This window comes from Phalacrocorax aristotelis, chromosome 1 (genome assembly GCF_949628215.1).
Source record: "Phalacrocorax aristotelis chromosome 1, bGulAri2.1, whole genome shotgun sequence".
Lineage (NCBI taxonomy): Eukaryota > Metazoa > Chordata > Aves > Suliformes > Phalacrocoracidae > Phalacrocorax > Phalacrocorax aristotelis.
This window is the reverse complement of record NC_134276.1, coordinates 69,388,789-69,517,182: the sequence shown is the minus strand read 5'-3', so window position 1 is coordinate 69,517,182 and position 128,394 is coordinate 69,388,789. Positions and strand designations below refer to the sequence as shown.

Genomic DNA, 128,394 nt, shown 5'->3' with positions numbered 1-128,394 from the left:
CTGTTGTTGGAAGCACTTCCGGTAAATTCTGTAATGGATTTCAAAAAGTTATTGGGGAGGGGGTAGTTTTTCTCTGAGTGATGAAGAGCTGTGTCTTTAACGATGCGAACTTCTTAAGCAGATCTGTTATTCACTCAAGTCTGGCTATAGACCGCTGCTGCTCTTGGGCACCGAGCAGCTGGAGTAAGCAGAAGTAATGGAAAGGGAAGGAGTGCTAATGGGGGGGCCTTTCCACGAAAACCCCTGTGACGTGAGCGCAGGAGCGCTCTGTGCAACATCGCCAGCTTGTTGAAGGCTGTCATTGCTTCCACAGCTGTTCTGACGTGCCGTCTCCTGAAAGAAAAAACAGGAAATTAGAATGGGTTAGATATTACTGGGATACTAAGAAGAGGTATTAAGTTTCTATATTAGCTGATAGTATCTAGGCTATGCAAATGCAATCTTTATGGTCTGCAAATATCTCCTTTTGCCCTCCATGAGGAAGATCAGTTTTTTACAGCTTGCTCAAAACTTCAGAGAAGATCAAGGTGCAATCTTACATTGTCAGAAGTGATCCAACAGGGTGTGGGGCGGGACACGACAGATAACTTGAGTTGTGTACCCTGACCCCTAGCCTGGGAGGAGGCACATACTAGCATCTTGAGTTTCCTCCTTGAATATTCCAGAAATGTGGGCCTGCTACTGTTCGTACGTGACAGAGGTAAATAACGCAGATGGCAATTACAACTGCTGTTCAAATCTTAGTCAAGCATGACTTATTAGTCTGAACAGTGTCAAGGCCCCGGCCTTTTCCCAGTCAGGCAGTCCAGCACCTGCAGGTTTAGGAGCTGCCAGTGCATGTGAGGACATTTGCTGGTTTCTGTCACTGTTCTTGTGATGTGTAAGAAGTCAAGCATTACCCTGGTGTTAGGGTGATCACTTCCAGTGTGGCTTTTTCGGGGGAATAAATCAGCCTGGGCAAATCAGGAAGTGGTCCAAGGTATCGCTTATAACCCACGTTAAGTAGAACAAAGCTTTTATTTTATTCTAGTTTAGAAGAGGTTTAACTGTCTTTGGCATGAAGCCCTCTATACTTCCTCCTAGTCCATCATGCACACATCAAAGGAATTGTTACAGCTCAGCCAGAAATGCTTAAAGATGTTCTAGAAGAGAAATTATTCTCATGGAGCTGAGAGAATGAGCTCGTGCAGAGCTGAAACTCGCTTGCGTAGTATTTTCAGGTAGAAGCTTTGAATGCTCAACCTGGAGACTGGCTCAGTTTTGGTGGTTTCTATTGAGACTGGCGTTTAAGCCAGTGCTAATACACAGTTTTGCATGGCCTAGCAAACAGATGATGTAGCTCTATCACAGAAGATGAAATTGAAGTATTTTCTATTACAACAGCAGCTAGAGAAGGTTACACAGGAAAGCTGCTGACTCTGAACATGTTAGAGTCATTAAATCCAAGAAATTCATATCCTAGACTTTTTAAAGAGTTAGAAAGAGGAGCTCTGTTGACCTCTATATGTTGCTTTTTAGTCAGTGAGTGGAAAAAAGCGTATTGTTAACATGCTGTGAAAATCAAATGCTGGTGGTAAGTACAGGTCTGTCAGCTTGACATTGATCCAAGGCAAATGGAACAACTAAAATAGGACCCCTTTAATAATGAATTAAGGGAGGACCACTTTGTTAACGTCTATCTACCTGAGCTGAAGGAAAACGGATCTTGTCAAATCAGCTTGATATATTTTACTTTACCAAGATTACAAGCTTGCCTGATAAAAGATACAGTGGTCTTCTGAGTGGACCTCTTTCACATCTTGATCCACAGGCAAAATGAACAATGTCCAACAGAAAACGGGTTTGACCCTGACAGATCTCCAAATGGAGGTGGGAGGAGGGAATCATCTCTGAGCTGGCATGTCTATAGCTGGGTTCCTCAGGGACCGTTTGCTGGCCTTTCGCTGTTTAACACTTCTATCAAGTGTTAGATGATGTAGCTTGCTAGAAGACATAGTCATTACTGTTAATGTTTGTAGATGTGCCTGCAGACTGGAGTCAGCTCACTGGAAAAGCCACCTGCATTGTATGATAAACTAGGAGAACGTGTGAAATGCTTGTTTATTATTTGCCCAGTAGAGGGGCTGGTATTTAGAGCTCAGGACAGCAGGTCTTGCAGGGGCCCGAGGCTTCGGTCCTGCAGAGCAGCGACTGCAAGGCCCTGACGGATGGAAAAAGGAGTATAAATCCCAACGCTCTGCCAGGGTGTGGGGCTTGATAAGGCACTGTTGTGGATGTGGAAGGAAACGTTAGAAAACTAAACTCAGTATTGGTAAAAGGAAGTGGATTGTTTACAGAGTCACTGTATGTTGGATAAAATCCACTTTTGTGCAGAGGGCTAGCACAGATGATATCAAGGCTTGGAATGAGATTTTCATCTCAGGCTGCCTTTCAGTGCAGGGGCGGAGTTTATCCTTTGAGCTTCTATATGTAATTGTGCTACATCAAGGTTTAAATTCTGTATTTACTGTTTTCCTGGCAAACATTTAGGTAAATGTTGCATTAAGTAGACATTTGTTTTTAATAACATTGACATTTATCTTGCTTTTCTCCTGACATTTTTAGCATCTTCACAGATATCTGCATAGCTATTTCTGTTCTAAAATTTGCACTAATTAATTGCTTTTCTGTGTATCTATGGGAGCAGCTATGAGCAAAGAGAATGGGAGGCACTGGAGTTACACATCGTTTGATTAAAGATAAATTGAAATAATTAAAGATGTGGTATTTAACGTAGATGCTTTAGGGCTGAAAACCAACTTCCTGATACCTGCTGAGAAATACCTGACTCCGCAAATAATCTCTGTTCTAGTAACTTCTGCTGTGACTAGGGCTAGCATTGGAATGTGGCCCACAATAATTACTGTTTTGAGACAAAGGGGACGCTTTCTGTTCACTTGGAAATAAATCACTTTGATTGCTCTTCTCCTTTGGCAGAGCACCGTATGTATAATTTAAGATGTACAACACAGCAGTGAAGCTTTTTAGAACGGGATCACGCCAGCAGTCAGCAGTAAGAATAGCTAATGCGAGTGATGGGTGAGCAGATAAACACCAACAATTTCAGGAGCTGGCTATTGTCAGGGATGCTACAGGGTACTTGTGCAGCTGAGAGCACCGTACATCTTTCAGTCACTGGTATCGATCCTTCCAGAGGTGAGACCCAGCTTGCCCAGGTGCGGCTGGGCTGCAGGAACGTCTTGGGATTGCTCTTCGGGGGATTATGTGAGCACTGAGTGGAGCTGCAGTCGCGTCGAGAAAACCAGTCTGTCGTGTCAAGTGCTAATAACAGGAATTAAGTAATTCTGTGAGCATGTTTTGGAAGTATAAACAAGCACAATCGGTTTGCTGTCTCTTAACAGGCTGGTATGTGATGGCTCTGGAGAGCCATGGAAAACCTTTTGGACAGAGAGGCAAGGGAGAGCATCCCCTTTAAGAGTGTATTTTCTGAAAGTACAGGGCTTTCTTGTAGCCGTGTGTGGAGCTGCTCCAAGCACAGCCGGGGGGTGACCTCACGAATGCAGGGTTGTGTGTTGAGTTATTAATCAGTCACTTGGGAAGGGTTTCTAAAAACAGCTCTTTTTTTATTACTTGGCAAGGACTCGAAACATACAGTCTAAGGCAGAAATTGCTGATGTTCCTGTATCAATTTCCTTTTGATGGTTGTCTCTCCTTTCTTTAGCTGGGGTCTGAGATGCTTTGGGAAGTCTGGAATCTTCCTCCCTCTTTTCCCTGACTCCAGCTCCTCCTAAGGCTGCAAAGTCAGCTTCAGTGTCTCTGTCTTTCATCCTGCTCTGAAGTCTTTAAACCTTTAATCAACACCACAGCCAAACAGCCTGTTCTCATGGAGCTGTGAAAGCACACCTCGCTCTGCATGCCCTGAGTTCCTGTCCCGGAGGCATGGCAAGAACTGGAGGAACTGCCTCTCCTGGCAGCCACCCACTTCTTGCAGGGCTTTCCACCCGAGCAGGCAGTTGTTGGCGCTCGATATCATCCCTGCTCTGGCTGAGAGGAGAGTTTAACTGCAGGCACTGAGGTTCTGGTGTCATGGAGCATCTGGCAAGGTGGCATAAGCCAAAGTTTGTGAACCTGGGCTTGATACCATGTTTTCTCTTCTGGCTCAGCTGGAAGGCCGACTTGGAAAGTTCAGTAAAAAGTGTTAAGTAGGCACCCAGCATCTGCCACAGATGAGACTGCTTCATTGTCTCTCACGTGTTCATTTGAAAGAGCAAATACCTGTAGTTAGCGTGTCTAATGCAACTAGAAGAGTCAGAAAAAGACCAGAAAAGGGTGTCTTTCATTTCTGGAGCTGTTCTACTTTTGTCTAAAATCAGCATTGTGATTGAGGCATTCGTATTATAATTTTGCAGACGTGTTTGCAATGTGAGGCATCGCCATGTGGCATTCTTACACACACACACTTTCCTCCCCCACACTTTTTTGTAAAATTTTATGCTCTCAGTTCTGAAGTAAATTGATGGTTTTGGATTGACAGCTCCAGATGTAGATGCTGTCTGTTCATAAAGCAGGTGCTGTACAGTAGCAGAATTAAACTGCTGGTTTAATTTCACTTAAGCACCTTTGATCTGATCTGGCACCTTCGTGCCAGTAGAGAAAGTTAGCAATTGTGTTTTTAGTACTAGCATGAACATTTATGATGCAGAAGTTATGCAGCTGACTAAAATGAGCTTGGTGGTGTTGCTGTTCTTCCATCCCTGTCCTCACTTGCTGGTTATAAAAACCTGCCACTCTACCTCAGTTCATAGCAAGTTTCCTACTTTCTGGATCTGCTGGGCTTCAGTAACATGTTTGCTAAGAAAAATTCCTGTTCTTTGAGTCTTAAGTCTTGTGCATTTTATGCGTTTTCCTGTCATTTGCATTAAAAAAAAAAAAAAAAAAGATCCAAACTTCCCCTCTGCCCCCCACCTTTTTCCTAACAGAGAGGCTATTTAAGCGGTAAGCGCAACTTGGAGGCTAGACTAAACTTTTCCCTTTTGAGTTTCTCCATGGGTGGTGCTGCTTCTGTACAAGCACAAGGTGCCCTTAGTGTGTTTATAATGCAAAATTATTTCCAGAATATGAGTGCAGATGGAGCCAATAATCAGTGCTTATTTCTAGGCTCGTTCTCTCTTCTCATGGAGGAAAAAGTCTTTCTGATGCCTCTTTGAAGCTGAGCATGACGCAAAAATCAGGCAGACCTTTCATCTTCCCCCATCCTCATGCTCACCATCTTCTCTGCTGAAACATGGGGACAGTGGCGTACGTCTAGCCTATGGATCGAGGCTCCTATGCGCAGGGCCAGAGACAGACCACAGCCATATCTCCCGTGCAGGACCCTCATCCCAGCCTGTGGGACGAGCAGTTCCCGTGAGGGTCTGTGCCCAGCCCTACAGCAGGGCTGGATCTCCATCTCGCACCAGTCCCAGGCGGGAGCTTGTGCGGCCTGCCCCTCGCACGGGGACAAGATACAGCGCTGGCGCGAAGGGCCCTGCCTGCACCTGTTGCTATCAAAACCCGGGGGAGGTTTCTTTTCCAGAAGCCTAATGGGAGATGTTTCAATCTCCTGTAATTGAGTATTACTCCAAAACAAAAGGCCATTTAAAAATCAATGTTCCTCTGTACGCGGCTTTTCTCACAAGGATGGAGGCATGGAGCTGAATTACAAGCCCTGCAACAGCTGGGTAACAACTGGTAACAGGGCATATTTGCAAGGGGCCAAAACTTGGTCTAGTCTGGGGGCATAGAGAAAACCATCTCCTTTAAGGAAATCTGGCAGCTTGAACAGACCGGCACAGTTTCTCGGTCTCCCATCCTGATCGTGGTTAGCCACCAGGCCAGCACGCCGGTGGGATGCTCTCCACACCCATCCTCTCTCTACCAGGCACAATCTGTCCCTCTGTGCCGGCTGCTGGAAATGCATGTAGGGGTTATTGAACAAAGGTCTGCCTGTGCAGCTGGTGAAGTGAGAAGCGCTCACTCTCAGATGGAAACGACAACAGCTTTTTTTTTTTTTTTTTTAACCAAATCGTTTATTTGAGTAGATTAGATGGTAACTGTGCTGTCTTCAGAGTCATTTAAAACCAAATTAATGGACCGCACTCGTAAACTGAGGCACAGGGAGGCAAGTCAATCCTTCTTCCCAGGTCTCAGGGGAGTTGCTTTTTCCCTGCAGCATGTGAGAAGGACTCACGTGTGCTTTAAAATATCATATATCAGTTACAGAGCCCACGCTGCTGTTCAGATGGCACCACTGGTAAGCACGCAGTTTTCTTCCCTCTTGACCTAGTAATGTGTGTGCCCTGTCATCATCACCATCCCCCATTTTATTTTAATAGAGACTAAGCTATACCAGCAGTAGAACAATTTGTTTCACAGGGGTTTTTTCCTCATCTAAGGACGATATTTAGAAAAAGGCTGGGGTTGGATTGACACATGGGAAATCACTAGACAAAGGCTGGAGTGCACGCAGAGTCAGGCCTAGCCCATCTGCATTCAAAGCTAATGCTGTTCTTGCCTTTTAGGATTACTATCCAGCAGAAATTCAGTCTGGGTGCAGCAATGCTGCTGTTTGCAGCTGGAGGTGCAGGGAGAGCTTTGCTGCTCCGTTGTGCCCCATCAATGCCTGTTGGGTTGCTGGAGAAGCTGGCAGGTTGCTTCAGATAACTGCCTGGGTGGGGTATTTTTCAGTAACTGCTGCTGGGATTGCCCTCAACCCAAAAGCCTGTTAAAGTCAGTGGTAGTCTGCTGAACAGTGATTTCTGCTCACTGGGACAAAGTCTAAAATGACTGGACAGAAAAAGCTATCAGTTTCCAATTCTCCTTGAGCAGATGTTTCTGCCCAGGATAACTCCCCTCTGGGGGTGGGGTTGAATGGAAATTAGTTTTAGGGAGTTCCAAGGGAAGGCAAAAATAAAAGCGATTTAATTATAAACTGTTTACGTTGTGGAAATAACTAATTGGTTTTGAGCAATAGTCATCTTAGGATATAAAATAGAGGAATTAATTATTTTATGCATGGAAAAGATTTTTGGTAGATTCTGAATACTAGATTTTACACTGAACTAAATATGTACTATTAGTTCTGTCCAGAAAAATGAGATTTTTGTAATGGAAATAGCAGCAGGACATTGTCTTGTAGAGGGATATGACGGAAAAGGGGCTTTCTCTCATCCTGCATTTACACTCAGCAGATTTTGGTTTTTCCTGTTTAGTAGGTTGACCAAAACCCCAAACATTTTTAATGCATACTCTGAATGCTCCTTTGCACTGTACCGCACAAAGTAGCAGCAGCTGACTGAAATAGACTGATGGGGAAAACATAAAAATTATTGTACAAAAAGATTGTTTAGGTATCTTTATTTAGCAAGTGAAGTACATTGCCAATAGGAAGGAGAAAAACGAAGACTCAGCTGTGTTTACAAAGGCAACAAATTTTCCTGAAGTGAGGCCAACTTTGATATAAGCTATTAAGTTCACTTGATTTTTGCAGGGCTAATTCTGAACAGGATTTGAATGTCATGTTTTCGAGCGAGGGCATGAACAACTTGCTTCCAGTTCACGTTAGCTTTGCATTTGTGCTTTTAAAAACTGACACTTGGTCTGGCGCTTACAGACCTGTAAGGTGGCTGAGATTGCAGCATGACCTGAAGCAATTTCTGCACTGAGCCCTGTACGCTTTTGGGAAGAGCTGGGATTCTTGTGGCACCAAAAGAGGTTCTTGATACTAGTGCCAAGTGCATTGTTTTGATCTTGTAGTTTTTGGCCTTCCCTTCTTCCATCCAGCCAATGTTTTCCGTGTGGCCTTGATCCAACAAGCCGTTTAACTGCATGCAGGTGCAAGCACGTGATGGGACCTACTAGCTCATCTCACTGTATGCTAAACTGTATTTTCAATGAAAAACAAACTACAAGACGACCTCTGCGCCCACCTGCCCCTGCCAGCCGCAGCTTTTGTTAGTGTTGAGTACAAACATCTTGCCAAAGCATTAGTGCTCATGGTGGCAAACCAGGAAATACCAAAGCAAGGTACAGGTCCCTGTGCTGCTCTCTCTGACCTGCAAAGGTGGGTACAGCTGCTGGGAATTACCTGCGGCACTTTGGCCTTATCCATGAAGGCAGTTTTACTGGGAGCTTGATGTGGCAGCTGGGCAGCGTGGCAGGCTGTTCCCGGGTCTCATTGCTCCATGAACGCAGTTGTCTGAGCACAGGTTGGCTGGTCATGCAAGGCCACCCGCAGCACTTGCACCATCAGTGATCTGCATTGTGCAGGTTGTTGGTGGCAAGCACAGGTGGTGGTGGTCTGGGGACTGCGATCCATGAAACACTAGAGGAGAGCGAACGTGTTTCCACAGGGTTTCCTATGAATCACAATTCCCATTACCACAGCTATCACTTGGTGGCTTCAATACCTGCAAACCTATGTGAGATGTCAAGTCATTTCCATCTTCATCCTGCCTCAGGTAAGTTCCAGGCATGAATGCCAGTACGTCAGCGTCCTTTTTCATCCCACCAGGCCACTCATGCTCCTGAACCATTGACCATTAGCCTTGAGTCTTACTCCTTGGCCCCTTTACTGCTGCAGATGTAGGTGAGAAGTAGCTCTGAAGGGTCTCCTGTATCTCATGCCCCCTCTAATCGCTACCCTCTCCCCTTAATAGGAGCCCTTGGCCTTCTCTTTCCCCACTGATTCCTTTCCTCATAATTTCACCCTTCCTGTTATTCCCCCATTTCTGCTTAATCCAAATTTTTCTGTCAGGAAGAATTTATTTAGCTTCCAGTGCTTTTTTGATTTCTTGCTGTACTCGAATTGCAGCGCCTCAAAGTGGGCCCTGCCCCTCCCCACCACCTTCTTAGCAGAGCCAGGTTGTGAGAGCATGCCATTACTTTACTTCCTTCCAATCCGTGGTTGAAGAACGTATTTAGTAGGTATTGTTCAGGTTTGAGGGCTAGCGAACACTCCCACTGATTCTGTTGAGCAAAAGAGAAAAATCAGAAGCTAGAAATTTTCTTGACCTGCCCAGCATGCGTACTGTGATCCATTTAGCTGAACCTCTTGCACGTATGACTGCCCACTGAAGAGCTCAGTAGTTGTGGCAATACAGTGTTGAATTGGCCATGTCCCGGGAGGGACTTACTTGGCGCTACTTAAGTAGAAATGTCAACAGGCCTGCAAGTATCAAGTTATGACCAGAATATGCTCCTGAGCAAGTTCGGGTAGACTTCTATCCACCTTAAGAAAATGATGGATTTGTTTGAAGATCATGTCCTCTGCTTTGCACAGACAAGCATCAGTCCCATGGAGTTATTTGTAGTGTCCACCTTACATCAATGATGTTTTCCTCCTTTGGAGTCCTGTGAGCTTTCAGTGGGTACAGCCAAGGCTGTGAGATTTGCGTGGGAGTTTTATTTCAAAGGGCTTCTATGTAACATCTAAATAAGGTTTGATTGGAACCCTGAGGAGGAAAATACAACAAATAGGCATAACCCAACTCCCACTGAGTTAGAGAGAAAAATATCTACTGACATCCCTTGACAAATGGACTTGACGGAGGCTTAACCAAGGATGCTAAGCTATGGGCCCAGATGAACAAGTTCCCAGAGAAGTCTTTTTGCTTCCTGTCCTTCCCTTCGGTATCCCTGAGCTGATGGAAGCTCAAAGCTTCGTTCCTCTCCGAACCCGAACCCAAACCCTAACCCTAGACGTGGGCTAAGCCCTTTTCCAAAGAACACAAGCCGTAGGAGAAATCAAGAATTTATCAGGGGAAAAATATTTTTGCAGTCTCCCTTTTCAGCCATAACTCAACTGGAGTTTGAGGATTTTCCCTCTCCTAACCTTAATCTTAAAAACTGGCCTTGGCTGGACTATCACCAAGTAGCATAAGCCACACCAACAGTGAAGTTGTCAGAGGCGAAATCCTAATGAAGCCAGTCCCTTCCTCTGAGGGAGCTCCTTGGCAGCCCCACACCACATGGAGCTCTAGGCTTTGACGTTCACCCAAACCTAACCCGAAACCCTGTGTGTGAGCTGAGCATTTGCCAAAAAGACCAAGCCATGGCCAAGATAAAGAAGTGGTGAGGGGTGAAAGGTCTCTGCAGCCTCTCCCTTCCTTTGGCAGAGTGCTGACTACCCCACGCCAGCTGGAGCTGTAGACCTGCAAGTGTCCCCACTGTAACCCTAAGCCAAGGTGTGGGCTGCTCTCTAGATAAGAATACTCAGCTATGGCTGAGGTGAAAAATTTAGTAGGGGTGTAAGTGTTTTGCTGTTTAGTCCAGCCTTTCCCAAACCCTTTGCAGACCTGTACCAGCTGGAGCTCTAGGCTTTGTCTCTCTTCCATCCCTGTCCCAAAAGCCTGAGCACAGCTGATCCTTAGACAGGCACCCAGAGCAATTGTCCAGATGAAAAGGAGGAGAATTCTTTCTGTGGCCTGCACTTCCCTTCAGAAGCCCCTCACCAGTGCCATGTTAACTGGATGTTTAAGCTTTGTCCCTTTCCCAGCACTAAACCGACCTCTTAACACTGTGCATGGGATGAACCCTTTGCTGAGGACCCAAAGCCCAAATCAAGCAGTTGCCAAAGGAATGATCTTTTAGGAGACTGCTACTTCTTTTGGCAGCCTGTGAGAGATGCAACATCACCTGAAACTTTCAGGCTTCTCTCACTCCTAAAGCAAACGACTGACCTCGAGTTAACTACAGCTAGGGACAACCAGCCATGGTCTCAAAGAAGAAGTTGGAGGAGCAATTTTTCAGGTAACCCATACCTTAACCTAACACTAAGTGTGGTATGAGCTCTGGGCCAAGACCCCCAGCCATCATTTAAATGAAAAAGTTGTCAGGAGAGAAATATTTTTGCTGCCTGCTCCTTACTTTGGAAGACCCTTGGCAGCCCCATGCCAACCAGAGTTCTTCTCCCAGCCCTCTACCTGTTCCTATCCTCTACCCCCGACTCTTACTTCAGCTTACCTACAGCCAAAGGCCTGTATCTGTGGCCCAGATGAAAAAGTTGTCACGGCATGCGGGTTTTTTTCAACCTACACATTGCTTTGGCAGTCCAATGCCAACTGGAGCTTCAGGTTTTGTCCCGTTCCCAACCACTAATGTTACTGTAACATCAGTTTTAACTTTAATCTGATACTAAACTGGACTGTTCAAGGGATAACCACGTTAGTCCAGTGCTGAGATGTTGGCAATTTCTAGTTTTTCTTCCAGCTATCAAATAACTCACTTTTACTTTTTAGGGTCTGTGTTCCTTTTGATTATTTTTCAGTATTACAACTATGCACAACACAAAGATTATTAACAGAGCCAAGTGTTGCTAGTGTGTTTGTGAGCAGTATGTATGGTGGTTCTTCTCTAATTTAAAAAAAAAACCAAAACACACACAAAAAAAAAACAACCTCTGCCAGGTAGCACTGTTGTGTCTGTGGTTAATTATGGGGAGGATGGAAAAGCAGACAACATCCTTGTGAAATGAGTGCATTTGTCCACTAAGGTAGGTATGGCTACGTGAGGAAGTGCTGACAACACGGACTCCAGGCACCACGTATCTTCCTGTCTGTCCTGGTGCAGGCCAAGCACTGTTTCCCCCCTCTCGAAGACTCCCCCTGGCATCCAGCTGGGCAGAACAGAAGGATCAAACCAGCTCCCTGTTCTTTTGCATCCGGCTCTTGCTGTTCCTGCCAACAGAGCTGGGAGGAAGACCACGTGTTTATTTTCATGTAGTGTCTCCCACCCATCAGCTGGAGCAAGCCATGGATCCCCTACCATCTGAATCCTGAAAGCAATTTCCTTTTCCCCCTCTTCAACTCTGTATGCCCATGCTGGAAAGCAACTTAATAATAATAATAATAATAAAATAAAAGGCTTCCCATGTTAGGAGAGATTATTTTCTGTAGCTCCTGGTACAACATGTTCCAATATGTAGAAGGCCCAAGAGTCCAACTGGGGGCCCCAAGATTGAGTTTGCCATTTCCTCCATTGTGCTGTAATGCTGGGAAGGCTGGGGCATCCATCCCCAGGGTGTGTACAGAAACCTCAGCACCCACCATATCCATGTGGGAGGGCTGAGAGCACATGACACCAGTGGGTCATTCTTGAACATACACCAAAACCATCCCCCTGCCCATAGGTCACTTGGCCACGGAGGAGTTTGGGCCTTTTTGAGGTGGAGCATACTGGGAGACAAGAGCTGTCAGCCCCAGCAGGTCTACTTATGAGTAGTGATCCCTGCCAGCTAGCTTCTTTCCTCCACTCTGTCGCCCGCGATCAGAGCGCTCCTCTCCTGTGCAAGCAAATCGCAAAATCTTATGCACCTCTGCAAGCAACGCCATATATTCCCAGGCTCAGACTCTGGGGGCGTGAGGGAATACCTATTACCTATACCTGTGTAAATAGAACCAAGGAGATGGTGTTGGGTAGCCAGAAGGAGAAATCAAGTATCCAGAGAAATGTTTTCCATCAGGAAAAGGAATGAGCCATGTGTCTGGAAAATGGACCAGCAAATATTAACAGATCCTTGCCCTGTGGTGTGCCCTCTGGTGATCAGTATTTCATGTGGTCCTGAATGAGGGTTACCTCCTCTACCTTCTCAGATCCTTAGCAAAACAAGGAAACCTCTTCATGAGATCAGCCCAGCTTCATCTTAGGCTTTGAGTCCCTATTCTGAGCCATAACCCAAAGCCTTAGCATCAAATAGACTAGTACAATGGAAATCAAGGTAAACCTACAGCATGTGCAATTGCTTTTTCAGAAAGCTTCAGGGTGTGAGGCCAGGAAGGTAGGATGACTCTAAAAGTAGGAGAGAAAATGGAAGGAGTCACTGACATGAAAGAAAATTGCTGTATTAAGGATTTCCGTAGGTGACTACCAGGTCAAGCACTGATGAATGGTAATGCCCAAGCCTCACTCATAGGTTATTGCAGCATGGAAAGTAATAGAATACTGCTGAGCATCCTCATTCAGCAGGGAGAGCCCCACTGTACCTACACTTGATGCACAAGGGCTTACCTATATGGTTTTGGTAGCACTTTAACTCCACATGTCAGAATTAAATGAGGACAGCCCTCTGGCATGGATGCAGTTACACTGACGGGACCTGATTCCCACACGTTTAGCAACAAAGGCTACATGGGTGTGAACAATTCCATACTGATACAGCCATGACCCGCACAAAGGCTTGTTCTGTTGGGATGACACCAGCAATAAATCACAACTCTGTGCCCAAAGGTAGAGTAAATCGTTAAAAAAAACAAAACCAATTCATGTGTCATAACTTAAAAAAGAAAAGACAAACTTTGTTTCTCTGCATGTTCATCTTTTCAGCTCCTCAAAGCCAAGAGCCAGAGAGATACATGGATCCGCAGGTAGCAGAAGAAGGGAAAGCCAGGCTGAGCTAAGGGGGGAAGAGCTGCCCTTGTCACAGCACGCTGAAGCCACGCTGTGCCCACCGTGGGGCTGTTGTCATGCAGTTCAACAGGTGGTGCAAAAGGAGCAGGGTTAAGGGAGGGTTTGAAGAGGCTGGGGTTGCCAAAGGGCTCTCTGGCTGTAGGAGGCAGTGACGGGGAAGGTGCTGAGGGGAGAAATGAATGGTGGAGCGGATGCACAGGTAAAGCTGTTGGCAGGGTATTGGAAAGCCATAAATCTTCAGCCCTGGCATGTATCTGACCATTTCATTTGCTTGATAGGTCGATGACAGAGGGCTTATTCATCAAAGCGTTGTATACTGAAATGCACTGCATTTTAGTAAAAATAACACTTTGGAGCAAGATATAATATTTATTCCCTGTCCTTTCACCACAGCCAGAACACATTTTCATGTGATTTAAGTGAACTAACAAGTAGGCTGTGACCTGATGAAGCAGTGAATTCTGCAGGAGTGCTACAGGACAGAATTCCCCTGTCCCTGGGGATGGGGCTGTGCCACCAAATCAGAGCTTGAAAGAAGCAGCTAGGGGAAAAAAATAAAAAAGGAAAAAAGCCAAAAAGATAATTTTTAAATGGGTGTTGAGGTGGTGTGCATGGGCAGGCTGGGGTGCGGGCTTCAGCTGGTCTTGCCATGATATCGTCAAACCTGAGTCAGCGGTCATGCAGCATAGAGAGAAATAGATGAGGAGGCAGCAGAAATAACGGTTTGCCAACAGTTGTGACGTATTTCGGTTAACAGCATTCGCAAAATCTTACAAAAGATCACAACCTACTCACAGGACCAAATTAGCTGAGGAACATTTTTTCTAGAATAGAAAAGTGGCTGAGTTTATTGGATTGTATAGCTACAAAGAAGAACATGCCCATTCTCAGTACAGAAATCAGGTGTATGTCCAGAAGTCCTGTTGTCGTGCTGCATTACATTTAATTTATAGGATGTTCCTGTAGTGCACTTTCTGCACGAGGCATGAAGGCCTTGCATGACCACCGCCACTCATGCAACAAGCTGAAAACGTGCTTTTAACTGATGCTCCTCCCGGCTCACAGCGTTGGATTGACATTCAGAAAGCCCAACGAAATCTCGTGAGCCTGGGAAATGGCTGGCTGCGTGGAGGTAGATTTTATTCTTCCAGGAGTAAGTGACCATTGCTTCCCATGGTTTCTGAGCGGGGTTTGTAGTCGGTGTTGGGGCAGCACCTTGTCGCATGCCCAGTTCCCCTGCTCGGGGTCCCTTTGTGATGCCTGAGGGGGATGCACTGGATGAAATGTCTTTTACCAAGCCTTTCTCAAAAAGTACAGCAGGAGGAAGAAGAGGGCCCCCTCCTCTCAGAAAGCACCAGCATTAACGGCGGATGTGGTAGATACGGGTTAGCTTCCTCCACAGGTGAGGCAGAAGGACACTGGGGAGGCAAATCTGGATCACCAGAATCACAGCCCACTGTCCTTGCAAGAACCTTCTTTTTCCACTCCATCAGAACCAGGAATTAAGGGTTGCAGCTTGTTCAGCTCTGCCTGGGAGAGAACACAGCTGAGGCTCAGAAATCAGGGGGAATAATTCCTTTTGCACAAAATAAATTCAAAAATGTAAAAAATGACCAGAAGGAAAGAATATGCAAAGGTGCTGAAAATTATTAGTATTTGCAGGTACAGAATTTGCCTAGTAAGGATGGTAGATGGCTTGGGCAAGGCAGAGGCTGAGCTAGGGAAGTGGATGTTTTTCCAGTTTTGTACATCACCACTCTGGACTTAAGGAGGGAGTGGATGGAGAAGAGCTGGCAGGAGTGGCTGACATGTCCAAAAGCAAACCCAAAATAAACCTCTTGCACAAGCTAAATCTGGATCCCCATCTCCCTGTAGCCCCGGCTCTCAGATCACTAGCCATCAGTTGCAGCTACTCCAGGCTCAAATGGGAAAATGCTGAACTAGGGCAACGCTTCCTCCTCCAGAAGATTTATTAAACTAATGCCTTTATTTTTCAAAATATTTGAACAAGTGGCAGCACGGTTACCTCCCTCTTTCAGAGGTCTGCTGACGCCAGCCGTAACACAGAAGAACAAAACGGAGACCTTTGTTCAGCACGCCATTTCTCCTCCCTCCTGTTTTCCCCCACACGAAGTGACCTCTGATGAAGGGCAGGTGGAGGCCTGAGCTTCAGAAGAGATTATTTTGTTCACCCTTGGAACTGAAAGCAAACACTCCTGAGTCTCCTTTGATGCCAGCTGACCTGAATCAAAGCTCGCAGACCCCTAGCTAATAATGTTTACCAGATGCGGCAGTGAAGAAGGGTTTCCAATCTAGCTTCTCCCTTGCAAGGCATCCATACTGAAAATTAAGTGCATGGGTAAGGGTTTGGCATCTGACTGCTGTGACAGAAAGCTTACAGAAGAGAAAAAGCAAATAAAAAATGCAGCAATGATATTTCTGCATAGCCCAATCCATTCAGGTACTTGACTAATAGCTTTAAATAATCCGGGTAAGTGCAAAAGGCCCCGTTACAGGTTCTGCAGTGCTGGGGTTTGCTTGCAGCTGGATCTGTACTAACGTATAGTTTGCCACTTCAGGGTGTGAGGGAATTCCTGTGCAGCAAATACACGTTGGCAGAAAGGCAAAGGTGAGTGAAGGGAAGGACAAGCAAAAGCAACGTTAATGTTTTTGCTGACAGAAGCAGAAGAAAATGGGAAGTGTCATCTGAGGGAGCCTCAGGGGCTGACACAGGCACTGGCAGGGCCTGACGGTGCTGGAGACACAGAAACCTTTGTCAGATGCCGCAGGGAGAGCGAGAGAGAGGGTGACAGCTACCTGACCACCACATGTCAAATAAAACAATGATGCAATGCAGATATTACTTCATAACCTGCAATCATTGTCCCAGAGAGTCCAGTTCTGCCTACAGCTCTGTAACAACAAAGCAGAGGTGTCTCAGTACAGAGGGAGGAATGAAGTTGTTTTAGGAGAAAAGCAAAGAAAGGTGCACAAACGCCTGACTTCCAGAGGCGCAATCTGCTACACAAGCCCTTCAGCTGAGCCTATTGAGAAGGGGACAAGGAAGTGGGGGAAATATATGCATTCATATTTCAGAGGCCCAGCTGCCCAAAGCACACCCAGACAAAAGGTGCTGTTGTCTTGTCGCTGGAAAGAGAGGCAAGGTTGGCCATTTGGGGCAGCAGGAGAGAGCTAAGTGTCGCACGACGTGACATGTCCACCCTAGCGAGGACCATAGTGCTATATGTACAGCTTTGTATAAGATAGGGAAAAATACTAAACAAAAGGAAAAAATCCAGGCCCCACAACTTGCCTCGTGTCCTTGCACTGTGGGGTTGTGCCGGTACCCCCAGGACACAGCAACTCACCAGCCAAGTGGTCACATCAATTCTCCCGGGCTCCTGGGAATGTGCTGGCCATCCAGGGGGGCGGACCCTCCTATCAGAAACTGCCTTAAAAAGCAGCAGCAGGCTGGGGGCAGGGAAAGCAGCCAAAAGATGCAATGCTGCGCAGAAATCCTCCAGGCTTCCGCAGTGAGCAGGGGAGCAGGGGGAGCTGTTCATGTGAAACAAAGGCTGGCGAGCATGGCTGGTGCAGGGGAGAGCAGCCCCCAGCTTGTCCGGGGTTCAGGGCAGTGGCGGGAGAACTGGCACGGCTGCAAGTCCTGCATCCGTGGAGGGGGAACATAAAACAGGGCTAGATCTGAGTCCACAGGGATGCTCTCCCATCCCCCTCCTCCTCTGGCTTTTTGTGTGTGTGTGTGTGTGTGTGTGTGTGTGTGTGCGCGCGCGCACCAATTACTGATCATTTGCCATCCACGAGAGACCCTGTTTCCTAACAGGGAAACAGTTTGACCTGGGTTAAGACCTTTCATCTATCTTTGCTTTTTAAAGACTTGGGACATAACCACATCGCGTGGCCAGAGGGGTTCATGCTGCCCTTCTTCACCCCAGGCTTCGCTGTCTTTGAAAAATCATTAGCTTGCTCTCAGCTCCATGAGCCTCTCTAGGCATGACAGCCAGAAGGCCAAAGAGCACTGCACATGGTGTTTGCAGCCCCTCCAGAGGTCGGAGCAGCTACTGCATGAATAGCTGGTCTCTCCATCAACTGCCAGACGTGCATCAGCTGCGTTACAGCTGCTGGAGTGCTCCCACACCCCCACCTCCCCATGTCACTGACGTACATGGGCTGTAGCCTCTTCCCCGGCACTGGTCCCAGTTCAGTCACACAGCCTTCTCCTAAAGATGTTTCTCTCTCTGTTATTCTGCAGTCGCTTTCCCTAAGCAGGACCCTGACACTTCAGGATTCAAGCAATGAATGGCGTGTTAATTAAAAAGCATGTGTGACCATGTCCATTGCACACAGATAACCCATTTTTTGCAAGGTGCGAATGGCAGAACCCGTCACTCCTCTGCAGGTCTTATCCTTTGTCTCCCAAGAGCCTGCCTTATCACAGAGCTGCAAAAAACACCAGTGTGATGTCCAAGCCAAAACCCTATGTGGGTCTGAGTTTTTGTTTCTCCTAGCTCCCTCAGTGTATCCTGCTGCACCCCTCCATGTCCAAGATGCAAGCCAAAGGATGGAGTAAAAGGGACGCCCTGCAGTCAATGTACTATGTGATCCTGTCATGGTTTTAGCTGGGATAGAGTTAATTTTCTTCAGTGCAGCTGGCACAGTGCTGTGCTTCAGACTTAGTATGAAAACAATGTTGATAACACACCGATGTTTTGGTTGTTGCTGGGCAGTGCTTGTACTCGGCAAGGACTTTTCCAGCTTCCCACGCTCTGCCAGGTGCACAAGAAGCCGGGAGGGGAGGGGGCACAGCTAAGAGAGCAGATTTATACTGGCCAAAGGGACATTCCATATCATGCAACGTCATGCCCAGTATGTTACCTGGGAGGGTCTGGCCGGGGGAGGGAGGCAGCAATTGCAGCTTGGGGACCAGCAGGGTCGGTTGGCGGGTGGTGAGCGGCTGTATCGTTTGTGTTTCTGTTTTTTTCCCTTTTTCCCTTTTCCTTTTTATTATATTATCATTAATGTTGTTACTATAATAATCATCATTATTATAATTATTATTTTATTTTAATTATTAAACTGTTCTTATCTCAACCCACAAGTTTCTTTTTTGCTTTTGCTCTTCTAATTCTCTCCCCCATCCCATGGGTGGGGGGAGTGAGCGAGCGGCTGCGTGGTGTTTAGTTGGCCGACTGGAGCTGAACCACGACAGATCCTTAGTGTGCAGGTGAGAGAGACGGCTGCGGCTCTTCCTATCTGATCCTGAATCCTGGATATTTTTTGCCCCATACCAGCACAGGAAGGATAAAATCAATCACCCACCTACACATCTCAAAGCTCATATGTTGCAAACGGTCTGGAAAATACTGTGTAAAAGAAAGACTCACTTTAGTAAGTTCTGGCAGCCAGCCTTCCTGCCAGGGTCCTGGGATGCCCCGAGGTAATGGGAAATGCATTTCTCCCACCGCCCTGCTGACCCCAGCACTCACATTTACGTGGAGATGGACCCAAAAGCATCAGCTCTGGGACAGAGCGAGGGCAGCCTGCATCCAGCATTGGACATCCCTGCCTCAGGGCTTATCTGCAAGCTAGACCATCCGTCCTGGCCGAAGGGGAACCAGCACGACCCACACACAGGGAATGAGCACGAGTTGGTGGTGAGGGTGTGTGGCTGGAATGCAGCCTGCCTGGCCTGCCTTTGTTTTACTGTAAGAATTTCAGCCTCAAGCTCACTATAAGCTCAGCCCAAATGCCCCCTGTCCCTTCCCAGTCTGCCCAGTGCCTTTGGTGCACAACAGGGGTGCTAAAGAGGACACATATTTAAATATTATTTAGCATGTGTTTTGCGTGCTGTCTAGTCTTTGCTTGAAAGAACAGCGTATAGGAAGAGAACCAACAAGTCACATTTTTTCAGTCGTTGAAGAACTATAAACCCGACCGCTCAAAAGTAAACCAAATCGCCGATGAAAGGAAGAGCCATGTGTCATCGCCACAGGTCAGCAGCCAGGCATCTGCTTTAAAAAGGACTGTATAAAGGCCCCCAGTGAGCACACCCTTGCTCAAGTTCCTATCCAAAGAAAATTCAGCCTCAGGAGGATTTTTTCTTTTTCCCTGCGCAGTTTTCCAGCCATATGGTGCAAGTCTCAAAAAATCATATCTGAATCATTTATTTTTCATGGGTAAATATCTTCGTTCTGTCTCTCCCTTATTCAGGATTCCTTAGTGGGACCAGAACAAAATTGTTTTTTTAATAGAGAACAGGCCTTCCTGCCTTGCTCCCTTGGACTTTGTGGAAGTTTTTCCTGGAGAAGTCTCCCCAGAAGGGGAAGGGCCGCTGTGTTTGTCCCATCCCATGGGGCAGTTTGAGGAAGTGCCCCTTTTTGCTGCCTCGTATACAGCACAGGGCTGCTGGCAAACTTCCCTGCTGAAGTGGAAGGAAGTCCTTCAGAAATTGCATTTATGCAATAATGCACTTATGTTACAATATGTGTCCAGCTCCTCTTACAAAGTTCAGTGTGCTTTTCTTTCTGCTGCTGTATTGCAGCACCTTTAGAAAATAGGCTTCATCACTTGTCCATCAACTTCTCCAAGTTGTTTGCAATCAACTCTTGTAAGCTGGAAAGGAAACCATACTTTCTATCGCTCCTTTTACCTAAGGAAGCCAATAATACAGATGTGTGGATGGGTGTGGTTGTTTTAAATCCGTCTCCTTCAAATGTGTCTGCTGTTTGGTTGCTATATACTCAGCAGCTGAGCAAGAAGACCAGCACTGCAGCTGTCCTCCCCTTGCTCCTCTAACTGGCCTCTGCCATTTTAGTGCTAAAATATCCTCCCAACAGGGGACCGAAAGCAGTGACGGGAAGGTGCTCCGCATTCAACCTGACATACTCAAATCTGGGCTGCAAAAGTGTCTGAATTACGTGCTGCGACTGGGTTGTGATCTGCAGCAATTAGATGTGCGCTAGCATATGTTAGCAAGTGGGTGCATCCAACTTTGGGAAAGATTTTAAATAGGCAGCTTAGGCAGTCCTCTCGCTTTCTCTCAACAAGAGGATTTTCTGCTTTACTGGTTTATTTTTGGACACACAGACAGCAGAGAAAGGAATTTTGTTAATAGAGGCATGCAGTCTCTTTTGTGAAAGTAACTTTTCTTTTCAGAAGTACGAGAGAACATTGTGCTGTTATACTTTAATCTATACATGTTTTGCTGACTTGGAAGTTGGTACTGCATTTCAAAGACTAACTCACTAAGCCTGATTGGTGTCCTTTATCTTTTGATGTTTAAGAAGCTTTTCTTTCCAAAGTCTCCTTTTCTTTCAAGGCACTTCAATGAAAGTCTTCTCTTGCCCACCTTCAGAACTGCACGTACCACCCTTCTATTTTCCCTGATTTATCTTATACATTCTCTTGACTAGAGGCAGATTGTGAATTTGCCCTAATTTATGATCTGGTGTTTTTCTTTTTCCTTTCCTTTCAATTCTGCCATTTTCTGAGACATTTATTTCACACTAATGAAATAATGTATCTACTGGGGTGTGCTCATCGCTCTGAAAGTAAACTATGGTGGTCTGCCACCGCAGTAAGGACATTAAATGCATGAACTAGAAGCAGAGTCAACTGATTCCTTGCTGACATTTCATCAAGCATCTGGACCTTTTTTTTTTTTCTTAAACTACTAGTACTACTTACATGTTCAAATGCAAAAAAAAGTGTGTTTAAAAATAAAGTGAAGGGTCAAACTCTGACCTTGTCTTCTGTGGGAACTGCACTGATGTAGTGCTTAAGACAACGTTCTGGTCAGAATTCCCTAGTAGAAAAAAGCGCATTTTTATTTTGTTTTGGCTTTTTTGGGGGGCAGCAATAGCTACAGGGCAAAAGGCCCACTTACGTCTCATTTGGAGGCTTTAAAACAAACCATAGTGTTCAGTGGCAGTTCTGGGACTTGTATATCACTTCATTTTTTGTATTTCTCTCCTTCTAGCTTTTTGTCAGCAAAGGTGTATGCAGGAAAAGAGAATTATTATTAATTTTAAAGAGGTTGTCTGCTCCTGCTTCATCTCTCTCTGTCCTGGAATCATTATTCTCTGTTTGTGACACGAAAATTGTTGCTGTGGAAGTCTTTATCATCTCAAAAAACAGAAGAACATGTCATCATGCAGGAAAATAACAGCAGGAGCTGAGGAACTTTTAAAGGTGCCCTGATTTTTAGTTTTTATTTTCTTAAACTCTGATTTGAACTGTGTTTTCCTGAATAAATTAATTTAGCAGGCAACAGGCCTCCTACCTACTATGTCCCTTGCTAGCATATATGACTTCCCAGAGCTTTCATGTTTCAATATGAGATGATCAGCAATGGCTCAAGGTTTAAACTTCCAAACTGGGGTTAATCACAAAAATGTAACTAGATCCTCAGCCACAGATTCTCTTGCAAAGTGCTCGGCTGATTGTGACTCCTGCCAAGTTGCAATAAAGATTGATTAATTCCACGCTTCTGATGGTCTTTTGCAGGACCCAGGGCACATCGTGTCTTCCCTTGATGCTCAGTTTAACTGTGGGGAGTAGGGAAGGTATGGGCAAGACGCCATGCTTGGTGCTTCTTCTGGAAGCTGGAGAGAACTGGCTACAGTAGGACAAGAGGTGGACAAGAGGCAAAGCTTCTCTCTGTAGGACCAAACAACCTGTGAGTGGTGGGGTCATCTCTCTGGTCCTCAGACTCAAAACTAAGATGATGACCAGGTTAGAAATAAGAATCAAATCAAGAACCAACGGGGATTTTGCCTCCCAAAACACAGGGTGCAGTCCACCCTGGAAGATCGTCTGAGCTTTTTCCCCTGACAGACTTCTTACTCTGGCATGGTCCTAGGACATTCGGACCCTTTTTATTACCTTTCTGTGGTCCTTTGAGGTGGCTGTTGTGTGCTTTATTTCTGCACCAAAGATCTTAATTTTGTCATGGATTAATGAAGAGTTTTGTGGCAAAGCAAAGAAGGGGTGTGGATCCTTCCATTATATGGTTGCCTGTGACTGCCAAAGACTGGATTTAATGACTCAACAGGCTTCTTCCAGTTGCATTACTGATACTAGTTGTTCAGGCTGAGCTCGTAGGAGAATCTGGACTATTGCCCTGACAATACTTCACTTGCATTCAGGCCTGTGTTGGGAGTAGGACTCTTGTAATGAGCTCTCAAAGTCACTAGTTACCAAGAGGAAGGAACTGAGTGGAGCAGTCTACTGCCTGAAGTCTGCAGCCTTCATTGATTTGAAGCCTTTGGACTTTGATTCCCATATTCTTCTTCTGATTTTGCTTTTTCTCCATGCAGCAATGGAGGCTCTTTGCATATCAGTCCTAAACTTGCCTGAGGCCTCTGGATGCTTTAATCATGAAACAATAGTTCAAGAACCAACAGGAAAGACTTTTGGCAGCCACTGCAATCCTGCAGACCGAGTCCGCTCCTTATTCAGTGTACTGGTTTGCTGTAAAATTTGGCTGAACTTGTTGTGGGATGATTCCTTCATGTCTGTTTTTCTTCTGGGGTTTTGCAGGCCTCTGCACAGCTCTTATTACCACTTTCTTGCTCCTGTTCATCTGTTTGTCACATCTCTTTCATCAGATGGGATCATGTAGTCTCTCAGACAGGGGATGTGTAGAGGTTATGAAAGTAGCATCCTCACCCCACAGATGATTAACACATCCACACGGCTGCATTAGCATCCTGGCCAGAGGGCATTACCCCTGGTGTGGGAACTGGAGAGCAAACGATCAGGGTACACGCAGGGGCTGAGGCAGAGAGGAACCCAGGCGGCTCTTCAAGGCTTTATCATGGATTCACATGGCCAAAGGGTCTGAATGCAGCATTAACTATGACAGACCAGTTGTACCTCCCGCACTACACACACACACACACACACACACACACACCCCACATACACCTCTGAGCATCTTGGTGGCTTTTTCTGAAATGAGGATCACAGGGGACAATGGTGCAGGCTTCTCAAGGTAGCTGCATGGAGGGACTAGGGGAGATTAAAATATCCACGCTGGTCCCACGTTAATGACCCCTGCTTGGCTTCTGGAATGAGTTATAAGCAAGGAAGCCACCCTGTCTACCAAAGAAGAGAACAGAATATGAGGCAAAATGTTGCCACAGCAATTTTAGAGACCCACCTTAGAGAAATCTTGAAAGAAAGAGCAGCGACTAACTGCACACAGGATAATGGCAAATAGAAGATTTAGAAAATAAGAATTGTTATGTGGAGATAAGGAGATGCCAATGTGATTTAACAATGGGAACCTTATCCTCATCTTTTTATTTAATAGAAAAGCTGATTACATTCTTTTTCATATGAAAAATAAAACAAACGACTGAAAAGAAAGGAATGGTAAATTGTTAGCTGCCTATTTAAAAACACAGCAGCTGCAAAGAGTTACTCCAAAGGCATTTTCTTCGTCTTGTTCAGTAACGTGTAACTCAAGTGGAATAGCTAATGAACTTGAGACATTCTGAAACGTGCAAGGACGTTTCCCAGCATCTCCTGCAATCGATCACTCTACAGGGAGACGATTAATTTATCAAAATTAAAAATTCTTGATAGGGCTGTTTCACAGTTCCTCTAGCTTTAGAGAGGAAAACAAAACAATGAATTAAACAAAAGGAAGAATTTCTCCAAAACAATGATTCCCCAGCCAAATAAGATTTAACCTATTGTGATAATGGATTTATTTTGGGCTTGGTGAGGAAGTTGGTGAGCTCAGAAGGGAAGCAGCATACATAGACACCGGTGCCCAGAAACTGCATGAGCTCTCAATCTGGACCATTGCTAAATTATTGGTGCCAGGTCTCAGCTCTTCCTCCTAAGCTGTTCAGCAACACTTTGAAGCACCAGCTTAATTTTAAACTTGGCTCACTGATTAATTGCTGAGGTGCAGTGTAACCAAACACATGGCCACAGGTATTGGACATCTGACCAGCTGCCCCCTCTGCAGGTTGGCGTCACCCTCAGGAGGTGTTGGTGGTCATGGTCCCCGCAGCAGCCCCTGCTGGGAGACATGACTTTTCTCCTCAGCCCCAGCAGAGTTGAAGTCACCAGGCCTGAGGCTACTGAGGATGGTGGCAGGGCTCTGCCATTCCACAAGCTGCAGCAGTCATTAGGGGTATGTTCACTTACAAAACCTGATGTCTTCATGGATGCTTATCTGGAGCTCAGCACGATGGGACCCCGAGTTTGGGGCTTTTGAGTGTTCCTACAATGCAAATATTAGATAATGCTTTATAGAAGTAAGAATAGGAAAATAAACTAAACAAGAGCTTGGTTCAAACTCTGTTGAAATAATTGAGGCCTTTCTTTTGTGCCCATTAGGACTTCAATTTGGCTCTTGAGAAAAATTATTCTTTCCTGTGAAAGAAGCACTAGAAGTATGTTTGTTGTTCCTGTGCTCAAGTATGAGGCTCTTCCATGCTTTCTCTGCGTAATGAAGAATTATAGACTTATTTCTAATCCGCTAACAGCAAGGAGTGAAGAACAGATTCTACATACTAGACGTTATCGGAGAGATAATGAAACCCAGATGACATTTCAGGAAGAACTTTGAAATCCGTTTTCCTTAGGTAAGCTATCATCTGCTCTGTAAGCAAGACTGTTGTTACTATGTGTTTTTTTCCCCTTGGTTTTCATTAACACAACCATTTGCATAAAAAACAAGATTCTTGTTTCTGAAAAGTTCATATTCTCCTGCTGCTTGTTCCCCCCCTCCCCCGAAGTTTTCATTCTCTGTTAGCAACCTGATAAAACACTTCCACTAAACTCAATTATGGTATCACCAGCACAGCTTTATCGCTTCGGGTGATAAGGAATAAGCAGCAAGCACAGCCACAAAACCTGCAGGAATACAGATTATGTTTCCATGTCATTTGCTCCATTAACAGCTTTTATGGCATGTTTGAAAAAAAGGGAACAAAAGGAAGACATGATAGAAAGAGATTATATTCTTCACATACCTCAGATGCTTACAGCCGAGGTAATGCATGGATTATGAGCCTCAGGTAGGGCCTTCTGAGACCAATAGAAGGACTTTAATCAGCTTTGGTGAGTTTCAGATAGAACTACCCATTTGGAGTGAAGTTGAGTACCACTATGTAATCAACACTGACAAAAATTGGAAAGAAAAAAAACCAGCAAGTGAGAAGAGAAAAAAGGCTGCAGGCATTTTTGCTGACTTGGATAGGAAGCAGCGGATTCCATTGAAGCTGAAACAGATCCATATCTAAATGGAAATAAGGAAACCACTACATCTGAATGAGATTTTGCTGATCCTGTCTAATTAACCTGGTAAATGTTCAGGTACTTTAGTAATTAAACTTTAACTTTAGAAGTTAAATTGCTTCTAAATAAGCTGCTGGGATTTACCTTTGGCATGGAGATCAACAGTCTTCTTGTCTTCTACACTAGAAGAGCCTGGAGCATCATTATGACAGCCAGCATTATAGTCCAAGCCACCACCAGAAACAGATTTGAAGAAGAAGAGACCCATATTTAACTGTAGTCAAGAAGACCTGTGGAAAAAAAAATATTTGAGAATTTTAACCAGCAAAATTTCATCTAATATTTAAATCATTACATGTTATGGTCAACCTGTGCTGCAAAGTAAAATAAAATGCACTGTGGGAAAGTTAGTGGACGAAACTACGGTAATAATGACAGGTTACTGAGGAAGGGTAATGTCTGGTTAATAAACACCATCCAAAACATGTTTAAATATTTCTAAATAGAGGCAAATTGCAGCTTTGAAAATATAAGGAGTACCTGTAAGACAGGAGAGTCCGTCTCGGGAAGGCTGTGAGCGTGGTTATGAATAACCTTCTTGACACAACTTCCCAGGGCATTGCTGCACAAGAAGAGTTGCATCAAAGAGAAGCAGACAAGTTGCCGTGCCTCTGTGCAGCATGTGTGAGGTCACTTCTGGAGTGAGATGCCCAGTTATGGGGTCCACGCTGCGTGGGGGATGAGGGATTACTGGGGAGAGTCCACAGGAGGACAGTCAGGGTGGCCCTCAGCCTGGAGACCAAGCCTTCCCAGGGGTGACCTCGGTAGACAGGCTGGCTTTCTTACCGAGGAAGAAGCTGAGTGGTGACTTATGTTCTTACACACAGAAAAATCTATCTGATAAAGGAATGGTGGGGTGGTATAAAGTTGCGGACAAGGGGATAACAAGATCCGGCGGGTAGAAATTGAAGTCAGATGAATTCAACCTTGACACAAGATGTAATTTCCTACTGCTGAAGCTAATGGGATGTCAGAGTGCCTGAATGGGGGAGGAGGTGGGCTTCATTCACGACTACACTAGGCACCTCTGTCAGTTTATGATAGCGCATGCCCTTTACAAAATGCTGCTCTCTTAAAATCAACTGCATGTAATCTGTACAAAGTCATGAGGGAGCAAGCTACAGGGGATCAGGTGCAGAGGAGAAATTGAGGCAGAGGAGATTCCAAGACATGCATATTACTTGCACTGCTGCGGATGGCTGTACAGATGAAAAATACGATGATTCCCCTGTTTATTGTCTCCTTGCTCCACAGAGAGGCTGGGGAGCGCTCTGTGGCTGGGCAGTGTTAGCGCGTGCTGCTAAGGCCATTAGCGCAACAAACCTCTTGCATGCAGGCTTCGTGCAGTTGCCTGAGGGGCTCGGGGGGGATATTTTTGTCCTGTCAATGTATGACTACCAGATATGTATTTCAGACGAAGGCAGAAAAAAGAAATTTACCTCCAACTGGGCACAATAAATCCGAACAGGACAGATCACGGCACACCGAGGCAATTGCTTGGTGCTGGGAGACAGTATTGAGATCTCTTTTATATTTTATTTAGCCCATTACCAGATATGGAATTAGACCAGAAGAAACCTTTGGGTAAATGTGCTGGAGTCCGCCACACCAAACACACACCACCTGCTAGCACGGTGTCCCGCGGGCCCTGGGGCGCACCACCTCCAGCTGCCCACCCCTGCCCGGCAGCAGCACAGCCTCCTCAGCCGCTGGCGCCCAGGCTTTGCTCCTGTCTCCAAAGAGGAGATGGCCAACGCAATGCGGTGCCGCGGAGGGGCTCAGCGTCGGCTTCCTGGCCTTCAGCTGCCTGAACGCTGAGCAGAAATGAAAAGCTGTTGGTTAAGGACTGAGCTCCTCCGGCTTCCTGCTGAGCCTGGTTGCAGCCCTTTAATTAGGGGAAGCTAATTACATTTGACAGAGGAAAAGAGGCTGTCAAGTAGCATGGGAGAAATTATTCTTGATTCAGCAGAATACATTTTAACCTGAGGTGTCCTGTAAGCAGTAGGCACAGATAGGGAGCCGGTGTGTCTGACAGCAGGATGCGTTGTCTTTTCAGCAACATTCCCCCTTCGCTGGGGACGTGTCCTGTTTGGACAGTGGCTGACAGACAGGAGATGAAAGGCTGCTGAGGCTGAGGTTTCATACCATCCAGCAGCACTCCACCTTCCTGCTGCTTCAGAGGGGCGGCAGCACCCAGTGGTGTGGGGGCTGCCGGGGCACGTTTAGGCTGGCGTTGGACCTGAAGAAAGCTTAGGATGTGTGAAACCTCTTGACTTATTTGCTTATCAAAGGATTTAGGCTGAGCTTTGTAGAAGAAGCTGGCACAGGTGGAGCACGATCCAGCCTCACTGACATCCAGGAGGAACTGGGCTCCTTAGTTCCTGGACCTCTTTGAAAATCCCAAACTTCCTCTCCCCTCCTGCCCCTGGGGGGCTGGGACTGGCTTGGGGTGCTTGCCTGTGATTTATTTCATAATGCAGTTAAATAATCATGATATCGCAGAACTCAACTTGCTAAACTCCAACGACTAGCGTAATGTGGAGTTGGCGATCGCAAATGGTTAACTAACAAGTGTTTACAGTGCCGCATGATAGTTGCTGGCACTAAGACAAGGGCAGTAAAAAGTGGATTAGATGAAGATAAATGTGAGACACAGGCAGAAACAAGTACTCCAGCAGATGTGTGTGGAAATTAATGGGGTGGTGATAATAACAAATTCTGATTCGCCACACAGCAAATGTGTCTCTTGATAATCGGTTTCCAGTAGGATACCAACAGGGCATGCAGGAGACAGAAACCTAGATGGGGCGACATGTCCGCATTGCCAATGCATTGGATAGACACCAAATAGCTAAAAAAAAAAAAAAAATAGCTAGAAAAGCTGAGTTTGTTTTGTCCCCTGCAGTCTCACCCCCTCAAAATTGTATTTTCTAGATCTGTGACCCAGTTCTCTTGACAAATAAATCCGCAGGGCTACCAGGGAAAGATATCTCCCAACATGAGCATAAGGCCGGTTGTCAGGAGATCTTGGTCACTTTCCAACTGCTGCCACAGACATCCTGTCTGATGTGGGGCTGGGGTTTGCTACTGACCCCACATGTCTGCTCCTCTACCAAACTGGGATGTGAAAGCTCCCGCACAGCACAATACTTCAACAGATTGTTGAACTTCATGTGTTTATGTTTGTGAAAAGAACACAGGATGAAAGGCATTACAGAAATGCAAGATATGATTTGTTATGATTTAAAAGCCATGCTGTTTTAGCAGTGCTACTGTCAAATATTTGTACCCGGCAGGCATTTCCAGATAAGGACTCAAGCCCAACTTTTCTTTTCCAGTCCCATTTTCTAAAGAAGCAGAGTGGTTTCCAAACCCTTTGGAAATGGGTCTTTGAGCTTTCCCACTGCAGCCTGTGTGACCAGGCTGTGGCTCCACAGACATGGAGGAAATGAAAAGCAGTCCCTGCACTAGCCTCTCTCCCCCGTATCCACGGAGGCCCTTCCTCCCCCAGCTTCATCCCTCACATCCATCCTTGCGGATGCGTACAGTGAAGGTGGCGCAAACCCAGCCAGGGCTTCAGCTGCGTCCATTTCCTCATGCCTGAGAGGAACCAGGAGAGAGGGAATTATTGGTGGGGAAAGTCAAGGGAAGGGAACTGTTTTTTAGTTCCTATGTATAAGCTGCGTGCCTGGCGGGGGTCAGGTCTGCAGTGCATTTTCTTGGCAGGGAAATGATTCAGAAAAGTCCCATTCCTCCATCCTCTGCATCATGGTTTGCTGCTGGTGCCTGAATTGTGTGGACAAAACTGGGCAGAAGCTCTGTGCACCCAGGCCTTGGGAAGCCCCATCTTAACAATAGCAAATGGAGGTTTTTGCTTGCTTTGAGGAAGGGTTGTTTTTTTCAGCTGGGGTCATTTTGGTGAAGCTGCTCACAGACCGGTGCTGTAAACACATTTCTCAGCGGAGGCTGGGGAGATGAAATTCAGCTTGCAAAGGACCTGACCGGCCAAGCTAGGGCTGCCCTGCTGCCAGTTTTCCCAATTTACGTGGAGCTCAGGCTGTAGCAGGAGAGGGAGAGGAGGAGGAGGAGGAAGAGGATGGAAAGCCCTGAGGCTGACACCACCACAGGATTAACTGTAAGAAGGACCCACCTCATCACTTGTACTTGGTATTTCTGCCCACGTGCCTGGAGTGAGGTTGGGTGAGGGTGAGAATAAATCCTGTGGCACCTCACTGTGCACCTGTAAAAATCCAGTACTTTGAAAAAGTGGAGGGTACTAAAGATTAAGAAAATGGAATTTAAAGATTTCTGTGTTACATCCTAAAATAAATATGACATGCTTCACTCCCGAAGGCAGCAAGCAGCTCACCGCTGGAAGGATGGTTTTCCCTGGTGAGTCCCCTGGCCGTGTGTGCTTAGATACACCACCCCTTGTCACCTCTTTCCTGGCCTCCCCATGTTCAGCCACGAGTCCTGGGCTCCCTTGCCTCAGGCTTGGGCAGCGAGGCATCGGCAGTTCAGCATGACAGCAAAAGTCCCCAAGACAGCAAGCAGGGACCTGCCAGCTCCAGACTACCGACGGTTTAGCCCAACCAAACGCGTCTAATTTCTCAGTCACCGCTTCTTGTGCACATGACCTGTTAAAAGGATTAAATTAAAAGAATTCCCAGAGCTAATCTAGTGATGATATGATGAGAGACAGGAGCTCAAGCGTATCCCAGAGGTGGCTGATCGGATTTCCTAGGATGTATTATTTATGGGGCCATCTGCTTGAGACAAGTATTGAAGTCTGAAGGGGAGGAGGATTTTGATGGAATTCACTCATTTAACTGGGATGAGGGGTGCTGCGGGTTCCCCCCTCCCCCCCCCCCCCCCCCGAAAATGCTGCTGTAGTTATTTATGGAATAAAGCTGGCAGCAGAGTACCTGTGTGCCGATGCCTTCAACAAAACCCTGCTCAGCTCTGAGAGCTCACCCACATCCTCACAGAAGGGGCCATTCATAGCATGGTCCGTTAGCATAAGGGAGAGAGGTATAAACGCATTCCAGTCTGAGTTACTGGTACGCAGGCAGTGAAATAAAGCTGTATAAAAAGAGCCATGGCTGGAATGTGAGGAGGCAGGGGCAGCAGCCAAAAGAGGCAGAGTCTGCAGGAGAACAGGAAGAATTTCCTCAGAATAGCTGGTTTGGTTACTGTATAGCTCAGTAACCATAGGATTTGTTTACCGCTATAATTGGCAACGCGAAGCAAAATCTCGAATGTAAAAAAAGAAACTGTGTCTCTTTCTGATCTGGGCTGACATGCTATTTAAATAATATAGGTCAAGAAATCTGAAATAAAATACCTTAATGAACAGGATTTGTGTTCTTTCCCTTCTTGACCATCTTCCCTGGTGGTAAAAGCAGCCACCTTCTGCTGACATTTCCCCATCACAGTTGCATCATCAGCTTTCTAAATACCGAAGCTTCCTCGGGCTAATGTCTAAGACTTTCTTAGTGATTGGGAATGAAATTCGTCTCAAAGCTTTAGTTGGGAAGGTTCTGTTAAACCTTTACGTAGAAATTTGCTGGAAGCTACATGTCAGTTTGCTGCCTATTTTCCAGTTATTCAGACTAATGATTCGTCAACCCCCATTTTTTTTTTTCCTTTTCTTCCCTTTGCATCTGTCTAGAAGTAGCTTTCTGCTCCAGTTACCAGTTTAATAACACAAGGCCATCTACCAAGGTGAAACTCTCACCCAGTCTTACTTGATTTGTCTCATGACTGTTTTCATAATCCTTATTTTGTCAGTTATAAAAAAAAAGAATAATCTGGGCAACTGGGTGTAGGTTTGAACCTCTTAATTAGGGTATTGCTTAAGAGCTGTTCTCCTGCACAATGGACCTTTGCAGAAAAGTCCCTATGCAGGAAATTAGGTTTCTGTCTGATATGTGACTTGTGATAATGATCCATGTGCCAAATGTCCAGGCAGGGAAATGCAGCCCGTGGAAGGAGCCTGGAGCAGGCCATACACTGGGATTGTTCTCACTCGCAAGCTTCCCTGCGGTGTCTTTCCAATGTAGCTGACCCCCACAATCTGTCCCACCACCCCCTTGGCCGTGGGACACGGAGGCACCGGTGGGCTCGTCTGGCTGTGGGACGGTGCTGTGGGACATGGTGGCTGGGAGGAGGGAGCAGCGCAGCTCCCCAGCGAGTGGCCTTCAGGCACATCAGCATAACCAGTTACCTGTGAGGGCCTACGGCAAAGGGCTGTGTGCCCTCAGCATCCCCTGCTCTGTGGCGCCTGGACAATAAGGGTCAGGGTGCTACGAGTTGGGTGCATATAGTAGAGGAGAGTCGCATGAAGCCCCAGCTGTGGGGCCACATGGGAGCTTTTCTGTGCATGCTGCCATAAGGCACTGCAAGAGCAACCCTTTGGCATGTACTTCAGTCTCTAAAGGCCCAGCAAGGTGTGTGCAGTGCAGACCAGACACAAACACACATGAAGATTGGCACCTGGGGACATGCACTAGCTTCATCTTGCAAAAGTCTGAGGTAGCAAGATGACAAAAAGCAACAAAGCTGCTGGAGTTCCTTTATGTTCCCATTGCTGTAAGAGTGATAGGAGCGGCCCATTTGTCTCTCCTCCTCCCAGCCCAAAAGCTTCCCGAGACCTGGATTTCTCTCCCAAAACAGCTCTGTTTGGAAGCCCTTCACCTACTGCAGGGAAATGACCCACAAGGGACAAGAGCATTGGGCAGGACAGAGGGCCAAGGATTTTAAAGCCCTTGCAAGACGAAATACTGGAGGGGCTGGCATCAGGTGGCTTTTGAGCAAGTGTATCTGCAGAGGCTTCTTCATTTTCCAGCAAACCAAGCAGAAGAGTCATGAGAGTTTCTTAAGGAATACCTGAGCAAGCAGCATCGTGCCTCCCTATGTGTTTATACAGCCATTATCACAAAGTATTTGGCTGCTGCTAACCACAATTAAATCAGGGATGAAATCCAGTCTGCCTGATTTCATCATTGTTAGCCGCCACTGTGGCTGCACCACCGCATTGGGTGGCAATGCTTCCAAGGTCACCTCTGTTCCTCGGGATAATGTTCTGCCAGGTGGCTGGGACAATCTCACCCCTTGCTGCTGTTCAAATGAGAGCCCCGGCGCTCAAGTTCAGCTGCCCATTTCCACGTTCTCCCTGGTCCCATGTCATACGCTTGTTGGGCACATCACTGCGCTCGGCTCATGAAGCTGGCTAGGTGAGCAGCCCGCCTCCACTGTTGCTGTGTTAGCCTTCTGTCGTGTTAGTGAGCTAAACTGGCTGGGTGAAGAGCCATGCTGTTGGAGCCAAGGTGGCGTAAGCAGTGAGAGCAGATCCTAGAAGGGATGAAAGGAGAAGAGAGGGTGTTCGTGGTGGTGAGCCATCAGGATGGCTCGGTCTCATCTGACTTGGTCCTCATCCTTGCCTGGTGCCCTCCTGCCCGCTGTGCTGTGGCTCATTTAGTCCATGAAAGGGTAGATCAGAAGATCAGGTGAAGTGATGGGGAGGCTGTTTCTCTTTTTTCCCTCAGCCAAAGCTACTAGCCTGATCTGGATCTCTGCATGGCTTATGAAGGGCTGTGTGGGAAAAGGCAGGGCAGGGATTGCTTAACCCACCTCTGTTGTTAAAAAAAGTCCACTGCCTGTCAGGGGCCAGACTTGAACCTACATTTTAGTTTTCTGTGAGGGCAGATCTCTTCAGGTAAGCACTGATGTTTCCTGTGGAGTCAACGAAGAACAAAGAAAGCTTTTGGAGGCTGCCACATCCTGTTCCTTTAGCTTTAGATGCCTACACTAGGTGGATCGGGTTTTGCATAGCAAACAGCAAGCTGCAGTTAGTGGTATTTCTGAGGTGTGCACGATCATGTTACTTCCAAGTGGTGGCAGTAAGTACAGCCCTGCTTCTCAGTACTCCTACATGAATGTGAGCGTGTGGCTGGTTGGCTTTAGGCGAGCCCCATGTGGAGTACCCAAGCCCTTATGGACTGCGTGCAGCTGCTTCACCACAGTGTGTCCAGATACATGCCATGGCCATGAATATTCACTCCCACATGGCCAGACATCCTGAGGTATGATCCACTGGGTACATCTATTTGCACTGAACACCTGGATGTGTCTGGCACTAAAAATATATAACGTGCCTCCAAAATACAGCTGTAACTGCATCAAAAGTTTCTTTAAACTGATCATGATTTCCTTAGGCCATGTGAAGTGTTACTGGGATGTCCCACTGAAAACCAGACCTTTTCAGTACGCGGATGCCACACACTGTCTCTCCCTGACTAGTTACAGCTTCAGATAAATTATTTTGATATTACTGATGTCCATTCTGTTTATTCCTCCTGGATTATCCATAACAAGAGGTAAAAAACACTGCGCCTGGAATAAAACATAGCTTTGTTGCCGCAGCCTTGTGAGGTTTTGAGCACGGCTGGCTTTTACCAGCAGTATGGGTCTTTACAAGACAGAGACTTATTTTCCGCAGTAAGGGGAGCTTGCAGGTCATGCCTTCTCCCTCTGGCCCTCCTGCTGTCCCTAGGTGTGCCATTCCTCCATGCCTCTCCTGCATGCTGGGTCTCAGTTTTGCTGTACCAGTAGATACTGGCACCCAGCACCTGCAAAAAATTAAAGATCACTGAAGTACTCCCGGGTGCTGGTCGCTCATCGTACAGCCAACACAAAAGCCCAAATTCCTTTCACATGAGAACATGGGTACATCTGCTTGCAATCATCTTTCTCCAGGCAGCTGGCCTGATTAAGCAGAAATGTGATTCTCCACACTTGGGCCGGGGAGCGCTCAGCAGACGCCTGCAGCCGAGGGGCTGGGATCTGGGAGAGGCAGAATAAACGCGCCTTTCACGCCCGGCATCCCCAGCAGTCCCGTGGCTCCCACGCTTGCAGCCTTGGTCACTTCTTGCCTTTCTTGCAGGAGGCAGGACATGCTGAAATAAAGAGAAACTTGTTCTGTGGCAGGAAAAGTCATTTCTTCTGTCCAGGCATTTGGGAAGGAGACAGGAAGCGTATTATTTTAAAGGTAAACTGATAAAATATTTGTTTGCTGGAGGAAGGGGAGGAATGTCAAAAACATGTCAGCGTTCTTCAGAAACAAATGTTGGGGCGTCTTAGTCCTGACCTGACAACAACTGCAGGGTCTCATAAAGAAATGTTTTAGCCTTAAGTGGTCTTTAGCCTCACGCAGGATATTTTCCTTGCTGGAAGGATGCTTTTTGTCTGTCTGTGGACGCATGTTTGTGTGCACACCGGGGTGTGAATGCACACTCCATAGTGGAGGAAATGGCTAAAAATTTTAAGAGTAAAGGACAGTGAGTGGACACAGAGGAACAGTAGTGGAACCTCTGGTAATGCTATTTTTTGTTTCTTAATAGTTTCTTTATTGCAGCTGACCAGTGAGGAAACAACTAAAAAGCACTACTTTAATGAAAGCTGCAGTTTGTGGCACAGACGCGTTATGGTGAATGTACTTTTGTAGATTTGTCAGCTTCCATTTCAAAACGTGCCTTTCATGCTGCTGCACAACAGGACCAAAAAAGTAATTTATAGGTGCAATTAAGAATGCCGTGTTTGGGGAACAAAGGGAAAGTATTTTTAACAAAAGCAAGCTTGACAATTGAGTAGCTCAGCTTCACTGTGATTTCTGAGAGAAAGCTGAAGGCAGCGGCCCCTGTATACGTTTAATCCTCAAATCTGTTTATCAGTTAATATGTTTCTAAAAGCTAAGTTGCCCCCCTCCCCATGCCCCCAGACTGTTTTTTACTGACTTATAGTCCAGATAGCCTGAGGACTTAAGCCAGGTCTGCAGAAGGTACTTTGCCAGCAGCATGGCGATGCAGTTGTAGCTGCAGTGCCCCCAGGGCATGCGTGTCCCAGCCCAGCCGCAGCATCCCTCTGGTTGGGCTGCTGAACATGGCCAGAGGTGGCAATTCACCACATCCCTGACTAATGCAGCGGTGCAGAAAAATGCTGTGCTGGAAGGCTGGGCAGGGGGACTTCGGTTAGTTCAGCCTGCTTTGTGTTTGCTCCTTGGAGGTACGCAGTTAGATCGGGCATGGACTTCTCCTAAACTCTTTGAACTGAACACTTACCAAGACCTCCCAAGGTCTTGTTTTAGGCAAAGCTCCGTTCTTGGCTTCCAGCAAGTGCCTAATAGAGAGGAGAGCTCTCCCAAATAAGTCTGACTCTGGGCAATTTTAGGAATCTAGCTGGTTTGGGGAAGTTCTTAATATAAGGGTAAGGTGGAAGAACATTATCCCTTAACAAGTGCAGGGAACGGTGATGGACAGACACTATTTTAAAAAAATTTGGCATACAGGGGGCTATTCACTTGCCCGCATGCTTCAACATTGCAGTCTATTCACCTGCATTCACGTACACAAGCAGAATTTTATGGTGACAGTAGAATGGCTTACGCTAGTGCATGAAGATTGAAAGGGAAGCATCTGTCATTAAAAAAACAATAGGAGAAACCATTTATTTAGCACAGACTGAAATATAGAAATGTTTGCATGCTGTGTTTGGCTTGACTTACTATAAGCAAGACTTAATGATGTACAGATGGGTTGTCTGAAAGAAACTGTAGGATCTGATATTTTCTGGGGTTCCTCTCCTAAATGTTCATTTGGATGTTGCAACATGCTGACACTCTGTAATAAATCCATGTGGGTAATATTTAGAGGTCTCATACTCAATGCCTTTTTTTAATAAGGCTTCATTCCCTGTGAATGCTAATGTGGATATAAGGAGATGAGAAACTCTCAGATGATAGACACAGACAGGATGCCTTTAAGGCTGCGTCAACAGCCTTTGAAAATATTGATCGCCAAGAGTGGTTACTGAGAAAAGATGCTGAAGCCTTTGGAACTGAACAGTTAACAGAGCATGGATCAAGCCCGGATTTTCAGTTATAGGATGGTAAACCCTTATGTCAGTCCGTCCCTGTGGCAGTCAGCCAGTCTGATGGTTGTGTCTCAGTGAAGTGATGGGAAAATGCACATCTTTGTTATCCTGCTTTGTGAAGGCTGTGCTCGTACAGAATATTCTTACGGCTTGCCGCACAGCTTTCATCCTCAGCAGGAGGCACATGCACGAGTCTTTGACTTCTGGGGGTAAATGTAATTTGTCAGGGCCTTACAGACCTGGGTCCCGTTCTTGCCCCTTGGTCTTTCCGATCTGTTACACTACAGCCCTTTGCCTGCTCTGCTGCTTACCTGCAGCCCCTCTGATCCTTGTAGCTCTGCCATCAGCCTCCGTCCTGTTTCAGGTATTGCCTTTGGCCACTGCCATGCAATTGATGGGAAAATGGTAACGGTTAGTTTGAAGGAAATTTGGCTTCAGCTGATATTTTTGTAAAAATCTGGAACAATCAACTTCATAGGGGATTTGTAAATGTACAAACTCTGCGATACCGCCTGTCTTTTCCTTCCTTTCACATCTGAGAGGGATGCATTGGTTTTAAGGCTAGAAGACATCACTCTGGGCTGAGCACCTGCATAATTCAGATCCTCTGACACCCCTATAAACCCATGTTTCAGGATCAAGAAAAGTACCTGTGACAGACACTGACTTTCAGCAAGAAAAAAATTAAGGAAGATCCACATAGCCCAAGACAGTCCTTCTGAAGTTGTTCTGGTGTTGTCCAAGAAAAACGTCTTACACCTTCCACATGCTTGTTAATACCCGCCTGATATTTTTCCTCAGGAGTTAGACTGTGAGCCTATTACACATCCAATTAGGTTATAAGCAGTCCAGAAGTGACGCTGCTTTGCTACCTGCACATGCATCGCCCATGCACAGAATTCAGATATTAGTAAACAAAATATACATGTTTCATAGCTGTAATTGTTCTTGTCACAAACCCAGCCTCAGATCATTTGGGATAATTTATTCCTGAAGACGCTTACATAGTCTGGGAAGGGAAAAGGCTGATACATTTTCCAGTATACTGCTATGCAGAGAATGGGCTTAGATCTTTGAATAATATTCCTGGTCCGTACTGTTTATTTACTTATAAGTTTAGTTCTCTATGTGTGAGAGCTTGTTTTAAATGAAAATATGGTGGAAACCAGAGACGAATATGGGATAGAAACCTCTGATGAAATAAAAGGAGGTGGAATTTATCCATGATGAAACCAAAATGAAGGTATTCTGTCAGCCTTTGTTTTACTTTGTTTCTCTTTCAGCCCAGCCTGGAGTTGTCTGTGTGCTTGCAGGGAAATCAATCTGTGCCTTGGGCAGCAAGATCTCTCCCTGGCTAGGGGAGACTGATTGATTGTTTCACATATTGAGACCGTAGGTTTGATGGGAACCATATAGGAATGGTGACAGTAGTGGAGATTTCAGGGGTTTGGTTTCTTTCCTAAAATATACACCTTGCAACATATGCTCCTTTGCTTCAGATAAAAAGAAAAAGACCCCTCTCTGCTGCATAGTTCTCTTCTTCCTCTCCAAACATTTCAGTATAGCTTGCTCTAAGCACAAAATAAATTAATAAGTCATGCAAGATTACTACTATGGAAAAGCTTTTCCATAGGCATATTTAGTGGCTCTGTAATGATTCAGAGATTTGGTTATATTGGTGTTGGGGTGGCTTTTTTTTTTTTTTTAATTTCGTGTAGCACTATTTCTCATGAAACGTCCAACTCAAGCCCCACAACAAAAAATTCATATTAAATCATCAAGGGTAAAGTATTGACTTTGTTAAGCCAAAGGGCAAGTGTTGCATTTGAATCCACAAGAGCAGGATTCTTCTTGTCCAGGTGCCTAAAATTTGTTCAGCAGTGGGCCAGGCTAGGCCTCTGAAAAATGTGCTCCCACGCTGGGTACCGAATGCTTCAAAGCATGAATGATCGGTGCTCCCCCATATCTCCTATCTTAACTGTCTCTGATTAAGAAGTGATTATCAACAACAGAGTTATATTGTATGTGGTGTGCTGCCCCTGCATCTGTATTAATCAGCATGAAAAAAAAAAGTTTAAATGACCATCTTTAAGAAGATGTTCCTAACCCAGTTATTACTTGAGTGAGAATAAATAATCTTATACCACTGCATGGCTTCTCCTGCACTATCATATAGTCTTCACCATGCTCGTGCTGTTTCTCTAGGGCACAAGAAGTTCTCAAAGGTTTGTCTGAGGGTTTACTCACTCCTGTATAGCTAAACACTAACCTGGACATACATGGGAGAAGAAGAGATCAGTGTCACCAGAGCATCACTGTGCAATTACCCTGCTCAGGGCCTCCCCAGCTCCAATTAATGTTCAGCTAATATGTATTAGACTTACAGCCGCTGCATCATTACTAACAATTACCAGGTGAAAGCATCTTTCCATTGTGGCCATTAGGTGGTAACATTACCAAATAGAAAGACAGTCACTGTTCTTTGCTTAGGAAGAGTACTACAGCTCCGCAGTGCGGGGTATGAAGAGGTGTTAAACCAGGAAGATAGTTTTTCAATCAAAAAATCAACTGCAGTTTCATGGAAGAGGCAATCTTTATTAAAAAAAAAAAGAGAGAGAACGAGAGAAAGGTTTAAATTGGCAGATCTTGTACAAGAAGGAGATGAAAAGGGTGTTAAGAGGATGGGACCGGACTCTTCTCAGTAGTGCCCAACAACAGGACAAGGGTTCCACCTCAATATGAGGGAAAACTTCTTTCCTGTGCGGGTGCCAGCGCAGTGGCACAGGCTGCCCAGGGAGGGTGTGGAGTCTCCTTCCCTGGAGACATTCAAACCCCGCCTGGACGCGTTCCTGTGCCCCCTGCTCTGGGTGTCCCTGCTCAAGCAGGGAGTTTGAAGAGATGATGCCCAGAGGTCCCTTCCAACCCCTGCCGTTCTGTGATTCTGTGAAAGACTCTTTTGTTGGTTTTGGTAACAGAGCAATTAAATTGCTCACCTCACCTTGCAGAACTGCAGCCTCAGAACTGACATTTTGGAAGCAAATTTGCTTTCTGCTTAAACTGTGTATCTGGTCTGGCCCAAAACAGGGCTAGCTTGCCCACCAGGGAATTTTTGACGGCGAGGAAACAACATGCTGGAGATGGATGGCAGTGTATTAGCTCCTCTGTGCTTCAGCCATCCCCCATGGCATAAGAGCAATTATGACAATGCCTAGAGGAGCTAGCAGGTACTTCAGAGGCCTGCCTACATGAATAAATACAGGCAGGTTCTTCTCCTTGGGTGAAGGAGAGACACCTTCAATTCAAAAGTTGTGCAGCCCTATTAGCAGAGACAGAACTAATGGCCCCTGCTGTCAGCTGGGTCAGGGCCCGTGCTAGGCTTTAGGATCAGAGCCCAGGAGCGTTTGCCTCTGCCACCCACTGAGCGCAACCCCAGGAGAGCAAAGAGCTGTGGATGAAACGCTGGCCTTTCCAGGGGAGCCACGTTTCTGTACAGCCACGTTTCTGTACAACGGTGTTTTGCAAGATCCAGGCATAGCAGCAGCAGACTGGGATTTAATCTTTCTGAGATAAATGGGATTCTGTAGGGCTGATTTTAAAAATACATGAGTGCATGAATACTTGCAGGATGGAAGCCTAAATGATCGCAACAGGCGAAAAAATTCTCCCCTTGAATTTCCATACCCTGCAGCCATTGTACTGCCAGGTTGGCACACGCGCCCTTTGAAGTCACTGGCATCCAAGCACAGCCGGGTGCAGTGGGGTTTCATGCAGGAAGATTAAAGATGTCGCGATCTCTTACTCAGCAGCAGCACGGAGAGGCTACAAAAAGTGTATTCTCCTGGAAACAAACTGAACTGTAAATCAGAAAAGTAATCTAACATCAAATGAACAGAGGCACGGGCTCGTCCACAGGCAGGGCTTAGGCAGGGCACTGGTGAAACTGGAAGGAACAGATATAAAGCAGAGCCAACGAAAGCGGCCACAAAGCACATCAAGAGAGGTGTAAGGTCACACGTGATAATGTCAGGAAGACAAGTGAGGTTTCTGCTCTGATAACCTGAGAATCGTGCTCCGAGCTGGGACACGCCGCCTGTTGTTAAGGCTCCCAAAGGCTCTCGTTTGACTGGAGGAGAGAGCAATCACCTGCCCTCCGCTGCAGATGACTTTGCCGTATTTTGACTGTTTGTGCAGACGTTTTCCGTGCCAGGGGCCTGCCTCAGGCAGGCTGGTGGTGTTGCTGAAAATTTCAGTCCATGCAGTTCCTACCTGCCTGAGAAGGCAGGCTGTTTTGTTTGAAAGCAGGTTTTTTTTCTTTATGCTAAAAGCACCTGGCAGGCTTGAGGCAATGTTCCAGCTCCTGGGCCTTGAAACAGGGGCTTTGCATTGAGCCAGGGGTGGCAGTAGCTGGCTGGGATGTGCCCCTTTTCCTTCTCCATGAAAATGCACCCACTTTGTCCCATTTCAAACAAATTAAAAAAGTAGGTTAAAAGCATGTGCTCGGTAGGCATGCACTGTGTCCCTGCAGGTCTCTGAGGCTTATGTCCATGCTGGGGAGGTTGCACTGGAGATGTGCAGGGCTCCCCCTGCCTCCCAGGCTGTTGTGCATCGCTGCAAGCTGCTGGGGCTGAGGGGACTGAGGCACAGGGAAGGAAACCTTGGGTAGAGCTAACCCATCACTGTCTCAAGCCCTTTGCTCCTCAGCAAGAAAACTTGTTCTGCTAGTAAACTTCCTTATGCTGGCAGATATCTGCTCTGGAGCATGCCCAAATTTAGCAGGCATCCAAGTCATAACTAAGGGGTCATGAAGACACTGATTTGGCCTGTGGGGACCAGTGTTAGGCATTGTTAAAGCCTCAAACACAACGCAGGAGGAAGCGATCCAACCAGGATGCTCTGGTGGGATGGGATCGGTGTGGACTCAGATTACCTCTCTCTCCCCAGTGACCTGCTCCTGGGCCAGTCCTTACTGAGCATCGTATGGGTCTGACACCAGGCTATTCTTTGGGGTGGACATAACACCCTCCTCCAGCAAAAAGGAGAAGTTCTGTTTCACCAGTTTCTCCCCATTCCTACGTCTGGCCATACTCTCCCACTGCCTTCTTACTTGGCACCAGCTCCTGCAAACCACCTACCTGAATCATCACAGCTCTCTAGTCCTGAAGATAACTAAGCCAGTAAAAGTAAAGCAGGTCTGCTGGTTTAGCACACTGAGTTGGCTCCAAAAAGTACTAGAGCCAGTGCTGGTAAGAGAGGGGAGGATGAGCTAGCAGGGGGCAGGGAGACTTCCCCACCTTGGTGGCAGCAAGCCACCACATCGACTTAAGCTCTTAAGGGTAAGGCAGCTGCCTTGGGAAGCACAACCTGCTTTCCAGCTTTCCTCCAGTTTGTGCCAGACTCTTCGTATCCTACTGAACTGTATGTTGGAAGGGCTTTTTACAAAGGAAGACACTCATGTTGCACTGTTCTGCGAAGGGGAGGCATCTCCAGCCATGATGAAGGTGCCCAAGTGTCTGAAGGTGGCTGGGCTTGCAAAAAACTCCTCTTGTCGCCACTTCCTCTGGTCTTGCAGTTGCTGACATGATGGTGCTGTGCCCCCAAACCAGCTTTCTGGTGAAGCACGAGGGAGGAAATAGTGATCTTGTGACAAGGATTTGGTTGGGGGCCTGTGAAGATGGCGAAACCGGCACATGGCAGCTGGCACAGGGCAGCTGGCAGTGGTGTGGGACGCTCTTCAGGAAAGGGCTTGATCTCCGTGAATAGCACATGGTCACTGGCAACACGATGTAGCACAAGGTCAGAGAGCTTTTCTTATTAAATGAGCACGACCTACCCCATGAGCAAGCCCAGCATTTTGGGGGAAGAGCAAAAATGTGTACAAACCATGAAGACAACACTAATGTGTAGGGAGAGGGATGCTAAAACCAGATTGCTAAAATTAAGATTTTTCAGACTTTGCATTTGCTAATCTTTGAGTAGTTGCAGCCCATTTGTTGGGTTTTTTGTGGGTTTTCTTTTGGTGGTGTGGGCTTTTTCTTAAAGTGTACGTGCATTCTAGATATGAATAATAAAATAAGGGAATGAAAACAAGTCAAAAATAGCTCAGAAGTAAGAGTTCAGAAAAAAATGTTTTGAAGCATAAAAAGAAGAGTCCCAAGAGTGTCAGCAAAGAAAGAAAGAATGATTCGAATGAAATCAGGCTGTGGTAAAAAGATACATTTTCATGTGCTACAGTCCCTCTCCATCTCCCTTCCTGTTAGACCTGACTTGCAGACTTGCCACAGACTTCCAGGCTTATCCAAAAATATACTGGAAGCAGTGGAAGAGAAAAAGAAGGCTTCCTTAGAGAGAGAATTTTGTGTATCCCTCTGCGGAAAGGAAGCAGCTGTGATCAGATAACATTGCTGAACTAACCTGCTTCTCACTGTGCTCATCGTGAGAGCAGTAAGGTTAATTCTGTAGTGAGGGCAGCAAAGTACTGTCAGTTAGCGAAGGCAGGAGGATGGACAGACTGACAGACACCATTAGTTATTTGGCAGGGTCAGGCAGAAGCTGCAAAAAAATTATCAGCAGTAGCCAAGCAGAGAAAAAAAAAGAAATATGGTATTTTAAGCTATTTTCTATGGAAAATATAAACGCTAATGTTTATTAGTAAGATGGAGCAAAGTAATGGCGCTACCAGGTGAGACACAATGGTGAAAAAAACTGTCCCAAACCATGTGTCAAGGCCAAGACTCACAGCCAGCTTCTAATAAACTTTCCCTAAAGCAGAGGTGTTTGACCTGGGATTTGAGGCTGGTCCTATCAACTATCAGGAGGATTCTGGAGCAGTGGAAGAAATAGTATGAAACTCAAAATGTCTTGGAAGGAACTTACTGATGACTTAAATGTTCTTCCTTCTGTTTGGAAGGAAAACACGACTCCTGCAGTTTTCTTGGAACAGGCTGCAGAAAACAATCTGGAGTGCCAAGTGCCTCTGTCCTAACGCTAGTGACCAGGCCAACACGGCTGGGACATTTTGTAAAAACCTCATTAACAGAAAATAATCAATTTCTGGGTGTTGGGAACACTGATCAATGCTTGATCAAATGGGTTGTTATAGCGAACCGTGAAAACCTTCATGGCGCTTCTTTGTGAAAGCTGACGTGTCATCTCCTGCAATCCCTGGCCAATTTCCAGCACATCTATTTGCCTGCTGAGTTAGCAAGCTGATGCCAGGTCTCAGTATTTTGTCATAAGTCTTGTTATATTTGGTGGGTTTTGCCTTGAAAATCCAGCTTTGGGAGTCCTGTCATTATATAAACGTTTAATCTACACTATATTTAAAAACTTTATTGTGTTGAAATGCTTGAAAACATGAAGCCCAATAAAGGAACAAGGAAAGAAACCGAGATCAATCTTTTTAGCATGATTTTTTTTGCACTTTACGTTTCTGAATATCCTTGAATGGCCATTCCCGATACTATCTCTTACATTTCAATGAATACAACACAGTTCTCTCAACAGCTACTGTGATGAGATGCAGAAGCAGAGATGTCTATCTGCTATTCAGGAATCTCTCTGTACATAATTTTAGGCAAAATGTACAATAATAATAAAGGAATTGAGACACTTAAAAATTCAGTCATGCTTTGGGGCCAAGATTTTTCCCCAGTTTAGTTCAGATCAGTTATACAGTCACACATGCCCACAGCACTTTAGGTATTTTTAGAAGCCTCTCGGCTTAAAACCACTACACACAAACTCGAAGATCACGCAGGGGAAATGTGGTTGCCCGAGCAGTCACCGAACATGCAGCAAGTTGCAGAACTGTTTAAAAAATCAGCTAGAATCTTGCCTGATTACCCCCCAAAAAAACCATACGCAAAGTCCTGCAGGCTCCGAAGACAACGCTGGCTGGCTCAGTGATCAGGATTTCTCCGGGCCCAGTGAGCTCCTTGCCTGGCTCCTGCCCGCTCTTGCTCAAGGTCAGGCTCAGAGTGGCTTTCTGTTGGAGTGCTCCTAAATATCTGCCTCAACACAGAGGTTTGTGAGACCATAGCCCAGCCCCAACGCTTGGGAAGCAGCGAAACCTGCTGGCTCCATCCTGCTACCCTGCCGTGGGCATCCCTCCGATTAGCAGCCTCCATCACACTAAGGGGCTTGACAGCGTTTTACACGGTGCATGAAAGGGGCCTTGCTCACTGCTCCTTCCCCCGGAGCTGTCTGGGGAACAGTCCTGCCGATGACATTAACATCTTTCAACAAAGTTTCGACACCAAGAGTCTGCCATTGTCTCCAGTGGTGACAAAAGACATTTATCCAAACGATGTAACTAGCGCAGACTTGCTCAGCTGGCGCCTCGGGACGCTGCGCAGCTGTGCCAGCAGAGAGGTCCCCGCTCTGGCGTGCCAGTGGAGGCAAACCGAGCCCTAAGACAAGTCTTCAAGTCCCTCATGATGAAGCAAGGGATGTTTTAAAGTGAGTGATGTCACTGCTGATGGAGAGAACCCAGGAAAACACCGCAGTATCAGTTGCGCGCACAGTGGCAGTGTTTTTACATGGCAACTAGCAGAAAGGGGTACTGCAGGCATGCCAATAAACATGGATACTCATTTGAAGGTAAATGCTTCTAATAATGATGCAGTAGTCGCAAGCTCAGCAGTAAAATGTGCCTTACTGCACCACCTTCGAACAACCTGGAACAGAAATAAAGATTACTACTGGAAAAACACCAGTCACCTTCCACCGCTGCCTTTGAAAAGAAATGGTGTTATATTTTTACACAACTTCTTTACTTTATGTCAAAAACTTCTGTCCCTGAACTGAGAAAGTGACCTCTTCTGGGAAGATACTGCACTCAGTTTAACCCTGAGCATTATATTCTTCTGTCAGTCATTTCTTCCACCACCAGAGCAATGATTTTCTACAATGACCTTGCACGTGAGTCAATCCATTCTCCGGGTTTCACCAGATAGCATTTTATCTTGGCAGTTTCTTGAGTCATCATGATATATTTGGTATCCAGAGGAGGTTTTGTGCTTTGTATTCCTTTGGCCCAGAGGCACCAAGTACCTGAAGTTCTGCAGAGCCCCAGCTCCCACGCAAGTCTTGTTACAAACCCATCAGCTGAACAAAACATCCTTTGCCATTACCAATATAGCAGTGAACCGTAAATATTCATGAGTTATTGCCCTGGTTTTATAAATTATCTACATCAGTGGCTGTTCCCTGTAGCCTTACATATGTGCGCTTCACTCCTGTCCCTGTTAGCTATATTCTGCAACTAGCTATCCAAAAACCTCAGGTGGTTTTAGTCAAGAGGCTGTCAACGTTAAGCTCATGAAAGAGCACATTGATTCTGAAGAACAGGCGTTTGCTCCAATACATGGTGTTAAGCCTGCTGACACTTGAAACATGGGGCTGTAGGGAAAAGCCACTCAGAAGCAGTGACAGAAAGGACAAACTAATTTTGGTTCCCACTTGCATGGGAGTTGAGCTGGGACACTGGCCTCCTATGGGGTTACTTCCACCGCAGGGGTCTGGAAGGCGCTGCCCCCTCCCTCTCTGCCCCCCCCAAAGCTGCAGAGAGCAAGGGATGCTTTGACTGAAGCGACCACATTGCTTTTTCATGCTGCTGCTGCTGCCATTTCGACTGGGATGAGCAGAGAGGCCTGAGCGGTAGCCTGAGGGCGGCTGGGGACAGAGGGAGGCAGGCGAAGGGCTTTGGGTGCAGCTCCAAGTACTTTTTTTTTTTCACAAGGAGAGAGATGCGTGGGGCAATCGGGGTGGTGACCTGAAGTGACAATGCGGGCTGGGGCTGGGGAACCGCTGAGGGACCAGCCTGTGCTGGTGCTGCTTCTGCGTTTTACGGCGAAGGGTAAAGCCAGCCGTCGGGCCTCGTCCCACCCTCCCAATTAGCTGTGCCTGAAACAGCACTGACGGGCTCCACGTCTCATCACAGGGACCTGCCCCACCACTGCACAGCTCCCTTGCCATACACATGCGTGTATGTGTATATACACATATGTATTCGATGTACATATTTATATACAATCACAATATATACAGTGTATACACTCTGTGTGTGTGTATATGTATTCACGTTTCAGCTGCAGCCAAGCTGGAAACAATCCTTGGGTGAGGGAGCCGAGGCCCCAGCGCTTGCCAGATTTCTCACAAGTAGGTTACAGAGAGAGCCCGGCTCTCCCTCGCTCACCCTCGCCTCCTCCTAAATCCCTCCGGGGCTCCTCGCTGGACCCTGGCACAGCTTCAGCAGGAGGTGAGCTGCCCTTAGCGGCCTCCTGAGTGCCGTGGGTCTCTGCTGTGAGGGAAGAGAGAGGTTTGGGTCCGAGGACAGGCGAGGATTTCACTGGGCTTCATCTGGGGTGTTTCCGGCATCTGCAGGGGAAGGAGCTGAGAGGAGCTGCGTTCACTGAGGGCAGCTGAAGCCCGAAGCAGAGAGCAGAGTAAGTTTAGGCACTATTGCAGTGACGGTCCTGCTGAGCAAGGGCTTTTAGTTTGTGAGTCTGGCTTTTGGTCCCTGAGTCCTTACTGTAAGCTAGACCTGTCTATATGTAGAAAAAGAAATCGGGATTATTTTTGAAAGCTGATCAGTTAAAACGCATTGTGGTTTACCGTGGACTTGGGGGGTGGGAGGAAGGAAGAGAAAAAAAAAAAAACCCCAATCCTGAACTAAGTCACCCTCGGTTGGTTCTGATTCGGTTTTGCACCAGGACAATCCCTCCATTTGCATCTGCGGTTACACGCAACCCACAAGCTGCCTTTATATGTAGGGAGATGTTAAACTGCCCACGCCGCCGGCCGCGGGGTGCCCTCGCCCCCCTTCCCCCGGGGCCGCCTCCCCGCCCCTCCCCGCGGCGTGGGGCGGGAGCGCGCGGCGTGGGGCGGGCGCGCGCGCCCCTGCCCTTCGCTTCGGCGTCTCCATCCTCATCCTCTCCGTCTCCTCCCGCCCAGGTGGGTCGCCGCGCCGCGCCGCCCCCCGCCGCGATGCCGCCGCCGTGCCCCCGAGGGACCCTGCCGAGGGCCGCCCTCCTCTTCCTCCTCCTCCTCCTCCTCCTGCCGCTGCTCTGCGCGGCCCCCGGTGAGTGAGCGCCCGCGCCCGGGCTGGGGAACCCCAACCCGGCACGTCCTGGGCAGCGGGAAGTGCCTTCCCCTGGCATCACGCGTGGCCGGGGCCAAAAGGCTTCCCCTGGCGTGGGTGAACGTTCTTGGCTACTCCAAAATTTGCACAAGTAGAGCATCTTTTTTTTTAAAGAGTTTGTTTGCGAGCGAATAAAGCGTTTCGGAGCAGCCGAGCGCTCGCGGGTCTCCTGCTGCGCTGCCCGGCCACGGGCGAAAGCCTTGGGTCCCTTCTGGGAAAGGGCTCCAGCAGGACGACAGCTTTGATGTGCTTCGGGACAGGCAGCAAGGGAAAACCTTGGCGCAGCCCGGTTGTTAACGTGCCCCTTCGCTCAGTGCCAAGGGTTTCCCGGGGTTATCATGCCGCCCCGGACGATGTGTTGCAGCACTGGCACCGGCCATGGTCTTCCGCTGCAAAATACTAAAGTTTAATTGGCGAAGAAAGCCAGTCTCAGGGTTTTCTTGCCAAGAAATGCTGGGGAGAGGATGCCAGAGTGTCAAAAGCTTCTCTGTAGCATATGTTGCGCTCGAGCATGGAAACGGGAGCAAAGGGAGGCACTGGTAGAAACTTGCTGCAGAGTTTTGCCTGATGGTCTGGACCTATGAGAAAAGTACTTCCAGCATTTTTCAAGATACCATCTTTTTTGTTCTTGTTTTTTCCTTCTTAGTAAATGCATGTTTTTTATTTTTACTTGCCTAGATGTTTCAAGGGGAAATAAGCTTAAACTGATGCTTCAGAAACGCAAAGGTAAGTAAAAAGAGGGCAAAGCGCTTGCCCTTATTTTTGCTTTGAGTCAGTTGCTATCGGTCAAAGCTGCCACTGTGTTATCACTCCATCTCCAGCTCAAAGAGGGCAGTCAGAGGAGCAGCGTACAAACACCCGGTTCAAAGCTGGTAGCGCACAGCCGCTCTCACGGCTCATACCAAAACCTCCTGCACATATGGCGTCAGCCCCGCGGAGCCTGCGCCTGCGCGGCCCTTTGGGACTTGGTACTGGCAAGGCTGGAGGCTCTGCTTATCGCAGCCCCCTCTGAAAACCAGGGGTCCCAGCCTCAGGCAGTACGCCTGCGTTTTGCTCAGTGCACTACCTTTTCTGGTGTATGCATGGCAGATGTGGCGTTTCTGTTTTATTCTGGCAAGTCACAAGCTTTTCCAAGGAATAATAGTGCATGGAAATACTGCTGGCGTAGGTGCAGAGAAGAAAACGTGCAAACCGAGCTTGCTTGCAATGCCTTGACTTGTTCCCTTTGTCCTCTTGGCCCCACGTGTTCTTCCTTCTTGGAAGATTGCGCTGTCTACGGGAGAGATGATGGCCAGGGCCCAGCAGGCAGATGCACCGAATGGCTCGCTCGTTGAGGGAAAAGGATGGAAACGGAGCTGGCTGGGGATAAGCAGCACTGCAGCAGACGGGGGACAGGCTGAAACACCCAAGAAGTTTTGGTTGCCTCCCCTCAGCCTGCTCTATGGCTGAGGCAAAGTATTTACACCCCCGCAGAGGGGACTCCCCCTTTCTGCAAGCCTGCCTAACTTCTCACGGGGTTTTTCCCGGCATCACCCATGACCTCTTGCCGGCCCTAAAATGTGTGCCCCATCCATGGCTGTTTTCCTCGCACGTTACCTCACCGGTCTGCAGTGCTTGCATGCAGGTAGGACCGACCACTTGCAACAGCCGCCCTCCCTGCGCCCCAGCAGCGTCGGCTTGTTTGCTCAGGTGCCCTGCTGAGAGGGGCCGCCCAGAGGGAGGCTTCTTGGGCATGACGACAATGCGGCCTAGACCATGAACAACTGCAAAGCCTTGAACTGATGACGGAGGGAACACGAAGCCCCTTAATTGCTGCCTCACTCCCCTTTCCCAGCTGCGCGCTGAAGCGAGCAGGTTAAGCGCGCAGTACTGGTTCCCTCGCGGCAGTGCCCCTTGTGCGAGGCTCACTTACGTGACACTCATTCAGCTGTCCCCCTTCCCAGCAATAGCACCCAGCTCGGGCGCACGGTGAGGTATCAGGTTCCAGCACATCACTGCAGGGAAGCCTGCTGTTTCCCTCTCCTCCTGTGACAACTCAGCTATCGTTTTTACCTCTTGAATCTCCGTCCTGCTGCAGTCCTTTGCCTCCCCCTGCGAGTCCACCCGGCTCCTGCTTCAATGGTTTTCACATCTCCACCCGCCTTCCCCTTCTGCCCTAGCCTCTTCCCTCGCATCCTCCAAAAATCCCCATCCGCACCCGTGTTCCTGGTGTCTCCCTCATTTGCAACGAACCCTCTGAAGCCAAGACGTTCCTCCTACCCCTACACACGCTTCTTGTTTCACAGCAAGACCAAAGACCATACCACGTTTTATCATTTCCATGCGTGGCTGGGGGCTAGCCAGTCCTCACATCCATACCTTTTGGAAGTACACAAATTCCTCCAGCAGCCGCAGCAAACCGCCAGCCCCTTAGGCGTGGGGCAAGCCAGATGGCACGTCTGGGTCTGGCAGGTTGAAGGCATTCCCATGCATCCACCAAGCAGTGTGCTATGAAAGCCTGACGGGCTTTTATTTTCAGGCATTCAGAGCATTTAGTTATACCCATTATTTAAAAGCTACATTTTCACACAACATGTTCAAAAGTCTATATTTTCACGTGTGCCTCCCTTCGCCCTCATAAGTTGGCAGCGTTTCTCCAGCTTCTTCGGGCTTGTTAACTTCACCTCTCATCTTTGCTCCTGTTCCCGTAACAGCAGCACGCGGAGGCCAGCCTCCTGTTCTCTCCTCAGAGCGCAACACAGCGTATGCTCTTCCAGTCTCGGTTTATTTTGTTAAATTCCTTACTTAGCTTATGTCTTTGAGTTCAGAACAGCTTTTATTAAAGCCAAGAGAATGAGGGTAGCTGAGAAATCCTATTACATTGACAATCCCTGGGTTTATTACTGTTACTGCTGCAACACGCATTGCGGCGCCGAGCACAAAGGTGATGGTGGTGTGATGCAAGAAGCATTTTCTTACTTGCTGCAAGCAGAATGCTTCGAGCTGACTAAAAATTTCCTGGCATGCCTTTCGGGGGGGAATTAATTTCAGCCCCCGTTGCCATGAAGCCCGAGGTGTCGGTGAAAGAAACGGCGGCCAAGGAGTTCCTAAGCAGCCTGAGACGCCAGAGGCGCCAGCTGTGGGACAGAAGCCAGCCCGACGTACAGCAGTGGTACCAGCAGTTCCTGTACCTGGGATTCGATGAGGCGGTGAGTGTAAGGCTTTTGAGAGCGGGTAGGGCTTTAGCGGGGGCACCCAGGGGGAAGCCACCCTGTTTCTGTTTGCAGGCACTGATTTTTGTTTTTAAAGTAGCAAATACTGCACAAAAACACGAGCTCCGTATTTGTTAGAGATTTCTGCAGTATTGTTAATAGAGAAAAATGACATTAAAATCTTGCGTGGAGCTCTTCCCTGCTACTGAACTTACGCGTGACAAACCGGTTGCTTTGAGAAATAGGCGCCCGGACCCCAAGCAATCAATCATATTTCAGGAAATTAATTTGGCGGCCTCAACCTAATCAATTTGCTTTTTAACACGCTGAGAAATCCACACCAAGCTGGCCGCGACTGGCATTCCTCAATGAAATTGCACTAACATTACGTACCTGATGTACACACGTGAGCAGGCAGCTCCTGACCATCGTGAGCACCGGCAGCTGCGCCTCGGCTCTAAATGTGAAGGGAAACCCATTTGATAATGCGCAGTCAACCTCCCTTCAAATGAGGAGGACACCTTTCTTTTTTTAAACAGTTAATTTCTAAAAACACTGGAGTGGAATCAAGAGTTCCCGGCTCTGCAGAAACCCCTACTAAATAGATGCTGAAATAGGGCCAAAAATGTGCATTTCATTGCAGTCCCACATGTAGAATAATTTCTGCGTTAATAAGAGGTAAAAATAGTTATAGATGTTGAATTCTTGGCTTCTGTCAGCTCCATGAATACGTTTAATGAGACTGCATTGGCACAGGCAAGCTGGAGTACATTCTGGACCTTCATGCTCTGTGGATTGCTTAGAAGATGAATGCACTCATTTTCAAAGCTGGAACAATTAGAAAAATAATCCTTTGCTTGGACTGAAATAATGAGGGATACATTTTTTTTTATCCTCCTGGACATTATGCAGATCAAAGTGACTCTTCAACAGCACGGCTCTACCTCCCTCCCCCAGTAGGAATAGGAAAAATAGGAAAGGTGATTTTATGCATTAGAAACTGAAGACTGGGGGCAAATACCAAGTAGTAAGTAATAAGAACAATCCACACAGGTAGGATGCCTTCTCCTGAGTTCCTGTGTGCATTTCAAAAGCCGAAATGAGGCCTGTTGCGGGATACAATGCATCCACTTAGTAGGTTTTCTTGAGCATTAAGACACAGTTTTAACAATGAAATAACTGTTTGTTCCCGCAAAGGACTTGGGCCATACTTACCCGTTGTGTATTTTGCAAAACTTTTTTCAAATCTCAGCCAAAAATATTTCCAAAGAGTCATTCAGATGGAAAGGCTTTGGCTTGGCAAGTATGGGATATGCTTTTGTGATACGCTTGTGTTTTCCCTCTGCTGCTGTGCGCAGAATTGAACTGCTTATTGCATTTCCATAGCTAGAAGGCTGCACTGCACGTTCGTTTTTACCCATGCAAAATGAGAGTGAAAGATCACAGGCAGAAAGCGAAAGTCCCCACTTCGCAGTCAGGGACATCGTGACTGAAGGCACGGGGCAATGGAGAACCCAACCTTTAGATTTTTAAGTACAAACCATTGAAATATTTTTCATAGTCCACCACTGAAAAGGTAATATAAATATTAAAGGTGCTCAGTGCATGTTTCAGGCAAAGGCGCTCTCAGTTTAAGCGCTTTACAGTGGGCAGAGGGTGTGGGGGTGGGTCCCAGGTGGGGCTGGGCAGGACAATTCCTGCACTCGGGGCCCTGATAATCCCACAGAGAAGGTAGGTGCAAGGCACGAAACCCCTTAGATCTAAAGATTTCGTTTTGACAAATAAGCAAAGGAGATCAACTTCTGAAATAGACAAAAGGAACCTCTTGCACCACTTCTGTTTCATTCTCTTCACCGTAAAGTTTCAGGCTTGGAAAGCAAGTCTCTTTCTTTCTGGTTTTTTTTTCTGGCAGAAATTTGAAGATGACATCTCCTACTGGACAAGCTTAGGGCGTGCTCGTAATGAATACTACGGTGGATACTACCAACACCACTACGATGAAGATTCACCAATTGGCCCACAAAATCCACACACCTTCAGGCACGGAGCAGGTGTCAACTATGATGATTACTAATGGCATTTATCCTGCTGTAGCTGGTGCCTGTAGGGCTGCACTGGGCGAGGCTGAGTCCTCCTCCCTCAGGCAGAATGACCCTGCTTTCCTCCTATTCCTGTAGAACAGCGAGAGTAAAGAAACTGCCAGACTCGAAGACAGCAACATGACTTTTTTTTTTTTAATTTTTGTTACTTAGTAGTACACTATATATGAAGTGTTATAGAAATAAAGCTTTTTTCATAAAATACACAGGTTGCCGTTATTTAGTAGCGTTTGTAACAGCAAGTTTCATTCCAATTGTATTACCACAGATTCCTTTTTAAATGGCTTTTCATTTGCTTTCCTACAATCACTTGCAAAATTACATCATATCATCTAGTTTGTCATATAGAATACATAATATAAGCCAATACATTTCAGATGTGCCTGCTCATTCAGGTTTGTGTCAACAAATAAATCCAATTTTTCTTGGGGGAAAAGAGAGAAACCATTCCTCTTAGCTGAAGCCTCCTTTGCTGTTTCCGTACCTACTGCGCACAGCCCTCCAAACTTGGGTGATACGGCACTTCAACGGTTCCCGTTGGGGCAAGGACACAGACCTTCACAAAAGTTCAGTGCAGGGGAGCTCGCCTTCCTCCCAAGCCTGTGAAAGGAAAGGATTCCCCAGGGAAAGGGCTCAGTGCAGGAACCTGACTTCAGAAGTAATCGCTGAGACGCAGAGCATCTAACCCGAGTGGTCCCTACCCTCCCCAGGCATGACAACCCAGAGGTTATCTTTGATGAATATTCCCCTGTGTGCCCTTTCCACTTAGCTGCAAGCTTTCAGTCTAGCTCAATACAGGGAATAAAATAACAAAATAAGCTATTTAAAATGAAGTTAGTATCAGATTGTGCCCAACACAGTCCCTAGATGTGACTTCCTACCATGACGTTGCCTCTATCCCCAATTCGAACTGGAATCTATACACATGAGGCAGAACATCAAACTGTATCAGAGACTGGGCATTTGTTAATGAAGTATAGTGGATTAAAGAGGGGTTGGTAGGTGGGGTTGTGTGTGTTAAGAACCCTGAAATACAACCAACTTTTCGACCACGGCAACAGCAGCCATGTTGCTGCTTCTCTCTCGTTACTGTAGAGAAAGTCCTGACGCAGACCTGAGCCTAGGAGGGAGATTTCAGCTGCCAGGGGCTTCAAGAGGAGCTCGGTGGGGGAAAGCGCTGCTGAAGCTTGACAAATGTAAAGGACTGGGAAGGTGCAGATGAGGAAGGCTGGCTGGCTCCATGCCTTCTGGAGGATATCCTTTATAAGGATAAAGAGAGACGAAACATGTACTGCAAACTGCAGCAGAGTCGGAGAAGACAGACAGTATGGATGCTTTAGCTGTCTGTCGTCTAAAGCTTACAAGTTTCCGAAGCATGGCTCATGGCAACACCATTCTTCACACTTCACTTCTTTCTTAATTCTGGGTGCATTTCCTAACCGTTCTCTTAAAGCCCACGTTGTGTGATGGACTGGTGTCCAGGAGAGGCAGCCCAGCACTATCCCGCTCCCCGCAGGAACATTTCCAGGGAGACAGCATTTTGCCAAGGGAGCCAAATCGAACAAACACGTTCGCCACTTCTCCTCTGCACGCAGACACGCGCTAGCCTAACATGCTCCAAAAACTCAGCCTTCCCCATGGTTTTGGAGCACTTGCTCTTAGTGGAATCCTTGCCAGTTTAATCGGTTTAAACTGGTGTTTCCTCAGTAGAAAACCCTTTATTCCAAATATGGAATAATCATATTCTGAGTCAAACACAAGACGCTTTTGCACGGTTGGAAAACACCTATTCCTAGAAGAATACTTCCATTTTGTGTCCTATCAAAAAAAAAAGCGCACAGAATTTGCCAATGTTTGAACCATCCTGATGATTTCCATAACTTCCCAGAACGTACAACAACTGGGAATTCAGACCTGCTGAATAAGGAAGAATAAAAAAAAAGTGCTGGAAATAAATAACATCCCTCCCTAGGCCTTTGTAAGCTGCGTCCACTCCTGCAGGCTGACTCAGTCCAGCAGCTTTCTGCGCCTTGCAGGCTCACAACAGAATCTATGATCTCTCTCCTGTGGATTCTCTAAAAGGAAAAAAGTAAATCCTTTCCATTACATTGGGCTGCATGCTGAAGTTTTCAGTGTACTGGGGTCTGCTTGGGATAGAGGTAACTTTCTCAAGAACAACAGGTGCAGGGCTGTGTTTTAGATTTGTGACTAAGACAGTGTTGATAACATACCCGTGTTTTCACTGCTGCTGAACAGCACTGGCATAACATCAAGGTCTTCTCTGTTGCCCAGGCTACCCCCTTGGCAAGTAGGCTAGGGGCAGGCAAGAAGATGGGAGGGGACACAGGTGGGACAGCTGACCCCATCTGACCAATATTCCATACCATATAATGTCTTGCTCTGCAATGAAACCTGGGAGGACGAAGAAGGGGGTCAGGGGTTTATCCTCCAGGGAGATGGTGAGCGGCATTTGCACCGCTTGGGTATTTTTCCTTCTTTCCTTCACTTATTAAACTGCTCTTATCTCACCCCTTGAGTGTGCTCACTTTTGCTCTTCCTATTTTCTCCCCTGTCCCACTGGGGTAGGGGAGAGTGAGAGGCTGTGAGGGTACTTAGCTGCTGGCTGGGGTCAACCCCCAACAGAGAAACAGCTCTGAGGGGAGAGCACCTTCCTTCTTGCAGAGGGGCTCCACCTGGCTTGAAACACAGCAGTTGCAGTGATGCAAAAATACATGCAATAAGCTACAAAGAAAGCAAGCAGGTATGAGGCATCGCAGGTTTGGGCAAAAGGAGGCAAGCTATTTAAAAAAATCTGGTTGTCAAATATGCACAGAGTGCTTTAAAGTTAACTACATTAAGAAAGTTACTTTCCTTTGACTATTCTGTCCCAAAACACAAGACAAAACTGGGCACCTCCTCCCAGCCTTTCCACAGCAGAATGCTGTGCAGGCAGCACAGAGCACTTCACATCATCATCATCATCATCATCATCATCCCAGCCACCCTGCGCTGACATCACGTAACCTCTCCAGCAGGACAGAAGAGCAGCCATTGTTCATTGTGGCTCCCTACAGAACGGGAACAGCTTGGCCACGGTCCAGCACTTCATGTCTCAGGACCTGACGCTGCCACATCCCCCAGTTTGTGGGTGTCAGCCAGGCAAGTCCGTCAGTCGGACTGACAGGGCAGTCCTGCCTCCTTTGCTAATAATACCTCTAAGGTAACCCTTCTGTCAGAGCACAGAAGTACTACTGCTGTGCCCCCACAGCCACTCTCATACACTCACCCCCAAGTCTAGACAGAGATATCTCTCTCCAGATCAGGTGTCTTCAACAGCAGTCATATATTTCTTTTATTATGTTTTGGGGGCCTGGAGTCCCTTTAAGTTCCTGCTTGTAACGTAAACACGTTGGAATGTGGGATTGAGCACTTTTACCCCAGGACTGTTTCCCAGATGGAAGATGTAGGTTTCCTTGCTCAAGAGCTTTCTCTGTACTGCAGCGGACAGAGCCCAGACTGTGGTACTTCAGGCCACCCCACAGTTCCCTGTGGCTTCATGTTTTGGACCCTCCAGCTGCTTTCAGCCATGGCGTGGACCAAGGCATTCAGAGGATCCCCTCCTTGCTGAAGAGCACATCAGAAACTAGGGAAAAACATAGGAAGGATGAACCAGCTGTTGCTTGTTCCAGGCCGAAAATGGGAACAAGGTGGACAAGAAATTGTTGCCACGGTTGCTATTATGGAATAGGCAAGTGAGAGGAGGAAAGGGACTGGGAAAGGAATAGAGACCCAGAGTCTGGTTTTTGCATGAAATATGACTTCTAATTTCAGAAAAACCTCCCTGTTGATACGGAATTGCATTGAGGAACCTTCTGCCATACAAAAGGAGTCCTGCTTTTGTCCGGAGCTATTGCTGCTGTTCCTGGTAGTTCTAGGGAGTCAGAGCCGCAAATAAGGCATTCCCTGCTCCTGCCACTGGTGATCCAAGCACAGGGAAACGTTCACACAGAGCAACTATGGATTTGCGGTGGCTACATTCCCACTGATTTCAGGGAGGGATGTACGGATGTTAGGACTAGCAATGTTGAGCACACACTTCCTTTGCTGTTAACAAAGCACCTTCTTCCTGCGGACAGGTCCTCTCTGATCAGCCTTTAACAACCTTCAAGGACTTTTTAGCCTCGAGTAGCATTAAACTCAATACTAATAAAAGCGTGCAGACTAGCTTAAACCATCACACTAATCAAAGCCCTGTTTCACCCTCTGTAGCTTGTTCTCTAAGCCTAACAAATTTATGCAATTGTGTTTGTGTCTTCCCCCCTTCCTTTGCCTCTTTGTCTCAGCTTTGAAACTCAATTCTGACCCTGCCTGACAGGAGTGAAAGTTTTTTCAAATATACCACACTTCTAAAAGTTTCTTGAAAAAATATATGATGAGAGAGACATCATAAATGCCCAGAGGGTGGCGAGTTCAATGGCTACTAAACTCACCAGTCTATATAAGTTAAAGAAACTGCAAACACCCCAGACACAGGAACACTGTCAGACCCTGATTTCCCCATACAGCAAAAAATCTACTCTAAAGATAGACACGAGGCTTCTCCAGACTATACATTAATGGAATTGCTTAAAATAAATCCGGTCTGCAAGCCCCGCTGTAGCTTGTCTGTAGATCAGCAATGTGGTTTACAAAGCTTCTGAGCAGCCTACAAATAGAAATAGAACAAAAGTACATAATGTTTAAAATAAATAAATAAATCAACTGTGGACCTCACACTGTGCTAATTTCCAGCAGGAAGAGTGGCCCTCCTTGCGAGGTTCAAGGAATCCACAGCAGGGGATGCCTTGCACACCTCTCCTTCTAGAAGACTTATCTCACTTGCCAGCGCCAGGCTGGCCGCTTCATCGCAGACCTCCACCACACTGCATATTCCCTACTGAGAAGAGACCTGCATCTAACACCGGCTGAGCTGACTGTTCGTGCAGATCACCGAGACTAAACAAGCACCTCAAGCCTGGTCATGTCAGTTTTACCATGTCTGTCTGACCAGGAGACAGCAGGAAATTCCAATTCTCAAATTTCCTGACACTACCGCCCCAGCACAAAACTCCAATATGCTGTGTTCAGGTATGGAAGTGAGAACACAGCTTGGCTTCATTTACTCCCGGGTCCTACATTTCCAAGCTTTCAGTATTGTATTCCACCACCCTCCATCAAAAGCAGCTCTTTCGGAGCGGCAGCAGGTGTTTCTCACCTGTGGTTCCCTGCATCCTTGATGCCTTCTTTCTCCTGAGATGTGTAACCCCAGACAGGAGCAGAGAGCACCAACGTGCAAACCCTCACCTGCCTTCTTGAAGACTCAGTTCACACTAGACCAAACTTGAAATTGCCTCAGACTTACGGTCTTAAGCACCAGCAGATTCTGTTTTAACACCTACAAAATTCATGCTTTTCGAATCAGCTAGCCGGCCAGTCACCGGCTTCAAACACAAAGGGCAACAGCTGCCTTGGCCGCTGTTTCTGGAAGACACTGTTTAGAAAGAATATGGGAACTGAACCAGGAATCTCTGAAACAAAAGCTAGAAACAGTACAAGGAGAGGAGCAAATCAGTACAGACTGTCACTCGGGCCCAGCGGGAGGCATGCCACATACTCACAGATGGGTTGTATTGGTACCAGCCATTCGCCTGCTCTCCGATTTGCTCCTTTTATGAAGGAGGTCAGGCTGTGAAGTAACCTTAAAAGCTTTTAAATTCATATCTGTAGTATCCAAACATTCAGACTTCCTGAGGGATTTTTATTTTTTTCCTTTTTGAAAATGCACATTTTGTGCTAGTCTCCAGAAGTATGCTTGTTCCAGCACAGTTTATGTATTTTGCACTGAAGTCATTGGATTAAATGAAAAACAGTCCTGGAAGTAACAGCTGGTACCCACAGCTCCCGTTTATTCTCAATGGCTGCTCTAAATGCTGGACTAGGGTCGCATTGAATGCCTAGGTGCTTTGGCATTCAATGGCACTATTTGCATGAGGAGTAAAATATAAGGAGAAATAGCACCTTCTCCTAGATATAATCTAGAGCTCAAGGGTAAAAACACCCTGCTGGGAGCTGATTAACCATTCTCATGGCAGAACTGTTAAAGAAGTGGGCACTACTTTCACATACTTCCAGCTGTGGTTTTGAGTATACGGAGAGGCTGTGCTTTGTGAGTGTATCAGTAATGACAGGTTACAGGCACATTTGGAGCACGCACACCACGGTGTGCTTTTCAGGCAATTTAATATGGAATAAATGCCCAGATCAAGTGCTTAGAAAAAGGCTTCATACAAAAAGCAGACCTCAAGCTGCTCAGCTGTGAAAAGATGGAGGCAATGTGCAACACCTAAATTCTACTTCTGGGTCCAGAAAAGAAAATGCTTCCTTGCTTCTCATCTTAGCTGCGTGGCAGATTTCCACTGGAAGAAAACCTGTGCCTGTGAGCAGGGAATAAACTGTTCTGACTCAAAAGGATCACTGCAGAGCCGGTCCAGGCAGGGCACACAAATGAACACAGCAGCCCCATCACTGCTGGGGAACTTCACCAGACAGACCAGATGAGACCCCAAGCCTCGCACACGCTGGGAGGCTCTGGCGGATGGCATGCTCAGGCAAGGGTGCCTAAACAGCACGCTGCTCCCAGAGTCCTCCCTGGGTCTGGGTGTCAAGTCATCGCTACGAGTAACTCCCACTTTGACCATCACCTGAAGATACTCGAAAACTAATGAAACCTCAGGCTTTAATGAGATAAAGTCAAGTCACTTTCCTTGATGAGATTTAGGATTTTCAATTTTGAGTGGCACAAAGCCAAAGTATCTTTTAAAAACTCTCTGCCAATCTCCCCTCCTAGGTATCCAGTCTTAGGCATTAAAAATAAAGGCGAACTATTAAAAATAAGGGGAATGGGATTTTTTTTGTTTGTTTGTTTTTTTGTTAAGATGACAGGCATAATTATCAAAGTAGAGGACATCTACTGGCAATTCAGTAAAGTAACTGCTTAAAATAGAAACAATTCCTCTGTTAGGGAGGCTGAAGTTAGGCTCTACGGTTTAAAGAGAATCTTACACTCCTGCATCCCTATCAACTACCTGAACTGGAATAAATCATGATGGTTTTGTGCGATTTATTTCAACAGACATCCTGCAGCCTTTCCTGTAAGAGACAAGCAACGAAAGATCAATGTTACTAACTTTGAGCCAATTATTTAGACTGTTACTTTCTAACTAATATACAATAAATGCACAGATGTGCCCACAGTGAAACCCTGAAACTAGTAAATAGAAGTTTCAGTATTTTATTAAAATAGCATATTCAACCACTGTAACCAATAATACATTAAATTTATTCCCAGAGGATGCACAACACAGCAGTGATTCAAAATATCCTTATCCATGGTAATCAATGAAAATATCTCAAATTCAAATGTACAACTGAAACTAAAACTTTGAAAAAATCTCTCTTTTAAAGAATACATAAAGCTCTCATACAGAATTCTTTTAAACTCCTCTATACTTAGACGTCAGTGTCTCTCACCTGACAATACCCCTAGCTTTTTTCTTATGCATAGTAGAACATCTCATATTTTATAGTACCCATTTTATAAATAAATTGGCATTTTCCATCCCGTTTGTGTTTATCTTCAGCTTCACAAAGAAACCAGTAAATAAAACTGTCAAGGACAGTCACAACAAAATGATCTCACAGCAAGATATAAAACCTGAAGATACTAAAAGATGTTTCTACTCTATTTTACATAAAAAGACAGATTTAAAAAGTGCAAGGCAAGATTTGCAGGGGAAGGGGAATATTTGTTTCTTATTTTTAGGCACATCCACTTCTTTAAAGCAAGCTTCAGAATGAAATTCCAGTTTTTCTTCATGATACCTGTTTGAAAGTCTCTCTCAAAAAAAAAAACAAACCCAAGAAGAAAAAAAAAATTACATCCGTCAAATGTCAAGCAGGGAATTTCCTGTCCAACTAATAGTCTTCAGTTATGTCTTGTTCTTCCTTTTTTCATCCTTGCGGGTTTTGGTTTGGGAATATACTGATTGTTCGCCTGATACTCAAGTTCTTTACGGAAGTAATGAATTGCTTTATTCAAACCTTCTTCCAATGGGACCTGTTCCCAAAAGTGAGGAGAGAATCATATCACTCTAAGTTCACGTCAGCTCTTTTCACAACGGTATCTTTTTAAATAGCTGTCAAAAGACTGCTAGGAAGTCTTATTCTTAGCCCATATAAGTATTAACAGCACCACATACTGGTTACGTCCCTGCACTGCTAATGCATGTTAGCTTTTAAACATCAGATATATTTTCTGATGTAGCAAGTCAAAACCCCAAGCAATTTAAATCACATCAGATGGTTATGGTTGGTCTGTTTAGTGACAAAACAGACTTACATAATTCTACTTTCAATTTGTAATACATTGGAAGACATAAGCACACAGAAATTTAAGCCCCTTCGTTTTTGATGATTGAAGATCCTCTTTTGCAGAGTCTCACAGAATGGCATATACCACAGAAAGGTATAAAGGTGGTGGGGTGTTTTTTTTTTTTAGTTTTTATTTCTTCAGTGCTCCATTGATATGCAGAAAAAGGGATACAAATTATCATCCAGTATCTCATTTGATATTCTTAAATCCTGTACAAATAGTTGTAATTTTTCATATTCTGTGCTGTATTTAAACACTACTATTTGTAGACAGGACCAATGGAAATACCACCTGCTTTTCTCAGGAGCCATATGCTCTGACATGCTTGCTGATACCATTATCAATACAAGATGATAAAATAGCAGCACAAAAACTACTTGCCTTGATGAACCGACACTGCAGTGCTACTTCAAGAGTAAGTTTTGGTACCGACTGTGCCAAACACAGAAGGTCAGAAGTATAGAAGTTAACCATTTTAAACCTTTTGTGACTGTAACACTTGCCATTGTCCTTGTGCTTTCCGGCACGGTCTATTAATATCCAGTGCCTCTGTGAATCCTTTCAGAAGGGTTTGGAGCTATCTTTTTTCTGTTAATAGGCTTACATTTACTAGATAGGTTCACATGTTTCCTGGAAAGATTTTTGTCTGCCAATCTAAGAAAGCCTACAAACCACTGTGCTTGTTAAAATGGGGAGCTGGCTAAGAAAGTCGCACCCTCCCTGGGGATTAAGTAGACCTCACCTCCCCAAACCAACCAGCTCTTATCATCAACTATGCCTGGTCATACGTTTGTACAATTAACTTCACCAAAAAGGTTGTGAAAGGAAAAAACAGCAACAACAGGCATTTTACATTTCTTGCATATTAGCTGTGCAGAACAATCACATCGCCCCAGAGGGCTGGTAGCTAAGCTTTAGAGGTGGACAGACATTACAGTATGTGGTGAGATGTTAGACTAACCCTGAGCACATTTCAAGCTTATCGACACACAGAATAAGCTCTCAACATCTCTACATGTGACACCTATAATCCAAAATAAGGCCTTCTTATTTTGGTTTACTTCAGTCCACCAGAATAAAAATACAAATGAAAATAAAAATAAAAATGTGTCATCTCTCTCTGGCTAGCGTTTTTTTGCCTGAGTTTCACATATTTCCCTTTAAACAAACTCTAAAAACTAGAACACTTTTCTGGTGCTCATATTTCTCCCTATTACTCCAAACAAACTTTTTTGTTACGGTGATGTTACAGATAATCTTGAAAATAGTCTTACTCCAAAGATTTTCTAAAAATATTTTAATAAAAGTACTTTTTTTCCTTCCATAACACGTTACCAGAGCAAAACAGGAATAAGGACTGCAGCAATAGTGAACTCATTAGCTCCCATAACTATGTACCACATATTTCAAAGGATTCACCAGGGTTGGAGGAAGGTAGATACTTCATAATATGCATGTGAAAAAGTTAAAATTTAAAATGCCTATCCTAAAAATGTTCTTTTTTTTTCTATTTTAGTCTATTGCAAATGCTAATATGCTCTTCTGCCTGGCACATGCCATACAGTCTCACCCAGCAGTTCTTGAATTGTGAGTTGGGCAACATAAAAGAGACGACCTTTTAAACAACTATCCCGGAGATTGTGTAAGAAGATACTCTGATAACTGAAACGTAGTATTATCATGTGGTCTTCCCCCATCCCCTCTGTGTCCCTGCATTTTTACACACAACAACAGTAATACAGCTGTACGTACCACAGGTTCCCAGCCAAGCAATAACTTGGCTTTTCGGATGTCAGGTTTTCTTTTCTGAGGATCATCCTGTGCTTCTGAGAGAAACTGGATTTCACTCCCACTGCCTATTAAACAAGAGACTGTGCATTACCATCTGCAATTCACTATGCTTTGCATTTATCTTTCCTACCTACTGGAGCATCAAGTCTTTCTGCAGTTTTCTGCTTCATAATTCTACCATTAAAATGCCTTCCACAGACACTGCATGCAACAGCTGGGTGAACCAGCTGTTCCACAGGAACATGGATTCACAGAGCATTTCACAAAGCTTTCAGCATGGATTTACAAAAAGGAAATTATGCTTGACCAGTCTAATAACTTTTTATGATGAAATGACTGCCTCAGTAGCCCAGGGCAGAGCAGTGGATATCGTCTACCTTGACTTCAGTAAGGCTTTTGGCACTGCCTCCTATAACATCCTTATTGAGGGCTGGATGAGCAGAAAGTGAGGTGGATTGAAAACTGGATGTGCAGCTGAGCCCAGAGGGTGGTGATCAGTGACACCAAGTCTAGCTGGAGCTGGTAACTAGTGGTGCACCCCAGGGGTCAATACTGAGTCAATACTGCATTGCTGGTACACCAGAGGGCTGTGCTGCCACCCAGAGGGACCTCGAGAAAGGAGACTGGAGAAAAGGGCTGACTGGAACCTCATGAAGTTCAACAAGGAGCAGTACAAAGTCCTGTACCTGGGGAGGAACAACCCCAAGGCACCAGTACATGCTGGGGGCCAACCAGCTGGAAAGCAGCTTGGCCAGAAAGGACCTGGGAGTCCTGGTAGACACCAAGTTGAATATGAGCCAGCAATGTGCCCTTGTCACAAAGCAGCCAAACGGTACCCTGGGCAGCAGTACATGTGCTGCCAGCAGGTCGAGGGAGATAATCTTCCCCCTCTACTCAGCACTGGTGAGATACATCTGCAGGGCTGGGTCCAGTTCTGGGCTCCCCAGAACCAGAGAGACATGGACATAGTGGAGAGAGTACAGTGAACAGCTACTAAGATGATTAAGGGACCGGAGCACCTCTCCTATGAGCACAGGCTGAGAGAGCTGGGACTGTTCTGCCTGGAGAAGAGAAAGTTCAGGGGAATTTTATCCATGTGTATAAATACCTGATGGGGGGTATAAAGAAGGCAGAGACAGGCTCTTTTCAGTGGCGCCTTTTGACAGAACCAGAGGCAGTGGGCACAAATACAGGAGGTTGACCCAGCACTGGCACAGGTTGCCCAGTGAGGCTGTGGAGTCTCCATCCTTGGATTTACTCAAAAGCTGTCTGGACATGGTCCAGGGCCACTGCCGGCTGTAGGTGGCCCTGCCTGAGCAGAAGGGTTGGACCCAAATGACCTCCAGAGGTGCCTGCCAACCTCAACCGTTCTGTGATTCAGTTAGCAGTTTTGCAGTGTAAAGGACCTCACTTCCTCTTTGCCCATACTCTCCAGTCTGATTCAAATAGCCAGCATAGTACCTGTCTTTCCTCAGGACAGTACACAGAAACAGGACAATTTCTCTGACCAAATCTAGGAAACAGTTTACATGCCATGTTACCGTGGAATTTTATGGATGTAGAACTAAACCGCCTCTCCAGGTGAACTGAAACAGACCAAGTTGTTTGTGAACAGACAAACAGAAGTAACAATTATTCTAAGTGCCTGATGGGTCTGGTTCTGTGATTTTCAATTTTCTTCCCTGATCTGGGGATTCATAGCTGTTTTCCAGAGGGGATAGTCCTCCACGAGAAACACCACACGCATCAGCTTCTGTACTGTACGTTTGAACTTGTCTTTTTCAGATCCCTCGGAAACACTGCTGGAATCTACAGACTAAAAGCCCTTGGCTAATGGCATCAGTATGTTTCATCTCATTTGGAAGCCGCACTAGAAGATTCAGCACATCCCTTCGCTTCCATCCCTGAGAGCTCTGATTTGCTACAGGTACCAGAGCAAGAATGAAGAGAAAGCCACAGAGTTTCCTTCCCAGCCGGGAGGTGCTGACAACCCTTGCAAGAGTCACTGGTAGATCAGTGAAAAGCAGAGAAAGACTGTCAACACAGCATGTGGTTTTTAATGCTAGCTGAAGGAGAACAGCCTGCGTAATTGTGAAGAACCACCTTGCTGAAGCATCCATATTTCAGCTAAGATGTTAATGCAAGACATTTTAATTAATGTGTTTTAAATTTCATTTGTGTATTGTCCTCGTGCCAAAACAAAGCTTAAAAAAGCACAAACATTATACAAAATAATTGGTATAGACAGCTCAGATACACAGAAAGGATGTATTCATCCTACTGTTCATGCAATATTTTGGATTATCTTACTAATATTTAATTATATGATCAGGATACAATTAAATGCCTTTGATAAAGTTATTAAGAAATCCAAAGACCAATTAAATTATCCCTATATTACACACCCTTATCAAGTAATAATCATCTAACAACAGTAAGTACTTCATAAGCTTTACTATGTATTACTAAAAATACTCACCAACAAGTTTTTTAATTAACTGAGCAAATTCTAGGATAGTGTGCTCTTCTGGGTTTCCCTAGAAATAGAAGGGATATTCATTACAATAGCAATCAAACACCTTAAGACACATTAGCTTTCTGACATGAGATGATTCTAACAGGGTCATGTTAAACTCCAAAGAAGCTAAACATTATGCCTTATTCCTACTTGGATGAAAAAAATGTAACTTTGGCAAGCTCCATACTCATTAGAAAAGTTGCCCTCTCTTACATTTGCCTTGGTAATTCAATGTGTGTAGGGGGGTGCCCAAAAAACTCAGTCTGTAAAGAATGGGCAAATGCACCTCAATCACAGCAAAGGCAGAGACCACTCAGGCAGCCCACACAAACGTGGATTCAGGCACTTGGCTGAGTGGAAAACAGATGATATAATGACAAAGTATGCTAAATTCTCAGTTCATCCAGAATTGCAAAACCCAACCAATTTAGCTGCAAACAGTTGCTTCTACATTTACTAAATCTTACATATAAATATGTATAAAGGCTACTTGCTTTCCTGTACAATATTCCTTTTCTTAACTCTCATTTTTTTAATCAACTTGCATGTGAACTCCTGATCAATGTTTCAGAACAAAATGCTGAAAGCTTCCTGTTAGCATTAGCCCACCTTCATCAGACTCAATTCCCTCCATCTCTAGCTTTCCTTCTTGCAAAACTCTTCTTACTACATCATTTGACTAAAGCTGAACATGCAGGTACATGTAGATTTGGATACAAAATGTGTGATGGGGTTTAAAAGTAACAGCATTTAGATAGACACACAGAACTGAATTTATGGCCACAGTAAAAAAGGAAAATCTAGTGAATGACCACCCTGCAGGGCTGAATACCTGATATAGCAAAAGTTGGCATACACAGAAATGACCTGGCATATGCATCCTTTTTCTATTCTTATATCCACTGATGAGAATAAGGTAACAACAAACAGGACAGAACAAAAACCCTATTAGAAAAGTTAAGTTAATCAATATTAGAAAATGATACAATCTAATATTAATCAAGACTGGTATGAAGTGATTTCTAGTTATTTAGAGCTAAGTATTCCTTCAGTGCTTTTTTTCATTAAAACCACTCTTCAATCATTTCCTTGGTGTATTTTGTATGTGCTGTGTCCCCCTCCCCATTTCATTCTGGTTTTTTTGTTTTGGTTTGGGTTTTTTTTTTTCATATTCTAATTACATAAATCTTTTTGCTAAAACAAATTAAAAACTCTAGCAAATTTATCCTGTTCTTGGACCTGTAAGATCTCAACATCTAGGGGCTTAATCTTCTTATTTATAAAGAGAATACATGGAATAATACATTATGCATAATGGAAAGAGCTTTTTTGCTTGATTTATTTTTTTCTAGAAATCAGCATAAGTGACAAGGAGGAAAACAGAGGTGATGTTGGCAACTGCGCAGCAAACACAGTAGAGTGGAGCCCTCATACTCACCAGGTTGACAGGACTGCTGACATTGCTGTTCATCAATGCCACCAAACCATTCACAAGATCACTATAAAAAGGGAAGAACAGATTGAGGCAGTTTCCACTTCCCTATAAATGATATTCTTGTCTAAAAAGAGAGCTGCCTCCTCACAGCTCCAGTAAAGCAGATCAGGCAGCTAAGTAAGGAATGCTGAAATCAGATTTAGTGTATACTTCAGTGGGTACATGTGTTCTTCGCTGTTTGTTCCACAGTCCCTATTTTAAGATATACTGAACTGGAGGTTAGTTTGCAAGGGTGATTATCTTTGGAATACGCTGCCTATAGTTCATCTAAGCATATGGAAGAACAAAAAACATACTAAGTTACTAAAAATCAATTAATACTTCCTCTTCCCTCAAGACCCAAGCATATTTAGAGGTCCATTTCCAATGCTTTTCAAACGGAATAGAGGAAGTTGTAATACAGAGGCACATGACACCACCACCTGCTTTGCAGTTTGTTCTTTGAATTGCCTTCTTGCTTTCAGAAATTCTTAAACCAAGTTTGTTATAAAACAGTATTATGGTGTTACCTCCCCCCAACCCCTCCCCCTCCCCCCCCCCCCCCCCCCCCCCCCCCCGAAAAAAAAAACACAAACCAAACCAAAAAAAACCCCAAAACAAACCACAACAAACCCAACCCAAACCCAAAGTTATTTTGGATTATCAGCAACAAAGTCAGCAGCTTGCCCCTGGACATACAAATCCAGATCCCTTTCATTATGACTTATAACGAGGAAAGGAGTGGCTACTTTGAACTAATGGAGTTTCCGCAGCATCCATCACCACTGTTATTGCTTTCAGCAGAGGAAAGAATATTTCCAAGTGGAGAATGATTAAAATAACCCAACAGCCTGGCATGGACTTTCAGCTAGCACGACAGAACAAAAGATTCTGAGTAACACATTCACTTTTCGTAGTGAAAGTACACTCTACCCTTGCTTACAACCACAAACATTAGCTACAGCAATACCCCCTCAACCGGTTCCTTCCCTCAGGAGGGGACAGGCGCACATGCAGTACGCACAGGGACCACAGCACCCCCACAGGCACAAGGTGGCAGCATTGCATTAAAATGCAAGGACTGACAAGCCGCTCAGCATAAAAAAACCTTACCTACCCATTACTTGCTGTCCCTTGAAGGGAAGAACACATTAGTATTTCACTTCAAAGTTCTAAACCAACTAATAATTTTTTTCTTGGTACTTTTAAAAACTTCATTGTCTCCCTGCTGAAAGTAAAGCTGGCCTAAGAAAGCATATAATTTCTTTGACTAAAATGCACATGCATAAAATGTTGGCCAAGCTCAAAGAACCATTAAGTGAAGTAAGTACCAGACAGTACAAACAAGGCTTACCTGACATACTGGAAAGCTCTCGTCTGAGTTCCAGGTCCATAGACCTAAAAACAGATGAAAATTAGAAAAGTTACATAAATATGAAAGTCCTCTCTAGCCCAATAATCTTCTCCTCACCATTCTAGAAAAACATCCTAAGGAGAAACACCTGAGACACAAGCTTAATGTTACAGGAATGGAAAGAGATGTGCTTGCAGAGCCTTTGGCAAAGTATCAGTTCTTTGAAGGTCTTTTTAACTTTTGGGCACGTCTCCAGCAAATATAACCTTACGCATTTTGTTAACCAGAACTCTGCATATAGGAAACATTTTCAGGGATGTAGGACAGAGTGATGCTTTGTCCTCTCCTGGAACACTGAAAGAGGCTTCAGCATGCACGCAGCCAGAGGAGAGTGCCAAATATTTAAAGCAAACCTCAGACTCCTAAGATGTGGTTATGACGAGCAATTTTTAATCACTCATTAACAACAGCCAACGTCAGAGAGACTTCCAAATGTTAGTGGTCTCTAAAAATTGTAAAGAAAAACAGTGTTTAAAGCAATCAGGACCAAAAAAAAAAAATAATGTGGCTCTAAATATGATTCTCTGGGGAAATGGTAGGTAGAATAATTTCTAAAGGATGTGTCTCCCAAAGCCACCTGTGCAGAACTGTGTCAAAATATTACACAGGAAAAAATAAAAAGTTTTCTCAGGTTATGTGCTGGCACTTTGGAACAAGCAAGTTGTTTAAGTTCAAACAGACAGTGAAGTGTACACAAAGGTATCAGATAGCTTTTTTTTTTTTTTTTCACAGTTTAATTATGTGCAGTACTAAAGTCCCTAGAACATGAACACTTAAATTCTGAAAGCTATCAGTAGGCATATTTAAGTGGTGAAAACACTTAAGTTTAACTGGGGATGCACACGTCCTACCATCAACCTGCTACAACAGAAAAGCTTATTGGAAGGACAGAATAGAAAGCACATTTGTTTTCCTAGGCGACGGGAAAGACAATACAATAGGTGTACATGCCATCATCTGTCACTTGGTAAGCCTGCTGCTCTCTGAGGCCAATTCAGAACCAAAAGAGTTCATGCATTGGGTAAGACCAGGGGTTTAAGAGTTTACCCAGTAACTGATTCTGAGAGAAATGCACCAGGAGAGCACACTGACAGCCTGATGGACTCCCAAAGCAAACAGGAAGCAGATGTTATGTACGTATATAGAGCTTCCTGCTTGTTTTCTTTTGGGTTTTGGGGTAAGTTTTACAGAACTAAGTCATTTGTGCATGATTTCTGCAGAGTCATCCATGTGGATACCTTTCTGACATACAGGCAGTGGCTGGAAAATACAATGTAGTTTCCTCCTCCCAGTTTCTCTTAATAAACTCTTTACAATTGCTTTATATTAAAGCAGCAATGATCATATTTGCATAGGCTATAATCTCTTTAAATTAAAGAGGTTGTTTTCTCAATAGATTACGTACTCCATTTGAACAACTACTTTGAACCAAGAGACTGAACACATTCAGTTTCTAAAAAGATCATCAACACTTGGTACTCCTGTCAGACAAATTCTGTGATGATACATGAGTGAATTTTTTTTTGGTCTCAACTGCTGCTTATTGCTTACAATTAATTTTATTTGACCTCGTCAGCTAAACAACTCTCCCCCTTAGTTCTTTTCTCATATTCAGTAATTTGATGGTTACTCCTGACAGGACATTGATGCTGGGCAAAATGTTCTATCTTATCCTCTTTACATTCTTGATAAAGTCTAGATACTATGGCATTTACAAATATAAAAAGAAAAAAAGAAAAGTTTTCAATATTCCCTCCCACAGCACTGACTCCAGACTTCTTTTACTGATGCTCTGAAATATCCCATGGATTGTATGTTTTGTATGTTTTAAAACCACATAACCGATTCATATTTAGTCAGGCTTCACTAAACTTCCAGTTACTGTTCTCACTCTATTCTTGTTATAAAAATTACAGCACTACTTTCAATAAAACTTGAGAAACTAAGCACGAATGAAAAAGATGTTTGAGGCCAAATAGGGCAACCGCTCACTATATGCACTGGGGAACAAACTTGAAAAACGGAAGTACCTTCTGGCCCTCTGTAGGCCAGATAAGCTTTCTGAACAGCATTTAGAGGCTCGGACTTTATGCCCCAGGATGCCACCCTGGGAACATACAATACTGACAAACCAGTGTATGGTTACACTCATATTTTGATACAACTAAGTCCTACAAAGATCAAATTGTCAATGCAAGAAGCTCCATCTCCTTGTCTTACTTCTACTTGCTTAGTGTCTTGCAACAAACAGAACCAGCCTCAACGTGCAGCTCTGGGGAGATTCCTGGGAAAGAAAATGCAACTCTTTCTGCAGGAATTTGAGTGCCTTTTTTCTGACGTTTTGAAATGAAAAAAAAAAAAAACAAAACAAACCAAGTACTGAACTCATGTGGTTGTGCAATTCGCCTAACCAGGGCTGAAGAGACTCCTATCAGTAAAGACTAGGCAAGGTGGGCTCACTGGTTTTGTCAGCTACTGGAGTCTAAGCCTGGGCATCTGCAGTCTTAGTGTTGACTTATATGACACATGAAATGTCATATTTCCTCGTAAACAGTGGCCATTAAGTCACAGTCAGCATCACACAATTGCTACCATATTCTGAGCACTGGCAGTGCTTTGTAGAAAAAAATTAAATCTCTGGGGAAAACGCAAATCTTTAGGAGATGCGGTGAACACAGCATTCAAATTACTACAGGCTTTTTACTCTGAAATAACTGCAAGCCTAAACCAGAAATTTAGCAACGGTTAGGAGTGACAGGGTAGCCAAGATGCATCTCTGATAACATTAAAAAATAATAACAAATTGCCTAAGTTAACAATCACTGATAAAGAGCAAGCAAGTAAGGAAATGCTGACCTCCAGAGAAGACCAATCTTTCAAAAATTACCAGTGTACTTAAGCCAGGTGATGTGTGTTCCTTTGCAGAATATACACAACTTGAGCTTTTTTAATTTCTTTTTTTATAAAGAGGTCTAGATTTCACCCTGTCAGTAGGGTGGTGTCTACCACCCAAGTTTTGCAGGGGCTAGCCACATTTTGGCATATTACTGAAAAAGATTAAAGTTAGGGAAGATCTATCACAGGACACCAAGCTTCATCTTGCCTGGGCACGACTCGTTCCCTGGTCTAGACTCTTCAATGTTCCGTCTAGTTTCAGATTTTGCTCTGCAAGAGTCATGGTAGTGGGAGTTGCCACAAAACTTTCACCCTTTCCTCCTCGGATTTTCTGCTCCTTCCTAGAGCAATTCTGAGCGGAACACTGGATTTGGCAGCCTCCATTAGAAGGAATGCTGTCTCAATCTCAAGGCAGCTGCCCTGTGGAGGTACTTAGCAACATTTTCAGTTATTTAGCAGAAGCAGTTGAGTGATTTCCTGGTACTCGTCTGATCTAGGCAATATTAACAAATATTTATATGAAATTTCTGTTGTATGTCACATAAACTCTAAATGTTTCCATGACTTCACAACTGATCTCAGATTTCAAACTACTTCTCCCTGTTTCAGGATGTCTCCTCATTTATTTTACATATCCTCATTATTTTATAACAGTAAACAAAACAGGATCAGGGTATAGGTCAGGTACTGTCTGTATTGCTACATTATCAGCAGCATCTTTGGCAGAGTTTTGGCCTATGCCAGCTCTTGCTCTCCCAGACAATGTTGTGACATTGCTTAAGCATTACCAAGAGCCAAGGACCATTCACAGAAAACAGTTTGGATGTGACAACTTGCTTCAGCAGGAAAATAGCTGTATAGATGTGGGTCATGCCACACCAGTTTGTCAATGGTAACGAAAACAGTCCTGGCCAGCCTTATTTACTAACACATGATGTTTCCTGAAAGCCTTTAACGTTACATTATACATGGAAAATTTAGGCTGATCTCCAAGCTTGCAAAAAGACATTTAGATGCCTAACTTCCAAAAAGGGTTCAGAGAAAGTTCCTCAGCAGGAAGAAATACCAAAATGTGATTCTGTAAGCCTTGTCATGCCGTGTTCCCATAGAGGAGTTGACAGTCAGAGATTCAAGTTCAGGATGACTAAAGCACTTTCTCAGATTGCAACTGGTAGCCTTATTTCTCTCTGGGAAAGGAACACCAATACCATCAACAGAGCACATCCTTGGGTATGCAGTTCTATACACTTGAGCTTCATATACTGAAATATTAGATTTTTAGAGCAGGGGGAATGTCTTATGTTTTCTAAAATCCAGCCTCTTTCATAGCACGTGAGGACAGGATATGAAGATGAACAACTCTTCAATGTCACTGACAGGTCATTACTTACTGTTAGTGGTTCTCCCTGGAGGGCTTGTAGGATAAAATTACTGACAACTCTACCATCATTCATATGCATTCGAGGACCAAAGGTATTGAATATTCTGGCAACCCTCACTTCAACTCCTTCCTGTAGGCAAAGAAAAAAAAGAATTGTTATTACCTTAATAAGAGTATCTTTCTTCCTAAAAGTGCATATTAACTCTCCCCTGTCCAAAAGCTTTCTTAAGAATCCCTCTAACAGCTTTAACAAGCATTGTTTTCTCACCATGAAACACTTCTAACCTCTCATCAATGCTAGCATACTTGCATAGTACTTCTCAGTATTTGTAATGCAAATTCTAAATCAATTCTAGAATAGCTGATGATTTCAGCACACGCATTTTCTTCCAACAAGAACTTTAAGATTTTTCAATAATACCCTTCCAAGAACAACTTATTTCACCTGGGACTTACCTACATTTTTTTTTTTTTTTTTGCACATATGTCTCCCAATCACCAGACATAGTACCAAGGTAGCATTTCCAAAGATGAGAAAAGTTGAACACTTCAGACAAATATCTTTACCAATGCTATAAAGTAAGTGGCTTTGTAACCACAGCCACAATGTTTCTTAGCTCTCTGCTACTTAATAGGCTGTGTAAATACATGCATTACAATCCAGGTCTCTTCAATGGCTTAGTTTTTTTTCCAAGAAACATTTGTGTCATTCCCAGAAGTCCTTTCTGGAGGATATTTTGCAAATCTTCAAAGCAAAATACAACAAATATTTGAAATTGGAAACTGTCTGGAAAAAACATTTTAACACTGTGAGACTGCAGACTGAAGTAATTCCCCTCTAGGTATTTTCTGTGTATTGACACTTACTCATTTGGACAAGCCACAGTTTATGATAAAGCCTACTAGAAGGATGTTTGGCCTTTGGGAGCTGAAGCATGCACTTGGCTCCTGTTGACTTCAAAGCAGCATGGTATGCTGTAAACAGATAGATGCCACCATATGAGAGTGATAGCCACAAGGCAGGGAGGAAGGTGTCAACTTCAGCCCAGGCCTATCCATCTTCCTCATATGCCCTGGTCCTCCCCCCTTCCAGAAAAAGCCATCCTTGTCACAGGAAACGCTTCTTGTCTGAAGCAAACTTTGTGCTGCTGATTCAGCTGAAGCAACTGAAGTCACAAGTACAATGTTCTGGAATTGCAAACATTCAGTTATTCCTTCAAAGGATACACAGAACATCTTGTATTTTCAATGCTTTTACTAAGGCTCAGAGAAATGCTTGTCACTTTTTTGGAAGACAAGAGTGTGTGTGGAAGAAGTGTCTTCTTGGTACATATGTGGTTGAAGGCTGCAGTTCAGGCACTCTTCACTCAGGAAAGACCTGGAAACACATTTTTCTTGGAAATAAATGTAGCTTCATGTAGAAGAGAAATTTGTGGGAAAATCCAGTCTTCTCTCTTGGATCTCCAAGTGATTCATAGGCACATGAATCCTCTGAGAAGTTTTGTGAAAGCGATGGCATCGGCTTTTTACAGATGAGAGAGTGAGAAGCAAAAGGCGCATTTAACACTTCAGCTATTACTTGGTGCTGAGAAATGGGAAACACCAAATAGTATAGGTAAAGCCCAACACTCCCTAGTATGGAGAAGGCCAAACAACATCCAGTTCTGTTTAACTGCAGGTAAGGTTTCAGTTGTCGTGATCAAACTTTGCTTATATTTGCAACTAAACTGTAAGCTAACAGTAACCAGGGAGGTAACTATTGTACCACAGGAAAAGATACAGTCTTGGTCTTTGTCACACTACAAGCTTACATCCAAAACAGAGCCAAAAAAATAACCTCACAACATCCACTTGGCTGAAATGCTCTGGAACGTGCAGAGGTCCCTTCCCATGCAATATGCATCAGTTGGGAATGTAATTTTTTATTTCCTGTTAGCTAAAAAAGCACAGCAGTGTAACATGTCAAACGTACTTCCAGCAGCATATTACAGAGCCATTCCCAATGCCCTCACTGTATCTGGAAACATATGCTCTGACAGAGCTTCTCGTTCTTTCATTTTGCCCAGCATTCTATCTTTAAAAGGACAGTGACTCCTTCAGGGAGGGATTGTATTTCATGTGGGCTTTCCAGCTATTGCCATTAATAACAAGTATGGAAAATGAGGCACTTGGAAGCTGGCACTCAAGGTAAAAATAACTCATTAAACAATGCTGACCAAAAAGCCTCTCTTATACTGCACAAGCTACAGCAGCAGCCTTGTTCTCCAGTATTGGCTGGAAACTGGCAAGGGATCTAGAAAAGAAAAACAACGCACTCTGTATAGGCACTTACTCATAGCCACAGTGAATTCAGTATTTCTTCTCCCTTCTATTTATTCCCCTCCCCCCACTGTAATGTTGTCTTTTAAAATGACACTTTTTATTTATAGTGTCATCTATCAAACCCTTTCTCTGCAGCCTACTGCTTTGAAAAAATCTGTTTTCTATGCAGCTGAATTTTCATTTGTGCCTATAAAACTGGGATCCATCTTCTCAAAAGAAACTCTTTCACAGAAAAAGAGATTTTGGAGCCAGTAACTTAAAAACTGTCCTAAGTTTCCTTTCGCCATTTCATGAACATCTCCTTTGAAGTGATCCTTCCTGCGTGTTGAGTAACTCTACTCTTTTTTGTATTAACTGCCTACAAATACTTACTGTATACTCTTACCCACATCCTGTTACTCTCAATATCAACATGTTAATTATGATGACTACCTCCACTGCGTTCCCACTAGCAAAGTCAATTACTTCCCCAGATTTGTGACAGTTAAGTCATATATGATATTTTATTATATCCTAGAGAAAGGAAAAAAAACTTCGTTGGCCCACATTTATACTGCTAAAGAAAAGAGAGCTTGAGACTAATCCCTGACACTGAGATCAAATGTCATCAACTGGCTTCTGTCCTCACATGGTTTAAGGCCATCCCTTCCTACCGCAGATTAATTGGAGAGAAAGTTCCTTGAAAATCCAAAAAGGCAGTCTGGGAGCTAATAAAATGCAGCATTGTGGGCTATCAAAACACTTCAGTTTGCTGAATTATTGGCTGGTATGGACACGTTCACACAGACTGTGCCTGTACAGATGGAGAGGGAAGACAGAAAAGATGCACAAAAGACTGTTATGGCTTACAGGATACCTCCTCTGAGAAAATACTCAGACTGCTCCATAGCTGTCAGTCAAAAGGTAGCATTAGGTATCCACTCTCCCCTGAAAAACAAACTTGTCCATGGCCTTCAGCATGAGCCTTTGCCACTTAGTTCTAGAGATCCCTGCTGCAGAAAGTATCAAGGATGCTGTGATAACATAATAATTTAAAAAGACATATTTTAACTTTATATGCCTTTTAAGAAAAGGTATCTCCTTGTGTTGACTGTCTCAGAAAATAGATCAATACAGAATACAACTCAAATGTCAAGAGGCTCTTTTAACTGAAACAGCTTGAACATACGCTGTGGCTGTAATTCATAAGGATATCAGGCAAGCTTCTCTTACCAGTGCTTCCTGCCTTGTAAAGGCTGTGGATCTATATTAACAGCAAGCATGAATTAGACCTCCGTGCATACAAAATCAGGAAAGGAAAGCTGCAATTGCCTGCTTTCCAGCAAACTGGATTCAAAAAAATCTGCCAGGAAAAAACCCAGACAGTTGCATGGATATCACTGTGACCTGATATAAGTCTTTATCAATATTTCAGCTAAAATTACTAAGACTGTTGTCTGCATCCCTTGCTTTATTAGTCACTTTCTTAGTGATTCATAATTTTTCCTCTGTGTTTCCAAGATCATTAACTAACTCAAAATTGCCCCCAAAACCCTCACTTGCAATTGCAGCAGAATTACTAGCACAGTGTTCACCAGGATCCATATGTGACATGTTTAAGCTACAATACTCTACACTGAGGCTTGGTCCAAGGTATCGTATATATATGTACTGCCTATTTTATAAGCAAAATGAGATTAATTCCTGGTTACTAACAGCTTTTTAAAATTGTTTTTCAAAAACAGTGATGCCGAGATCTGCATTTCATAAAGAGTAGAGCCCCTAAACAAGCTAGGAAGGACAATCACAATCATCTGACTCTACTCTTAGCATACTGTAGGTCCCTGAACACAATGAAGGGACACCTCCAATACTCTTATCTTATGGTGAAATATTACCATGCTTATAGTTCAACGCTTCCCAGACTAGAGAAGCTACAACTTTCCCTTGAGGTCTCTTCATACCATTGTTTATACCTCTGCTAAAAGTATGTCCTATTTCTAGCACTTGCCTCAGCTTGAGTACCTCTTGTACATACTGCACATGGCCAATGCAAACAGCCACAGGCCTGTTCCACCAACACTCTGACAGGAGACGTTGCCATTGGGAAGGGATGTGAACCCACTTAAGCGCATCTATGCCTGAGTTACTACGACATACCCTTCAGACAGGGATTTTAATTTCAGTATTTTACTGTACAACATGGCTACTGATTGTGAGGTGGCAGATAACATAACCAGTGCAATAACACCCAGTGAATGAGAACAGTGTCACAGCTTCCAGTAAGGGTCAGAAATACATGCAAACAAACAATAATATAGAGGCCAAACCATGTCATTTTAGTCATCTGCATAATGGAGAGTTCTGCAGAGTTACACTCATTCATTAGTGTAACAATGTCAGTTACAGGTTGAAGAAAATGCCTTACCACTGCTTTTAGAGCAACTGTGGCTATATGAGGAGGATGCATCTTACAGACGAAAACAAGAGGTGTACCAAATTGAAAAGAACATCAGAAAAAACACAAACTCCACATCAAAGATGAATGCTGTTATGGATATATTCTTATTTAGACACCAGAAAAACTTAGTGACTTGAATCAACCTCCAAAAAAAGTTTAAAGTTTTCCTGACTTCAAAATTAAATTTGCACAACAGCGTAGCACTATCAAGAACAAAGAACTGAGTTCTCCCGATTACCTGAGGGAAATCAGAAGATGGGATTCTTACAGCACAAGGAAAGAAAAAAAAAAAAAACCACCAACCTAACCTAGAGCTCAGAGACTATAGAAAGCATTCAGACTTTTCTTGGGAAACTGCCTGTATTTGTTCAGTCCATGGCTTTGATAATCATTGCAATCCAGTCTTCTAACCTTGTCTACAGTACAGATTTTTGCAATACTTAACAGCACAGAGCATGTAGAAACAGTAGAGATACTATACCATTAGCAAAACCACTGCTTCTGAATATGAGCCAGAAGCCCTGACAGACTTTTCCTGCTTTATTTTCATATAATTTGGGAGAAGTGTTGCTGATTCAGTTCAGTTACGACAGAAAAAAGCCTCCTATTATATCCACACTATGTTTCTGTTAGGAAGTTCTGAGAACTCAGATAAACCAACACAATTTATAAACAGATACTTAAATAATGAAACTCTCCACTTACAGAGTGGCTCCTATTACTAATGACCCAGGGAAAGAACAGGTTGCATTTTAATAACACTGCCTCAGATACTGCAGCACTTTCCTCCTGCTTTTCACCTCACTTCCTCCAACTGAATGTTAACAACAGATAGCTTTGGAAAGCTATATTCCACTTCTACATTTGTACAGGTCCAAACACAATGTTTTGGTTCAGGTGCAGAGCTCTTACACAGTGAAAAAATTATTACAGACAGCTCTAACAACTCATTAGAAAATATGCAGGTCCATTAATCCAACCAGCAGATTTTACAAAATGGCAGGACTATCAGAAGCACTGTATGACAGTAACTGGAACAAGCCGGTTTCAAAAGCTTAGCATTATTAAATCTCTATATAATTACAGTTTGCAGGACTTTGGTGAACTATGGGAAAGGATTTTTATCTGTGCTTTCTCTCTTCCAAAGTATAAAAGCCTATTTGTGAATCAATAGAGGAAAGCAGCACTGTTTCCTCTTTAGAAGTGGAGCCAGTTAATCAAGATAAAAGAGACTAACAACAAACAGTACTTGAAATTTTCAATGGAACTGCCACATTTATTGAGAATATTAATATAACTCTGTGTGTGACCTCTCAGACTTTGCCAAGGAAAGGAATTATGGGCAATTTTTTTCTTCTCTTTCTGAATTTCACAGACATTGTATATAGTAACTCAGGTGGGACACTAGCTCCGGAGCTGACACCTGCACTTCAGCGGAGTCAGTGTCCTCTCGGTCAGCAGTGAGATGAGCTGTAGCATCTCAACTCTTCTTACCTACATTAGAGGCACTGCTCAAGGTGGCTGACTGCCAGTAGCACCTCACACACTCCCCTCTCCAACCTTGGCATCACTACTATTCCTGGATGTGAAACTCCTACACGTGGCTTCTAAAAAGCTAAAGGGATCCATGGTATCTTTTACCACTACAATTTAGCTTTGGCCTGGTATACCTCCAACAGAAACTACCACCTGTGTCATTAAAGGATTGTTTCCTGGGCTTTTGACTATTGCCCTGAGGAGGTGCAACACTTCCTTTCTTCTCCCCCTATGGTGTCAGAACCACAAACAATTCAGTTCCATTATTCCACAAAAAGCAACGATTCTGCATCTTTTCTTAAGCAAACTGCTAACAAACTTAATGTGACAACACCAAAAAAGAATGCTGCTTAAAAATAATTCTTTATTTCTTTTAATTCTTTAATTAAAAGAATGCTTAAAAATAACCTATATTGAATATCAAGGAAACAACGAGTGATAACTAGAGAATACAGGATAAACTCCCAAAAGACATTAAAGCAAACTGCTTTAATTCAACATAGCTATTTGTTTTCTATCTACTTACCCAATAACTACCCAGTTATCCACAACTCAGTGCCTCTTCAGTTGCAAAATCAATCAACTGTTTTCATTACCCCTACATTTTACATCAAGGCTTTTTATGATTACTGAAACCAACTCAATTTGTGAATTAAAGATCAGGACGAAAGTACAACTCAATATAAAACAGAAAAACACCCCAAGTGCTGCAATTGCAATTCACTTCTCCATTTAAAAAATTTCAACATCGCTTTATGTGTTATTCTCTCACATTAATGTAATAAACTTCACCTCTAGCATGTCTTTCCCTTTCTTCTGTTACCTATTAAGATTTTTTGGCACCTTGGTTCTTCACAGTCCTGGTATAGAATATTCTATACGGCAGAGCAAATCACTTGTCCGCTTGAAGAAGGTTACACTTAATATTTAGTCATGATAACTCAAGTCACACACGTGTATATGAAGTGTATGCAAAAGCATAAAGCACTGAAAGAACTAGGAAGTGTAGGCAGAATAGTAACAAAAATAAGAGTACAGAATGGAGAAAGTAAAGAGATTGACATGCTGTTATTATAAGAGAGTTTGAAAACTATGCCTTGCACCTTGTTAAGGCAAGTGAATAAACTGAAAAAGGCTTTCCAGGAGGGAGCACTAGCAAGCACTGAAAAAGAGATGAGGGGAAGGGAATTCTGAAGAACCCTGAATCTGAAAATGCAACTTAGTTCCCAGATGAACAGGGCAAGGAACTAAAGCTTCCTGTGGCTTGAGAAGAGTTGCAGAAGCAGGTACTTCCACTCCCACTAAGGAGCATGGCTGACCTATGCTCCCACACAAACTGAAGGAGGGAGAGCTGGTCTGGAAGCCTATAGCAAATACCTTCTCAAACTACACACTCAGGTGCCTCACGTGGGATGGCATGAACTCATGTACATGCTTTGAGTTTGTGAGCCCTACATTTCTCCTGCAAATATTGAAATCTCCACCTCTCCTTTCAAGCAGATGCTTGTATATTACTGAATGCTACTACTGCCCTTGGACTCTTTGATAAAGAAGTACTGCTGGGCTTGTTTAAAGACAGCAGTCATAAACAGGAGATAGTCAAGAAATGCTGGATTCGTAGAGTCAAAATAAGTGAACAAAACAATGCTGCCAAGCAGAAAAGGGTGCACACCAAAAAGGTCTTGGACAGGACAGACTACTGAGGAACTCTGACAACTATGAATAAAGTGTCATAATCCTTGAATAGATTCAAGAACTGTTCTGATTCAAACAGCCGGTCGGGAAATATAATGTAGAAGTTAATTTTCATATTTTTTTGAAACATGAGTGGATATATAAGGTACCTAACTATGTGCGTGATAATGGAACACTCTGGAAGAAACTACCAAAAAAACCCCAGAAATAAGTTTGCTTATTTCTTCTTTTTATTGAAGCTGAGAAGATTCTGGAAACATTTTAGCCTGACATCCTACAAATGCAATTGTTTTGGGCTAGGTCACTCTTGACTGAAAACCCCCTTAAAAGCACAATTCTTATTTTCGTAGCAGTAGTCAGATTTTCCCACTAGCAAAAGTTGACGTTTCCTCCACTAATAACAGTGTATGTTCTGAATTCTGGAGGGAGAAAAAAGCTCAACAGTATTTCAGAATATACCTGAAAGTGGGACAAGCTAGGGCAGACTTCACTAACCCATAATAAAGCACAAGAAATATCTCACAGAGCTGCCCCTGGGACAGAGAGCTCATTTGCATCACGAGTTTTCATTTATGTACATGTGCATTGCAGTTCCATCTTACAAACCTTTACTATCCTTTGTAAATCCTGCATAAAATTTGTGAGATAGTATCGTGACTCATCCTGTGGCTTTAAGATACAGCCCATGATTTTCAAAATGACCTACAGTCTTGCCTTTCTAAACGAATACTGCAGCATGTACCACAAACTTGCAAAAAATTCAATACCCTACAGCACAAGGATTTCTCATAAAAACCACAATATTCAACTGCAAATGGATTTCCAGACCCGCGAGGAATATTCTTGTACAGAGGAGCATAGAGGACATCATCCTGAACAAGAGCGGTACCCCCATATTGTACCTGAAATTATTTAAGAGAGAACAAAGAAGACATGAACCTCTGCCTTTTCTGTCTGGCAGAAGAGATATGAGAAAATTGCTACAACTTCTGTACTAAAATACCATCCCTAAAGTCTTACCGCTTAAGGTTAATTCTTTTTACGAGCATTTTAAAAGCCCTTAGTAGCTTGTAATTTAAAGGTTTAAAATTCTACAGAATATACCACATTTGATTGATTTATACCTTTGTATATTAAGGCTGCAAACACCAAGAAAAAGTAATACGATTTTCTTTAGTATGCCACATTTTCTAATCGGATAGTCTCCCAGAGACTAGCTGAACAGCAGGTAAATAAAATTCACATACAGGTAAAGAGTCAATGCTGGGTTAGTTACCTAATGATGAGTTTCTACTTTTTGATATGAAACCCACAGAAACTGGCATGTATCATTTCACATGTGTGTTTTAAATTGCATTTTATCCTCATGTTCCTGCATTTGCCTGGAAAAAGTGCATTACATAGCTGGGAATTTTTATCTTTCATTAAGGGCTGTATTTATACCTACATAATTTTAAGACACTTCTAAAATAATTGAAAATACATTGCTCCTATATGGGTACTCATTAAAGAACTTCCTCATTTTTACCTACATATCCTGATTTCAATTATGGTCATTAAACTTCCCACATTTATCAGTAACAGGCCTATTCAGAAAAGCACTCAACACAGGACCAACTTAAACCAACTCTGTTATCTGGCTCCCAAATTAATAAGGTCACCTCAGTTTAATCTGTCTAAAAACTACTTATGATACTGAAAGACATAATATGTCTATCAATAAGACTAAAGTACGTTTTCTTGAAGAACGCTGCTCATCTGAAAAAAACAACAGATGGGAGCAATAAAGCTTCTACATTAAAGAAAACAGATTTTGCAGCTACAGTATGAATGCTCCTATTCAAGACATTTTCTTTTGCCCTCCTACCCCTAAATACACATATTCCATTTTTGCCACACATTTGGCCTTCATAATTACAGAAAATACATTGAATCTCATACAAGACTAATACCTGCTTCATGTATGCATAGCACATGGTCTCTGCAACCCGCTTTCCTTCATCATAACAGGCTCTTGGGCCTATTGGATTCACATGGCCCCAGTAATCCTCATTCTGAGGGTGAACTTCAGGATCTACAAGATAAAAAATAACCACTTTAAATGATCTTCTGTAAAAAAATTGACTATATATAATGAATCTTTCAGTAGATCACTGGTGTTATACAGTTTAGCAGCTTCTCTCTGAATCATGCATTTAAAATATACTTAGTCTCAATACCATTCCTTAAAAGTGTGTTCACTAGAACCATGAAAATGACAATTACAGAAGACTCTAGTAGATAACTGAGCACAAGCAAACAACAGCCACCGCCTGCTTTCCCCTAAAAGAGTGTGTGAAAAGAGGGTTATATTCAACTCTTCTCTGCAAACACAGGTTACTTCATGGGAACAAATAAGACTCTTATCTAATGTAATTCAGAGGAAATATTGTAGGTTATGTAGGCAGCGCTTTCTACTGTATTTGGAAAAATAGAAAATAAAGCATCTTCAAGTTTTACAAAATAAGAAACAAGGAAAGGAAAATGGACCAAATGGAGAAGTACTGCATTTCTTCAAGAAGAAAGAGTAGAGCAATGTACCAGAATGTACTTGCTATGTTTCTTCTGTTTTATCCTAAGCATTTTCACCTGCTATCATGGGCACAAATAATCAGGTTAGACAATGCTTTGGTTTGACGCAGTACAGAAGCTCTTGATTACAAAGTAAACGAACCAGCCAAAAATCTCCTAGGAAGCTCTGTGTGTGTGTCTGTGGTCACTCTATATCCTTGAAACAATGCAATCACTTTGTTACACTTCCCCACTTCGCTATCAGTGCTGCCTTATCCTCCCCACTGGGTTTGAAGCTTGCATACATTACTACTGACCTTTCAAGTGTTACAGTTTAATTTTTGAAACAAAGTCAATGGTGAGTTCTGATCAACCCTTCCACTTTTTATGCTGCTCGCTAACATGATTACAGATGAACTGCTGCCATATGAGAGCCACAGAGCAATGACAAACGCAGAGGGATTTTACACAATTACTTTAAAAGCCTATAGCATTCTTGAAAGAGCACCAGAAGGTGCCGTGATTTGGAAGGCCACCCGAGTTTCTGTCTCCTTTCTGGCAGAGGCAGCCTTGCAAAGCACCTAGAAGCTCTCTATACATCACTGCTTTGAGGAGTCCTGTGGAAACAGCTAATGGTTATTTTCTGACTTTATTTTCTGTCCTTTATTTTTCAGCAAAATGACTTTGTTTAGTCAGAATATGATATGAGTAGACTCTCTCCACTGGCTTTACTGAGACAACAAAGCCTGATAATGGGACTTTCCAGTCTTCCAGTTCAGCAGGCAGATAATAGCAAAGCAATGAGGCTTCAAAACTTGGGTTTTGGTTTTTTTTTTTCCCCCTGTTGGTCCCCTGTTCCAGAAAGGAGTTTGTTCAATTACAGAAGTGTCCTTGAGGCTAGCAGTTGTATCAGTCGTTCTCTCGCTACTTCATTTCTTGGTAACAGTAAAAGGAAGAAGGGGAGATATGGCACCATTGCTCAATACTATGTTTTAAGAGATACTGCAATGGCACGCATGCACAATCACTATTTTCTTAGCCTGGAGGTTATGCCCTTGTCTATTGCACTGTGCCGCACACTGGGGTGATTGCTGTATCGTAACAATACAATTGGAGAAGACAGAAGCAGGTTTGTTACTGAAATTATCTTTCTTCCCAGGTTTTCATTATGGCATCTGGATTTTAATCAGAGTTCAATCCTCAAAATTCCCCTGCAAGCCCTTTTGAAAAAAGGCCACAAACTAAGGTGCAGGAAAGTTACAAAGTCTGAGCCTCCTTCCGCCAGCCTGACTAGAGATTTAAAGCAAGTACTAATGCCAACATTTTAAGCTGTGAGAAGTGTATCTGATAAAGAAATCAAGTTAAGACAGTGATAAAAATCTACCAATCAACCAACAAAAGGTTTGCGAATACCCTTTTACAGAGTCAACTCTGAAGAGCTCTAAACAGTTTTATCCTTCTTACCTCCATATACCTCTGATGTAGAGGCCAGCAGCAGACGTGCTCCAACACGTTTGGCTAACCCTAAATTTTGGGCAGGGAAAGAACAACATAATTAGATCAAGTTCAAGAATCTTTCAGTCACATTAACTATTTCAGTAGTTCTTTAACTACTTCTGCATGTTTCTAAAGAGAATTCAATTTATTTCACTAGATAAATCTAGCTGTAAACCACATCCATAGCTCCCCACTCCCAAGCTAGAAGACTTGAGAAATGGCAGAGCAGCACCCACATGTGATGTGTTTGCTTCTGGGACTAAAAGTTACTCTGAACCAAGACTTAAGAACTTCATATACCCTAAATAAAGGCCAAATAAGCACAAACATTTTCCAGTTATGAAATTAGGATCTTGAAAAAACACACCATATTATGACTACCAAAACTTAAATATCAGCTACATAAAGAAACTGGCACCAAATAACATCTTATAGGACAAAATCAATCGTTTTCCCTATAATATGCCCATTTAAACAACCTGGATGATCCTACCTATCACTCAAAACTATTCTGCACTCCATTTCAATGACTTCCTGGCCTTCAAGTTGGCATGGCCAATCAAAGAAAAGCTCTCATCTATGCCATACAATTGTCTGGTGCCTCAATAGCTTCTAAATCACTTAATTCTCTGAATTGTACTCACTAGAGTATCATTCAAATAAGAAACTCAGCTGAGATAATGCCCAGCATTTTTTTGGCCTCCTAATAACTCTTAGGATCACTGACACCCAGTTCAAGCTGCAGCATATGCCAAATGGATCAAAGATGGGAGGAAAAAGTAGTGAAGGCTTGAGGCCTTCTTTTTACAGGCCCATTCCCAGCATCAAAACCCAACAGACAAAGCTGAAAACGTTGCCTTGTAATTATCTAGCATGAAGCTAGAAATTAAACGCTCTTGCAGAATTTGCTAGCCAAGGCATGCACAAGAGGGTGCAGTACTCTTGATGTTCAGGGTTTACAGAGCCAATGCAGTTCTACCTAATTCAATGTTCGCTGTAGTGGAAAGGCACAGTCACTCATGGCAAACATGAGAATGTTCCACAGTCACCAAGATGAGAAGTGCAGTCATGGACACAACTTTGCTGTAAAAATCCCATGCTCTTAATTGTTCCTGTGGCTTCTATAATTATGGGCAGTTATTATTCCACAGTCAAGTTACAGACAAGATGTTCTTATGCTTTGATAGCTGAGCTGGCATGTTATCAGAGTTCACCTGCAGATATATTTAAAGCAAAAGTACAACAATCTTCAAGGAGGAGAAAAAAACAGCCTTATTTTTCTTAAAGAATCAACTTCTTAAAACATTCAACTCATCTGCTCCATCCTCCTTTTCCTCCACTGACTCTGTCCAGGTTACACTGCGTCTAACAAAGTTAAGTAAGAAAAATGATTAACACTTACCCAGCATGTTTAATGTCCCAATAGTGTTGGTCTTTAACGTTTTTATAGGGTTATACATGTAATTTGGAGGAGAAGCAGGAGATGCTAGATGATAGATCTGGTCCACTACAGAAAACCAGAGGGCGGAAAGAAGCCATGTTATTTTCACATGTAACTTACTAAATGAGAAAACATTAGGGTCAAGAAACAAGTGCTTCTTTCTGCATTTCCTAACATTAGAACTCAACACTTCCCATATTGCTACCTATAATATATATATACACACACACACACACACAAACATGCAAACCTGTTGAAACCCAAAGCAAGACTTACTTTTTAGTAATACAAAAACTAAAGCATAGTATATATCGACATTATTGACACAGATACAGAAGTCTGGCTGGGTATTGACATTTTGACTTGTAAAAATTTTTATGAGTACTTCAGAGATGCTTAGAAGCTCCAAAAGTATACGCAACATTCTATTATCCTCAAGTTTTTAAGTGACTACCAGATTCAGAATATTTTTCTCAAATGGAATCCCAAAGCAAAGATGGCAGAAACATATTTTAATACCAGGAAGAACCTTTTCAGAAAAATAAATACAGTATTTTTATTTGTAAGCCACTTGCCAATGAAATATTAATGGGATTACCATCATATTTATATTTTAAATGTATATGCCAAGATATGGGCATGCAACTTTTGTCCTTTTTCCCCTATCTATTGCCTTTGCTCCACTGGTGTTCTTTGTGGCACTTTGTGTAATAGAGCATTTTAGCTTTATAAAACAAACAAAACCTCCACAATACAGAGATTCCAGCCTCTACAGTTACGAAATATAATTAACCAACACACTAGACCATACCTTGCAATCAATGAAGGTATACCGATGCCCAACCTAATCTAAAATAAGGTTGTTTGGGTACTGGCAACAGATTGCCCAGGTAGTAAAAGTCTCGCTCTTAACTAATTAAATTTGCTGCATTTCTGTGATTGCAGTGTAAATGAACCTAAAGATTCAAATCACCCATCAGAAATACATATTCCACACAACAGCAAAATAAAGCCTAGTACAAAAAAAACTAAACAGTTACACCACTGTCACGAGTACAGACTGGGGCCTGTGTGAACCTTATCAAGTTCAAGAAGGCCAAGTGCAGGGTCCTGCACCTGGGTTGGGGCAATGCCAAACATAGATACAGGCTGGACAATGAGTGGATTGAGAGCAGCCCTGCAGAGAAGGACTTGGGGGTACTGGTGGATGAAAAGCTGGACACAAGCCAGCAACATGCGCTCGCAGCCCAGAAAGCCAACCATATCCTCGGCTGCATCAAAAGCAGTGTGGCCAGCAGGTCGAGGGAGGCGATTCTGCCCCTCTACTCTGCTCTGGTGAGACCCCACCTGCAGAGCTGCGTCCAGCTCTGGGGCCCTCAGCATAAGACAGACATGGAACTGTTGGAGTGGGTCCAGAGGAGGCCACAAAAATGATCTGAGGGATGGAGCACCTCTTTTGTGATAACAGGCTGGGAGAGTTGGGGCTGTTCAGCCTGGAGAAGAGAAGGCTCTGGGGAGACCTTATTGTGGCCTTTCAGTACTTAAAGGGGGCTTATAAGAAAGATTGGGACAAACTTTTATCAGGGAGTGTAGCGATAGGATGAGGTAACAGTTTTAAACTGAAAGAGGGTAGATTTATATCAGATATCAGGTCGAAACTCTTTACTATGATGGTGGTGAGACACTGGAACAGGTTGCCCAGAGAAGTTGTGGACACCCCATCCCTGGAAGTGTTCAAGGCCAGGTTGGATGAGGCTTTGAACAACCTGTTTTGGTGGAAGGTGTCCCTGCCCACAGCAGGGGGTTGGAACTAGATGGTCTTTAAGGTCTCTTCCAATCCAAACCATTCTATGATTCCAATTTAACAACTATTCCTAGCACAAAAGAACAGAGAGAGAAAAGAGAATAAAGGCTGTAACAGATTTTAAGTTCAAAGGCCAAATGTATCATCAATCAGGACTTTCTTCTCTCTCCAACTTCTCCTACTTTGGTTTATTTCTATCTTAAGCATAATGAATTGTGCTTTGATGTCAATTTATCCAGTAGTCAGGCTTACTTGCTTATTTTCAGCTATTTACCCATTTTCATAAAATGGTCTATTTCTAGAACCAGCATGGCAGTCATTTCTATCAAGGAGGTTCAGAAGACACATAGGTATCATAAATGGTATTCAATACATGGAAAACAAGCACACAGGACTTTGCTCAACTTTGGTTTTCTAACAAGCCATCAGGAAAGTTGCTCTCTCTGTACTTCAGAACTTCTGAGACTTCAGCCCACCTCAGCAAATTTAAAGAACTAAAAAAAAAACCTCAATAAGCTGTGCAGTAGACCAGAATCAGTCTTAAATATGAAACCTAAAAGAAATCCAAGATATTAGTTTATTAACATAGGTAATAATTAAAATCTTATGCAAATCCTAATTTGATACCAGCTTCAGCATATCAGGGTTGCAAAATGCATTGCATGAAAAAAGAATGCAAATGTTGGAAGTACTGCAGGGAAAAAAGTGGTTTTTTTGTTGTTAAATTATAATAAAAATAAACCAATAAAAACTGGACTCATTTTCACAAGCAGTATCCGATATTTGACAAAGCTCAACCTGCGAGCCTTTCACAACTCAATTATTGTAAATATGAAAATGTCTCACCTTCTTCTATATAACATAAATCAGTTAGCCAGAACTAATTAAAAAAAAAAAGAACGTGGATAAGCAAATGCCAAAAAAAATTTAAACATGAGATCAAATGAAAGATAGTGACGCTTAAGAAAGAAAAATAACAAATCCTCTGCCAAGGTCATCCAAGAAAAGCAGTCAAAAGGTGATATAAGAATTAGAACAGTAGGATGGAAGAAGGGAAAGTAATTCCTTCTTTGTATTACAAAAGGAAAGGTTTTTTTTGTTTTGTTTTAAGACTCAGCACTGAAACCTGAAAGAACCCAGAAAAGTCAAGGCTAGCTGCTATTCTGACAGAAGACAGTATTGCATGGCATAAGGCTGCCTTGCCCTAGAACAGAACACTATTGGTCAAAAGGCACACTCAAAAATTTTATTTTAACTTTTTCCTCAGGTGTTTTATAATTAACAAGCAGTAGTAAATGACAGCAATATCAAATAAAGCTGTATTTTGACAACGTACTGATTACTGTTAGCCTTCTGTTGAGTTTAACTTTCACAGTATGTGATATAATGAACTTTTTTCTCCAGTTTTATATTAATTCTTCTACCAAAAACAGGGTAGAAGCATCTTTGACATTCAAATTAAAAAAAAAAAATCCAAACTTGTCCCAGTTTTTCTTTTTTTTCCATTTGAATATAACTATACTTGCTTCAACAGCACAGATACAGGCTGTATCTGAGGTACAACTAGTAGGAAAAAAATATGAAATATGAAGTTATCACCTACTCCCAGCTAGCTAAGAACACTGAAATGTTAGAGGAGGGCATTTCTTGTTAAAGACCTCCCCTTCTTCGCTGATCCCCAAATTTCATTTGGCAAAGCAAGGACACAATCCTTTGCTTCCTGACCTGTCTCTAATGTAAAAAACCCAAAGTGGTTAGGGTGACAGCGTATGTAAGTGGCTTGATTTATCCATGTGGAATGTACCTATTACTTTTCAACAATCCTTTAAGCAATGAAAAAAAAAGTAGTTAAAAACCTTCAAAACACAAGCATCTCTTCATATTAAAACATTACATCCTTTTTAAGATAAGCACATGTTCTGATAATAAAGCTTTAAAAATACTGGCAAAATTGTCAAGGTAAAACCTACTTTCCTTCTTAATTTTTAGCATCTTAGTCTTCAATCTTTATATGTGCTTGCACATATATTCAAGTTTTTCTAGATTAACTGTTGTTTTTAAGTCTACTGAGCAAGCTCATAGCTCCTGTGAGTGCATATTGGCTCATCTGTAGGAGGCATGTCAAAGATTACCCCATGATGAATCTTTGCATTATTGCCCCCACACAAGAAATCCTGCAAAATAATTTGTGATGAAATTTTATTCACTACTTCAGCTTACAATATCAATATTAATCAAAATAAGAGAAATTATTTCAAGTCAAACCTCATCAGACGAAACAATTAACTATCAGCATAAACACAAGATCAGCTTCTAAGGCACTCTGCATGACTCCGTTACTCCCAAGTTTTACCACCTTGACAGGATAATGATATTTGACAGTATGCTGAAGCAGATGCCACAAAATATATCTACTTCTTATGTGTTGCCATTGCCTCTTTGGTCTACAGATGTGAATCTCTACAGCGGAGATGACCAGCTGCCTACAAGATGTCAAAACAGCCCAAAAAGCTAGAGGTACAATTTTGGCAGGTGTCACATTGGTGAGGACTTATTCTAGCATTAAAAAGTGCAGAGAAATACAATTTCGTGTAGCAGACTGCTCTGCTATTTACTGTCATATCAACAGACACTGATATTTCCATTCACTATCAACTCCAGCGCAGCATCAAGAGAGACCTTTTCACAGAAGCCGACCTTAATAGTTAATCGTTCTGCATGAAGTGCGACGTGGCATAATTTCTCCTTATTTTCATCATTGGTGACATTGTAAGCTTCAGTAGTGAATAAAATTTAATCAAATTATTTTGCAGGATTCCTTGTGTTGGGGCAACAATGCAAAGAGGTAGCAATGGGGTAAAGTTTAATTGGTCTGCTGAACTCTGACATGCCTCCTACAGATAAGCCATGAATATGAATGAAATACACGGCTGCCTTGAGTTATGCCTCTGAATGTAAGCATCCCCTTCCCACAGCATGGTACTGTCATGACACTGAAGAAAAGGGGTAGACTGGAAGCTGACGAAAGAAATGCTCAGAGAAGCCGCTGACTGCTGCTTGCAGGCAGCAGGTAATTTAAGCACAGTGGCTCAGAAAATTGAACAAAGTAATAGCTAAAGCCACCTGCAGCCCACAGAGTTGAACTCTGACCTGAGTTTTGTGCTGTTTCTCCCTACCTATTTCTTCACAACCCTTTCTAGATCTTGTTTTCAACAGGCTGTAGTGGAATTTTTGCCGAGTGAAAACGTCACTTCAAAAGCATTGTGGTCCGTCAGTAACTTACTGCCCAATCCTAGTCTGTCAAAGCCAAAGTGAACACTTTCCTGCCTCCCTACCTCCATCCACTTTATTTTTGCTGTTTTTAAATACCTGCTGAATTTTTGACACACAGCAGCACCTGTAAGAATGGTTCCTTTAACAGCATGTGGCAATTCAGATGAACAGGGCCAAAAATTGCCTTTCCTTTTGCTGCATCAGGATACAACTGAGCCTGTGATTATCCAAGTGGCTGTACAATTGTTAGCTAGAAACAAATGCAAACAAAATACAAAACCCCCAACGTTCCTTATAATCTTCAAATTCATTTATTGATTTTTAAACAAGAAGCGAAGTGTAATGGATGGAACTTAAAAAAAAAAAAAGAAAAAAGGTAAAAAAGAAAGCACTCTTTTTCCCCTGATCCTTCCTTCTTACTTTGTTTCCCAGCTGGCAATTACTTTAAAGGTGGCAAAGAAATGGAGCTAGGACACAAAGGTTTTACTTGCCAGAGACATGTTCTTCCCTGTCTGAGTCTGGTTTGCCTCAACATACTTCCTCCCATACGCACAACAGCAAAAATAGATCCCTGTGATGAAAAGGTTCAGCAAGAGCAGAACTAGCAGATGGATGGACGATAGGACATTTGCAAAGTGTCAAATGGTCACCTTTAAGATCAAAGTGACAGGCAGCCAGGAAGCTCCCGGACCTTTTCCTCTTGCCTAGGAAGGAATCTTTAGAGCATTGAGTTTAGAACAATTCAAAACATTGCTCATTTTCCAAAACATGTAGAGAGTGTTGGACATTTCAGAAAGGTGGAAAGGCAAGTTTCTTCCCCAAACTGGTCAAATCTGAGACATCAAGCTGAGGATGTTAAAAAAAAGTACAGTTATTTCTCCTTCCACCTTCGCTCTTTCAACTGTCAGTCTAAGAAACAGATAACTTTTCTGTCTCAGAATTTCAGCAGGCCAGCCAGGCATGCCAGACAAAGCCATCTACCCAGCTTGGCTGACAAGCTCATGTGCTTTAGCACAAAGTTGGCAGTTATTTAATACAGCAGGCAACTTAAACTCTCCTCATGCCAGAACTGTGGAAAGCTATCCTAAAGGATTAACTATCAGAGTGACTGGGACAGCATCTTGCAGTTGACCTCCATACCTCTTCCCTTTGTATGAGGTAAAGTTTTACAACATTTAATTGTGCCTGCTAAGAAACCTTGAGCTAGCTTTCAAAAGAAACCATAGTGCAATTAAATGAAAATGACTGTGTGAAAGGTTGTCCAAAGTTTGATGTAGATGGGTAAGGACCATAAAAGAAAAACAAACAATAACAAAATTCTGCAAGTTTTGTATACAACTCATATCAGGGGCTAGAAGTCTGTAAGCTACTGTGAACACAGAAGCAACAAGTAGTTTACCAAGCACAGGACGGTACGCTAGTAATAAAATAAAGGAACATTAAACAAATTTTTCATGTTACAATTTTGCTGAAATAAAGCAAAAATCAAATCCATTACAAAAATAGCACAGACGTAGAAGCTGTCATAAACATTCAAGCTAGCAGGCACCCAGTGACAAATATAGAAATCTATGATTAACAAAGTTTTAGTAACATATTTCAAGGTCAATAGCAACTAAAATTTGTCAGTTGTGCCCTGTTCCATGTAAAAAGCTCAAAACCCCCCTATAATTTAGTATACATAGACTCTGTAATACCTAATCCCAGACAAAAATGTTCAGTTTTGCACTTTCCTTAATGCTAAACAAGTATGTTCAATATAACCACTCACTTTTACAAAATACTGCAATAAGACCACCCTCCTTCATATCATCTATCTTTATTTTCCAGCCGTATCACTGCACGTGTTCTACGTGCTTCCTAAGTGAACAGTAAGAGTAGAATCTACCACCTTTCCTATGATAGGAAATTACATTCCTTCCTATGAAGGAATGACCTTCAATTTCTGCCTTCAACACGTGTCATGGTACTAGAAAGGACTAAACGGGTCACTAAGTCCACTAAGCACCTGCATCCATCATGGTACTTGCTAGTCAGGAAGTACTAAGCAGAAAAGCTTTGATCAGAAGCGTACAAACAAGTGTCTACAGCTTAAACATATGGACTTTTCTTGTAAAGAACAGCTATGCCAATTCCATTATTGTAGGTCAGGCCAGAGAACCTGACATGATTTAGCAAGACATTTCTATTATACTGAACCTAAAAGGACTACAAATACAAATTCCTTTTCCTAATGTTAAAAGTGTTGCCTGTAACTTAAGGCAAAGTAGGATAACTTTATAAAGGTTCACCATATTCCTCGTACTGGAGCAGTTTCGGAGAGCTTCACCAGAGACCCAGGCACCACTGCACGTGGGTCTGGACAAACAAAATTAAGTAGCATATGTTACCTTCTGCCTTGTCATGACTTTCCATAATCGTACAATTTAAAGCCATCAAGTTGAATATATTAAGTGTGTGGCAGAGGGAATTAAGACTAGGGGGAGAAAAACGTGGGATGGAAACACTGAAGTGAAAAAAAAGGTGCTCACATAAAAACTAGGAACTGTAATTGTATGTGCCTTAAGTTATCTGTGAAATGACATGGAGACAGAACAATCCTGGGATATTGTAGAACAGTATTTAGTAAAATCATCTTGATTTTTGGAAGGCTGGTATGCACAAGGCTACAGCCTATTCTTTTGGCCAATTTTGTGAGCTGTTTGTTTTAGCCTTAAAGTCAACTCAGACCCACAGGCCAGCAAAGTCCTTCAGAATAAAAACATTTTTAGGACCAGTCAAGCCAATGATCTATTGAAGTTCTATAAATAATGTCATTTTCTATATCTATGTGCATGCTACCAACAACTTCATACCTTCTGAAAACTCTGAAAGCCAATCTACTTGTCACCATGTAGGTCACATGCTTACAGCACTTAACTTGCAAAATGAGGGTTTACCCTATCATTTTGAAAGCTCTTCAGTGAAAGCCAGAAGATCCTAATATAAAACCCAAACTACCTTAGCATTCACAACAGTCACTGAAAACAGAGCTGACATTTAAGAAATGTTTTGCCAGAAACCAGATCGCTGGTGGTAATACGACGAGTAATAATAATAATTTATTATTATAATCCACAAAAACTCAGCTTTATTTAACTAATTTTCACATTAATTATTTCAACTCATCTCAGGAAGCAAGTGATAAAGTAGTTCTTCCTTACCTACCACTTATGAACTCTTCTCACTTGCTTCATATTACATTAGTTAGGCAGTGCACCTGCATTTGTTTTAGAAGTCTGTCCTTGAGCATCAGGACACTCTTCAGGATACCTCTTCACTACACTGACAAAAAAGAAGTAGCCTCTTTCACCTTCAGCTGACAGACCGCAATTTTAGAATTATTGTATTAATATTTTACCAAGAGCTCCTGTTTAAACAGTGAAGGATTGGAGGCCATCAGCAATTCCTACTCTGCAACTGTGCTCCTATGGTTCAAAACCAAAGTGGGCAGAAGTTAGATCTAATTAAGTTGGAAAGAAAAACCTCTAAAAAGCATAACACTTGAGGACTACTATGAACATCTTTTGCAGGGAAGAGGATCTTTAAGCTAGACAATTTTTTTATATAATGATAAAGCATTCAAAACATACTGTGCATTTGTGATTAGGGAAATGAAATCAGTTCAACTGAGTCATTGTTGATAAAGCACTGGAAATCTGTGGCATTTTCAGGTGTGTTTTTGTTTCAGATTTGTGGAAGGAGAGGAAAAAAAAAAACCAACAAACAAAACCCACAAAAAAACCCAAAAAGAAACAAAAGGCCTAAATGTGTTAATGTGAGCAGTGAAAACAGTTCAGCTGAAGAGAAAGTCTTTCAGATCCAAGGGATGGCTGTGTGGGAATGTGCATGTATCACCTTATAGAAGATTGTTTTAAGGCTTCCAGACGCCGCTGAAGAAGCAGCAAGAAACGCCAGCATGAAAAGGACAGGGGCTGTGCATGCCTGTCTGAGATTTTCTTCCTGTTTTATTCAACTGCTGTAGCTACTGTTGACAAGATGTATGCACCTAATGGCAGTTGATAATCAGACCTCAAGACTGAACACTAAGAGGTATTACTTGCTTTTCAGGAGTCACGTTTGTGGTATGACTGCCATCTTATGACATCACCTTGAAACTGGCTTATATTTTAGGAGTGGTAGGGGGTGGGGGTGGGGGGTATTGTTTGAGGGCTTTTTTTAGGTTTTTTTGAGCGGTGGAATTTTTGTTGGGTTTTTGTGGTTTTTTTTTAAGCACATAATTCACAGCAGAAATACAGACTTTGGTGGCTCAAAAGGGTTTAATAATAAAATTTTTCCTACAAACAAGTGAACTCTAATGCAGAGGTGGGTATAAACAAGACAGAACAAATCCTCAAGTCACTATGGAAAGTAAGTACATTAAATAAATGTAGGACATGAGTAATCTAAAATTTCATTTGGTAGTTTTTAATGTAATTCTGCCTATTACCATGAAGTGGGGTAGGTCACAGTAACACCAGAGCAAGCATCCGTTCTCATTTGTTCTCCAACTAGTATCTGTGTGTTTTGACACTAAGGTTTGCAGGAACATGAGCCACAATGCTCTTGAGTAACCATCTTCAGGTGCTTATAATCTTAAAAAATGTAGAGAATGAGAGGCAGAAAATAAGCAAAGGTGGATTTCTACAGTTTTTTGCCAGTAACACGGAAAAGAGTAATAACAGATTATTTTCTTTATATACCACCCTTCAGAACAGAAAATTGCCTTCCTGTACCAAAAAAACCCCCCATTTATCAGTGGATTAAAACTCAACATAAGGTTTAGGCTGAAATGAAAATATCTTTAAAAATCCAGAGTACTTGAAGAACACAGACCAAAACTCAAACTACAATTAAAAAAAAGTATTACACAAAATTTAGAAAACTTTTCTTTTTTTTTTTTTACTATTTTCTGTCTTTCAAGATTCCTAAACTACTTTCATTCCATTAAAGAATTCAGGGCCTTTGCTCTTCTGCTTGAAAAAGCTTAAGTGAAAGCTATGTTCTTATGAGTTTTCTACTGACATCTTCTCCAAATGCTAATGCAAAGGAAATCCTAATGGAGGAGGAGGAAGTCATTCAGCACTACAGTTAACTATAGGTATCCCAGGGCTGAGAAATAAAATGCATGTTTAGGTGATTTATTACTGTTCCTGGCCAATCCAGATCAAGATCCAAGAATGCTGAGTGACACTTCATGTCATGGATCAAAGATAATGACTCAGGCAAGGCAGATTTTAGCTTCACAGTGACACCTACGCACAAAAAAAATAAGCACCAAGAAATATAGTGAGACTAAACTCACTTTCCATATCAAAAGTGCAGATGTTTTTCTTTCTCAATCAGAAATGAGGTCTTCTTCAGAAATAAAGTACTGACTGCTCCGTGGAATTTAAGTGTCAAACATCCTTATATGACCTTGTTTAAACAGGACAGCAAATAAACAGGAATTCTTCAGATAGGAACCTTCTTTTGTCATGACTTCATAGTAATTTCAATTTCTATTTACAAGTGAAAAGGAAAAACTGGGACTCAGAAAAGAAGTATTGATCCATACACCAACTCGTTAACCTGCAACAAAAACTATCCCTCATTGCCTCACCTTCCTCCCCATCCCCTTTCGTATGTTTGAATATAAACTCTGCACTGAAATGAAATTTTATCATGTTCCTATACCAGTATATCAAAGTTAATTTGTTTTTAACATTTAGCCATGCCAGCTTTTAATTTATGCCATTGGAGGATGAGAAGACATTCAATAAACTGTCCACTAAACAACATGTTATAATTTGTTGTCAGCAAAAATGGGGAATTGGTGACTTAATTGCACAAAATATGGGAAAGGTAGGGGAATGGTCTCTGAATTCCCACCCATTATTGCCTAGTAAAGTGGGCAACAGCTTTAGCAGCAAGGATAATTCTCTGAGAAGGTCTCAAGTATAATCAGTCACAAAGAAGGTAACACAGGGGAAAGATTAGGAAAGCTGACAAGCTGAATTGGTATAAACTACCAGCACCTGGAGTCAATTAATAAGATCCTAGTCACATTATCCTGTCAGTGGAAACCGAAGTTTGAAGTAAAACAACAGCCAGTAACTGAACCAATGCATTGCATGTTTTTGCAGGACTGTTGCAGTAGTGTTGTCAGGAATTCATCACAAGCAATAATACAAGAGATGCAATTGCTAGAGATTTTCCCAGTGAAATTCCATTAGAATTCAGCAAGAATAAAAAAATACAAGCTCAGATTCTTTTTGTTTGTTTGTTTAAAAATACAAAACATCTACATTGCTACAAAGTTTTGAAGGGATGGAGCAAACCCTCCAGAACTGCAGTGTAAGTTGAGTAACATTTTCATTGATTCACTATATACTTACACGCTCCCACAGAAGTCTATAAGCACGTATATCTCCCAAATACATCTATGTTAATACTTTGTTACAATTTAGCATAATAGTTTGATGTTTATGATATTTTAGATGTTGAGTTACTTCCACTTCTTTGAAGCAGAATGCGTTTTTATTTCTTTCTTTGTTTAGGGCAGGGGGGTGGTTTTTTGTTGAAACTTGGGTAATTCATTGCTGCCATTTTCCTGTTCTACAGGTTGTGGAATGCTTGTACCTAAAGCAGAGGCAATGTTTTCCACAGAAGACACATAAGGCAATCAAAGAAAGTGAGCTGACTTGCCCTCTGAAAGACCTTATTCTCCTCTAAACTGACTATACACAGCTGCAGGACGTATGCCATCTAGTGTAACTACAGCCTCGAATTAAACTTCTCAGTTCATGACATATTTAGACTACAGACTGTGTGCATAGTAAGACTGTGCAGTCACACAGGGACGTAAGACAATGGATCGGACAGACAGACTGACCCACTGGCATCCTGCCTTTTCATAAAACCAGTCACATTAGAAGTTTTTAAGATTTCTTTCCTCCTGTCCACTCAGAAAGGAAGAACCGATTTCAGTGACATAAGTGCTCTGAACCTCTCACTCCACGCTGGTCACAGAAATTAGTCTAATAATAAACAAAGTAGATGGATCAATCCAGAAGTCAGTGCATAAATTTCCTTTCTTTACAGACATACATATTTACAAGGGTAAAGCACAATAAAGCGCAGCTATCAAAGCAGAGCCTACTCACCTTCAATGTACAGGGGCTCAACGACATCATGATTTATCAGTTCGAAGTTCTCATGACCAATCCAGTGCTCCACATTTCTTTTCCTGCCCGTAAAGAAGTTGTCCACAACTGTAACCTCATGGCCATCCATCATTAGTTTGTCAGTAAGATGAGAACCCACAAACCCTGCTCCTCCAGTTATCTGCGTTAGGACAGTTGGTATAAATTTCTTTTTCTTTTTACAGAAACACCAGACAAAGTCTACAAACATGAAGACAGAAGAACAGTAGCTTTCAGGTCTGTGCTTACCCCAGGGGAAACAACTCCATTTCCATGCTTAAATTTTTTTATTCAGTATTTACAGCATTTAAAATTTCAAGAGAGGTGCTTGACACATTTCATCACTGTCAGGAGAAAAGTTCAGCTAACCGTTCACATCAACAAAATCTCTTTTCAGATTACATTTTTTTTCTTTTTTCCTTCAAATTGGATTGTGCCCTTTTATGCAACAGCAAAGCCCAAAAAAACCTAAAAAGGTAAGAGAATTCTCTACGATTCTCATTTCTCAGAAGAGAGAGATGACAGAACATCAGGTTATTCTTGTGGAAGATTTCTAACAAATGCAACAGGGGAGATGGGGGGAAGTTTTAATGGATCCATAGCCCACATCTTTTCAGCCTCTCACACCATTAGCTCTGACATCCAGCATTTGCCTGTCCTGGAAGTTTATGATGTTTTATTGCAATGAATTAGGCAAAAATAAAATATTTTAAAACTTGTACTTGTTCCATTGCAGATGTAGAAACAAGGAAGCTCTTTATTTTTTCCCTTTCTGAACCTCAGTCTTTAACAGTAAACAAACAAATCACTAACTCAGTATTGAAGCAGTCAACACATTAAGTAGTAGACCTGCAAGTTGTGACACATCCAGACAGACATATCTATAGAAGCAATTTTTTTCTCTGCACTTCATAAGCTGTTTTCAAGAACACACAAAGACATGACAGATCACCACCCTCAAAGAATGAGGGGACTTGTAAAAGCCGTGTGTGTGTCAGCAGCAATATTATATGACTGCATCATCAAATTCATATTTCTAAAGTGATTCAGCTGTTGATCTCCATTCTTCAGCCACAGTGACAACTAACAAAACAAAAGGAGAGTGAAATTGTCAACCAGGAATCTAATGAATGGATAATGTCCCTCAATGACAAAGTCTGTGTGGAGAAGGACGTAGAGGATGTAGATGCCTGAAGTTCTTTCCCTTTGGGCTAGTCAAAGCCTAAACATTTATCCTGCCCACTCCCTCCCCATCCACTATTGAAAAAAGGCAGATTAGCAGAAATTCTTTCTTTTTAAATGACAAAAAAAACCCAAACAAAAAACCAAATGCCACAAAAAAACCACCAAAACCAGCAAAGACACAAAGGCAACTAAAAAGCTATCAAAAACTGAAAAGGAAAAAGGATAACTACATCTGTTCTCTTTTGTAAAAACTTGAACATCCACTTCTTGTATTCTCACACTTGTTTTTCTTCTTAAAAATTCAGGGCCATCAGTGTGTCAAAGGCATTGTAAGTACCAGTTAATAAAAGAATCATGTAGTTGGCCTATCTAGTATTCTTTTGGGTTTATCAGGACTTCCTTGTAGCACATTCAATACGTGAAAGAGGATTTAGGAGAAGCCCTCTGAAAAAAAGAAAGAATGTCAGGGCTCCAACTATCCCAGAACAGGCAGGAGGGAAGGACAGGTTTCTGGCAGAATGCTGGGAACAAGAAAAGAACGGTAGTAACTGAGTGAAAACAGTCCTCTGCCAGGTGCCACCACTTACCAAGGGAAAAATAATACGCATGGAAAACCTACTGCCATAAACTTATCCTGACTTGGAAGCAAGCTGCAGCCTTGCTGAATGTTCCAAGGGTTTTGCCTTTTTGTGGTGACCAGGACAAAGATTGACTGTAGATGACCTGAACCTATTCATTCAGCTGAGGCCCAAGGAAATCCCCTGCTGCTGCTTCTATTTCCAGTATTCCAGAGATGCTTGCAATATGTCTTTTGTGCAGTAAAAGAAGGTGTCTTTGCTCCCCTTGGGAAAAAAAAAAAACCATAAACCAAACCAAGTACTGCCTACAGCACTCTTCTATGCTAGATGCAAGCAAAAAAAACCCAAAAAAGCACAAACCAATTTTGTCTGGAATGAAGTTTCCAATTACTTTAAACCTGTAAGTAGTGTTTATGATAAATCTGTGTTAGCTTTATTAACATATCACTTTCATAGGTATTAAAGAGCTACTTGGAAAAGGAGCTGAATTTCCCCTGGAAAAGTAAACAACTGTATAAATTAATTTTATCATCATTACTTGAGGCTACATTAAAAAAAGAAAAGATGATTTATCACTGAAGCTCTCTGTATAACCTTCCTGTAATCACTCATAAAAGCAAGGTCAATATACTTCATTTCTAAATATGACTTCCTGCAAATCACAATGACATATTAATCTACAAAATCATATACTGTAAGTAAATAATTTCCATAACAGAATTGAAGCACCAGCACCTGGGGTTTCAACAGGCATTCTTTTATTAATGATGTTGTATTAAAATATTTAATTAGTAGTGCCAATATGCTTGGTAACTTCAGCATTTACTAAAAGACACAAATATTACTGAAAATTTCCTCCACCAAAGGCACTTAAAAGTTTGTATTTGCTAGACAGATTCACTTCTGCTGTCTGCAGGCAGATTGAAAACATCTAATGTCCCATATGGAAACTTTAATTTTTATTTATTTTATGCTTTAATTGGTCTACCACATTCAATTCAGAAACAACCCACACAACAGATTGAATGAACGTCGACACTATCATCCATAATATGAACACAATTCCTTCTCCTGCACACAGAAGTCTTTGGCCTAGTCACTTTAGAGAACTGAGCAAGTACATAAATCATGCACAACAGGACAAGGACTTGAGCTCTTCTGAATGAAAGTGCCAGAGTATTAAGTCTCAGCTGAAATACCTCCCCTACTAGCAATCATCTCTGAATAGAGGCAATATAATAAAAAATAACTGCTCAACTGTTGTCTTATCAGCTCAGCGCTGTAGAGACTGCATTCAGAGAAAAATCAGAATTTAGAACGCATTCCAGGAAAAGACACAGTATCAACATAATGTGAAGAAAATCATCTACCAAAGTTCACTTGGCTTGCCGATTCCTGTGTTTACTCCTGAGAAACTTCCAGGTGTCATGCAAGGTCTGCATGAATCCTTAAGAAGCTGACTTCAGCTACTCAGAAGAACATTCTTCCTGTAGGATTACGACAGTGATATTCTAACAGAATGAATCTGCCCATGTGGGCAGGGAGCTTGTGAAAGCCCATCTGAGTTCCCACTGAACTAGTCCCCAGTCACGACAGATAAGAAGCAACTGAATGATTCACAGACCCTTTTGGCCAGCTTTCTCTTTAGTAATTTAAACTCTACAAAATACATTGACAGCAAAAAGCTATTTCACCTCCAGGTCACCAGAAAAGACTCCTATTCCAACTACTCGCCATCACTGTTGAAGCAACAGACTTCAAAATATCCAGTATCTTTAAGAGGCAAAGTTCAAAAGTTTAATATTAAAGAGCTCCATAGCCTATTAACAGCTTGCACCGATACTTTTCTTGAAAGTACCTTCTTGCTACACAAAAACCATGACATTAAGGTAACTATCACACTTGGACACATGATTTGGAATGTTCAGAATTAAACCTCTCTCTGATGTTTTCCTCAGTGTACCTTCCACATCCAACAAGGGCACAGAGAGCCTACAGGTCTATCTCCTTCAGACTGCCATAAAAATGACAGAATAACACTGAAGAACTAAACTAATTTGATAACACTTATTCTTTATGAAGTTTTGCAAGAGCAGTGAAGACTTGTCTAATAAAGCAGTAAAAATAGAATTTGTTTTTAATAGCATCTTTTCAATGTTTTTCATTAAAACATCAGTTAGGCACTTTAGGAGGGATTTGTCCCAGACACTGCTCTGTACTACAGAGGCAGAAACTCATACTTCTGTATTTACACATCTTGTGTAGCTATACTTTCTCTGACTCTTCAAAATGTGGGGACAATTTTCCCCCCCCAGGACAGAAACAAGAAAAAAATTAGGACACAGCTATCTTCAAAAGCATTTGTAGACAAAACTGGAAAGCTGATGTTGCAGCACAGTTTAAGAATGCCTTGGATGTTTAAGAATGGCTGAGTTTAAGAATGCCTTGGATGACTACTTGTCCTAACTTAACCTGCCCTCCTCTTCCACCCTAACACATCTGCGATGCTTCACAATATCAGAAACAACATGGAAGATAGAGAGATGAACATTCCCTCAGTCTAATTAACTGGTCCTTCTTAACAGTGCTGCAGAGCAGCTACTTTTCTAGCCTTATGACTAGATTTTGTCCAATTCACTCACACAAGCTTTCTGTCAAGTCGTGCCTAAAAAGCTTCCCAGTCTCCGCAAGTTTAAGCCATCTGGGAGCACAAGATGAAAGACCCTTTGGCAATGCAGTCCTGAGATGTCACAAGCAGAGAACAGTAGCTTAATTGGCAAGTCAAACCTCCAAACCAGAGCCCAAGTGTATTATCCACATGCTGAGTTTGAGAACATGAACACAGAGTAAGTGAAGTACTACTGTAAACCCGGTGCAGCACATATGACATACAAGGTATTTAGTTTATTCCTGCTCATGTCTTTAACCCTACAAGACTGACTGCATTCAACAGATTTTTTTTCTTCCCCAAAAAACTACCCCTGAGTAAATACCAACTTACCAGGATTCTTTTACGGTCCTTTTCTGATAAAAATTTCACTGGTGGATATTTCTGGGTGAAACTACAGAACATTTCAAAACAAAGAAGAAAAGAATATGTAAGTTGTAAGTTTCAGCCTTTTCATATGTCTTTGAAATATTAAAAAATACTCTGACAACCTCCCATTCTTGAAGTTCTGCTCTGGGTATGTTTAATTCTTTTTTCTAAAGAAGGATCTGGGCCAACATGAGAAAATGCCTGTGCTTTGTAAAAGCACTGTGAGAAATATCAAAACTGATTTGCAAAAATTGCTTTTAAAATTTCTGCTTAACTGATTTTCTAGAATGAATCACTTGACTTCTTATCTTTTGAGAGCAGAACTGGTGCCAGGCATGACATCACAAGAGAATAAAACAATAAAACATGAGCAACAATTGAATGGGTTGTTTTTGTTTTGTGGGTTTTTTGGTGGTTTTTTTTAAAAGGTTTGAAAAGCAAACAACCCCCTTAAAAGTTCTGGAAAAGAAAGCAAGTTGTTTTGACTTACCACATTGATTTAAAATATTTCGCCTTAAAGTTTCAATGTGAAGTTTAAAATATGAAGTTTTAATACTCAAAGTTTCACAGTAATCAATGTAAAGATTACAATCAAAATGTCAAAGAAACTCTGTTTAAGATACTTCAACAATTTTTACCAGAGAGTTTATTCAGTATGAAAGCTAATCCTAATTTTCTCCTCAGAAATAGCTAGACTGCCATTGTTTTGATGGTCTTCAAGTTTTCTCTTTAATTTTTTTACACCTTCTTCTTTACAGGAACTTAATCAAAACTAAAACATCCTAAAATAAAATTATGCAACATACAAATCTTACATGCTCTCTCAGGCTTAAAATTGATGCTGAGAACCTTAGATGATTTCATGGACATGGGATTGTTACTTCTTTCTCCCTCCACTGGCATGCATTCTGCATACAGCAACAAACTCCTCCAAAGGAAGGTGTGAAAGAAGGTGTAAATTTTATTTTATTTTATATATTTATTTCAGTAATTAACATTGTAGTCATGGCAATATTTTAACAGCTCATGTTTTTCTTAACTAAATATCAGTGTGACACTGGACAGAAATCAAACTATGGTTCCTCTTCTCCTCCAGTAAGTCGACATGCTAGAGATGCAATTGGATGTTGCACACAGGAGGTATATATGCTAACACTTCACACAGATTACATTTTCACCTACTCACAAATGGACTCTGAACTGACCCTACACCTCTGATCTTGAAGCACTTCCTCTGCTTCTAACCTGCAGTACTGGCTCAACGGGAATTCTTCAGAGGCAAAGCACAGATGCTTCTGTACTTGCAACAACCTTTCATCCCAGAGTGAAAGCCATTTTCAGTTTCCTGGACAGGGGAAATATAGCAGCAGAATTTTCCAACGTTACCCATACAGGAAGACTGAAATAAGGAGCTACCTACACTTGCCTTATATCACCACATGGGCCACTAAGGGTAACCCTATTTTTTTGATTTAAGCTTAGAAACAATCAGAAACAGCAGTGCATAAGTACAATGCAAACATGTAAAACACAGCCTTCCTGTGAGAGAAAGAAAAACCCACCACAAGAGGGTTATGGAGCTTAAAAAAAACCTGAAGTGCCAAATAACTTGATACACGGTAAAAGTCAGTCTCCTCCAATTTTAAGACCACTGTTTTAAGGTCACATTAATCCAGCATAGAGCAATACTGCTTCCAAAGGGACCTCCCAACCATTTTTGCTCCCTCATTACACCAGGACTAGCTTAGAGGCAATGGGCAGGAGTCTGGAACTGATCCAGCTGAATGTTCATTTTTTGGCAACAACGTTGAGTTTATCTTGACCTAATGCTTGCTTTGATGACTACATGGCAACACTTTTGCTGTGCAAATTATTAATAAAAAAAACTTTCCACCTTCAGCTAAACAATCTCTTGTCATGAGACTAGCATTAAGGAATTCTTGTCTTTCCTGCATCCCAAAAGCATGACGATAGCTTGCTTTCAAGTTTTATCAGCTTATGAGGCAAAGGAAACATTGACACGAGAGAGTAAGCTTTGCAAGCAAAATCAGCCTTCAGGCATCTGACAGTGAGTAGTTATTTACTGTCACTTTACAGAGATATAAAATTCAAAAATTGTTAATTGCAAAAACCCACATGCAGTTGAACCAGTAGAGGTGAATGGATACACTATTTGAAAAACCCAACAACAATAAAAGCCTATATTTTGATATGGGCCATAACAGCCTATAAGTCCACATTTTGTGAAAGTATGATTCCCAGATCAGCTCATACAGAGGTAAAAAAATATTTTGATTATTTCTCCTCCTTGCTAGATATTTGAAACAAGATTCATCAATACATTGCAAACACTACTCAAAAAGAAAAGAGCATTTAGATGGCTCCTGGGGAAAGTTGTAACTTAATGGTTCCACCCAACAACTCATTGCTCATTTGGAAAAACATAACAATACCCAAAAAAGGGCCAATAAGGACACCCTCCCACAAAGGTCCTCTGTGAGTGACAGAAGGAAATAACTGAACTGCCAACAACAGAAGCTGAAGATATTTAATCTTTATTGATAGCCCAGTATAAGTCAATTGAAGAGAGGCAGGACATAAAAAATTTCATCTAAACATAAAATCTCTACCCTATAATTTGACCATTATAATTGGTATAGTAGTATCACATGCAACTACTACAGGTGACGCAGTCTGCAATTTGTTTCATGTTGCCAATACATTGCCTAGTTTGATCCATTAAGTTCACGTGTATTTAAAAGATGAGCAATCAGAGCAGTATTCTCACTGAAATAAATTGCATGTGGCAGGTCACTGAATCTTTCAAATCAACTGTAACAAACCAGAACAGACAACTTATTTTTTCTTATCTCTTTTTTTTTTTTAAATGGTTGGTTGTTTTTTGGGGTTTTTTTGGTTGTTTTTTTTTTTTAGTTGTGGTATTTTGGGTTTGTTTGTGGGGTTTGTGGTTTGTTTCTTTTCTTTTTTTTTTTTTTTTTACAGCACAGGACAGGTGGGAGGAGGAGGGGCAAATGCTCATTGGCAAGACAAAACTCAAAACACCAACACACTGCAGGTGTCGACCATACCCCTGGCCAAGAGCTATGGGATTCTGCCCTCCTCTCCAGAAGAACAGCACACAACCAGTATGCCATACGTAACCATCCGGGCCTACTGGTACTGCTGGGGTAAGTCCAGACTTGTGATTGCTTGCCCCTTATAATGCAGCATTCTCGACTAGCTGTTTGCTTGGGACATCAGCAGTGCCACCTGTGAAACAGTATCACTAAAGCAACAGCATCCTTGTCAGAGCTGACAATTCTCACCCATATTCTAGACCTTATTTTGCAATGAAAAGCATCTGCCTGTGAGGGCACTCAGATGGCAGAACTGATCTGGCGGAAAGGCAACCAGACTGGGGAGCAAAGGAGTTAGTTGCAAAGAGAGATTGAAATGCCTGGTTTCCCCATTCAGTTTACTATCAGAACTCCAGTGGTTCTGCTGGCATAAAAGTGAGGAAACGATGTTGCAGGGTTTGTTTTTTTTTTTTAACAACTATGTCAACTTAAGGTGCTTGTGGAACTACAGCACACATTTAATATCTGCAGCTCATCAAGCAGCTTGTCTGCTTGTCCTCAGTTACATCACCCAGTTTAATCCAAGATATCACATTCCCTTACAAATCCTGAAAGAAGCGAGTTAGTCAGGCTCATCCAAAGCACACACAGAGACTAAGATTCACAAGCAAATCACTGTACATTAGCTGAACCATGGTAACTGATCACAACTGTGGGAAGTGTGAGGTAAAACATATTGGTTTTAACTGCAAGAGACTGAGAATATGTTTTAACACACACCTGGGCTGAATTTACTAAACCAGCTGGACTCAAAACAGCAAATTCTTCCACAGCATCCAAAGGTACTGAGGGTACAGGCAAAACATTTATCTCAAGACTACAACTACAGAACTGACCGCTCCAGAACAGAAACCGTACTTTTTAACTGCTTCCCAAATTTATCAAAAAGACATACCTTTTTTCCAGATCTTTGATTTTCTCCCTTAGAGGTGCAACAGCCTAAAATAAAGGAATAATATTTAATCTTGGAAGAATAGAATAAGATTCACATCACAAAACAATCATATAGGAAGTTACTTTAGAGCAAGAATCACGGTAAAGTCTTCTATGAAGAGCTTCACTGAAGACACTCCAAGAAACTTGCATCTTAAAGTATCCTTTATGACAAAAAAATCTTTGAACCTTTTTCACCAAAAATCAAATCACCTTGTACAGTGTGAAATCCCTTAGTTTACCACTGAAAAAAAATCACCTCAAGGCTATAAGTACCATGGACTTGTTGACAAGAACATCCGATGTTATGATTCATATTTGGCAAAGTGAAGTCACAACTGACTCGCCTGAGGTTGTCAAAAGCAATCTATATTGAGCAACGGCACAATAGAACAGTCAGTAAAACCTCAGCTATTTAAATGGACAGCAGATACATGCACTTAAGAGTAGATAGACACAGAAACAGAGGTATTACCTCCCGTGCAAAGGCTACATTACTTTAGAACATGATATGTGAATTTAAAGAGGCATCATGTTTTAAAATCTGATACATTTTACATCATGATTTGAGGGTACATCTAGGCTTTTAAAAAAATATTAGAAGGAAATTTGTTAGAAAATATAGTTCACCTACTAAGACTTCTGTTTTCATTTTCGCTTATTTTCAAAGCAGTGCTTCAAAGAGAGAATCACATAAGTCAGCATCAGTTTCAGGTTCCTTATCACAGGACCCAAATTTCTAACAGCCCTGACAAATTTCAACAAGTCCCTGAACTCTTGTTTTTAAGTTTAATAAAATCTTGTCACAAAGTTTACCATCTAGGGCCATTCATAAGTTGAAAGCTATCAGAGAGTTATCACTTGAAGTGGTACAATACAGCAACACATCACCAACCACCATTGATTTGTTTTGTACAAATATTGCTGGTTAGAGCTAGACAATTCAGGAACTTCATTAACTGAAATAAGCTGTGTGTTCACATTACGAGGAAATAGAGTATTGTAATTTATATTCATTAAATATCTAGCTCTGTGAAGCAGCAAATAGTTCTTGAAACAATTACACTTACTGTGACGGTTCAAGATACTGTATAACTAAAGCTTTAAAAAAAGATCCAGAAATGCTCAAATTCTCAGACCTTACAGTAACTCTGATCTACTCATTGCATTTCAAGCATTTGACCATTCTTAAACTGGGATTTTCAGAATGCTTGCTGCAATGTTTACCAGAACTCAAAAAAAAAAAAAAAAAAAAGAATGCGAAGGGCATAAACTAAGAACACAACCTTTCTATTGATTTTAAGCAATTTCAGTGGCCTTCTCGCTGTGTCCAGAGGAATGATTGCTATATAAACCTGCTGGAATACAAGACACTAGACAGACCAGACTACACTGGTATGGTCACACACACCCACGCAAGGGGTAGGGTGTATTGACCTCAGAGACTTTTGTATCTATTAAATTCTTTGTTCTATTGTTATTAGACTGGAAGTTTAAAAACATCTGGGGAAAGATTTGTTGAACACATTATTAAAATTTCACAACAAACTGAGGTCAAAATGGAAATTCAGAGGTATTGGTACAGAAGTTCAGAACCACCAGTGTGTCTACCCCAGAAATTGCCAGGACTTGTGCCTAAAGCATCAGTACTGCACACCATCCCTGACCACAAACACCACTACCATTGTTCATTAGGTAAGAACAAAGCAAAGCATTTTTGGGAGGTTTCAAATTTCTAATGAAACATATATATTTAACATTTTGTAAGGGTGACAGCGGAAAGGGTGTATAACCTTCATTCGGTAATAAAAACCCGATCTCGGGAGGACTCTACCACAGCCTCTGCAGCAAATGAGACAGAGATATTACTTTTAAGAAAGGTTTAGAGGAAAAAAAAGATTAAAATCACAGATCTATGTTAGAAACTGCACTGTAGTGAAGGAACACTTATGTACAGACACAAATTCAATGCTTTGAGTGGTTTTAGTGGAATGGAGAGTAATGAGAGAGAACTAAATACACCTTTTCAATATGAAATGAGTGAAATGGAGTCCTTAAAACAAAACAGACTACAACTATTAACAAACTAACCTCCTCTATTTTACTTTCCAACTTCTGATCCCCATTTTCTTGAAGAGACCTGTTGGCAAGAAAGGACAAAACATAATCCATACCTAAGCAATAGTTGCTCTGCTGCACCTGCATCATGCTTTTCATGTTAAAACAGTATCTTCAAAGCACCCAAAGTTAGTATTATTTCAAAGGCATACTCAGAAAAAAATGAAAGCAGATGGTTCGATTCCCATTGAAATTGGCTAGTCATGTTTGGAAGAAACTGAACCAAGCCCACAGGAATGAGTACTAACAATAAAGATGACATTCATGTTACAGAGAAAATTAACTTCATTGGAGAAAAGCGTCTAATCACTGCACTAAGGTAGGGTCAGCAGAAATGTTTCTGAGTGTAGCTTTACTATGCAAATGCCCAAGATGTCTCTTTGAAGGTCCCTGTTTACTGTATGCTACAATTATGGTAACAAAACATTTTCCCTTAATGCCACAACTGTAACTGTAATTTCAATCAAAGAGAGAGAAGGGCAAACATGTCTAGTATTGACTGTCAACTTTTACAAAAAAAAAAAGAAAAAAACTGTACCAAAACTTGTCTTACGTGACCATCTGATAGGCAATACCCAGAACATAAATGCTACTTGTTTGCAGGGAAGCCAAGCTTATACACTGAAGGATGAAGGATGTCAAGGTAACTTGTGAAAACAGGGTTGGAGTCTTGCACAAATCTGTGTGGTCTTATTTAGCATCTAATTGTGTCAAGTATCTCAATTAGTTGGGTCCATTCTTTGAAGTAAACTTCTACAAGTGTAGAATATGTATTTTTAAATTTTACCTCTTGCACCTAGTCTATGTAATTTTCCTTAAGTTTGCATAATTCCTTTTTTTCCAGTTAAACCTCCTGAAAGGGGAATTATTTATCTTACAGTAGTAAGCTCTTATGCAAAAGGATTCATGGGTATCCAACATAAAAAGGGGTCCTTTCAAATAAAACAAAGCTCCTTTACTTGGGACCTGAAGTTATTACACCTATAGAAACAGAAGATCCTTTGTTAAGCAGATACATATATACCACACTTAGAACCCTTCATATCCCTCTGTAAAACTCTCTTTAGTCAGTTCAGTCTATTACTGAGGCAAAAATCTTATCGACCATATTTGTTTTGCCGTATGATAAAGAGTACAGTAAACTCCGAGACTAAGACATGCAGACCCTGAACTATCTTTTCCAAACAAATTGTAATTTATGGTAAAGTGGCAAATAAAAACCCTCCAGTTAACATAGTATGAATTTACTACAAGGAAGCAATATTAAATAATTCTTGTAAATTTTTTAAATGTTTTCCCAAATAACAGAAATCTACAAAAAGCTATGTGAACAATCCATGGAATAAAGGCTTTCCTCTCTGCTAAATGAGCAAGGAAAATTTGGAAAACCTCTCAAGAATATAAAAATGTTCCCTCAAAATGGTTCCTAATATTGGGTTGTGGGTTGTTTTTTTTTCCACAAATCATGGAACTTAAGGACTGGCACTCTGCAGTTTAGTTTTTAATGAGCTCTTCCTCCTAACAAAGATGATCTTATTTGTCCTGAAGGCCCAATGTAGGTCCTCAGCCAAAGCTTTCCTCCTCAACAGCTCTATAATGGACAACTCAAATAAGAATCAGATGCAGCTAATGGTAGAATTTGTAAGGACAGCTTGACACACTGGATCCCACACCCACCTGCCCGCCTCAAACCACTCCTGAGGTTCTTGTCCTTCCTTTGGAAATGCTCAGCTGCTCACGTAACAGCTGCTAAGCTGCCATAGTTTGCTGGTCACGATAACATGGTACTCTAAATGATACCTCCATCTGCAAGCCGCAGCAGTTCAGCAGCTGTCTGCCTATAGCAGCTGAACACTTTGTAGCAAGGGTGGGAAACCCCAAGAGAAGTGAAGGGGACAGCCTGGGACAGAAACAGGTTCCAGGGTAAGCTGTCCTGGGTCAATCAGAGCCCACAGAAAAGTAATTAATTTTCTTACTTTGCCTCAAACTTTCTTTACTCTGTGCTGCTAAGAACAGCAAGAAAGTACAAAACCACTTTACTAGCAAAGCAACATAGTGAAACGTTTTGTCCTCTAGGCGGAAAGACTTTGTTGTAGGGAGCAGACTGTCCCCATATTCTCTTCACCTTCTTCCTCAGTTGTGGCTTCCTGGTGAATTTTCCAAGGAAAAACACACACATATAAGCAGAAATGCTGTGAAAATCTGTATGTTTTGCATGTGTATGCTATGCCTTCCTATTTCTAACAGCAAAAATTCTGGGGTACAATGCGGGATTTTTTTTGCTTTTCAGCAGTTAAACCATCAGATTTTTTCCCAATTAACTGTGGAGGAAGAAAAACCCTCAAAACCACATTTCTAATTCTAGGTACAGAAACATAATTATGCAAGCAGTGGAGGATCTGCTGCTCTTCAGTGTTTAAGCTTGTATTGTCACTGCGATAAGGTCATATCTGCGCTGAGGAAAAGCAGAATCCAAGCCCACGGGCCCAGCTACACCAACCAACTTGCCTGAAAACATCTCCAAAATCAGAAGATGAATTTCTGTAAAGTGAGTGTAAGATTCCTGGGTGAGATTTGCAGCAGACATACAACCCTTTTTGAGACTGAACACCTTGCATTTAAAAAAATGGTATCAGCTGCTTAGCAACCGTCCAAACAGTGTGAGCTGCTGTTCTATTTTCTCCCTACTTGACATACAGTGATACATGTTGATGGGAAAGGTAAGTTATTTCAGATAGGGATACTCAATACAAAAATTATATACATTACCTCATATTGACAAAGTTTCCCCATACAGCTGGAAAATAAGAAAAGAGAGAACATTACAGTGTCATATAACAGTACGAGGTCATTTTTTCCTATCATTAGATGGAATTTAAAACAATATTAATTATGTTAACGGCAAATTATCTGTTTAAGTAAAAAACATGATATACATACACACACCAAGTGATTAGAACACAGTTTAAGAATATGGGAAGAATTCTGATGAAATTACATGAGACTATAAAAAAATCGGAAAATACAGTAATTCAATAAAAAAAGGACTAGGCTATTCCAGTGCACACCTGGAATTATCAGACCAGTAAATCAGCAGACATACTTATTTGATCATTATCCCCACACTATATTACATAAACAAAATGTACTAGAATTCTCTGAACTATGATTTGACACTGCACACACATTAAACAAGCCAGAACTCTGGACTTATTAGGATTATTGACAAAACATGGCAAGAGCAAGAAAGGAGTCCTGTAGACCTGAACCACACGACTGAAAACAGCAGACTGACAAGTAAAGACTGGCCACTATAGGCAACAGCTGGACCAGTCGAAAGAGGTGCCACAACGGTCCTGCATTAAAGGTAGCAAGGGCTTGTGTGCATGTGAATTCTGTCTCTAAATAGGTATATATTGTGATGCAGACACAAAACGTATCTAAGCAATGCAACCAAACACCTCACTAAGCAAACAAAGATCATTTATTACACTCTTTGTATGGAAAAAATGTTTTTAAGGAAGACAAACTGCAGTATAAAATAGCACAGCAAACATGTATCAGCCGTTTCTCTGTGCTCACAAAAAGGATTCATCCGCCCAATTTATTTTTCTACTGGAAAAAAAAAATCTTCTGAAACTGTTCAGGGTTTAAGTGACTACACAAAGACTATCAAAACACGGATTTTCCTTTTAACTTTCAACTAGAACACAGAATGTAGTTGAAAGTGAAAAAATAAGAAGCCGCAAACCAGGCTACACTACAGAGTTGACAACTTCAGACCGTCAAGACAAACAAGCTTAATAGGGAACAGTTCTGTAAGGGACTCTGCAACAATAAGCAACACAGGAAATATACCCTGAATATCACCAGAAAAACCATTCTGCAATTGCTTTTTAAGAGACAAGGCTCAACCTAAGGATCCAAATTACCTGGGTCTTAAGAAAGAGTAGCAGTCTATATGCAGTATTAACATACACACAGAAAGCTTCTGAAGTGTCCTCAGCTTTTGTAAGCTGCACTTCAGGTCTCAAGTAGCAGCCAATGAAGTATTTTGCCTAGATTCAGGCTTTGCACCATTTTCACGATTATTACTTATGGATCTCAAGCACGTGATGAGGTGTTACAGAAACAAGAAAACAAAACAAAAAAAAATACTGCTACAGTCACAGGCACCTTCCAGGCAAGAAAAGAAAGAAAACATACTCAGGAAAGAGGAGCAGGTAGGACACGACTGAGGATGCAGTAATGCAGTCGCTGTTCCACCCTTTAGGGGATGACAAAGCTACTGAACTGTTTTTATCTACTGAGCGCTGCTGAGTAATTCAGAGAGTAATTCAAATGAATCCATGACAGACTATAAAACAAACTGTAGGAGGGCACTGTGATATCTGTGGTGGTATCATAAAACCTGTCTTTTTCCCGGGAAAAGTTAAGGAAGCTTTACATTAGAACAGATGATCAATAAAATCCAAATTAATTTAAAAAACACTGTGGATTTTGTGTTAATTAGATAAAGTAAATTATCTGTGGGGGAAAAGGGATACAACTTTGAGCACTAAGTTGAATTCAAGTTATTTACCTTCTGGCTAGGATTTTATCACAGGTTGGAAGGGACCTCAGGGATCATCTAGTCCAACCAACAAACCCAGTTCTCCCAGCCTATCATATGGCAGGCTTCCCCGTCCTTTGATCATCATTTAGAATTATTTATGATGACATTAATGGAAAAACTTTTTTTTGCGATGAATGATGACCATTTGGCAACTACAGGTACAGAATTCTCAAGTTATACATTACTCAGCTATACTTACAATCAGTTATTTTTCTCAGCTACAGAAATGCATACAAATAACGTAACGTATTGTTTACACAGTGGCAGGAAACATCTGGGCTTAGTTGGTGAAGCAGAAATCGATAAAAAAATGAGTTGCCAGCTGCACCACAAATACTACCCTACCAGTTCTGTTGCAAAGACAGTGCACAGCTACACTGCATACAGGAAACTGGCTTCCTATAGAAAACATGTTAATTGTGTGTGCTCACTGTCCACAGCAAAGAAGGGGAACTCAGAAAAGCATTTCTGTGCTTCCAGAAACACTACGCTTGATATCCCAGTTCTGTAGGAGTAAGAAGTTTAATGGGAGGTCATTAAGAAGTGTATCTTTTTATTACTGCAAAAGAGAATGAAACTGCAAAATGAACCACATAGGAAATACCATATGGAGAGATTTGAAGAACCCTGCAGTCTCTCTCACATGCAGAGAGGTGCCGCAGAAACTTGCCTGAACATACTGCCCTCACAAAGGATTCTGAAGACACAATTCTAAGGATGATCTCTTTGGCTACCATGGGTTTATGCACAGCTTACATCAAGGTTAAAGAGATTGGAGGTAAGGCTTTGCACTACTGTGGAAATAAGGTTTTCTTGGGATTTTTCTAAATAAACATCACAATTGTTTATAAAACGGGCTTCTTCTGTAAGCCATAATCACACTGCTGGTTCTGCAGCTGTGGATTTCCTTGAATTGTCACTTCCTTGTTCTAAAGGTTATGCCAAGGCCAGTCTGACATTCAGGCAAGAATGATGGAAACATACTAAGGCAAGTGGGCCCAAATCCACAAGCAGAATGATGCAGAATTACAACCCTAAATCCAAGACAAAATCCCTCAAAGGCACCACAAAACCCCCTGACAGACCCAAGTTCAGGCACCAAATCTGCAGACGTGTGGATGGTTAAAAAAAGCTTCTCATACCAGAAAGCTCATTAATCAGGCACTACACATAAACCCAGTTTTCAAAAGCATCAAACTCCTAATGGACCCAAATCTAAGCAAACGCTAACATAACGGAGCACCTCATTGTAAAAGCCAGTCTTAAAAAAAACCAAAACCAAACAATTTTAAAAAATTCCAACTCTAAAGCCAAATCTTTTAAGCCAAGAGGTATTCATCCAGGGTAACAGTCCTATGCCAATTCTCAAACCTCAGAGATTTAACACCCTCACCCCCCACAGCCACACACAGTACATACTCTATAAAGAATGCCCTATTCATCGAACTAGGAAGCATTCATGGACACTCTTCCTGCCATCTAACTGAAACTCTGTGCAAGGGAAAAATTCATGACTAATTGGACTGGATGGATAGAAGCATGACGTGTAACCAAACAACTGAGACACTCGCCTACAAGACAGAAGAAATAACGGTTCTGCTTATTCTCTCAAAGACTATTTGTAAATCTCACCCAGTGACTGATTAAGGCAATAATAAGTTACCATTAGGGAAGAGATCAGAATATCTGCATTGTTCTGAGACACGTGAAAGACTGGTTTAATGGCGTGCAGGAGAAAGGTATAGTCCTATTTTGACTCTATCTGTTCTGGGAAGGCTTTTCCCCTCTGCATCCCTTCCATAAAATAGTGAGAACAACCATTTTTATTGTAGCATTTTTGCAAGGATTAATTGTGAGTACCATGAAGATTAAAAGTACATCAGAGGCATTAATCACTCCCACAGACATTACACTTTAAAGTGACAGCTTCCAGAGAAGAAGAATGTCATGCCTTTGATGAAGCGATAAAGAGCTGTACTTTTAGAAAATAGATTTGTTTCTTAAAGCCTTAATTACAGTATTGTCATTAAAGAGGTATTTACATTTTGCCAACTAAACATTAATCACTCACGGCTTTCAGGAAACCCCAATCTCTTTTTTTGTTTGTTTTGTTGATTGCCTTTTTTTTCCCTCCAGCCTCTGAGAGATAACGCTATAACTAATTGGCAAGCACAGCCTTATGATAAAATTGTTGTAGATTTGCAAGACTTCTCAAAAGTACCTTAAACAAAAGCCATCAGTCACAGATGACTAAAGAACGGTTTTCCTTCTACTGAATACATTTATAGTCCTGGAAATTTAAAGGTTTATTTTTACTAGAGATGACCCTTTCTGAAATTATGCCAGATGCAGAGCAGTAGGATGACTGGGCTACTTTCAGGAAAGGAATATTCGAAGACCTATGCTTTGGCTACAAGCCAACCCGGCCTGCCTGAAGTGTTAAAAAAACCCCACCACCAACTCCAACACAAAATCTGTTAAATCACACCCAAAAAAGTACAACAGAACTTCTAGCTCTGACGAGCTGCACTGTATAGCAGCGAAGAATTATTCTTCTAGATCCCTAGAATATAGGAACAGGATGTATGTTTTCATCCAAATGTCCTTTGAGTCTGTCATCTACAATAATACTTACTGTATAGGTTTCTATAAAACACAGATTACTACCCTAAGAACATTGCATGCCCTAATTAACTCATCCACAATAGGCTGAGGAATCACTAAAACACCACTATCACAATCTGAAGGTTGGAAAAAACAGAATCTCAAAGGAAGCCTGTGCCTTCACCCCAGGATCATCCCTCTTCTCTAGGTCTCTTTAAATGACATCAAAATCAAGTCACTATTATAAGGCACCGATGGTAAAACACACTCATAATCTGAAATTATTAGTGACAATATTAGTTTCAGCATCACATACATTTCAAAACAGATGTTTTAAAAAGAGAGACCATGATGCCCATAGAGATCAACTGTACCAAACCAGATGCAATCTCCTTTAAAACCATTTTCTTTCCCAGTGGCTTTGTTGTTTGCAATTTCAAGACACTCAGTTAAAGAAACTTTTGCCTAACTGGATTTTGCTGAAAACACAGGATTTTTTCCCTGTATTGCCCTCCTTACAACCTCTGTTCTTCAGAATAAAAAGAGTACAAGATGATGTTTGTTTCAAATGGATCTCACTACCACGAGAAACAGCATGCAGGAACAATATGAACTGATATACGGCCATACCCTGGATTTCTAAAGCAAAATCGTAAACTCTGAAAATCCAGAGTGAATCGCTTCAGCCAAACTTTCTATTTCAGAGAGATGCAACGTCATTCAAAAGAGGGTTTTTTTCCTTAAATCTGACTTTCCATAGTCACTCAGCAGCTTCAGTCTCCTGGTAGAAATAAGCTTTTTGCCTCCAGAGGAAAACTTGACAAAAAAGGAAAAATTGGTGAAGGGAGCTCATAAAACGCTTATTATTATAGATATATTAAAGTCTTAATTCTTTTGCAGATCTCAATTAGATATGTAATAATGTAAAGAAAACTTATTTCCCACACAACATCCTTGTCGCTAAATTGGAGAGATATGGGTTTGATGGATGGACTGCTCAATGGATAAGGATTTGACTAGGTGGCCTCATCCAAAGAGTTGTGGTCAATGGCTCAATGTCCAAAGGGATCAGTAACAAGTGGTGCCCCTTAGGGTCAGTGGGCAGTACTGTGTCATTAATAAAGATACTGATCTTTAATAAAGACACAGACAGGGGGATTGAGTGCACCCTCAACAAGTTTGCAAGATGATATTGAGCTGAGCAGTGCCACTGAGGGAAGGGATGCCACCCGGAGGGACCCTGACAGGCTTCTGGAGTGGGCAAATACAAACATGAAGTTCAACAAGGCCAAGTGCAAAGTCCAGCACCTCTGTCAGGGCAACCCCCCGTATCACTACAGGCTGGGTTATGAATGGATTGAGAGCAGCCCTGCAGAGAAGGACTTGGGGATACTGGTGGGTGAAAAGCTGGACATGAGCCAGCAACGTGTGATCGCAGCCCAGAAAGCCAACCATATCCTGGGCTGCATCAAAAGCAGCGTGGCCAGCAGGTCAAGGGAGGTGATGCTGCCCCTCTACTCTGCTCTGGTGAGACCCCACCTGCAGAGCTGCGTCCAGCTCTGGGGCCCTCAGCATAAGACAGACATGGAACTGTTGAAGCGGGTCCAGAGGAGGCCACAAAAATGATCTGAGGGATGGAGCCTCTCTCCTACAAGGACAGGCTGGGAGAGCTGGGGTTGTTCAGCCTGGAGAAGAGAAGGCTCTGGGGAGACCTTATTGCGGCCTTTCCGTCCTTAAAAGGGAGCTTATAAGAATGATGAAGATAAACTTTTTACCAGGGCCTGTAGTGACAGGACATGGGGCGAGGATGTTAACCTGAGAGTAAGTTTAAATTAGATACAAGGAGCAATTCTTCACTGTAAGAGTGGTGAGACACTGGAATAGGTTGCCCAGCAAAGTTGTGGGTACCCCATCCCTGTAAGCATTCAAGGTCAGGTTGGACGGGGCTCTGCCCATGCCAGGGTGGCTGGACTAAGTGATCTTTAAAGGTCCCTTCCAACACAAACCATTCTATGACTTAGCTAATGCATTTCAAACTGCATTTTATAGTCTAGATTTCTTAGCAATAAAAAAAAAAATCCTCAATTGTATCCTATCTGTAATTCCAATAGTTAATTTGCTTTAGAAAATTATTACACTGATGAGAGTATGTTGCAATACTAGTGGAGATAACAACGTACAATTACTAATCATAATTTTGTGTCATGGAATGTCTCCTTCCTGGGTGAATTTTATGATTATGCCTTTAGGGAAGGTACAATAATTTGAATATTAAAAAATATCTCCTCTGGTGTGTCTACACAGATTTCTGTACGGCAAGTAGTTCTTCCTGCTTATTTTCTGAACTGATGTCTTGTTCAACAGTAAAGTTCCTGCCCCAAATCAAAGACAGCAGTTAGAAACTGTAGCTTTTCCCACGTGGGAAGTACCCTAGACACCAGGATACAAGGTTTTCTGAAGGGGAAGATGCTCCCTCTTCAATTTGGATAACACCACCACTCTATACCAATCCCTCAGCTAATCACCACATAGCAAAACAAACACAAAATAGTCACCAGGACAAAATTTTAGTACCATCTCTTAAGAAAGAATACTTAAGCTTTGGCAAACCGATACACCCCTACAGCTGTGAGATATAACATTATGCAAATTTTCTTTCTTTATAGGAGTTAATGGCGCTTCACACTGGATGGGAAGCTAACCATGAATACTTATTTTAACATTTCAGTTAGCATCGTCATTTTATGACTGAATTCTGTTCTTTGTTTCCCAGATGGCAAATTCTTTCCAACTCTTCTGCTAAGTATTTTTCCCGGTTTACTGTTCAGTGTTTCTACTCCTTCCTATCTCATAACTTTAGCATATAATTCTTTACCACTGCTCACCCATTTTTGTCTATTTTTCGTATTTTGCCAAAAGTAAGGTAATGCACTCCAATTGTTACTTACTACAAACAGAAAAACAATATCCAATATTTACCACAGAAAAAAATCCAGAATGCATATTATCACATTTATCACAGTTATGAAGTTCCAAACAGGATCTTCAATTTTCATCACCACATGTACTTGAGTGTGCCTGGACATCATAAAACTTCCTAGCTTTGAATTTACTGGCTTGAAACAACGAAGTAGTATGCAAATATGTTGACTGCCTACAAAAAGTTTCAATTCCCAAGGGAGACAACAGAAGGACTTTAACCTATACCTAACTGGAGTACTATGTAATAATTACGTTCTGAATAGAGTCAAAATTATTTTGGCAATGTGAAAGCTAAGCAATCTAAATTGCTAACAACCCTGTGTCGCCTTTTCACTTAAAAATAGAGAACAGAAAACCCTCAGTGTCTTTCCTTAAACAGCAACAAATGATTAAAAAAACCTATGAAATGACATCTATCTCCAGACAGATCTCTTCTACACAATTCAAATGCACAAAATTTGTATAGAAAAGCATCTTTCTGCCTTTGCTCTAAAGCAACATGGCAGGTTAGAGAAACCAACAGAAACCTTCAAAGCCAACACACCTGTACATGCTGCTGTTAGGGGCACACATCTCCCTATTTCGAGTGAAGGAAAGAGAAAGCAGCAGAACTATTCTCTCAACAACTGGAATATATCATATGCAGTATTACACAAATCATGCTTTCCCCAATCTAGAAGGCAACTGTGATTTTTCAAATGCCTTTTTAAAAAAAAAAAAAAAAGGGGGGGTGGGCAGGCACTGCCTTCTTTAATTTAGCCCTTGACCTTCCCTTTGTTTCCCAGACACGGTTAGCAGAACTGCAGCACATTTTTCATGAAAAGCAGAGGCAGAGAATATTCCACCCTTCTTCGATAACGACAATATACCAGCATGCCTGTTAAACCCCAGAAACTGAGCAGCCACCTGAGGTAACATGACTCAAATTAGGGTGGCAATCAAATGAAGGGTCATGACTCAAATCGATTATTTTCAGCATTAAATTTTAGGTTTGTTGACTGCTAAGATCATTTTCAGCAGACTCACAGCATGCTCCAATGGTCAGCACTGTAACTGAAACAAGCTCACTCTTCCTATACCTTTTGCAAACCCCTTCAGTCAGTCCGAGCAGTAACCCCCACCTCTCCCTCCCTAGGGTCCATGAATGAGAAGTTGAAAACTACCAGTTTCAACGAAACTCTGCTTTGGTCACCCAACCTTACAGAAAAAAAACCCAAGCAACATAAATGATAGGGAAACATTTCCCCTCTGCAAAAATGCAGAGGGAAAGAAGATGAAAGCTCTAAAGTGCTTGTCTTTGAGTAGAGCGATGACATTCTGCTGCTGCACATGCCACAGAAAAGACCAACACTAAGTGGAGATAAAATATTAAAGACAAATACTAAAGACAAATATTAAGTAGAGAGAAGCTGGGAACTGTAAGGGTGAATTTGTCCAGGATGTCAAAAAACTGGCGTAAAACATCATGGCTAGCAAAGCAGAGGTGGAGTCCATCTATTCCTGATACACTCAGCTGAAGCGTGAACAGATTTTTATAAGCTACACTGCTACAGCTAGTTGGAAGCCTGATGGGCAGGGAACTGGAAGCTGTTGAAGACAGTAAACTTATTTGCATAAACCCACAGATGAAAGGCAGCTCTGTGGGACATGAAGCCAGCAAGCAAACATTTTTGGTTTTGGGTTTTTTTTTTTTTGGTGGAGAATGCATGGCACGCTGACACAAAAAGCAGATGAGCCTCATGTCACTTCAGACCACTTCTAACTCTCCCATGGCCAGTCAATCCTGATGTCTAGCTGTAAAACAGCCGGGGAGGGAAGATTTCTGAAATTCTCCATACCAGTGATGAATAACTTGCGGACAGCTAGCCTGAAGCAAGCGGACAGGACCAAATTCACAGCTACTTTTCTATTACGAAAAGCAGAAGTAACAGCTTATCAGAACACAACATTAAGTAGCCTTTAACCTTTGTCTTGAACACATGCAAGAGGCTGGTAAGATTCAGATGGAAAAGCTTACTCGCACCTTGATATTCTGACACATTACATTCTAACTAGCTGATAGAAATCTGACAAAAACAAATGGATAACCTTGTAAAACCAAGGATAACAACCATGGAAACTAACAATGCTGGGAGAAGTCAAGCTACTACACTGCAGGATGTACTTCCCTCACATCATTTTGATATTTTGTTTTTAAGTTGTTTCAGTAGCTGTGCTTGTGTAATTAGTCTTACAAAGGTAATGAGGTCTGCAGCTTGGATCTCATGATAGCACCCTACTATTCCTTCTTTTTTCCCTTGGAAAAGGAAAAAGGCTACTGACATACTTCCTGAGAACTATTTGATCAACAAATGAGCAAAGCAAACTGTTCTACTTTACCAGAAATCGAGCTCTTAACTTTATTTTCATTAAGAACATGCAACTCCCTTGTTATACCAAGACATCAGTAGATTATTTACAGTAGCATCTAGATTAAAGCAAACCACGACGATTGACAAGCTTTGGTCTTTAAATCCTGGCTACAAGATTTTACAGTGTATTTCCAACAACTTAAATAAAATCTTGATTCTACAAAGACAGCCTCACTGAAGCATCTCAGTATGTCTGTATAAAGCTGAATAAACAGTTAAAACTTCAATGAGAAGGAGCTTAAGGTGTCTATGTATTGACATATCAACCCACAAACAGGTGGGCTTTTTAAAAAGCAAACAAAACACTCAGCCTGCATATAAGTTACTCATATTGTGGAGACACTGGGTTTTTTTTTTTAAACAATATCTATTTAATTGGTTGCTTTTTGTGATCTATCTACATTTCTCATTACAAACAATAAAAACCAATTAAATCCATTTCACTTGTGTTTATAATCACCTCACACTCTTAAGCTACAGTTTCACAACAGCTTTGAGATGATGCAAGCGCAGCCCATGACTGAAAGGATTTGTTACAGTCCACCTCCATGTGCCCCCCCTCCCTTTGGTTAGCACTAGCACTCCTGCAGTATCTTGCTGGGGGTTAAATCACAGAAAAGCCTTAGCAGAAGACTTTGCCCCTTTAAAAAGGCAATGAAAATTCAAACTTTGGGCAAAGCTTCCCACTATATGTAGCACTGTATAGCCATGCAATGCTCACAGGAGATAGCACTGCAAGTGAGTCAACTAATCTAGTTCTGAAATATATATATATAGGTAAAAAAATTGAGTAGCATTCTGCCAGGTGACAGAGTGACTCTGACAGCTCGCCAGCCGCACTATCTCCAGATTCATCACTTTGGTAATGGGGAACAAAATCACCCCTTTCACCTAGGGCCTACAGATAAGGTAAATGTAACTGTTAGTTAAACTCTGTTCAGTTTTGCAAGGGAACAGTTGCTTAAGTTACAACAGCTTTTAACGGCCTGCTGCAGCACAGAAGCGCTCTTTTGGGGTTCTACTTTTATATACACAACCTATGCACAGCACACTGTTTCAAGTAAATATTTTTTAAATTAGCAGAAATCAGATTTCCAGAAATGAGACATCAAACATTAATTAAAACTCAGATGTAAAGTAAGAAGGATCCTTACTCTGAGTGCCACTAGAGAACCCAGTGAAGTCTGTCAAAAGAGTTCTAGGTACCTTTAATGTGAGCCTGACTGCACCTCAGGTCACGGTGGTACTTCAACAAGACTCCTTAGGTGAGACACCAATTGTAGGCCTGAAAAGCGTGTGATAGCAACACTGCGAACAGCACTCCCTGCTGCCCATTTATTTCACCATCGCACAGCCTCCTGTGTTGGACCAAAACAGCTGTCTGAATACCCACACTGCCAAATGCTTACAACCTCAAAAGGGGACCTCAGTCCAGACCTGTTCCTTTACCTGGTGCACAGCACAGAAATTTAAGTCCTTGTACACGGTGGATGCTGGTGAGAAATAGGAGGTGTGGCGCAGAGATACTTAAGCCAGCCTAGCCATCCAACACCTTGCGCTGTGAAACTACCAAGGGAGCCACTCAGTGAGTCTTCAGAATGAGATAGTCAAGAGCCTTTCAACCGCCTGTATAAGCTCTTCCTCTAGTTTGCAAACTCTCACAAAGAAGTTTTTTCAGGCACATTTGTAACAAACTTGCATTCAAGGCAGAAGCTTTTATGAAGTAAGACACTTTTAGAAAGATACTCCCTAAACATTCTCTTGGGGTTTCACACACAAACTGACAAAATGGCACTATCAAAAAAGTCCTGTCTCCTAGTTCATAAAAAAATAATGTACTTGCCAAGCATTTCATTCCCTGTAACGTATGTGCTCCAAATCTGATTCCTCATGACTAACACTGAATGGAAATTCATGGAAAGGAGCTGCACAGCCTGAAAACACTTAGTCATTTGGAGAGCACTTGAGAGAGAAGGAACATAAGAACTGCCAACACATACACCTACACCAGCAGCTCAGTTTCCTCAGACTCTATGCTATTTTAGCCTGGTGTTATCTGACTGCAACCAGAGCACAGTGATGATTCAGTAATATTGCAAGGAGTGCACTTCTAGGATAGGGGGATGGGATCATCGTCATGTCCATAGAAAACAAAAAATAGTCTCTAGAATCTATTATACCAGTGGTATCTGCTAAGCATATCATACTACATCGAAGACATGTGAGCCGTAACTAATGATTCCACTACTTTTGATCACTAGTCAAAAGACTGAAAAGCACAGAAACCTGATACATTAGATTTGCAAAAACCCATACTTCCATCAGACACCAACCTGTTCCCTTTCTTAGCTACTTTTTGCCACATTGATCCACAGTCCCTCTCCTCCTCCGTTTTTTCCAAATCCCAAAGACAACCCTAAATAAGCTGTAAGAAGCCTTCTGTGACTTACAGCCCAGGCAGCAAAAATCACGGCAGTTTTCCCCTTCCTTAAGGTTAACTTCTACCCACAAAGCTAGACGGCAAAACCCAACTACTGTCCATTGAATCTAATCAATAGCTAGGTCCTGATGACCACGTCAATTGCCACTCAATTCCAGTATTTTAACACCAGCCTAGTAACTTTGTTTTCAAAATTAAGTATCATTTTTGGCAAAACACCAATCCCTTTCAAAACAAGAACAGCTGTGAAGCTCTCCCTGCTTCAGTATACATGGAACCTGAAGTCACTGAGACAAACTGTCCTAAGAGTCAGAGCTGGCACAGGTTGGACTAGATGATGCCTGAGGTCCCTTCCAACCTGTGATTCTGTGATAACTTCAATGATAACAGCAGTATCTAAATAACAAGGTCCTGCAAACAGAGTAACATATGGTAGTAAAGGGAATTCCAATGTTGTGTTTCTGGGGTAGGAAACACCACCCATTCTGCCAACATATCCAAGTCGTACCTCTCCACCCTCCCAAGTCAAAGGAAGGATCCTAAGTCTGATGTACGCACCCACCCCTGAAGTCAGCTCACCTATGTGTTTTGGAGCATCAAGAGAATCGCTTGTCCCTAACTAAGCTGACAAAGATCCTTCCTCATGGTGTTCCATCTATGTAAAATCTACCTAAGCCTAAAACCCAGAACAGAGTAACGTGAAATAAACCAAGTATGAAACACGCAACAGAAAAATCTGGACAAGAAAGGGAAAGGAGCTGACTCTATTTGACTCACGGCTAAAAACTTATAAATACCCCTGTCAGTGGTTATTCTTAAGATTTCCCCGAATACCTTTGTGCCTCTCTCCAGGCTCTTAAGACTCCAGCTACGTGCAGAGCTAACAAACAAACATTTATTTAGCCCCCCGAAGGCCACCAGAGGAATTTTACAAAAAACAGACACGAGGCCTGCCCTGGAAAACTTCCTTGCAGCCTCACCTCCCAGGTTAAGAGCAAGGCGGACAAAGAGCGGTCTGAGGAGCGGCTGCGGAAATACCGACTCCCTGAGCCACGTCTCCCTCGGACCGCTCCCCCTCCGCCTCCCCGCCCCGCCACCCCTCACCGCCGCCCGCCCCACCTCACGCCCGGGGCTCGGCCTGAAGGCCGGCCGGCTGCCTGCCGCGCCGCACCGGGGAGCCCCCGAGCGCCCCATTCCCGCGGGGCACCGGGGGCGGAGCGGGGGGGAAGCGCGGCCGCCGCCCCCAGAGGCCGCCGAGGGGACGTGGCGGGGGGCGTTCACTCCCCGCGCAAGCCCCCGGGACGGGGCAGCGGGGCGATGCCTGCCGGGGCACCCTCCGGCACGGCCTAGCCGGCTGCCCGCCAGGCTAGGGAAAGTTTCGGCAGGGCGGGAAGGCGGGGAAGAGGGGCAGCCCTCAGCCCCACCGCCCAGAGACGCGGGGGTCCGCGCGGAGCCCCCCCCACCTTCCCCACCCGGGCCGGAGCAGCCGCGCTGCGGCGCCTCGCAACGCGCCGCGGGAGGAGCCGCCGCCGCCGCCACCTCCTCCTCCTCCCCACCAGCGGCGGGTGTCCGGGGGCGTCCGGGCACTGAACTGGCGGTCCAAACCCGCCCCGCTCACTCACAGGCGACATAAGCGATGAAGGCGAGCCCCATGAGTAGCTTCATCCTCCTCCGGTTGATGGCGGTCAACAGGCGCAGCAGCGGCCCCTTGCTCACCATGCCCAGCCGCACGCAGCGCCGGGCGCCTGCACGGCCGGCCACGCCAGCGCGCGCGCGAGGCCACCCACCGCTCGGCTAAGCTCGGCTCGGTTAGGCTCAGCTCGGCTCCCCCCGCCCGGGAACCTCCCGCGCAGGCGCAACGGCGCCCGCCCGCTCTTCCTCCCTCCCCCCCCTTCCCCGCTGTGGATGCGGCCGGAGCGGTGGCGGCGGCCGCGCATGCGCGGTGCGCTGCGGCTGGGCGGCCCGAGCTTTTACCCGCGACTGGGCCCGTCTGTCTGTCTGTCTGTCTGTCATCCCTTCGTAACAAGCGACGGGCTGTTGGTTAGCGGCTGTTGGAAGAGCGCCTGCCTCCCAGAGACCGTACCTGAGGGAAAGGAAGGGCGCTCACAGCCTCTCCATGCCTCTGGTCTGGCCTTCCAGGGTGCTTCAGCGCCGACCGTCTTGGCCACCTGACGGCTCCTGCTGTGGTGGCCCTTGGGTGGTGGCCTGCCGGGACGGACAGAAAGGCAAACAGACGTGGGCACACATAGGCAAGGTGGCTTGTCACACCACCTCCTTCAGTGTCTGGTATTTTGGAAGCACAGGTTGCTTCATCCCAAATGTGCTTCCCATACCTGCACACGCCTCTGCCATGGCAAGTGAAAAACTCCGGGATTTTTTTTCCCCCTAAAGTAATAATTTATGAATTTGCTGCTGTTCAGGATAATGAGGTCACAGTTACTTTAAAATGGTTTACATTTCTGCTGCAGCTTCCATCTGAAGTCCCTGTGGCCTGTTGCAAGCTGCAGATTCCTATTTGCCTGGAAGGGTAGGCACCTTCCTCGTGTGCCAAAACATTTTCTCGTGCCAGTAAAATACGCCCGCTTAATCTGAAGAGAAATCTCCCTCCACAACCCAACCTTCCCCCTGAGTAGTACAGCCTTCACACGGGTTCTAAGGGATATTCTTCCTCACACTCATCTCCCACAGAAGACTGCAAGACAAAGTGGTCTTGAATTAGATTTAATCGTTTAATTTGAGTATAGAAATACAGCTTGTTTACACCAAAGAAACAATGACCTCAGTTAAACAGAGACCCACACAGTTAACAAGAGTTAACCCCTCTATTACGAGGAGTAAAGTCTGTCAAATGTGTGAGTCTCAGAAGGGTAAGTGCAGCAAGAGGCTGTTCAGAGTGATTAAGAATATCCCTTTGTGGCCCAGAGAGGCGAAGTGACTTTATTCAGGAAGCCCTAAGAATTGAAATTTCCTAACTCCTCACTCTGTGCTTTGATTATAAGGCCACTCCTTTCCTCTTGACTTTTGTTTCCTTTGATTTGTGTTTGATACACTTTGCCTGTTAGTTCCACTGCTTGTAGCTATGTGGAGAAAAGGGAGTAAAAATATCACCATTTACAACACAATCTAGCACCAAATTTGTCTGTTTAGTAATCACTCAAGAGACTTTTATACCAGGAGCAAATTTGGCTGTCAGAAAGCTATCGCTGAACAGCGCTGCATGAAAGCTAGAGAAAATTACAGGAGCATTATTCCCTCCCTGCACCTCAAACTCCCATTGTTTTCAGTCAGGATTTTCCCTGACAGTATCCGCATGCACAATACCGATACCGATTCCACAACCCTTTAGGGGTAGGCAAGACGCTTTTAACAGTTGCCCTACCCTAAGCTAGGCTGCACGATCCGTGACTCGATCAAGCTGCCTGCATAAGGCAGCTTGCTTGGCACCAGGCACAGTATTCAGGCCAATTTTGCTGCAGAAACTTGTTGAGTCAG

At 42.9% G+C, this 128,394-nt stretch overlaps 2 protein-coding genes across 3 annotated transcripts; one reads left to right on the top strand and one right to left on the bottom strand.

The window, feature by feature from the left end:
• The first annotated feature begins 34,586 nt into the window (after window positions 1-34,586).
• On the top strand, window positions 34,587-53,342 carry ECRG4 (ECRG4 augurin precursor). Its single transcript, XM_075092285.1, has 5 exons — window positions 34,587-34,828; window positions 47,662-47,788; window positions 48,527-48,574; window positions 50,879-51,036; window positions 52,952-53,342. The coding sequence occupies exons 2-5, from the start codon at window positions 47,695-47,697 to the stop codon at window positions 53,111-53,113; spliced, it is 462 nt and encodes a 153-aa protein (XP_074948386.1). The 5' UTR covers window positions 34,587-34,828; window positions 47,662-47,694; the 3' UTR covers window positions 53,114-53,342.
• A 7,110-nt stretch (window positions 53,343-60,452) lies between these two features.
• On the bottom strand, window positions 60,453-126,783 carry UXS1 (UDP-glucuronate decarboxylase 1). 2 transcript variants are annotated; one of them, XM_075092261.1, is made up of 15 exons: window positions 126,525-126,783; window positions 112,620-112,647; window positions 109,824-109,872; window positions 107,695-107,738; window positions 103,627-103,687; window positions 98,824-99,004; window positions 86,524-86,628; window positions 85,089-85,148; window positions 83,027-83,148; window positions 73,092-73,211; window positions 68,746-68,789; window positions 67,356-67,416; window positions 65,879-65,936; window positions 63,361-63,464; window positions 60,453-61,293 (listed from the first exon to the last, which is right to left on the bottom strand). In XM_075092261.1, the coding sequence occupies exons 1-15, from the start codon at window positions 126,619-126,621 to the stop codon at window positions 61,162-61,164; spliced, it is 1,266 nt and encodes a 421-aa protein (XP_074948362.1). In that variant the 5' UTR covers window positions 126,622-126,783; the 3' UTR covers window positions 60,453-61,161. The 2 variants fall into 2 exon arrangements, with proteins under 2 accessions (XP_074948362.1, XP_074948372.1); XM_075092271.1 differs by having other exon boundaries at window positions 98,824-98,906; window positions 126,525-126,780.
• Between the last annotated feature and the right edge of the window lie 1,611 nt (window positions 126,784-128,394).

Coding starts and splice junctions, on each gene's coding strand:
- ECRG4 (XM_075092285.1), top strand. CDS start 47,695: ATGCCGCCGCCGTGCCCCCGAGGGACCCTGCCGAGGGCCGCCCTCCTC. Junction 47,789..48,526: donor GCTGCTCTGCGCGGCCCCCG/GTGAGTGAGCGC, acceptor TTACTTGCCTAG/ATGTTTCAAGGGGAAATAAG. Junction 51,037..52,951: donor ACCTGGGATTCGATGAGGCG/GTGAGTGTAAGG, acceptor TTTTTCTGGCAG/AAATTTGAAGATGACATCTC.
- UXS1 (XM_075092261.1), bottom strand. CDS start 126,621: ATGGTGAGCAAGGGGCCGCTGCTGCGCCTGTTGACCGCCATCAACCGG. Junction 86,629..98,823: donor TGAGCCCCTGTACATTGAAG/GTGAGTAGGCTC, acceptor GGTTTTCTGTAG/TGGACCAGATCTATCATCTA. Junction 83,149..85,088: donor TACATCAGAGGTATATGGAG/GTAAGAAGGATA, acceptor TTTATCTTGTAG/ATCCTGAAGTTCACCCTCAG.